At 45.8% G+C, this 139,091-nt stretch overlaps 8 protein-coding genes across 14 annotated transcripts; 4 read left to right on the top strand and 4 right to left on the bottom strand.

Annotated features, from left to right (window-relative positions):
* Positions 1 to 17,538: 17,538 nt before the first annotated feature.
* REST (RE1 silencing transcription factor) lies at positions 17,539 to 30,400 on the bottom strand. Of its 2 annotated transcripts, none has more exons than XM_063423751.1 (4): positions 30,272 to 30,400; positions 28,323 to 29,233; positions 22,555 to 22,638; positions 17,539 to 19,545 (listed from the first exon to the last, which is right to left on the bottom strand). In XM_063423751.1, the coding sequence occupies exons 2-4, from the start codon at positions 29,221 to 29,223 to the stop codon at positions 17,852 to 17,854; spliced, it is 2,679 nt and encodes an 892-aa protein (XP_063279821.1). In that variant the 5' UTR covers positions 29,224 to 29,233; positions 30,272 to 30,400; the 3' UTR covers positions 17,539 to 17,851. The 2 variants fall into 2 exon arrangements, with proteins under 2 accessions (XP_063279821.1, XP_063279822.1); XM_063423752.1 differs by having other exon boundaries at positions 30,276 to 30,359.
* Positions 30,401 to 41,084: 10,684 nt separating this feature from the next.
* On the bottom strand, positions 41,085 to 51,294 carry LOC134564709 (store-operated calcium entry-associated regulatory factor-like). The gene is made up of 6 exons (XM_063423753.1): positions 50,979 to 51,294; positions 50,178 to 50,353; positions 48,541 to 48,931; positions 45,423 to 45,531; positions 43,803 to 43,921; positions 41,085 to 43,293 (listed from the first exon to the last, which is right to left on the bottom strand). The coding sequence occupies exons 1-6, from the start codon at positions 51,277 to 51,279 to the stop codon at positions 43,268 to 43,270; spliced, it is 1,122 nt and encodes a 373-aa protein (XP_063279823.1). The 5' UTR covers positions 51,280 to 51,294; the 3' UTR covers positions 41,085 to 43,267.
* LEPROTL1 (leptin receptor overlapping transcript like 1) lies at positions 51,284 to 56,636 on the top strand. The gene is made up of 4 exons (XM_063423754.1): positions 51,284 to 51,402; positions 51,635 to 51,710; positions 52,911 to 53,097; positions 54,115 to 56,636. The coding sequence occupies exons 1-4, from the start codon at positions 51,387 to 51,389 to the stop codon at positions 54,229 to 54,231; spliced, it is 396 nt and encodes a 131-aa protein (XP_063279824.1). The 5' UTR covers positions 51,284 to 51,386; the 3' UTR covers positions 54,232 to 56,636.
* A 1,425-nt stretch (positions 56,637 to 58,061) lies between these two features.
* Positions 58,062 to 71,940, top strand: LOC134564202 (signal recognition particle subunit SRP72). The gene is made up of 19 exons (XM_063422912.1): positions 58,062 to 58,223; positions 59,227 to 59,347; positions 61,100 to 61,223; positions 62,025 to 62,168; positions 62,947 to 63,058; positions 64,138 to 64,169; positions 64,734 to 64,858; positions 64,951 to 65,008; positions 65,188 to 65,319; positions 65,705 to 65,833; positions 66,319 to 66,391; positions 66,923 to 66,987; positions 67,976 to 68,071; positions 68,530 to 68,633; positions 69,239 to 69,316; positions 69,924 to 70,061; positions 70,342 to 70,379; positions 70,690 to 70,849; positions 71,676 to 71,940. Exons 1-19 carry the CDS (start codon positions 58,118 to 58,120, stop codon positions 71,848 to 71,850), a joined length of 2,010 nt encoding a protein of 669 aa, XP_063278982.1. The 5' UTR covers positions 58,062 to 58,117; the 3' UTR covers positions 71,851 to 71,940.
* Positions 71,941 to 73,799: 1,859 nt separating this feature from the next.
* Positions 73,800 to 79,915, top strand: LOC134564417 (ADP-ribosylation factor-like protein 9). Of its 2 annotated transcripts, none has more exons than XM_063423269.1 (4): positions 73,800 to 74,174; positions 74,563 to 74,731; positions 77,478 to 77,653; positions 78,744 to 79,915. In XM_063423269.1, exons 1-4 carry the CDS (start codon positions 74,016 to 74,018, stop codon positions 78,921 to 78,923), a joined length of 684 nt encoding a protein of 227 aa, XP_063279339.1. In that variant the 5' UTR covers positions 73,800 to 74,015; the 3' UTR covers positions 78,924 to 79,915. The 2 variants fall into 2 exon arrangements, with proteins under 2 accessions (XP_063279339.1, XP_063279340.1); XM_063423270.1 differs by lacking the exon at positions 73,800 to 74,174 and adding an exon at positions 75,833 to 75,907 and having other exon boundaries at positions 74,593 to 74,731.
* Positions 79,916 to 80,865: 950 nt separating this feature from the next.
* On the top strand, positions 80,866 to 90,195 carry LOC134564181 (sperm microtubule associated protein 2-like). Of its 3 annotated transcripts, XM_063422879.1 has the most exons (9): positions 80,866 to 80,907; positions 81,557 to 81,599; positions 83,620 to 83,670; positions 84,662 to 84,784; positions 86,348 to 86,455; positions 86,754 to 86,874; positions 87,897 to 88,028; positions 88,523 to 88,698; positions 89,277 to 90,195. In XM_063422879.1, the coding sequence occupies exons 1-9, from the start codon at positions 80,883 to 80,885 to the stop codon at positions 89,389 to 89,391; spliced, it is 894 nt and encodes a 297-aa protein (XP_063278949.1). In that variant the 5' UTR covers positions 80,866 to 80,882; the 3' UTR covers positions 89,392 to 90,195. The 3 variants fall into 3 exon arrangements, with proteins under 3 accessions (XP_063278949.1, XP_063278950.1, XP_063278951.1); XM_063422880.1 differs by lacking the exon at positions 84,662 to 84,784; XM_063422881.1 differs by lacking the exon at positions 87,897 to 88,028.
* A 146-nt stretch (positions 90,196 to 90,341) lies between these two features.
* On the bottom strand, positions 90,342 to 98,867 carry HOPX (HOP homeobox). 3 transcript variants are annotated; one of them, XM_063422882.1, is made up of 4 exons: positions 98,457 to 98,594; positions 96,465 to 96,616; positions 93,871 to 94,046; positions 90,342 to 91,605 (listed from the first exon to the last, which is right to left on the bottom strand). In XM_063422882.1, exons 3-4 carry the CDS (start codon positions 94,012 to 94,014, stop codon positions 91,528 to 91,530), a joined length of 222 nt encoding a protein of 73 aa, XP_063278952.1. In that variant the 5' UTR covers positions 94,015 to 94,046; positions 96,465 to 96,616; positions 98,457 to 98,594; the 3' UTR covers positions 90,342 to 91,527. The 3 variants fall into 3 exon arrangements, with proteins under 3 accessions (XP_063278952.1, XP_063278954.1, XP_063278953.1); XM_063422884.1 differs by lacking the exon at positions 96,465 to 96,616 and having other exon boundaries at positions 98,457 to 98,867; XM_063422883.1 differs by lacking the exons at positions 96,465 to 96,616; positions 98,457 to 98,594 and adding an exon at positions 94,302 to 94,360.
* Positions 98,868 to 109,130: 10,263 nt separating this feature from the next.
* SPINK2 (serine peptidase inhibitor Kazal type 2) lies at positions 109,131 to 114,351 on the bottom strand. Its single transcript, XM_063423225.1, has 4 exons — positions 114,230 to 114,351; positions 113,789 to 113,826; positions 113,164 to 113,270; positions 109,131 to 109,294 (listed from the first exon to the last, which is right to left on the bottom strand). Exons 1-4 carry the CDS (start codon positions 114,279 to 114,281, stop codon positions 109,249 to 109,251), a joined length of 243 nt encoding a protein of 80 aa, XP_063279295.1. The 5' UTR covers positions 114,282 to 114,351; the 3' UTR covers positions 109,131 to 109,248.
* Positions 114,352 to 139,091: the final 24,740 nt, after the last annotated feature.

Below are 139,091 nucleotides of genomic sequence, written 5' to 3'. Positions count from 1 at the left end.
ATCCTAAGACATGTAAATCTAGAGCACGCGTTTTACATTTCTCCCCCTCCCCATTCATATGCTAAGTCCTCTGATAAATGCAGCTTGTTCAAAAGAAAATTGAAATCAGTGGATTGAAGCAAAGCTGGATAATGAGGTATTATTGATATATTCTATAAATGCTTCAATTATTCCTGCCTTCGGGTTTGAAATTATTTCAAAGAAACAAAGAAATATATTAAAAATGGCTTTTTACAAAGTCAGTTTTAATGTCTCCATTGCATTTGTGGTTGTTGTCTTTTCCCCTTAATAGATATAGAAAGGGCTTGATTATAGTTATCCTTCTGAATATACTGTTGCTTTTTGCAATTCCTTTCTCTTGACTCTCAAGGGCTCTCTCACAGAATGGTGGCCCTCAGTTATGTGAAGCACCTGTTCCCAATTCATCTCTGTAAATGAAACTTAACAGGGCTTTGTCTCCCTGCATCCTAAATGCCCTTTCTTCTTTTCTTTCTCCTGAATTCTTAAAGAAAACAACTGACAGAAGGAGCTAACAGAAACATCCTTTAAACCAAAGAGTGATTGTGCATTCAGGATGCTTTTTACCATGAAGGTCTGCAATAGTGTACATTCCTCCCTAATGCACTTGATTTTTGGCACTTGATTTCAATGTGGCCACACTTGGTCATACTTGGACAGCTTTCATAGATCTCATCCTAAATACAGGCGGTTCACATCAGAGAGGCAGTTCAGCTAAATTTAACTGCCTCTGACCCAACAGAGCTCCAATCCTTGCTGCCACAGCAGATGGGCTCCCAGAGGTTCAGCAGTGTATCTGACCTGAAAGCAGACATACCCGCTCAGATCTTGCTCATCTCCCTTTCTCACAGTCCAGTCACTCAAACTGACCACAGAACCTACCAGCTCCTCTATACAACAAATGAGAAGCCCTCAGGCATTTTTTTTTCTCAGAAAAAGAGATAATGTCAGAAGCAACTGTCATTATCTATATCTCTGCCCTTGGGGAAACTGAGGCCCTGAGGTGCATGACTAATGTACCCAGAAGACCAAAGTGCTGCTGGCATCCAGCCTGTTTCTCAGAGGCCTGGCACAGAAAGGACATTAGGGAGCTGTGGGTACACAAGCACAGCATACACAGCTTCCTGGATTCAAATCCCTGAGAAACACTGGAGGGTGCAATTAGGAACGGAACCAGAGCTTACTGAAGTCAGTGGAAATCTTTCCAATTATTTCAACAGGTATCTGGCACCAGCCTCTGATGAATCCTCTGGGGCTGCCTGTTGCCTGCTCAGCGTGGCTCATTAACAACAAAACTCATGGTGAGCATGCAACTTCTCAACTGGCAGGTTTGCAGGTATCTGTGCTTATCTTTCTATTGCAAGCAGCTGCTAACAGAGAGAGGATGGGGAAAAGAATGTAAAAGAGGAGAGATGAGCAAGTCACAAGAGGAAGCAGCTTACAGGGGTGGCAGGACCCCTTGTTCACTTTTGTCTGTCCCCCAGGAGCTTGGCAGAAAGCTGACAGCACTGTGGCAGTCAGTAGAGCAAACACCATTTCTCATCTTATATTCTGTTGCAAAAAGAGCTTGATACTGTGATTGATCGATGCTCCTGGAGAGTCAATACTCAGATCACATGCAGTAAATCCCACGAGCAACACCAAAACTGCAGTGAGTGACTACGTCTCAACACACTGCCAAATTCTCCTTCCCCTCCCACACCAGAAAGCCACTAAGCTGATGGAGCTGCACATCAGAAGCCAGAGGTTGGCTCATTTCAGTCTCAGAGACATCATCACTGGACATATAGCTCCAAGGAATGGTCTAGAAAAAGCTGCACATCCTTTAAAAGAGAATTAACAGACTGAAATTTGGAAGAGCTGCAGTAATGCAGTGCAACATCCCAGGTGATATGCCAGTCAAACCATGTCCTGCATCATTAGTCTAGTAGAGAACAACAACAACAAAAAAATCTTTAAAAAAAAAAAGAAAAGAAAACACCAGATTATACAACAGCAGGCAGCCCTGCCGCTCAATACCAACTAATAAAAATCAGTTTTATGATCAATAGGCTTTTCTGTCCACAGGGCTTTGAAGATTCTGCTGTTGTACTCTCTGCTATAATTAGCACTTGATGAACTTAAATGTTTGATGACTGTGAAATTGCATTCCTATGGAGACAATGCACATCTGGAATAACAGTATTCAATTCAGGGTTCTATGGAGTCTCACACCATTAAACACAGAACTTTAAATAGAGTTTTCACTGTGAAAATGGGGCAGCCTCTTTAACATGCTAACATCAGCTCTAGTCCACTTGCTCCTCAAATCACTGGTGTAGCAATCTTCAAAAAGCTCAGGATACACTTTTAAGCAACTACAAAGTTTGCTTGTTTAGGAATGAATATATCTCCCAGCAAAAGAGGGAGAGAGGCAGACTATCCTTACTTCAATTTCACCCTCACAGTCAGAAAGAAGGCAGAATGGGATATATCCCTCTGTATACCAATAAATGTAGGGAGAGAGAAAGACTCGTTAACAAATTAATGTTCTAGCTTCAATACAAAATAAGCTGCCTTGTGACACAGATTAGAAAACAGACTCTTTTGTTGGAAGAAAAAAAGAGAAAATGCATTGTAAACACGATTGACTCCTCCAACTCACTGCTTTGCAGGGCTGAGAATGCAGTGGAGATGTAGAGGAGAGCACGTGTTTTCTTCTCCAGAACCAGTACTTTTCACTGTAAGCATTTCTGCCTTGCACACAAAATGAAAACAGCCCTCTCTTTCCTGGGCTAGGAACACACACCTGAAAAGGAAAGCTGAACTGGCAAAGACAAGAAAAAGGGCAAGGAGAGGCTGATGTTTTCATTCCCAAGAGCAGCAGAAACTTGGCCACACCCTCAGTTTGGAACAGACCCCTTCACAGGATCAGGAAAACCTGCACTACTATTTCCACCTGTGCTAGTCATTACTCATCCTGGCAACTAAGACACCCCCCAAAAAGGCCCATTGTATCTGACAGCTGTTTCCAAAAGGTGGACGCACAACGCAGATCAGGTGGTGTCACCAACCCTGCTTTAAGGGCTAATGCCAAAGGAGTGTGAATGTGACCTTCAGAAGACATTGAGTGAGAAGCTGGCCCTCTCAGAATGAGGACCCACAACACAGGAGCACTGTGTGGCAGCTCAGACTGGCCTAAGCTGCCTTTCACACTACACAAAAGCCTAAAACCAGAAAAATAAAAAATGAAGGCCTGCAAATTGATTTTGTCCTTACGGAGTGGCCAGGGCCACTGTTCAGAACCAGGACACTGGTGTCTACTATCATGCTGGGTAGATATTAAAAGAAGCTGAAGCAGAGTCCCCATCAGAATTATCTCTTTTAGAGCTGCCTCCTCAGTCATATGGAAAAAAGTTATCTCATGTCTCTCTACATGTCCCACCACGGCCCCCAGAGTCAAAGGAAGCAAATCTAAGCTTAAATGTTAATGCATACGTTCATGGTTTCACTCTCACTACACGTGTTTATGCACAGAAATTCAACATGGATTGCTGCTTTAAATCTCATGCTTGGTCTCTTCAGTTTTTAAGTCTGCAATGGAAAGCTTGTCATAAATTGCTGAATTGCAAGGGACCCACAAAGATCATTGAATCTAACTCCTGGCCTTGCACAGGAGCCCCAAGAATCACACCATGTCCCTGAGAGCATTTGTCCAAACACTTTTGGAACTTTTTCAGGCTTGGTACTGGGAGTCTTCCCTGGGGAACCTGAATTTATTGTGAAGAACAAAAAGTAGAACCATTAGCACTCTCCTAGCATTCATTATGTGATGAGGCTAATGCACGGTAAGGTTGGAGGGATGGATTCGAATCCATAGGGCTGATCTCAGACTTCCAGATGAACTTTTTGAAGGTTTGTCCATGCTAACACTGCTAGAATTTTCCAAGTCATTCCCATTTCTGATCTGTAAGGTATAAATCTAACAGTTCTCTGTATATAAAAATACAATGAAGATAGCATATTGCTGAAACAGAGCAGCATCTCATATTTAAAGACATCTGCAAAAAAAGCATGAATATGGATCAAAAACCAACAGAAAATTCCCTTCATATATGACATGAGAAGTATCAGTGTATTTTTTCTGTCTGCTTTTCTAAGGTGTCTATAGAACGTTTTAAAGGTAGGAGTTAAACATTCAACCTTTACTTTGAGCTTTCTTGCCCCTGAAGTGTTTCCATAGATACTTAAATATAAGACAACCTGACCTTTGAAGGATGCTCTGTTGAGTTTTCAGATATTATCTGATTGTAACACTTTACCCCTAACCTATTCTTGGCTTCTGCTTTGTATTATCATGAATCTCTAGTTTGTAACCGTAGGGGCAAGGTCTTAGGGTTTTTTCTTCAAACTTTAGTAGCACAGCACTGGGACCAGCCTTTGCTTCACCAATTCTTTTATCTCAACAGAACTGCAGCAAAACCATAAAGACTAGAAAATCTTGGTTAATTCAAGTCCCTACTGCTCTTAAGCTCTCCCTGATCCCCCTCTCTATTTTTTTTCCAGAAAGTGTAGGTGTAATTAGCTGATATTTGCCACTTCAGCCATGACAGGTAGCAAGGCAACCTGAAGATGTGGCACACCTCTGCTTGGCTATTTTGCAACCTGTTGAGTGAGTAGCAAAGGCTGTGCCAGATTCCTGTATTGTCCTAAGGGCATATCCCAGCAGGCAGCCTGGAACATCAGTTACTCATCTAATGCATATGCCTTGTCATCTAATCTGACTAGACTGTAGTTCACATTTAGGGAAATATTCCAAGTTATGAGAGCTGGAGGAGCTGGGACACTGACCTCAATGAAGACATGATAATTTACATCATCCAGAGAAGCATCAGTGTGGAACTTTAAATCAGTGGAGGATTTCCCCCATTGTCCCTGGAAATGTTCCACAAAAATACAATGTTCCCTCTAGTCTCTGTTGTCATTGTCTTAAGCAATTACTGCTCTATATTCCCAAGAAAAGTGTGTAGCAGTATATATTTTAATCTCAAGGTGACTTACTGCCTGTTTTTCCATAACAAGAGATGGGTGCTCTACTTCAATAGCTTTTATTAGTGGTGAAAAAAGAAAAGGCAGTGATCAGATTTTGTAATTGAATAGAGAAGGTAATTTGCACTCGAGTCTTCTTGGAAATTAGGCTTTTTATTAGAAAAAGGAAAAGGTCTGGAAGGAATAACTGTCTTTCATGCATTGCGGCACATAAGAAAAAGGCTGGAGAATAGTGGGGACTCTCTCTTTCTTCCAATGTGTAGTTTTTCCCTGAATAAATAAACAGAGCTAAATCTTAGCCAGATCTCTGTGGCACTGACCAGTTAGTTGGCTCTCAGGGGTCCTGAGTATGGGCAGCCCCTGTAAGTACAGGCCTTGTCTTGCACCGATGACACAAGACACAACGCAGAGAAAAAGAAGGATTTGGTTTTGGAAGAGTGTGTGAAGACAGAGTGGAAACCTGTCTCATATTCCAGGCTGTAAGGAAACTTTCCTGCCACCAGGCCACAGAAACTACAGAAACCACAGAAACAGACAGTAAATAGATCCTTCATTGCTGACGTACTTGAGGAAGGGGTACTGCTCCTGCAAAATCAGATGTTGTGAAAAATGAGCATTGTGTACTTCAAAGAAGTAGAAAGCCTCAATTTTAAATAAAAGAGTTGGAATTAAAAATGGTGTCAATAATTTAATGAGTGAGACTGAAATCAGTGGCTCAGAGAGTTATAATTCCACTTAAGTAGTCTGGAACATGGTTGAAAGCCCAAAGACTTCTGTTTTACACAGTATGAAGTAACATTTTTGACAGTCTTTGGTTAAGTTTTTAGGTAAAACAAAAAAGACTGCTTACAAGTTGAATTTACATTTCCATTTCATTATGAAATAGCAATTTCTTTTCATTTGCTTATTAAAATCCAGCATGAAACACAAACAGAAGGTGAAAATGGGAGCTTTCCTTTGGATTTCTTCAAGAAAAAGAAATTAAGAGCCAAACTGCAGAAGCAGTTGATGATAAGGACGCCACTGTCAGAAAAAAAAACCAAAAACCTGCTCATTTCCTGATTAAGGAACAAAAGTAAGAACAGTGATATTTTTCATAGACTTAGAACAACCCTAAACCAACTGAAATACTGTTTCCTCATTTTATACGATGGAATGAATTTTCTCACTGTTTTGATCTCAGACTTTTCTCTGTCTGCAGGCTATTCCCCATGCCTGCAAAAAGCAGAAGATGATGCTGATACATAAGTAAGGAGGGACTCACTGGAGCAGAGAGGTGTGAATGGTTGAGCCAGCCTGGACAGGAGCTCAAAATAAGACTATTTGTTGCTCAGAGGGGCACTAGGTGGTTGTGTAAAATAGGCATGGCAAGATCAGCTGTGATTACAGAGTCCGTTCTGAGACTGGAACAACCAACTGTATCACTGCAGCAGAAGAAAAGAAACACAAAATACCTTCCCATTTAGAAATACTGAGTAACATCCTTTACCAAGACAGTCAGCTTCTCAAGATAACAGAACCCAGGACTGGGCCATCTGCACTTGTTCATGTTTTCAGAGCATGGGAAATACAGCAACAACCACCACCATCATCAGGTGCAGCGGAAGAACATTTTAAGCACCATATATGAAGTTTTACAGTTCAAAGTTACTTGGGGAATCTTCCAGATGGGACACGAATACGAACTGCAGATTTCAATCAAGTGGTGTGGTTTTGGTTGCCGCCTCTACCTTATTTGGTTGCTGAGTACACAGCATGAATAAATAAAGAGAGATAACCAAGAGGGGAAAACTGCATGGCAAACACAGTTCAGCCAAGCTTTATTTTTCAATTGGCTAAAGAAGGAAGCTTCTTACACTTAATATGACCTAGAAACAGCACATTCCCCAGCAGCTCTAATTAGTTGAAGAAACTAAGCATTTTACTGCATAACCTTCAAATAATCTCTTTGAATTCACTGGTTTCCCAAGTGTTTCTTCCTTGTCCCATTTCATACAGTTAATGAAACATCTCAATCAAGGAGCAAATTTTTATACGTGAGCAGTTTCTGTCTGCATTCTAAAGGGCTGAGATTTGAAATAAATTACCACTCTTTGTTTTGTTCCTTAGGGTAAAATGAGTGTCAGCACCACATCCTCTTTCTGACCCATAAGTGATTTCTCAGGTACTTCACCTCCCTTTTTACTCTCCGAAGAATACTTTCATATCTCAGGAGGAAGAGAGCATGGGCATGGGAATCCAAAATGCTTTGTTTCTCATGTAGAGCTACTAATTGGAACACCCAGCAAATCTCCAGCTTTACCTTTGAGGTGTAGTATTTTGCTCTGTGCCCTGAGAAAGTTCTTGTGAACAGAATATACTTCGTACTTGTCCGGGCTCTGACCTTGCCATGCCTGGCACATATGTATGTAAATAAAATTTTATCCAGGGCTGAGGGTGACAGGGGCATCCTGTTCATGGAAGGCCTGGTTTTTTTGGGGTTTTTTTTTTCATCCAGTAGCTGTTCAGAAATTGCTTTTCAATGACCTTTGGCCCAGCCTTCCAGGAACAGATCTCTAACCCAAGATACCTAACCTGAACTGACCAAAGTAATGTCATCCCATTCCAAAGTCTGGGAAATTAACCCACTCAGATAAAGTCTGGAATGTGTGCAGCATTTCTAGAGCTTCTTCTGGCTTTCTCCATGTATTCCTCCACTCACTTATTTCCACTCTAAGTAGGACAAATACAGCTGAAATTCCTATTGGAATTTGTCACAGATAACACAAAAAGAACTGCACAAGGACACACTGATAAGCAAAGCAGGAAAAGGGGCGAGTTTATTTACAAAACTCAATTTTATACAGTTCCTGTGGTGCCCATGGATTGGAGAGGGAATCCTACTTCTCAAACCACATTGGTCAAGCCAACTGTCAATCAACTTTCTCCGCCTACCTAAAGCATGTAAACAATGAAGGACAGTTAGCAAAACATGGCCATTGTTTATAGTAGAAAGTGTGATAAAGCAAAATTTCTGACTCCAATATGAAGGACAATTCAGAAGGCTTAGAAAAGTCTTCAGAAACAAGGTGTCAGGAATAACTGCTAGTGGCAAATCTTCTCCTAATGGGAAATTCTGTTGGAGTTTAATCTGTATGAAATCTCAAGCCACATAATTTGGATGGTTAAAGTGTTCATGGAATACATGTACTTGATGATTTTCAAATTTTGGGGACTGGTTGGCTCAGTGAGCTACCCCAGAATCCTGAGATCAAGATATCTATAAGCTTATCATTTTTGAGGACAGCAATAGAAGATGAAGTCAACTAATTTGTAAAATAATTAAGACTGGTTTTTTTTCTTAAAATATTCAACTAAAAGGTCATTTAAAATATGAAAAATTATTACTGGATTTCCACTAGAATCCTAAATTATGTTTGTGCTGAAGTTCTAGGGGTTTAGAATAACTGAAGAACATGGTGTGTGTGAATGTTCCCATGAAAACATTTGGCCAGCCCAAACAGACTCCAAGAAAACTTCTTCCTTTGTCTTACTGTTACAAATGTGGGGATAAAAACATAATGGAGTAAAGAAATTACTTACTGACCAAGGCTTTTATCTGTTCACTTTCTGAAATAAACACCCATTGTGGTTTTGAAGGCTATAAAAATTACAATGCAAATGCAAGCTCGCGATCTGCAGCATTATAACCCATTAATGACTAGGCACAAGGAAGACAGCAAAGGCCAAAAGGGAAGAGATTAAAGAAAGCAGGGCATACAAATCTAACCTCGAGAACCAGCTGGAAATTATCCATCAGAGGGTTCCCTAATGGAAAACAACTTCAACAAAAATGCAAATTGTATTTTTTTACAGTAATTATTTCAAGTCAGCAATGGGAGAAATTGCAATGAAGTTATGTTATTTCAACAGTTTTCAGCTTTTTCAAATCCTACTTCAGGTCATGGAGAAATGCTGAAAGGTTGAAATATCCCTTAAGAGGAGGGAAAAAGGGAAGGGAAGGGAAGGGAAGGGAAGGGAAGGGAAGGGAAGGGAAGGGAAGGGAAGGGAAGGGAAGGGAAGGGAAGGGAAGGGAAGGGAAGGGAAGGGAAGGGAAGGGAAGGGAAGGGAAGGGAAGGGAAGGGAAGGGAAGGGAAGGGAAGGGAAGGGAAGGGAAGGGAAGGGAAGGGAAGGGAAGGGAAGGGAAGGGAAGGGAAGGGAAGGGAAGGGAAGGGAAGGGAAGGGAAGGGAAGGGAAGGGAAGGGAAGGGAAGGGAAGGGAAGGGAAGGGAAGGGAAGGGAAGGGAAGGGAAGGGAAGGGAAGGGAAGGGAAGGGAAGGGAAGGGAAAAAAAGTATCCAGACTTGCTTTTCCACTTGGATCTTCCTGAGTAAGATTTACTTTTGACAACCAAATTCTCATCAGGTGGAAGCAAACACGTTGGGTCAGAACCAACTGAGTTGTCATTTGTCTCACAGCTTTGATAGCCTCTGTTTTCCTGGATGTTCTTGGAAGAATTCTGCTCAGAGAAAGTGTTTGCTTCTGGCTCCAGATGCATTTCCTTTTCAGACCATATGGGGACACACAGAAACCAACACCATCAATGTTCTGCACCGTGTTCTGATTTCTCAAAGTGGGGTAACAGAGTAGGCTGGTGTCGGTTCAGTATCACATAAACATGTCATATACCTGTTCTGCTGCAACTGTTTTTCTTTTCCTAAGAACTGCTCATTTTCTCCACGTGTAAAATTTTACAGCTGCTTGAAAACGTGATTTCTGGCACTATTTTTGCCTAGGAGCGATTCACTAATTAGGAATGTTGTGCAAAAATGCAGTTGATTCTTGTTTTCAGCTTCGGGGAAAAACGACGGGCTTGTCATGCTCACCGAGGTGTCCAGCGCCCAGCCGGGAGCTGGAAGCTGGCGTTCCTTCAGGCTGGAAGAGCAGTGCTGGAGCTTGCGGACTGCTGGCACCATCTAGTGATGCCTGCGGGCTTGCACAGCTCCCTCCTGCCTGAAGCACGAGGGAATCCTGGCTCAGGACACCAGAGATCTCCGAAAGGAAAAGGCCGGGGGAGAAACAAGACTTAAACCACAAATGCTGGTACAAGGACTAGAGTTCTATCCTTGGCATCACCATTTTTAAGTGGCTTTTCCCGTGACACACCATGTAACACTGAGTTAGGTACATCTGCATCACATTTGTATGGATATTTAATGAATTACAGAGGGTCTCCAGGGCACAACAGAGTGGAACTTACTGGAGAAAACAAGATGCAATGGGAAGGGCAACTACATTTCCACATAGATTTTTCTGTAAATCCAAAGTTTCCAGTTTAAAAAAAAAAAAAAAAAAAAAAAAAAAAAAAAAAAAAAATCTAGACAAACCTCCAGGCTTTTTCTCCTCCCTGCTGGAGTTGTCAGCTCTTAGTCTCTGCACATATGGGAACAAGGAGAATTTCCACTGGTCCTCTTTTAGAACCTTTCAAAGGGCCTCCAGTGGAGACACTAGCCTTACTCGGTCTCCTCATCCTCAGCTGTGAGATCTGGCTTTGGTTCCTGTTGCAGAAACTAAGGTAGAAGGTGCTGCCACCTGTTACCTACCGTGAAGGTGGGCCACAGCGGAGAGGAGGCCTGTGTTATTTCCCACCTTAGTTAACCACAAGTTCCTCCATTGTCAGTTAGACTGTAGGTTCCTCATCATCTCATCTCATCTCATCTCATCTCATCTCATCTCATCTCATCTCATCTCATCTCATCTCATCTCATCTCATCTCATCTCATCTCATCTCATCTCATCTCATCAGGTCCCTTAGTGGTCGCTTGCCTTTCCTGTCTGCTCTTCTGCTTCCATACTGGCACAAACCAGAAGTGAAACAGTGCAGTGCTCAGCCCTCCAAGGACTGGTATCACCTCTAAGTCAGGACATATCTTTTCTTTCTTGCTGCCCATCTTCAGGAGGAGATGGGTTTTGGTTAACCAAAGGCTTTTGTGAACTCTGTCCCCCTTTTTTGGTCTGTTGTGGGTTTTTTTTTTCCTTTAGAGGAAAATTATTTGGGGTATCCAAGGCCATTTTAGGCTCTATAGTATCAAAACTAGGTCAAAAAAAATATTAGGGGAGTTGAAAGCCAGTTGTAGTTTAAAAATCCTCTTTCTTTATAAGACATCTCAGAACTGCCACCAAATTACAGGCTCAGAGTTGAAACCAAGTGTTGAGGCTGACCAGAATTTTTTCCCCATTGTTTTCATCCACTGGTAGATATAGGAGGTCAAAACCACGTTACTTTGAAAAGAAAACATTTCCTTTCCTCTGTGGTCCTTCTTCTTAACCAGTGATCTGAGTTTTGGTCACCTCTTTAGTGCCACATCGCTGTAATAATAGCAGTGAGAGACACACTAAAGAGCACAGAAAAGGTAGAAGATGACAGAGAAGATCATCAGGTTGGAGAGACCCAAGGAAAAAGGAGGGCACTTTGCCTGAAGAGAGCTGGCTGGAGAGAGAGGTGTCCATTTCCAAATGAGGTCAGCTCGTGCCCTCAGCTCCCAGGTAGGACTTGAGTCACCCCCATGGAGCGCAGAGCAAGGGGACCCCTAGAAAGAGGTTTGCTTAGCTCCAGCTGGCCCAGGGGCATTTCACTGGAGTTCAGCCCTTGCCAGGGAAGGAAACATACTCTGCAAATTCATGCTGAGGCAAAAGCCCTTGCCTGGGGCTAAGGGTTATGCCAGGGAACCAACAGGAGACCCCCCCAGCCCCTGGAGTGGTGCTTGGAGGATCGACCCAGAAATGCATACACTTTGTAGGGACCTGCACTGCTTAGAAAAGACAGGGCTTGGTGGTTGTGCTTCTAATTAGACATGGTAAATAGGAGTTACAGGTCTCAGGATCTGTGCTGGAAGTTACTAAGTTCTTTGTTTAACTTCAATTACATCGCCTGTCTCCATAGACAATTGTGTAATAGGGGCAATTCTTGCCTGAATTGTCAGAGCATTTCCAGAATTTGCTGGCTAATGCTTGAAAAAAGGCATAGAAATCTTTGAATGAAAATTCTGTGACAAAGAATTCAGGAGACTAGAATTAAACTAGAGCAAGAGCAAGAGCAGATTTGTGCAAAAAAACCCCAAACATGTTCTGCCATGGGGAGCTATTCACCTAAAAAATTAATTTAAAGGCTATTGGTGACTTCATGGGGATTTTTTTTCTTGAATTTGAGGGCAGAGAGGATGGGAAGGGATGAGAACAGAAGTGAGGTGCTCTCCATTTTTCCTGCTACTGTGTGCTAAAACTGAGGTTGACGTGTTCCCAGAGATTACGCACCTACTCACAGTCCAATCTTTTATTAAAATTATCCGAAGAGTTGAGTTGCTGAGTGACATCTATATATGAGCTGAGAGATGCACCCTGCAATGACTCAGGGCACTGTCAACACCCCTGTCCCTGGCATCCCCTCCAAGGGACCAGTCACTATCCTTCCACTCAACTTTTTGCCACAACTGTCCTTTGGCTGTTTTTGATGGAAAGAAACCCAGCAATAAACCTCATCTGTCCCTCACCTGCAGGTGACAGCAGCAGGAGCACTCTGACCTATAGAGGGCTAAAGGAGACCAAGAAGGCTCCTTTGACCAGCCTGTGCGCCAGGGACAGGTTCAGCTACCTGGCTTGAGCCAGGGTGCATTGCTGCAGGTCTGGTGCTTCCAGCCAAGGGGGAGGTGCAGAGAGCTCAATTTACTAAGGTTAAAAATACACCCTGGGCAAGGGAAGGATCTCTCCTTTTAGACCTACCTTTTCCTGCATATAGTTTATATTATACATATATACACACACACACACATATATATATATATATATATATATACAAGAACAGTGTTAAAGCAATTTATGTCAGCATGGCTAAGCTTTAAAAACAAAAGACAACCACCAAACCAAAATGAGAAACCCAGCATTTCAGCTGCTTCAGAGCATTAGCAAAGCCTGAATAAGGCAGCTGAATTAAGACATGAGCTTAGTCTGTGCCCACACAGCCCATCAGGAAGCTAAGCCATCCCTCACCTTTTGGACAGCTCACTGTGTGGGCAGGATCTCCTGCTGGCCTGCAAGGTACTGCAGAGCCGTGCACTTGTGCTTGGCTACCTGGTTCTGTTAAGAAACAACAGAGCACAAAGCAGATTCTTAGCATCTTTTCAGTCTAGCAGGTCTTTTCCTGGTTTTCTACTGGGAAAAAAAACCCCAGCGGGTTTTCTGCTGGGGTGCAAGGAACTAGTCAAAGGTAAGGATGACCTGGCTGCAGGTATAAGGCAGAATGATTTCTCAGGTTGCCAACACACCTGGGTTCTCTAGACAAGCCAGCTTGTCCCAGGAACACCTTCCTGAGGGTGGGGGGCAGCGCTAGCTGGTGGTACAAAGGGCTAGTATTCTATTGATTGAGTTTGATATCATTAACTCGGCACAGGCAAAAGGCACTCAGGCACCCAGCCCCTGCCATCTCTATGCCACACTCTCACATCTCCCTTGCAGTCTGTGGGCAGGCTCAGGTACCACTCCTGTTCCGTGTTTGTACCATAAACTGCTCACACGCAGCCCACAAAAGTTCAGGAGGAGCAAACCAAGCCTGCCCCTTGTCTGGGCACTGACAGCCCCTGCCACACAGCAGCCCCCAAGCTGCAGTGAGCACTGCACCTTGCTCTTTGCTGCTTGAGCAACAACTGCACAAAACCACATTTCCACTGCCACCTGCATTACCTCTGAAACTCAAATTTAAATTCCACTACTTCTCCAGTGGCAGAGAATATTGCCCCTTCATTGGGCCCATCCTTCCAAATCACAGCATTGCATTTGAACCTTGACCCTGTGCATGCAGCCCCCACCTTGCACCCTGTTCTTACTAAAGTGGGCAGGGAAATGAAAATACGTTGAAAAGGAAAAAGAAGGTATTTCTGGAGCCACTGTCCCTATCTGCAGTCAAGTCTGGCATCTCTGTACTGACTCGTCCAGACTCACCCGCCTGGCTTGAGGTCTTCAGGAGCTCTGTCAATGACACTGGTACTGCTCCTGCCTCAAATTACAAATGGCTTCCACAGCCATTAATAAGTGGAAGACAGAAGCTGCAGGTTCCTTAATAAAGTTTATTTAATCATAACTATGCTTAGGAAAATACACTTGTAAAGGTTAATATAATGCAATTTAGTTTATACTACATTTTGAACAAAAGACTTCTTATACATGATTTAGGTAAAAACAGGAAGTATGATCTGGCTCGTTTTACATCTATTACAAATGCAGAGAAGACTTGTCATGCACTACAGTAGAGGGCATGAAAAAAATTACCTTTGGTTTAATTCAGAGAATACAAGTATTGCACTGTAAAAGCATCAAACATGGTGCAACTAAACATCATAAACATGTTTCCATGCCAGCTTACAAAAGTTTGTTAGCTAGTGTAATTTTAGAGGGGGGGAAATATATGTACACATAAAACAATTTCTTTAGCTATTTGGATTTTGTTAATATCATATGCACGCCACATATCTACACAACTGACATTCAAGAAAACTCTTGAATTTGATTTAATACCTTTCAGCTACATTAAATCTGTTGAAATCAATGACATTACTGTATCTTGACTGGCCTGTCAGCTGTTAAACATTCTTTAAATGACTAAAGTTCCAGACTAGATCATCAAAATCCAGAAACAACAATTGCAATACCATGGATTTTAAGTGCCTAGCTAGCCATTTCTTGACCATTTTTCAGGGCAGTTAGTTTGAGTGTATAGATTCATACAGAAAAAGCCCAAAACACATGACTCAACCAAGGGCTGGCAGTGTAGGGGGTATATCAGCATGCTAATCCTTCCAACCACGTATTGGAGGTTGACAAATACAGGTATTATTGCCGAAAAACACAAACATGCTAGCATTGGCAAAACCAACACAAAATAATTTAACAATATTGAAAAAGACTAAAAATAAAAAGGCATTGTTTAAAGGGAGACACAGCAATGTAAGACCACCATATATGGTGGGCTACGTGACCCGCACTCCCCCTGAAATACTCACATTAGCAGTGCCTAACATTTGAGACAAACATAATGCATTACATCCTTGCCTTTTTCATGTAACATACTCCCAAACCTTGCAGAGAATTCCAACACAGTTTTGCACAAAGATTAGCTAGTTCATTGTTGATAGGTCTCAATAGAAAAAACCCAACTTTTCTTCTTCCTAATATGCTAATAATTTATTTTCAGTTTCTCGTCTTATGGTAGGAAACTCCGCCAAAGAGGATCCAGCTGTTGTCTTCGAAGAGTTCTTGTCAGATCAAGCATTGAAACCTTGACCACTTCACAGAAATGTGCAGCACAGTATTTCAGAGAACCACCTTTGCTTTTGTCTCACAGAGAGAACTTTAGAGTCAGTCAAGAGCATCGTTTTCATTACAAAACAAACAGGAAAAAATTATCAGGCCAGTCCATGAGTTTACTTGAACATAGCTAAAGTCCTTGAAGTCTCTCACAAAATGGTAAAGGCTCTTTGCAAGAATAGGAAGGGAGCTTTAAACCTCTACACAGTACTGGAATTCCCAGCATCTGCTCACATCACTCACAAATGGTGGCAACGTTTATATATAAAGAAACACTATTATGAAGAAAAAAAATACATCTAAAACTATTACAACTGGTAGTTTAGGATAACAATTCAACTAGGTTTGTTTCCTAATGTTTAACATAAATATAGATGCAACTTGATCTTGAGTTGACAATGATTGTCGCAGCCAAGGTAAGGATTGAACACTATCTATGCAAACAAAAACTCACTACACATTATACAACTTATTTCTGCCATGAGGGATGCCTTCCCTCTCAAATCTTTGGCCTCCTTTTACCAATCTCTTCCAAAAGCAGAAGCAATGTAGCATTACTGCTCTCAGTTCATTCACAGCAGTGGAGAGTAAGATGCTGTGGGGACAACACAGTGAAGAATGGGGTTTATTCCAGAGCTTACACAGAGAAAGTTACTTGCAATAAAGTGCTCTGACAAATGCTGTCTGAGCTCTTCAACTCCACTCCCCAGGTAACATCTGCCTCCAAATTTGCTTCTTTTGAGCTGTCCCCAGCTGGAAAGGCAGTTAATGACAGTCAGGAGAGTTCACAGATGGGACCTGGAGGATTTTGCTTCTTCCCTGCTGGTTTGGATTTTATTTACATTTTGCCACTGGTTGGCCACAAGCAGTTAGGTATGCAATCTCTCTTGCATTTGTGTGTGCTAGAAATGAAATCTGTTTAGAATTAAAAACTCCTGGCATGACATGTAAACCTGAGATGATAACCTGATAACTTATATGTTTCTGTCTGCATGGAATCAGGATGGTTTTACTAAATGCAACTTGAGTTCATATGGAGCAGAAATTCCTATGTTTTTTTAATGCCAGGTTTGTTGCTTACCAGTTGATTTATCTTTATTTGTTCATTGGAGTTTTTTTTGTGTATGAGATGTTAGATTATATCACTGCTACTATTTTTTTTAAGCTCATGAAGTCTGAGTGCTGTCCACCACAAAAATGAAAATGAAAGCGGGAAAAAAAATCATCAAGACTTGCTGAATCTGCAGACTGTTTTCACTGAGAGTGATTATCTTTCTGTCTGATGATCCCAAATGATAAATCAGAATTTATTACTCTGCATATGTATTCAAAATATCAGAAGTGGCATTTCCATGACAGAATAAATCCTGTAAAGTGTGTTGGAACTGCATTGGTATAGTTTTGCTTGAGGGCAGTACAATTCTAAACCCAGTTAAAAATACATAGCCAAGCAGTTCATAATTTCAGCAACTTCATGCACAATTAATCACACTCCAGGAATGCAAGAAAAATCTGCAGTATGGAGCATCACAGAAAACTGCCACAGAAAACTATCCCATTGTAAGCAACAAGTCTGAACGTTTCCAAATAAAAAAACATTACACATACAAAACCAAACATGCATATATAAAGTGTACATATACTGCACAAGCACTATTCCTAGAAGATTAAACTGCATAGGTAAAAATCAAAAACAAGTGCAACATTTTAAGCCCTTAAAGCACAATCAAAAAACAAAAAGGAGAATTTAAAAATAATAAACTTGCTCCCCCACAACAAAGCCAATTACAGATCAGTGATTAAGATATTAATCAAGACAGAGGTTCTCCAATCAAAAGTTGGAAGGACTACTCTCAAATTTTGGCTCATTATTCACGCTTAGGGGATCTGAAATGTACGTTCATAATTGTAATTAGCTCAAACAGTTATGTTCATCACTAGCCAACTTTGATTTCATTTACAAAGTGCTCTTTATATAATAGAAGCTATCTTCCTGGTAGAAAAACCATCAAGTAGTTTAACACTTTGAACATCAAGATACATTGAAAAGAACTAAAAAAAAACGGGAAAGGGAAAAAGGGAGAGAAAGAGTTGGCTGCTAGAACAAAAAGCAATTTATGCCAGTGGCTCTATAAACATCCAACTTGTATATTGTTAGCTCCAGTCTTGTTTCTAAAACTCAGTTTATAAAAGAACTGCACAACCTAAAAGACTAGAAGCTTACAGTGACTTTATAGGACACAACCTCATACACTCTACCTGCCTTCTCTAATTAAGAGATCCAATAGTTAATGAGTTCATCATGACACATAAAGTTGCCAAAAATATTTTCAACTTAAAAAAAAACCCCTAAACCAAAAAAGAAACCAATGCAGACTCTAAAGCAAACCATGCTTAAAAAAAAATCTACACTATTTTTACATAAGCTGTGTAAGATCTTGCAAAAGAAGAGTCCCCAAACCACAGCTATTTCTACTCCTGCCCTTTTGCTGCCTTCTCAAGATAATACACATTAACTAAATGCCTGTTGAGGTGCTTGCTGTATTCACCTTCCTTCTTAAATGAGCGGTCACAAAAAATGCACACATAGTTCTCCCTGGCCACCGTGGTGTCCGGAGCTCCTTGTGACCTCTTTGGACTGGTTTCCTCTTGCACAGAGCGAGCACCATTTAACCCCGAGTCGTCGCTTCCCTCTGATATGTTGTCACTGATGTCACTGCCTTCATGGCTGTGGATGCCCTCATCCTCATCCATTTCCTGAGATTCATTCACGGCTGTGTTATCCCGAGATAAGGACAGAGCCGCTTTAGGGCTTTGTGTACACCCCTCTGTGGGCACAGGTGCTGGCACAGCATCTCCTGTTGGCTCTGTCGCTGGCACGCATGTCTTGGTCAGGTCCGTCAGGTTTGAGTTAGTCTCAGTTTGTGCCACTGTTTCCTCTGGCTCTTTCTCAGGTGCCAGATCTGGTACCACATCCATGAGTATATCCAAGCTTTTTTCAGAAGACACTGCATGGGAAGATTCCTCAGAGCAAGTGTCTTCTCCTTTGTCCGCCTGTCTCTCCTCCTCTTTTGCACCACCAGTGTCTTCACTCTCTCCTGCTGCTGCAGGCATTTCTTGGTCCTCTACCTCACCTTCTGTGTTTGCATCCTGGGCTGGCAGACAAAGCTGCCCTGGACTTTGGATGCAGTTTCCTTTGGGATCAGTGCTCTCCCCGCTGAGAGCATGACCATCATTGTTGTTTAATGCCACTGTGTCAGTGGGATCTTGCTCCTTCTGGTCACTGCCCTTGGTGTCCAGCTTCTCACATCCATCTTCTTCTGTGACAGGATACTCATCTGGCATCTCCTCTTCCTCAATCTTCTCCTGATCAAATTTACTGCTCTTTTTACTGTGCTTAATTTTCAGAGCTTTCTTTTTTCTGTTTTTCTTGAGGCAAAAATTTTGCTTTTTAGGCTCCTCCTCTGGTGCAACATCACTTTTTTGAGCTTCCTGGCAGTCTCTGAGTTTAGCTTCCACTTTTTTTTTCTTTTTTGTTGTTACTGAGGTATCATTTGCAGGCTCTTGCTTAGAGGAAGTTGCCTCAGTCTCTGCCTTTCTTTTGACCTTCTTTGTTTTACATGTTTTCTCAGTACTTTTCTCAGTTTTAATATCCACCTCCTTGTTTTCTGAAGCTGATTTCCGACTTCTAGTTGTCACCTGGCCTGCAGAAACGTTTGCTGGCTTCTTTTCCTTTGCCGAATTATCTTTTTTCTCCACCTTCACAATTTTCTCCATTTTCTTCGCAGCTGAATCCCCTTTCGTTGGTTCCTTCTCCACTTTGTCATTACCGCTCTCAGAAAAGTCAGCTTCGCTCTTTTTAGTCCGTAGCTTCACCTTTGAGACATCCATGGTGATGTCAGAACAATCGGGATGCCTGGACTTGATGTGATACTGCAGGTTACACTTTTTAGACGCTGCATAATCACAGACGGGGCAGAGGAACTGGCGCGGGTTGATGTGGAGCTCGACGTGCTTTTTGAAATTGCTGCGGTCAGCGGTTTTGTAGTTACAGTGCGGGCAGATCAGAGGCTTTGGCCCGTTGTGCACTTGCCTCGCGTGACGAGTCACTTCGTGCTGGTTTGAGGCCACGTAGCTGCACTGGTCACATTTGAATGGCTTCTCACCTAAGGGAGGAAGGACGGAAGGGAATGATGGTGATTATTAAGCATGGTGCCTGTGGGGCAATCGCTTCCCACGAATACAGACATAGAAATATGGAACTTGAAAAGGATAAAAAAAATTATCCATGCGCCTTTAAAATTAAGCAAAATCAACATAAGAAATCCACAAGTCACAAACACATTCACAAGACACTAAGAACAAAATAAAAAAAAAAAAAAAAGAGAGAAGGGGTGAGGGCTGAGAGGAAGGGGATCCAAAATCAAACAAGCAGTAACAACATCACAGGTTCTGGCTAGGCATACATACCGGCAGAGATCTCTCTACAGTAATATTAGCAAATGGAATCCATACCCAACTGGTCCATTGAATGCATTGTAGAAAAATGGAAATGTAACATTTGATGAATAGCAGTTTCACACAAACGTTTCAAAAAAGTCCAACTTTACACAGATTTAGCATACTTCATGGTTGCATTGAAAAGAAAATGACGGAAAAGAAGCTAGCAAAAACCCTAAGAACGTGAAAGAGGTACCCAGATGATCTTTAACTCTGAAAAAAATTCAGTTCACTGTTTTGGTGCCTCAAACACACAGTGGTCTGGCTACAGGCTACTCTTGGCAAGTCAACCAAATGCAGTCCACAGTCATCATGTTACTATTAAAACCTGTATTTACATTAGTGTAATGATTCCTGTAGAAATGCTCCTGAAATGTTCTGCTTAGTGCATGCCACCGCAGCAGAAGTAGCTTTCACCTTACACATCAAAACAAATAGGAAAAACACTTCTGCAACAACTCAAGTCCAGAAATATTTTGCAAGCATCTGTGTATGCACCAATTTAGCTGAGGAATTTGGGATGCTCCTGAGCTCTGAACCAGCATCTCAAAACTGATCTGCAGAACTAATGTATGCTACTTCTTCAGGATGCTGAAAACCACTCCAGTCCCTTTTGCTCATGATACAATAGTGCTTCTCCCACCCCTGCAAGCTACTGTCCATACTGAAGCTCTGTAACATGACTCAGAGACCAGCCAGCCTGCACTGAAGATGTGGTGCCTGTTTGTGTGTTAACCACATGAACTGCAACACCCTCACAAACTCTAGAAAAGTTGGTGCTGCCTCCTGGCAGGAAGCAGGGCGACAATTGTTTAGGAGTCCAGATCATCTCATGTCTGTCTGCAGCATTTATTTATTATTTAAAGAAGAGTTACTGTGATTCCCTTCCTCTCCACTTTACTTCCTTGTTTTTTCCTCCCACTTCCTGGTGACATTTTTTACAAGTTTAAGCTTGATGTGTTTATTGCTTATCTGTCCTCCAAGTATAGAGCCTTTATCACCTACACTTCAAAAAATAGTTCTGTGCTACACTGCAGGAGGACAAGAACAGCCTCTCTTACATACCCAAGCTCTTCTAAGTGCACAGAGTGCTCAGAGGCAGCTGCAACCAGGTAACTCAAAGACAGCATGTGAAGAGTTTGTGTCCATCGCCTCTACTAAATCCCGGGGTTTTAGTGCACAAGTAAAAAGAATGTATTAAGATGACTAAAAAAACCAGCTATGAATTAGGCTTTAAACCACAGTCATTTGCTGTTTGACATGGGAAGGAAACTACAGTACCTGTGGGCCTTAAACAGCAGCCCGTCAACTGCAGGAGTCTGGAAATTGCCATAGAAAAAATGCAGCTGCCTGGGCATTGCAACAAAACGTACAGTAGAATTTAGGAGAGCTATTAATACAAGACCCCTGATAGCAAAACTCATGCCTTCCCTCGGAGACCTTTGAGGCAGGGGCCACAGGCACATCCCACTCCTTACCTCCTTCAGAATTGAGTCTTCCTTACACAGAACAAGGGCATAGCAATATGTTCGTGAAATGGTTTCCAGGTTTGGTATTGACCAAAATATTTGCAAATTTGGAGGTTCATTCGCAAACCAGAGGTTCAACCAAGTATTATTTTTGTTTCTGAAAGCAGAATACTACATTCACAAAATTCTCACACCAAAATACTGACATGTCATTTTAAAGCTGGCTATTTTTAATGGGCCCAAGCGCCCCTCTACTACAGTTGAAATTGCCTGTCTCCTGGTTTCCATTAAAAGCCTCATCAACTGAAATTGAGACAATTACTGTTCAGGAGACTTCAAGTCTTGTTTGCCAGCATTATTCACCTGGGGCTGCTCAATTCAAATTTTACAAAAACAAATCAAGAGCACAGACTCAGGTCTACCTGAACTCACTTCTGAGAGTCATAACAGACAACTGTGCTTGTGTCTGTGGTGCTACAACTCCCAAAAATGGTGTTAATTCATTCAAAAAGAGATTCGCAGGAGTGTGAGAGCAAATGTTTGTAACACCACAGTTCATGACCAGTAATGGGAAAAAAAGGCTAGTGAAAATTCCTAATTTGGCTTTTAGTGCCACAAGACTGAGTCACTTGTGAACATCCTCTGAGTTTGCTTTTTCTCCTGTATCTCCTTGCCATAAGTAGACACTAATTTACATCACTGTGTCACACTAAAAAAAGCTAAGGGTTCCCTCAGAACTCCTGGATGAGACTCAATCCCAGGCATCACAGAGGAGATTCTCAGCTACTCAAAATGTTCCCAGCTTCACTGATTTGAACTCAGCTATGACAGCAGACAGTGTACAAAAATTAGTTCCTATATCACCACAATGTTGTATTTATTACTAGATTACTAGGACTACTAGAGCAGCCCTATGAATATCAGAAAAGATCTTGAAAAGTAAAAAGAAAAATATACATTCCCACTTTCAGTTTTATTTATGACACTTAGCATTCCTAGCAAGACAACTTTCCCCATTAAAAAAGGAGCTAAAGCTCAGGCCATACTGGCTAAGATGGCATCTCACACAGAACTGGGCAGACTGCTTTAGGTGGCCCTTCTGGAGCCAGGGTCTGAGCTCCAGAGGTCCCTTCCAACTGCAGCCATGCTGTGATAATGCAACCCACCCCCTTTTCCTCAGTCAAGCTGCTGCCACTCTGTACCCACCTGAGTGGGTGCGCATGTGCCTGGTCAAATGGGTCTTCTGAGAGCTGGAATAAGGACACATCGCACACTGATAGGGCCGCTCCCCTGCAAGAACAAACAGAAAAGTCGTTACTGAAACACAGCAGATTCCCAAACTGGTTACCAAGCCACTCAGGGGAGGCTGTCACAGGTCCTCACGCTGTATTTGAGGGCATGTTATCTCTCAGCAAAACAACAGCAAGGGTAGTAAAAGGGCAGGATATGACAGAGGCACCTCCTAATGTCCACCTGGGGTCAACAGTAACCTCAGACAAAAGATGACGAGGAAAGACAACTTTAAGAAGCCTTAAGCCACCAGACCTGGCTTCCCTACAGCATTTTCTCCCAACACTCAGAAGATGCACAAAAGATCCTGTAAGAAACTTGGTATGTTCTTGCTTTGCTGAACACCTTACCTGAAACCTCTGTATTTAATTTGGATTAAGATGGGATACGACCATCCATTCCACATGGACTTGCATTTACCAGAACACAAGTGCAGAGAGAGCAGGTCTTTGCTTCCAAAGTTTTACTTGCAGAGTGAAAATAGCTTGCAGCACAGAAAAGCATGCTGATCAGTGAACTTATGCTGCTAGCAAAGCTTAAGTGTAGCATAAACATTTATTTCAAAGACTCAAAATCCCCTGCCTGAAGAGTTACTGTTCTGGAGAATTAACGGAAACTAACTTGTCATAAATTATATCTTCGCTGAGGACAGTCAGCTTGTAATTGTGGCTAAAAATTGTATCAGTACAATGATACTTGAAAATCTTTTTCAAATGAAGACAATTCCAAACAAAGGCAGACAGTTTTATAATTAACATGTTAGGCAGGTCCAGATAAGCACCAGGGTGTTTGCCCCAAACTGCTCACACACTGTCTTCACTACAAATACTTTTTAGTTTTGGGTAGACACCCAAAAGAAAAGAGAGGAGTGAAGCTGAAAAGGGAAAAAAGGAGTTACTCAGTCCTAGTATTTATTCAAATCATAGCCAGAATTACACGATAGCATTTTGATGAATTTGCTACCTATGAGGCATACAACCAAGGTGCTCTCCAAATCACAGAGCCCTGGACATCAGCAAAAGCCCTGCACACAGGCTATGTGTTCACTTTCAGAGGCACAGCTCTATCTGCAGCAGCAAGTATCTGCATCTGTCAGTGTGTGATGTGAGGCTCCACTGCTGGCCTGTGCCAAAACAGCAGTAGAAGCGGCCTTTGCAATACAGATTAATTCCACATTTCTTCCTTCCATCAAACATTTAGACTATAGTTCTTGATTAGATCAGCAGTTTAAAGGTAAATTTGCCCTAACAACCACAACTCCCCTCCCTTTCCAATTAAAACGAGGTAGGAGATTGGCGAAATACACATAATAAGATTAAGTCATGTTCAAGGGAGGGGTAGTTCTCCTGTTACAAAGAAATGGTTTTGGTTTTAAATGATTTTTTACAATTAAAAACCATGTGGCTAAAGGTCCAGGAATATTCAGTCATATCTTCTTCCCATTACCTGAACTTTCACACCTGTACAGTTACTTACAACATTAGGAATGTGAAAGAGGCTTTCTTTCATGGCCTTTTTTACATAGGGCACAGCCACAAAACATACTAGATTTAAGTATAATGAACACAACTAATTTGTGTTACTGCCACTTGAGAATTAAATGCTTTGTACAGACTATTCTGTAAAATATTATTCCCCAAAGGATCTGTATTGTAATTTTACAAGCTGGTTCATTATATGCAAACAAGCCATCAGAAAAACCTCTCCAGAAGACACTTACAAGAATAAGCCCCAATCTAGCAAAAGCTCAAGCAGGCACTTAGCTCTATGCAAATGAACAGGCAGACTGACATCAGCATATAAGTTTAAGACCCTCTTGTTACAGGAAGTTCCCAGTCTGACCAGTGTGACTCTCAAGAGTCACACTCCCAAGGCCAGACTGCTGGGACCGAAGCCCTTTCATGGCGAGTGGCTCCAGTGCCCCACTTGCCTCCCTGCACACCCCACTCACACACAGTCAGACCAGGTTTCCTTACCAGTTTGACCCCAGGTTTCCCACAGCAGAGTCTCAAATATCTCATTCCATAAAGCCATTTACTCATGGCACAGTAACACAGAAACACCTGGTGCCTCCAAAGAGGGCCCAAGAGTGGAACCCCTGCACTTTCATACCCTCAAAATCTACCTGCACACAAGTCTCATTCTTCCTCCCTAGCCTTCTGCTCCTGCTGCTGAGCCTTCCCTGTCCAACTACCTTGCTGGCCTCCCCAGTCTTCATCTGCTTTGTTGTCCAAAAGGTTGGTAGTTTGTGGCTCCTGCTGTGTCTCTCAGTGCCATTCACCTGGCTGGCACCACCAGTAGAGGGTTGGCAATTCCCGGCCTCTCTGTGACTCACCCTGAGCAAAACCTGATCTTGAACTGCAGCTTGCACACTGAGCTACCTGCACCAAAGATATCCCTCAACAATGTCTTGATAAAGCCTTTTTTTATAATGCCATTAGAAGTCCCATCTGCTTGAAACAAATCTGCTTCCACCAAATTTCCAACACAGTAGCAAGCAAGAAAGATCCCCTCTCACAACCAAAATCAAAAGGAAAAAAAATTACAGACCAACCACAAACCAAACCAAAACCAGACACAGAACATTATGACTGACTGAAGCAGATATCTTAGTTATTTAGCCCTTCAGATTATTTTCAGGGAAGTTTTCTAGAAATCTCTTCTAAAAAGTGAAATAAAGAAAAAAGAAAGAGAACAATGCTGCACTGTCTTGCACATAGTACAGCTCCAGAATCAGCAGGTAAATCAAGTCAAAACTTAGTCTAAAAGGTCTAATGAGCACAAACGAGCCCAGGTAAATCTGTTCCTGACACAAAGAGTCCTTTCTGCCCAAGCAGCAGAGGAATGGATTGTCCTGCACCCCTCCAGCCAGCCCCTCCTGGGCAGTGGATAGGTTCTTCCAGGTATAGCTTTCCCAGGTGACAAGCCTATGACCATCTGCAGGGTCCTTGAAGCACTCCTCTGCCCAAGGTCCCCACATTTGTCAGCCGCCTGTCCCACAAGCACTGTCACAAGCTGCAAGGTATCTTCAGTGAAGGGCGGGTTCTGGAACTCCTGCTTTTCAACATGAAGGCAAGCAACAACAGGCAGTCAGATAACCTCTGCCTGCCTTCCTGAGGTCCCCAAACATGCAGAGGAGAGGTATTTTTCCCAATCATGCAAGGCACTAGCATGCAGCCCCCTTCCCTGCTCCCGGCCATGTGCTCTGCTATTGCATGTGTCATTAGTAAGGCAACTAAGTTCACTAACGAGCAGAAAACCAACCTAGAGAAGAGGAAAGGAGTATTTTTACTCCTTTACTCTATTTTAGTGAGTTGAATCAACTAGTTCCAGGATACAGGCAGAAAACTGAGACTGCCTTTTTCCAGCAGAAGCACATTTATTCTGTGAAACTCCACTCTGTGCAGCCAGTGTTTCAGAAAATTGTATGGCTCTAACAGAATCTAATTAACTGCAGAGAGGCATTCCCCCAAAAAATAAGTCTCATAAAGAACAAAAAACAGGAGAGAAAAGTATCTATCCAAAATTATTTAACTTATTAGCAATCAGGAAACCAAAGAAACAAAAAATTCCAACTTTCTTAATATTCTGAACCCATAAAATAGGAAGAAAATGATGGATGGATGTATCCCATTCATTTTTCTCCCCCTTTTTTTTTTTTAGTTTTAAGTGAAAACTACAAAGCTATTTTAGTATAATTCAGAGAGTTTTTACTAAATTCAATACTGTCATGTAAACAGTCTACAAATACTTTTGACTATAAAATAGCTGTGGGTGTTTTTTCAGGGTTTTTTTGGGTGAGGGTTGTTTGAGGTGGGGGGGTTGTGCGTTCTGGTTTTGTTTGTGTTTTTAAAGACAATTCATTACACATTAGTATTGGCAGAGACTTTTAGGCTGGTGTATAAAATATATCTGCCAGGAGCTTATTCATTCAGAAAGTTTAATACAGTTCATCAGTAAATCGGTCAAATGCACTGGTAACAGAGCACTTCCTCAGCAAACATGCTTTCATGGTTAGTTCCTGTAAAACTCAACAAGTGCTTTCAGAAATCAAAAAGGGGGACCTACAAACACAAGCAGAGATGAATTTAAAGTTGCGACAAATTGTAAACGAGACAGGAACCAAAGCACTGGCTCATATTTGGCCGTGAGTTCCCCACATGATTAATTCAGGCTTTTTCCTACTATTTTGCCATTTTTACCTGCTCTCTTTCCTGTTATCTCCTACAAAACACACAAAGAAAATGAACTGGAGGATAAATGACACCATTTTCCTAATACCTCTCACAATAAACTTTGTTTACTTGTTTAGAAAAAATATTTAGACAGGACTGAGTTTGAAACTGATGGTATCTTCTGAACAACAGCACACAGCTATTCTTAGGAGAACAGTATGTCTTAAAGTACTAAAATTCCCAGCAGACCCTCCCAGCCCCAACAAAGCAGACACTAAAGTGAGCTGACAAACACAAACTCCTGCACAGTTAAACTTAAGCCCAGCCCCGAGGCCTCCGGAGTGCCCACCCCTTCCAGACAGCTGCAGACAAGTGAACTGAAACCTCCAAACCATTAATGCCACTGCTGTGACAAAACATGACTTTAAAGGAGAAATTCCCCAGTGTTTTGCTCAGCCAGCACAGTCTACAATAAAGGGGAACCAAGTCAGGTGAGCATGCTAGAAGATGGTTAGCAAGTGAGCCCTCTCCACAGAAAAGCCCTGATATGGTGGAAATAAGAGCTGCTAAGAATCAGCAAGGAAGCTCAAGGAAGCCTTCTCACTTCCACAAAAGGGATCAGGAGGCAAAGTAACTGTACCCCATGGCCTAGAAAGGTGAGATAACCCCTCCTGGAAAGTTGTTTTGGTTCATCAGAACTCCCCATGTGAGAGAGTGGTGACGCTCTCCGATAAAAAGCAAGGTATTTCCTCAGTCACCTGTGGTCCCAGCTCACAAGACACCAGCAACCCTGCAGTCCCCTAATTCCATCTGGTATACACCAGGGAAAAAAGGGGCCTCACACTGTCCCTTGCAATTACAAACCAAGGCTAGGAGAAGTGAGGAAATCAGGCCAGACTCCCTCGAAGGCTTCCTATAGAGCAAAAGAAGTATGTGTCTACTTCTGGCTGCTGCAGTGATGCAGGCCCTAAAGAAAACGAAGCCTCTGAACATTAAAAGGAATTAATTCATTGTTCAACCCTTGTTCTGACTTTGTGGATGCTGGAGTACTCCTGTCCACATATATTTCAGCTCTTTCTTCTCTGTAATTACATTGTAGTCAAGTTTCAGCTCAGTCTAAGGGTACCATTTTTAAAACTTCCTATGGATTCAGGCACTTTTTTGTCAACCTGCTTATTTTGGTTTTAGACTACATCAGGTTTTGGTGTTGTGGACTCTGACAATTACCACAGGCACACTTTGTCATGCCCTTTTCAAAAAACTTGCTCAAGATTACTAAACAGGATGCCCTTTGCCTCTTCTTGGCACTTGACACTTTTTCAGTCCTCTAGGACTGTAGACTGGAGTTCAAACCAAATTCCACTAGGCTATAACCTGCTAGCACCAGGAGAAGAGAGCAAAAAGCTTTATCAGAATAGAACAAACTTTGCAAAAAGACTGCTTGCTTCACTCATCACAGATTCTCAGTAGTCTTACTGCACTTCAGTAAAAAAAAGATTAAAAACTTACCTGTGTGGGTTCGAATATGTTGAATATAATTGTTCTTCCTGTCTGAAAAATAGGAGCACTCTGAGCAGGTATACACTTTCCTGGGAAAATGATTTCTTAGGTGTTTTTTCCAGTGATATTCACTGACAGTAGTGTAAGTGCATATGGTACACTTGTAGACTCTCTCATTTTCCCCTGCTTTGTTGTGGTGCTTCAAGTGAGCCAGATAGTGATCATATCTGTTAGTGTTATAGCCACAGCGATCACAGCGGATCGGGCCCTTAGAGAAATCCACCTCTTCTGCAGTGCAGGAATCAGACTCCTTCACCTGTGCTTGCTTTTCTGCATTTTCTTCCACAAAGAATTTCTTAGCACTGTGAACCCTGATATGATGCACAAACTCCTCTTCGGACTCTGCCTCATACTGGCAAGGCTTACAACGAAACGGTTTGCTCTTCAAGGTCTTACACTTGTCCTCTGTGCTTTCCGGAGTACTCGGTGCTTCCACTGAGACATCTTTGTCCACACTGGGAGTCTTAGGAGGGGAACAAGCAGCTGGACCTTGAGTTTCCATACTAGGAACCTCAAGGGAGCTTAATTCCACATTTTCAGGTGCCTCACGGTCACTCTCTGCAGCCTGGGTATCTTCCATACCCTCTCCATCACTATCTGAGAAGTTGCTGTCCCCCACTGTTGTCAGTTCTGCCATTTGTCTCTCTTCTCCAACCAGGTAATCACAGCAGTTGCCACTAACTTCTCCTGTCAAGGCTACATTTGCCAACATAATAAGCTGAGGAGCTGCCAGCTCAGCTTTAGAAAGGTCCTGTAAGTCATACATGTCATTGGACAATGCCATGCCAATATTAGAACTGCCGGGAAAGAGGCTGTTCCCACCAGACTGCCCCAGCACTTGAGTTGCCATGGCAGTAATTCTGTTGGAAGAGAAAAGGAACACCTGTAAGCACCCGAGTGTGGAAAGGTCTCCCTGCTGTGTACTGTCATAGCAGCCCTCCAGTGAACATCAGAAAACTAAAGCTCTTTGCTGAGGTGCTGGGGCAGCGGGAAGCAGAACCCGGAGCGGGGGGATTGCTCAGTCGAAGGGGCGGCTGGGCTCTTCCTACGTGTGGTGCAGGATCCCACCGTGCGGAGGACGGGTGGGAGGCGCTGACAAGGCGGGGCCCAGGGCAGGCGAGTGACCCCGGGCCGGGCCCCGCGGCTCCCGCCACGCCAGACACCTGGGGCGGGCAGGGCCCGCCGGGGGTGCCGCGGCCGGGCTCCGCCGAGTGCTCCTGTCCGGCCGCCGCCCGCCCCAAGGGCCCCGCCGGGCCCGAGGCCGCCAACAAAGGGGGGCGGCCCGGCCCTGCGCCGACCTCCCCGCGGCCCGGCGCACATCCGCCGGGGGAGCCGGGCCGGGCCGTGCCCCCGCCGCCCTCCCTCCTTCCCTCCCTCCCTGCCTGACAGGCATGCGGCCATTTTCTGCCTACCCACACAAAGCGCCCTCCCCGCGCCGCCCCCGGCCCGCCCGCTGCCGCTGGCCGGTGGGGACGCCCGGCTTCTTCCTCCCCCCGCGGCGGGCAGGGCAGGGCAGCCGCGCCGGTGCGGGGGCGCGGGGCGGACGAAGCGCCTCGGTACCGGCAAGGTCACGGCGGCCGCGCCCACCCGGTGCCCGTCCGCGGGAGGGGGAGCGAGCGACGCCCCGGGCCTGCTCCCGGGCCCGGGGCCTGCGGCTGCGTCCGGCCCGGCCCGGCCCGGCCCGGCCGGCGACGGCTTCGCCTTCCGGCAGCGGCGCGACCCGGCGAGCGCCCCCGCGGCCGGCGCGGCTCCTTAGCCGTGGTGCTGATCGCCCCGCGGCCGGCCCGCCCGGCCGCCCCCGCCCGCCCGCCGGCCGCAGATCAGCCCTGGACAGCGCCTCTCGCCCGGCTCCCGGCCCCCCCTCCCCGGCCCCGCCGGGCCCCGCCGCACTCACTCACCCACCGGCGGCGCGGGGCCGCCCGGCCGCGCGGCTGCTGCGGGGCGGGGCGGGCGAGCGGGCGGGCGGGAGGCGCTGCTGGCGGCGGCGGCGGGCGGAGGCGCCCCCGCATTCCAGCACACAGCGCGCAGCGGCGGCGCCGCCCCGCCCGCCCCCGGCAGGAGGGGCCGGGCCCAGCGGGGTCACCCGGCAGCGGCGGGAGCACCGGGCGGGCGGAGTGCGAGGGGGAAGGGGCACCCGCCCGAGGAGAGGGTCCTTGCCCAGGGGTAGAGCGGGCGGCCGCGGGGTTTGTCCGTGCCCGGCCCCGCTGCCGTGAGCTCCTTTGTCCCGTTCAGGGATGATAACGCGGATCTGACAGCATCGCCTTCACAAGTCCAGGGAAGGGCAGCGAAGCTGGTGAAGGGTTTGGAGCACACGTGTAATGAGTAGCAGCGGAGAAAACTGGGTGTTTAGCATGGTGAGAAGAAGGCTTGGGATGACCTTATCACTCTGCTAGCAAGTGAAAGCAGATGGAAGCCAGTTGGGGATCGATCTCTTTTCCTGGCAACTGCTGAGGAGAGGAGAGACTTAGGCTGCACCAGGAGAGTTTTAGGTTAGATATTAGTCACCAAAAGCCTGGTTAGACATTGGAATGGGCTGCCCTGAGAGGTGGTCATCGTCTCTGGAGATGTTTAAGGAAAGACTGGATGCAGCACTTCGTGCCATGGTCTAGCTGACATGGTGGTATTCAGTCAAACGTTGCATTCAATGGCCCCAGAGTTCTTTTTCAATGTAAGCTCCATCATGGCATGGAACCACTAAACTAGGCCACTAAACTACTCAAATTGTTCTCAAAACATAGAATGCCTCATGCAGTCGTAGGACTTGAAACCTCCATAGTTTGTCCTCATTGTTCCAAAACCAGGGGAAAACCCCAAAATTTGCTTTTGGGGAGCCCAGCCATGCACTCACTGATTGCAACAGAGAGCTCAATAAAAGCATCCAGTCCTGCTTAGGTGACAATCCCAATCCTAAATGAGGAACCCAAATTTCTTAGTGGTTCTTTCTTCTCTTGGGCACTCACCTGGCTCCTCACCATGAATATCTGAAAATTTTCCTTGGCCCTGAAATTCCTCAGGTTGAGCTGATTTATAAATCTCAAAACTTTCAGCAGGAGCCAAGTACCTGCTGAGCTGACATCACTGGGAGGCTGCAAAAACCCCTCTCTCTGTGTCATTTGGCCAACCTCAAAGCAAGTTTTGCTGCACTGCCTGGCAATGGGTGCAGAGACAGGGCTGGCCAGCCTGGCTGGCAAAGCAGAAAGATTTCTGAAACTGGGGAAAACAAATGGGTATTTTCCTAGGTACAAAAACAACTGGGGAATGCAACTACATCAGGAATTTTTGAAGGACCGCAAAGATACTTTGTTAGATATTTAAACTGAAAATCTAAAAAGTATCCCTGATCTGTTCCTGTGAGTAACAGTCTTCCTGGCCTGGACAGCAGAGATGTGGTGTGTGTTTTAGCCAGTATTGCCACCTAACCCTGCCTTAACTACTTCTGGTTCCCAAGGGCAAGCTCCGTTCTCCAGCTTCCATATCTGCCTGTCTGTCATTTTCATCATCCAGATGAGAAACTCTGTAATACACATATGTTGTATTATGAATTTATATATATATATTTATATTATGTTATGGATTTATTTGAGACAAGTTGCCCAAAAACCTTAACCTGAGGTCCTTTTGCCTAGGCACCACATCCTTGCAAACTCCATGTGTCTTTTCTCCCTCTTCACTGCTCTCAGGATATGCAGAGTTTGGAGCACAGTGCTTGGACCACCGCCATCCTCTGGTATTAACACAGCTTTGAGCAGCTACTCTGGCAGAGGAACTTGAGCACATGGGGAGACAGACACACATCAAAGCTTTACCTTTACAAAATACATGGATGCTACTAGCTCAGATTACGTGGCTCCAAAAAATCTAACCCAGCTTCAGTCCAATTTCTGAAAGCTGTTTTGACATTGCCATTGCCTACATCTCTTCCTGCAGAACTTGCCTTATTTGCAGACAGCTATTTCTTTGCTCAACACTCTGCTTATGCCAGGCAAACATAAAAGATGCATTCCCCAGTGAAAAGCTCCTTTGAACTCTATGTCAAGTCTGAGACATTCCCAAACCCCCTTAATTCTAGGGCTGCCCCATCAAGTTTATAGGTTAAAACCCAGCTTACACCACTTCTAAGCTATGCCAGTAGTCAAGTGCATTTGGTTCTCCAGTGCTTTCCAAAAAAATCCCACATGTACACCCCAAGAAATCTTAGCAGCACATGGAAGTGGCTACACCAATTATTTTGTGGTCAGGATGCTTTGGAGCAGCTTGAGTGTAGATAGTCCTGCAGTGAATATGTATCATGAAAGAAATGTTCCACATCAAGGCCTGTAATGTCTGCAAAAAATGCAATCCTAAATAAAAACTTCTGCCAAAACAAGAAACTTGACATTAACAGTCAGATGGATTGTTTCCATCCTACATCAGCTGGAGAGCAGGGAGCTGTGTTTCTAATAGGAAGCATACTTCAATATTAACATCCATCTATTATAAAAATAAAGGCACTGCATTCAGAATTGTTAAAGCATTTTAGATGACTTGAGGTTCCTATGGGAGCTTGGGTTCTTTCCTTTGTGTATAATTTCACAACTGGATTTGACATAAGCGATCTTTTAGGTTCATTGCCTGGAAGCAGGTTTTTTGCACTGTATGGTTTTCCTCTTTTTTTTTTTTTTTTCCTAGTGACCAGATTGCTTAGGCTTCTCTGAAAGCCTTAGCACCACTATTAATGTTATCTTAATAGTATTTTAATCTTTATCACTTCACCAGAGATCCCTTTCACCTTTCAAAAACCAGTCTGACCAGATTTCTCAACTTTTGTACTCTGCAACTATGCCAATGTGCCATAACTGTCTATGTTAATGTTTTAAAAATGTGTTTATGGTTCCAGTGTTCTAAAAAAATTAAATATTAAATGCTTCACTGCCAGTAATAAATTCCTACAAGCACTTTAACAATACAAACACTATTCAGAGCCTCACACCATATATACAATTTGCAGTATTGTGCTCTGAGAGGAATCTCTTTTTGGTGCTAAGGAAAAAAAAGCTTTGCTATCTGGGTTAAAAAAGGTCTCCATCTGGTCTGTTTTGCCCCATTCATTACTTACAAGACACGTCATATTTGAAGGTCAGAATGGACCAAAATTTCAAGCTCTATGCAGCATCACTTACATCCTACATAAGGTAATTCTTGCCTTAATCCTTTTGAACAAGCTCATTCTACAGCTTTCAGTAGACACAGGTCGCATAATGAGAAGAATCTAATAAATTATTATTTTTAATAAGTCAGTAAAATTCTCTGACTAATAGCCAGTGTGGCAACTTCTCCGTCCTTCCAGCATGAAGGTTTGCACATCTGTGTGGTAAACAGGATCAGTAGAGCAACACATAGGACACATAGGAAAACTACTTCTCCGAAAAGCTCCTCATCAGCGACCAGCACTGGTTTGTCCTATCTTACAAGGTCAGTGGAAATGCCATGTTCTCACTTCTGCCTAGAAGTGGGTGTAATAGGGTCAGTTTAAGGGAGTACAAGTTTCCAGGTCATCCACACTTAGCTACTTGCTCTTGGATCTTTTGGAAAAGCACACTGAATAGATTGCATTTGTTATTGTTTTGCTGCCTTCTTGGACAGCAGTTCATACTCTGAAGGGGCAAACTTCAGCAAAGCCATCATTTCATTCAGTACAAAATATCATGTGCAAAATACCAGGTTTCAAAATGGTATTTACTGAAAGTTGCTCTTTTACTCACAGGGTATTTCTCTACAAGCAATCAGGCTTAATATTTGTACCTATTTTAACATACCTTTTCAAAACATCTGTAGGTTCTAACATATGACTGTTTCCAACTGCTGTGGCTGGGATTTTATGAAGCAGTAACCCAGTGTTCAGGCTGCCACTGCCAGACCTAATCCACCACAGCCATCTGACTCAAATCACAAACCTGGCACAAAACCCATCCTGTCAAGTCCTGTTTGTTTCAAGATGCTCTGAACAGTTAATTTTGTACCATCAGACTTTACACATTTCCCATTTATGTGGTTGGTACCACATGATTTCAGTCCATGGAAGGGAGAGGCAGTAGGTACCAAGTGCTGTGGAAAACAAGATCTCAAGTTTGCAGCTGAAAGCTGTGCAGCAGGGTGTCAGGGCTAGGCACACACCACCTAATCCTCTGCAGCAATTCCTGGCTTCTAAAACTAAAGTTGCCTGAGTAACTGTTTGGAAGGGGAGGGTAATGTTGCGCCTGAAATTACAGTGCCACAGCCTAAACAGACATCCAGCTGCAACAACTCATAAAACTGTTTTTAAAAGCCTTTCTTGTATGGGAGCTCTGGTGTAACTGGATTTGGACATGTACATTTTTTGTCTTGGGTAATGACAGGATAGGGAATGGTGTGCCTGATATTTGACAACAGTTCCCTGGATGAGCAACTGTTTCTTAAGCAACAGCCCTCTGTACTTTGCCTCTGGCTAATTGACAACTACAGGGATTATGTGGGGAGGAGAGAAGATGAAATGTACAATTGCTGGGTGAGAGGAAGAGCAAGAGAGGAGGAAAGGCCCCTCTAGAAGGAACATGTGGTTGTGTGGTGGGGCTCAGCAGACCACACTCCTGTTTCTTTCTTTCCAGCAAGTCAAACTCCATGCCCACTCTCAGTAAGTCGCTGCATTTTAGCCACAGTCCTCTTGCTCCTGCTTCTAACCAGGCATCCTATGCCCATTGGTTTGGAAGGATCACTCAGCCAAACCCATGTGAGGTGTTCACCCCTTTTTTGATTGAGTCTTTATTTCTCTGTTTCCTCCTTCATCAAACTTCTTCCCCGGAACAGCAGCCACTGCTTGTTCTCCTACCTACTGCAAGCACCAGCTCGCCCTCTGACAACCAGGCAATATTTAGTTTAGTTTGACTCTTCAGAAGAGTTGTACCTTTCCAGTACCAGGGACTGGAAATGGGGTTCAGGACTGCACAGTAGCAAGAGGTGGGTACTTTAAATCATGCAATAAGACAAAAAAAAAAAAAAAAAAAAAAAAAAAAAAAAAAAAAAAAAAAAAAGACTTTAAAAACTTCCAGCATTCTCTCCAGCTCAGCTCTCCAATCTTTGCTGTTTGCACCAGTGCAGCTGTTCTGAGGGGAAAAGTTGAAAACATTGCCTAAATAAACCTTTCCACTTCACCTCTAGTAATTGTTCAGTCAACAGAAACATAGTTTCAATAGCCTGAAATAATCCCTAAGAATCAGTGAAGTGTATGAGCATTTTCCCGAGCACACTCTCTGTGCACTCCCCTGCAATGGTATGGGCTTTTTCAAATGCTCAACACTTGGCCACGCTGTGGCTTTCCATGCTAGGAAAGCTGCACCATGCAGGTCACCCGCTTATTGTCTCAAAAAAGCACCCAAGGGTACTTCTTGCCCTTCTGTTCTCAGGGTAAGTTATGGGATTGCAGCACAGTTTCACGAGAGCTTTCACTGGTGCAGTCACATCACTAAGTACAACACTGGCTAAAGCTCAGGTTTAAACAAGGCCTAACATTACCTTTAAATATGGAAAATGCAGTGCTCTACACAGAGAAAATGACTTTTCTATTGTCCTCTTTTTTCTTAACGAGAAGCCAGAAAAAACAAACAACCAAAACAAGAGCTGTCATTAACAGCTGCCCTTCACCTTTGAGACACAAGTAAATCTCAAACCCCAATTATTAATGTCTCCCTTTTCACTCTTTTCCTTCACGTATCTGTAGCTCATCTTAAGCTAATAAACCTCTACCCACAAGGTAAGAAAGGAACCAGAAAACCCACCTCCCATCCATCCTTATAGATTGATCCTGGCCCCCAGTCTTTTGTCTGGGGGATCAGCAGGAATAGGATTGTGTCTTACTGAGGGTGAAACACTGCCCAATATAATCCATCCTTTTCCTCTTCCAGTCTGGGCAAAGCATTTTTCAGTTGGCATTACCCTTCTGTGCTAGGAGGCTGTGCCTAGGATGAGTAGGTCCTTATCCTCACAGATAATGATGTATGAGCTGTCATACTGCCTTGGAGGAAGGCTCTGCCTGTCCCAGTACCTCGACTCTGATGGAGGGCGTTAATACCTTCTGCTTCTGGAATTCAAGTTCTAGGGATTTTTCAGCAGGAAGTCACTTAATGGCTCAGTAGCTGATGTATTGTTTTACCTAAAATCACCCAATCCTTTCCTTCTCACCTTTAGTTTTGGCCTTTAGAATGTGCTGTGGTACAAAGTTTCATACACCAGATTTGCCTGTGTTTCAAGGTGCACATGACCTCTGAGCTGGTGAAATTGTGAAAATGCGTGGTTAGGCTGCACATTTGGAGGGAGAGCAGGAGAAGAGCCAGCATTTCTCCAGCAGCTGAACCAATACAATCTTCATAAGCCACATGCAGACCATGGGATGCAGCTGCTCCAGCCAGCTGCAGCCACCCTGTACAGGAACACCCTCCCGTCTGCTGCCTGGCTCCACCAGAGCATTCTACATCTCTTTTTAAAGGTCTCTGCTGCTGACTGTTCCATACCCTTTATTTATTTGTCATTCCAGGGCATGAAACATTGCTGTAGCTCAGCTGTCTTCCTGGGCCTCTCATGACATGCTGTCCAAAGGTCATCATATATAATCTCCCCTCACCCGCAGCCTCTTGGCTTGGAAGTATGCCAAGCTGAGGCTAAGTGGTAGCACTCCTGGCTCCATGAGGCCTCTCAGGTGCTTAAGCAAACAAAGACTGGAGAGGAACAGATGCCTCGGTAGCAAGTTCAGGCTAGAAACACTCACTGGTTTCTGTGTGGGACTTCCTGTTCTCCCCTCCTCTTCTCAGGCTGAATGCTCTTGGAGGATGGTTCACACTGTGTTTCTCTCTCAGCTGTTGCAAAAGTTCTGTTTCTCAGTTATGTCCAAAGCAGCTTTGCAATTTGAAAGTCAGTATCTGCCCAAACCCTAACTTCTCTTTAGCAACTGCATCAGCTGGGCTAAAGGGAATGTATTAAAATCTTAGATAAAACTGGATTACCCGAGTCAAGTACGGTCTTCCTCTCATCACTTACATTTGCACTGTTTCAGCTCTATACACATTCACTTAGTTTCAGCCTAATCCCTAGCTCCTTGTTAAAAAAGAAATAAATCCTTCCACCTGTTAATGTAGAATTAATCACCCAAGCCTGCCAGTTCAGAAGCACACTGCACTACAACCCAGGGGGCCTGGCTGATTTTCTAATAGTCAGAATGAGGACAGAGGGTTTGCCTACCTAAGGGAAAGAGGACTTCAGTGCTGACACTAGTTGTCAGCAGCAGATGACAATTTGGGCCAAACAGGATCTCAGCTCAAAGCAAAGACAGGAACAACTTTGTGAGCTGCTTCAGACTGGTTGGAGCTTGTTTTTACCTTGGTTTCAGAAATAGCACAGATCAGCTGGTTTTCATCTATGCTGAAGCCACATGAATTTCTATGCTGATCTAACCTCACTTTTTACTGCTACCAATTCTTTGCAAGCTGTGCATCAAACTACAAAGAGCCCAGAATAGGTCTGACTTGTTGAACACCAAACCTGTTACAGTTCTAAGTCTTCCACTCTTGCAGTTCAGAAGACATGATGGCATTATTTAAATCCACATCAGTAAAGTACTCATCCAAACCCTGGAGAAGAATGTTCATACGGTAATCCCACAATGAAGGTTAGCTCTGCAAAATTGTTCCAACTGAACATTTTATCTACATTCATTGCCCTTTTTTTCCCTTTTCTTTTTTCCCCAACTGTAATTGTTGTCTGTCCATTAAAGCAGATGTGATATGTTTACAGCTGCCAAATGACATGAAAATGACCACAGGATCTGACTGGGAGAAGAATAACTCTCACTAGGCAGCAGTAGCAAAAGGCATTCTGGATTGCTGGTAATTCCAGTGCTGCCTCAATAAAGACACCCCACATGCTGATTACAAGGACACAGGAGGCATAGAGAAGAAGGCTTACAGGAACAATGATATCAGGGCTGTGATCTCAAGGCCAAGTCTCACAGGATCCTGCACAATGACATCTAAATAAAGTTGCACAGCAAAGACTGCATAAATCTCCATGCCAGGGAAGCCAAGGCAAATGTAGTAAATGAGGAAACGTTCTCTAGGCAGCACTTCAGAGACTCTGGTCTTTAAGCAGGCAGTAATTTGTCTCCTCCAAATTTCACAGTGGGTACTTTGAAGTCTGAATTATGGAATGGCTCAGATGGCCATCAGAGCAAAAGGTGTGAAACCATATTACTGGTAATTGCTTGTAGGACTTAACATTAGGGATGAGGAAACCCCAGTAAAATAATCCAGATACAACAGCTATTAGAACTGCCTACAATTTCCTGCTGTTGTGTGAGAAGAGTGAGCAGGTAGGACGCACTAGGACACAGACTTCACCTGCACTTTGGCCTATTTGCAACCCGTTGTCAGAGTTGCTTGCAGCTCTTTCCATATTTGGCCCTCTCTTTCATTGTAAGTCATACTGCAGAAGGAAAGAGACATGGTCAAACATGGCCAAGTCATCTTTCTTCTGTTTGGCATTTTCAGAAGCACCTGGTATCTTTAAACATACATCTAGCTATGGGATCTGCAATGCCATGACTGTGGAGTGGCTGAGGTAGCACATCCTAGGCCAGCTTCCTGGTGCTACAAGTCTTAGTCATTTCTAATTAGGATGAAGAGAATGTTTTCAGGTCTTCTCCTTGCTGCCAGTTTACCAGCCCTTAATCTGCTCCAATCCCCAGCTGCCATACTGTACCTTTGACAAAAATGCTTCTCTGACAGAAGGCTAAAAAAATGTATTTCCACAGACATACTGCTCACAAAGGGCAATTCACAGCCTGACAGTTGGCTCCCTTGACTTCACTGTTGTCTACTCCATCCATTCCCAGCTCAATGCCTTTCTACAGCTGCTTGTCCTTTCCTTGCTAAAGAAACATTGACCCCCAGCCAGAACAGAGGGAACTACAAGATGGAAGACAGCAGGAGATAAGATAGAGGCCACATATTAGCATTGGCAAATCACAGCTGCAATAGAAAAAGAGGTGTCAGAATGTGAAGACTACTGCAGCTATACACAATACTAGGAAATCAAAAGAACTGGCTGCAGAGAAAGGCTCCAGTAAAATATGCCAAGTGATAAGGAGCCTCTCCCACACAGCAGTCAACCCCGAGCTGCCCCAGTACCTATGGATGGAGAAGGAGGGACCTGACATTGTTTCAACAGACACAACAGGACACAACAGCATTGTCTGCTTGTACAGACTGCGTTGCTGTGAGATTTTAATATTTTTGTGGGGTTGCTCATATGCCTTAGTTAACAGGTAGCTGAGCTATTTCTGTATCACTATCATTGGTTGTTAGGAATTCTGAAAATATTAAGAATACAAATTTGCTTAGTAAGGAAGAAAAAATAAAGCACTTTTAATTGGTGCTAAGTGGACAACAGTCTATGTGCAAGTGCTGCATTTTCAGCTTTTAGACAGCTCTGCAGGCAGGTAGGAATTGCTTGCTACTTTACTTCAGCAATTTCTCTGTGCAACAACTCCTAGTGCTGGAAATTGTACCACCTGGCTTAATTCCCTTTTTGGAACTTAGTGATGTAAAGTGATGACCATGGAAGAGTTTTATTTTTAAAACAAATCACCTACCATCTTGTCTTGGTGGTAAGTCAAACACACACATGACACCCAGGGAAAAGAGCAAGGTGCACAGCATGAAAGTCTGCAGAGCTAGCCAAGATCTGACCTGGCAGCTGAGTCACAAGACAGAGCAGCACAAAGAAAGCTTATCTCTGTCCATAGTTTTTCTTTTTCTTTCATCATGTGCTTCATGGGAAGTCAGATGTAAATCCAGGAGTTTCATTTCATTAATGAGTTTTAGCTTTGTGTGAGGATGTAAGCCTTGTCAGAGTATGAGCAGTTCTGGTCCCAGCTACCAAACAGAATTGCAACTATCTACAACAGCATTTAACAGTTTAAGTATTTACATATGCCTTGCAACTATGAAGCTGCTGTGAAGATGTGTCAAAACCCTGCCCAGGAGCAGAAGGGAGACTAGGACGTTCCAGATCTCATGTTCAGGAAGGAAGCTCAAGCTCTCTCACAAATATGAGCTCTAAGCTGCCTTCCACAAGTTCTTTTCACTCAGGAGCATCAGCAACATTTGATGAAGGAAACACTGATAGCCGAATCTTCAGGCCCCCGCTTAACCCCAGTTTACAAATGCCAAGACGTTGAACTCTCTGTGCAGACCATGTCTCTGTTCAGTAGCGACACATCCTCCATCTAAGAAGCCAATATATCAGCTTAGGCCATCCCCGTGTGTAGAGTTCTGCTCTGTCCACAACCAGCAACAGCAGAAGTGATCATAAACTTTTTTAAAGGGTTCAGCTCACCACCTTGTAAAACCAGGAACTTGCTGACACAATAGAGCTTTTCTGCAGACTCAGATCCCAAACCCTGATTTACAAGAAAGCCTTCAATTCCTTATAGGGTTCAGTATTTTGTTACTGAAAACTTAATCAACACAATAACTCTATTCCCAATATTATTTTATTTTGTTGAAACAACATACAGGTTACCCACTCTGCTTCGGGGGGTACAGGATGGTATTATTTCCCCAGGAAGTAGATGATGAGACAGAGAACTCTGAGAAAATAAACAATGCCATCCCTGCAGGTCTCAAGATAGTGATTTTAAGACAAAAATACTCCTTATTCACTTTATTCTTTTCTTTATCAGAGGGAAGGGCAAACATATCCAAACAGATCCAAAAGCTATGGTAGATTTATGTATCGGATTTATTTATCAAAGCACATTTCATGCAGCAACTATAAATAAATACAAATGAAAATGTTGTCTAAACCATTTCATAGCATACTGTAATTTAAGACCAAACTTCAGCTTCAAACTACCCAGTTAGAAAAAAATCCAGTTTAATTGTTATGCAGTTGGTTGGCAAAGCAAATATTGACTGTGACAAGCTTAACCTGAATACACTTAGAAATAAGTAAGAACACCGTATTTAAAATATATTCTTTTGCTACACTTTGTCATAAAGATAAGAGATTTACTGTGGCCTTCTCATAAAAAGTAGAGCTTTCTGGGAGGCCATCAGTAAGGTCTTTGCCATTTCCCTTTTTAGGTTCATAGTGCAGGGTATTAATGCAGTTATTTTCCACCAACCTCCAGGTAGCTCTGAGAAACAAACCGCCATTTCACCCTCAAGTTACCAATTTCATTTGATACTTTCAAAATAACACTTTTAGTAAAAGCATTTTTTCATTAAGCTCTTTTTCTCGCTGTCAACTTCATAAAGACTTCTGGGATTTGCTGGTTTAGGTTGCTTGTATTTTTTTCTTTTCTGCATTTCTCTCTTTTGATTGCTTAAGCCATACACTGAATTTGGGTGTTACCATATGAGGGATTCCTTCTATACTCACGAACGGACATGGTTACTTTTCCCTGAGTTATGCTGAAGCTGCTTTTTTAGACCAACCAGACCTACTTAATCTCCTTGTGGAGATGCAGTCTGTATCAGCTGAACAGAGCTTTGCTTTTGCTGTAATAGCTGATATCAATTCCCAGACACAGTATTTTCACAAGGCTGAAAGACAACGCTTCTCTGGCTGCTGCCAGCATACACGAGCTCTGCCCACACGAACACTTCTACACTGTTAGGATGGGCTCTGGAGAAGAGCTGGTGATCAAGCGGCCCATTTTTCATTCTTCCCCTCTTCCCACAATTCTGAGAAACTTCTCTGCTTTTTATCCAGCAATGCCTCTTCCAGGAGAGAATAAGTCACCCAAGAACTGTATGATACTTCACAGAGGCCCCAAAATATCATCACAGAATACAGCAAGGCCTCTCTCCTTCCCTCTCTTTGACAGCACTTTAAGAAGCACATTTGGGGAATTTTACATCCCATTAGATATTCAATTTCTTCTCTTTGCATAGTGTCAAGGCCTGCTGTGTCTCATCATCTTTGCTTGAAGAACATTCCCTTCCCTTTTGCAATGAGCACATTTGGTTTACTGTGCCCTGGACAGGTGATCTAGCAGGACAGACCCTTCACATCACAAGTTTTTACAGCATTGCCAACATCCACCATTAACAGGAAAATCTGTGGCCTCAATGCAGGCAAAATGTCTGTAATCAACTGAATTTAAATTACCTGAGTCTTCCAGAAAAAGGTCCAAATTCCCAGGTTACTTACTTATTTACCCCCAATAACTTAAAGTCCCCCAGGTTTGCACAGTTACCTTGGATAAACTCTATAACATGAATCTTCACATTTTTGCTCCAACAATCACATAGCACAGATACAAACATATTAATGTTAGTCTTTTTATAGTTTTGCTCTTGTCCACTGAGGAAGAACTCCACCACTTACCTAAGTAGCTGACTGCACTTACAATAAAGTTCACATGAATTCTGCAGGCAAACAAAGGCAAACAAAAGTAGCTTCAAAGAACAGCACGCCTTATGTATCAGGCAGATGCTGGACTACCAGGAAAGTGGAAAAAGTTTATCAGAAATTCTGGATCAAATGAAATTAAGCCCAGAACACAAGAAGTAACATGCTTTGAAAATCTGGTAAGGCTATCATTTCCATAATACCTTAAGTACAGACAGATACACAGTCACTGTAACATCATTCTTAACTTGGATGAGCTTTTTCTGTAGGAGATGCTGGTCATTTGAAATAGTGGATGTTCCAGCACCTGTGATACCCCAAATAGCAGTGAGAGTCCACAGAGAAAGGGAAGATTTCTTTGCCTTGTCTTTCATACCTCATATATGCACTTTTCAAGTATACTACTACTAAAAGAAGCACAAGTACACAACAAGATTTAGTTCAATCACTCTGATGTAATAATGTCAAGGATTTCATCTTCGCTTTGTGCCCCCAAAGCCTGCAAAATAAAAAAAAAAAGTCAGCTCCATGGCCTTTCCATTGAACTCTCTAGTTCTAAAAGGCTAAAGGTGGCAAGGGAGACGAGGTAAACATTCACACGAAGCAGAACAGCAAGCAACTGCAGGCTGACTGGCCTGGAAACTATTCTGCTCTTGCAGATTCAGCAACCTGCATTCTACAGAGAACATGTCTGTGCATGTTTGCTAAAGAAGGCCATGCATAATGCACATCAGAAGGGAAAGCCTTGAACAAATGCACCTTGCCAGTGAAGACAAGCCTGATGCTGATGGTGCCATGCCCACCACAGGCCTGTGGGGAGTTTCATGCCCCACAAGGCTGCCCTACTTCCAAAAGGAATGGAGGAAAGGGACATCAAAGGGACATGCCATCTTCACCAACTGATAAAATAAAAACAAGGATGCTCGTTGAACTGCAACTAACATCTGCATGTTTTTGATAGGTCAAAGTCTCTTAAGCTTCAGGAAATTAAAAGGTGTTTTGCCTTACCAGAAGCAGTTCTTGTTCCTGAACTGCTGCCTTCTGCGGAATTCCTTGAGTGCCTATGCATAGGAGGTACAGCTGTGGGATCTGTCCACATACTGTGATACGGGGAACGTGGCTGCGCTCTGGCATGAAACAGAGTAGAAGGAAAGCTTCATTAGTGGCCTTTGGAAAAATTAAGAAGATACCATTCCAAACAAGAGACCTACACCTCCAGGGGAAAACTGTAAGCAGCTATTTCAAAGCTGGAAATATTCCTGTTTAATGTATTTAACACGTTGAGAGCAAGGACATTCAGTGCTGTGATATCATAATCTGTAGACTTTCAAAAGGAGATTAAGCTTTATTCTTCAGAATAAGGAATTCTAATTATTGCAAATGAAGAAATTTTTCTCTCTGAAATTTTGACCTTAGATTCTGTCAGACAAGAATTTTGAAATCTGAAATTTAAATGCATTTTGGCATCACCTACATCCCAGCCATGTTTGGCAAGAGAAAACATCCTTCTGGTAACTGTCTTGAAAAGGTCATATCAGTAACACTAACATATCATGGTCCTTGCCTCACGCACTTAAAATTACTTGCTTCCATGGATATGAAATTTCCTGCTGTTGCAATTTACAAACAGCTCTCTCACACTTCCTGGCAGCAGCATTTTGAGGCACAAAATTTCAAAACCCTAAGAAACCAAATTATATAACAGTGGACTAAAGACTGTTTTAAACAAAAAGCAGCCTAAGTAAGGTATCTTGTTTATGTATTTAGACTAACTCAGATCTCTAATCTTAAACAATAATTTGTGGCTACTGAAATGGGGGTGTGTATAGAAATCAGGGAACTAACCTGTATGTAGATATTACATAAATATAATGTCTCAACACAAGATTAATGTATTTAAGCCTTAAGAAACATCAGGTCAATAAAAACTTTAACACACTATATCTTAGAAAAATTCTTAGCAGAATTAATATAAGGCTTCCGTTATTAAAAATAGCCCACAATTTACAATGCAGATGCTTAGCCCACTCCTGTCCACATATCTTACTCCCTAATCTGTTACATTACTACAGGAATAGACTTGATACAAAGGCAAGTTATTTGACAATGAGAAAACTGCTTAGGCTCTGAAGATTCCCTGCAGGAATCTCATATTTTCTCCAGTGAAGCCTAAAATGGTAGCAAGTGCTCTCTTTAAACTGTTGATCTAAAAATGATACATTCTCAATGTCTAAAAGTCTATACCAAATATGGCCATCCAGACTTATTTTAGGAAAGTTGACACTGACACAAGAGATCCATAGACAGATGATTATATGCTTAATATGACTATGTGTGTTTTAAGGCATTCTGCAGATAAATTGTTTAAATGCTCAATTTAAAATTGCAGGCCATCATGCCAGGTCAGAGGAAGCAGAATGAAGCACCTCAGTCTTTCCGATTCTGCCTCAGAAATATGTTTGAAATGTCTCTAGTATGGAGCTACAAACAGCTGCTCGAAATTCTTCTAGTGGGAGGATTTTATAACTTGAATGACACAGGCCTGAAATCTTAGAAACAATGTCAACATAGTATATGGCATACTCCTGAAACCTTAAATGATTAAAATCTGATAGTATGCATTTTTACCTGTGACTGCCTGCCAAGTAGCCTAGCAAGCCTCCTGCTCCTAATCCAGTCCAAAATCCTGGTCCTGAATTGGTTCCATGATGGGAATGAGGTCCAAAGCTGTTGTCGTCTTAAACAAAATGAAAATAGGAAGCGTAAGTTAGTAACAGACTAATCCTCAGGCCAGCTGCTGCAACAAAATTTTCTCCTGTTGAAGATAACGGAAAATGAGACAACAAACTGCTTCTGATTTCAGCAGATTTTTGATCAAGCTCAACTTGAAAGGCCTCACATTTCAGAAAGCAAGAAATCCCACAGAAACTAACACTACTATAAAGAGTTTTATGTTAAAAATCTGCTTCCTCTTCATCTCACAACCCTAATGTTTGCAAAACATGGAAAAAGTGCCTGCCCACTGATCTATAAACAGACAAGTTAGATTAAAAATAGAAAAGGAAACGAAGAAAGAATAATCTACTGAAGGTCACCCTGCAGGCCAGAAGCAGATGCAGGGACACAAATCAAGTAGGTAACACTGCACAGTGAGCAAACCACAAAGACACAGAGCTCCTAATCTCACTGAGCACAGCTGCACAGTTTGAGTCACAGTGGCTCAGTGTAACGCTAACATTACTGGTATTGTTCCTGGTAATCCTACTCTGGCACTTGTTATCAAAAGCCATGCTAACTGCAATCACATTGCAAAGTTTTCATTATGCATGAGTCACCTAGCTTGACAAATACCTTGATGAAACTGCAAGCATACCAAGTAGGCTGTGGGGGGAAGGAGAGTCACAAATTTTTTGACATGTGACCTGCATAACATGAGGTTCTGAGTCAGAGTAAATGTCTTCCATTTAGAAAGAGAAAGAGAACATACAAACCCAAAGTAGAATAATTTTCTGGTCTAGCAAAAATCATGGACGTAAGAATAAGCTCAACCATGAGCTTAACACATAAGGAAGAATAAAAAGGACTGAAGATAACATTAGGGTCTCCCTGAAACCTGCCCACCTGAATAAGTGGGCCAGAGATGACATAGGTAAAAATTAGAGGGCCTGGTTTGTCTTCAAACTGATATGGGTTTTTTGAAGTCACAGAAGATAAAACAATAATGAAATAATCAGTTTCAGTCTAGACTGCATTTGATGTTGAATTTCATTTCGAATGTGTGGGGAGAAATATAAACTCTCATTGGGATGATATACCATTAAATTATGCTGATTTGGAACAACAACAAAAAATTACTTAATTTTCTGAGAAAACAATGTTAATCAGAGATGAACCAGCTCATTTGTTCAAAAGCACCATGACTGAACACTGACTCAAAAAAACGGAGTAATTTTTTGTTGAAATAGCTAGAGAAAACATTAAGAATCACGTCAAACAACTAACTGAGAGAAAGCAGAATTTCATTACAATAATCAAGCTAAACAAGTTTCACAGAACACGTTCTGTATGTTAAGGGGATTTAAAATGAGGCAAATTAAATACTAACAGCAATATGTAAACAACATTGTTTTTCATGACTGTCCAGGTTTCCAAAGACTAATACATTCCTGGAACACATGGATGTATACACTCAGAGACGTGCTTTTCCTCTGCTCCCACAATGTAAGGCAGACACTAAATGCATGAAGTAGCCTAACACTTGGTATTTTAATCTGGCTCCACATTTCAGTTTTTCTCCTTACTTTGCCTGAAATCTAGAGACAAATCATTGACATGCCTTATTAAAAACATCACAAGTTAAGTATTATATGGCTCCCAATGTTCATTTTAAGTGTCTCAGTTTTAAGCAATCCTCAAGAAAACATTCTCAAGGCCCTGCCCTTGCTAGATTCGAGAGCCCAGCAAAGCAAAATGCATTGGGGCAATTAATTGACAAGGAACTGAACAGAAAAAAATGAAAATAACCCTTCATGGTTTTGCCTGTGCCCAGTGTGACAGAGCTGTGTGTCATGGCCAGGGCTCTGCTGACCACCACAGTACAGCCAGTGCCACGCTCACAACATGGCCACTGATGCCCACACAGCACAGACAGACAGTCTGACATAACTATATGCAAACCAATTTGCAAAGCAAACAGAAGCAGATTCTCTTTAATCTTCTGGTGCAGGTACAGCTGAAAATTTCTGCTGCACACACCCTGCACAGTGGTATCCAAAACAATTACACTGCACCCTCTGTTGGCCGAGCTGTTTGAACAAAACTTGGAGAAAGCATTAATAATCATTATTAAAATATAAACTTTTGATTAAGTAAACCTAATCCTTGCTATGTATTTGCTTGCCAAACCCCCTTCTCTATTAAAAAAAATAAGGAATGATGCAACTTGTGAGAATGCAATTTAAGTTCCAGTTCCAGTGCTGTGAGCAGCTTGCACGTTTACAGGGTTAAATGAGTCAGTCAAATGCCAGATGAGTAATGTTTATTTCCCTGAGACACTATGACGGCCTAAGGAAGAACATCTATTACGTGACAGAAGTCACCAGTTTTCTGGGAAAAGAAAAACTGTCTCTTTTCCCCGCAGCAGCCTTGTCACTGCTTTTGTGATTTTCAACTTCAGATGAAAGGCCCCACATGAGATTCAGATGCTGTTCCCGCTAATGACAGTTCACAGACACTTTCTCTGCTCTGAGAACCAAATGTTTCAGCTGCTGGAACTACACTGAAGCCCTGTTAAACAGAGGACTGGTACATGATATTTAACTTCATCAACTGCTTTGTGAATGAAATCAGGACTGAAAGGCCATTCTGTAAAGTTTCAGAGTGCCCCTTTGGCATGGGTTTGTTTCTGGCTTCGTTCATTCTCTTTTCAAGATTACCTAAGACAACTATTCTCCCTGTCATAATTCTGCTATTTCACAGGTGACGAAAATAATGCTTGCAGAGCATGGGGAGGTGGCTTTTCAAAGGTTCAAAGGGCAGCCTGCCCTGAATGCCTGTGGAAAACCAAGCCCTTATTTCCTCTTTTGAACAAAGAGCAGAATACAAAGCTGGCCTTAGGCTCTGCAGCCAACTCAGCAGTTGCCTGCAAATGCTGTGGTTTTAACTGTATCCCGCCTATCCTTACCACAGACAAAACAGGACAATCCTGCTTGCTCTTTTGAATACAGCAAATGGCTCAGAGGCCTACCTGTGAAGGTCGACTTAAAACCAGGAGGAGGAGGTGCCTGCTGACTCTGCCAGAAGGGCTGAGAGAAGCCATCACTGTGCCCAGAACTCTCCTGAGGCTGCTGGTTGCTGAGGAAGAACTTGTACACTCCAAAAGCAAGAACGAGAAGAACAATTACAACAATTGCTCCAGAACCAGAATCAGTATAATCTTTCCTTGACTGGTAATAGCTAGAGCCAAAGCTTCCAGGGTTCTTCACTTTCCTTTCACCTTCCTCAGTCAGCTCTAGCTTGAACAGCAAACTACAGGAGCCTCTAAGTATGTAAGGATCATCTGGGTAATCGTAGCCTTCACAGCTCACTTCCATTTGTCCAAAACGGTAGGCATTTTCCAAGTCTGCTTTGCACTGCCACTGGAAAAATAAACACAATATAAAGTAAAACATACTGCACCAAAGATGGAAACACCCGTCTGCTTCCCCACATACTCCCTGAAATAAAGCTGTAATTGCAAACAAATCATCTATGGGCCACAGGTAAGAAATTTCCATGTGCTCCTATTTTGAAAAGGAGTAGGTATTTATGTTTAAATGTATTTTAAATTCTAAATCTTAAATAAGATCTTATCTTTCAGAACACTGAAGTATTACAACTCTGGAACCAGATTTTGTTTTTCTTTACTGAACACATTTTTCAGATATCCCTTCTTGGGATCTAACAATACTTCTAAAAAAGTGCTGTACTCTGTGCAGCAGCTACTTAATATGTCCTGTGCAATGCCTGTCCTGTGCAAACTTGATGGCAACTACAAAAATGCAACACGTGATCCTAAAATCCAGTGCACTATTGTGTCCATTTGTGTCTGTGCAGAAATCAAAAAGAAACTGGGACAGACATCATTAGGCATCCAAATGCAACACTTAACAATTATATTGGGGATTCTCTGGTTGGACACAGGTGGATCCTCAAGCTCATACTCCCTTGAAGTACCCAAACATAGGGATCCCTAATGGCATGTGACATGTATTTTGGAGAGGAAATAAGAAAGTAGTTGTTTCTAAATTAGTAATTCAGTACAGCAGTACCAACTGCCAATTAATGTTTGACTGTTCTTTCACAATACTGTATCAGTCTTAGCACTACTTTTAGCCTTGATCCCGCATTATCTATTGACAGGGGCCTCGGTAACAGCTGAAAGACTATTTACTGACTAGTACTCATCCTAAGGTGCATGTAAAAGTCAGGCAAGTCTGAAATTTAGTTTCTAAAAAGTAGAGTTGAAGTGAAGTAAATATTTAGAAGCCCTTTCCACCTTAATAAAAAATGGAAATTCACACAGCAATAATAATTTGAAAGCATCCTCTGGGGTCTGCAAGAATTTGATTTTATAAACTCGAGCACCATTTAATTTAAAACCAACAAACGTTTGCTATGCTGTGCTTTTACATTAGCTGCTTCAAAGGTATTTCAAACATATACCTACAGTAGCTCTGGAAAATCCAAACCTAAAAGTATTTAAATTAAGTTTTAGCTGCAAAAGTTCATCTAACAAAAAGCACCTGAACTGACAACCTAGCTCGCTACTCTTTGCTCCTTCAGACCTTACCAACTTGGAGGAAAGAGATTTCACAAACAGTTTGAGAAGCTGTAAACAGTTACCTGTACATCATAGCCATCCCATCCTTTGTTGTAGCACTGCACAACCTCGGGGACACGGGAACACCCCGCAGAGCCTCCCGTGCACTGCAGCTGAGGGACCGCAGCTGTCCGCCTGGATGTTGTGTACTGCCCTCTGTGGAGAGTGAGCGCCTCAACATCCCGCAGCAGAACCTTCCCTGAAACAGGCAGCACAAAGCACCTCAGAATCCATTACGCTGGGAAAGGCCTCCGACCACCGAGTCCATCCTCGATGAAAGAACCCTACCATGTCAACCAGACCATGGCACTGAGTGCCATGCCCAGTTTTTCCCTAAACACTGCCAGGGACGGTGACTCCACCACCATCCCGCAGCCCGCTCCAATATTTGATCACCCTTCCTGTGAAAAAATTCTTCCTACTGCTTCTCAGGAAGTGCAGGCGCACTCCTCTTGGCTACAAGGGCTCCTCTCAGGAAAAGGCTGGCGATACAGAGGCCGAAGCGATAAGCCTGCATCTTTACGAGATGAAGCCCTAGGAAGCATCAGACGCACAGACGGAAACACGACACAGATCCCCATTTCCTTCCGATGGGACTCCCGGCTACTCCTCGCAGGCAAAGAGCCACCGCTGTGCGCAGTGCGGGGTCACTGCTGCGACACAAGCCGGTTTAGGGGGAGCCCAAACCCAAACGCTTTCCTTTCGCCCGTGCCGGCCGCCATCAAACCGGCAGCACTGCGCAGCGCCGGGCCGCGAGGAGCCGCCAACGCGCCGGCAGAGGCGCTGAGGGCGCGCTGAGCCCCCTTGATCCCCACGGGTCTCACCCGGTCGGTCCCAGCCCAGCGCGGGTCCCGCGGCGACGCAGAGCAGGAGGAGCAGGTGTAGAGCGACCCCCACCATGGCAGCACCGGGAGCTGTCACCCTTTGCCCCGGGGCGGGGCCTGCGCCGGAACGCGCCGGGCCGGGACAAGCCCCGCCCCCAACGTGCCCTGGGGCCAATGGGCGGCGAGGGCTCGGCATCTCCGGCGCCAGCGAGGGGGCGGGGCTGCCGCCGCGGGGCCGGAGCGCGCGCCACGTCTGAGCGCCACGGGGCCGACCCGGCCCGGCCCGGGAGGGGCGGGGCATGGCATGGCCCGCCTCCTTGCCGGAAGCGGCTTCCGCTTCCGCGCGGCACTTCCGGTTCCCGGCGCGCCCCTCTCCGGTGCCGCGCGGCTGGCGGGACGGGCGGCGCCATGGCGGGAATCAAAGGTGCGCGCGGGGCGGCGCGGGGCGGCCCACGCGGCCCACGCGGCCCACGCGGGAAGGGGCCGGGCCCTCGGGCGGGAGGGGCCGGGAGCCGCGCGGGAGCCCGCGTGTCCCCGCTCCGCCGGGCGGCCGGGGCCGCGCCGAGCGCCGCGCTCGTTTGCGGGCGGCGGTCGGCGGTCGGTGGTTTGCGTGGCGCGGGGACCCTTCATACTGGTTCGATCTGTTCTCGTTGTAGCGCTGATCAGCCTGTCCTTTGGGGGAGCGGTCGGACTGATGTTCTTGATGCTCGGATGTGCCCTGCCCCAATACAAGTATCGTGCACTCTCCTTCCATTCTTCTATTCCTTTGTTATTCCTCTTGTAACTTTGGAAGAGTCCGGCTTCCACAATGGTGGATTGTCCTCTCTTTGGAGGGGGGGGGGCTTGGGTTTTTTGGATGGGGTTTTTGGCGTGTTTTTTTGATTGGTTTGGCTTTTTTGGCTTTTGCTTTAAAACTTTGGGGTTGGGGCGGGGGGAAAGGAGGCCATCCAGGATTAAATTAATCCTAAAAAGTAATGGCAGCAAAAATTAAACTACCGGGCCTGGCTGCAAACTGAAAGGCTGCATTGCCCTGACTGTCTCGACTGGTGTCCCACTGTGGCTGGCCGTCAGACAGCAGCATCTCCCGAGGTGGGCAGCGAGTGTGTGTTTTCCAGGGAAGCATCTGCATTTTCTGTGGCTGCCTAGGGGTAGCTGTGCTGTCGGTAACTGTGAGGTGGATCCTTGACTGTGTCCCACCCTTGGAAGGCAGCATCTCGAGTAATTGCAGCTGCTGTCTGTACTTTCCCGACACAGATTTTCAGGAGATACAAAGCAGCAGACCAAGTGATCAGATAGTAACACCTGTGGCTTTGATTCTTTGCAAGTGAATGTTTACTTTACAGAAAATATTTCAAATTGACTTATTCACTGTTGAATAAATACCAAATACCCTGTTGACAGACCTTTACTGGTTATGAATTGCAGTTTCTATATATATTACTAGAATTCCTAGGCCAGCTTTCTCTTGTTAAAAAACCAGTGCTAATGACACAAACCCTTGGGAAGGAGACCCATATGCAATTGCCCTTCAAACAATGCAGTGAAGTTTTATTGAAACAAAAGTGCACCTGCATTTGTGTGCCTGAGGAATCTAGTCTGGGGTGCTGCAGGAGTGTGTCTTAAGTAGAGCTGACAGGATAAACTTGGAGTTAAGCTCACCTTGTGAGGTTGCATTAGATTTAGGCTTGCTTAGTGAAATCTTGCATTATGAATATCCTGTTAGTAAGCTCTGCTGCTGCTGCTGAGGTCAGCCAAAGCCACTCACGCACATGGTCTGTTGGATTAATGTCAGCTCATTCCAAGGCAAAGGATTTGCCTTCTCTGGGCTTGTCTGTCTTTCCTAAATGGGGATGCAGGATGGAAAAAATGCCTTGCATTGATTTTAGGAGTAAATCCAGATAACTAAGACTTTTTTTCTCCTTTCTTTTTCAGCCAGTACTGGCCACTGTTTGTTCTGTTTTTTTACATCCTTTCTCCTATCCCATACTGCATAGCAAGAAGATTGGTGGATGACACGGATGCTACAAGTAATGCCTGCAAGGAACTGGCAATATTCCTTACAACAGGCATTGTGGTCTCAGCATTTGGGCTGCCCATAGTGTTTGCAAGAGCAGAACTGGTTAGTAATATTTCAATCTCTGATTGCCTTCCTTTTTTCTAGAAAACTTTGTTCTTTGTGTTTGTTTGTTTGTTTGTTTATTGAAGGTAAAGCTTTTGTGCACTAAATAACTCCTATTATTACGTACTTTTGGAACCAGAATAAGATTTTTTTTTTTTTGACAAGAAAAATCAATACAGAAATGGGAGTGTGGCAGAACATTGTGATTGCCAGTTGCTTCATGTGGTCATGGAATAAAGCCTGACAATGCAATGCAGAGAAAATGAGACAGAAAATAGACTGAAGACTTAACAGGGAAGTAACCAAATATAGAAGTGTAAAGACTACTTAGAAGACAATTTGTGGAATAGTTGCATTATAGCAGTATGAATAAACAAAAAAAGCATTTTTCTACTCACTGTAAATGATATTAGTGTAATTTTTTTAAACTTCCAAGTTCTCATTACATATTTCCCAGTATACAGCTTTTCACTAAAATACTTTAAAAGTTCACTTTGTGTGAATGTCAGAAAGTACCACAAAGTCAAAAAACATGGAGTGCACTTTCATAAATGTCTTTAGGCAAGAATAGCTCAGATGAGCAGTTTGAATGCCTCACACCCTTCAAGCAGGTCAATTACTCTCCTACGAAAACATCCACTTTCATTTTTGTTACTGGGATATCTGCTGGCATTTTGACGACCTTAAATACCTGTTTTAAAATGTCTTACAGCATAGCTGGGCTGCAGATGTGTTTGATGCTTTTGTTTATCCTTACTTTACATACCAAACCAGTTGTACCTGATAGCCAATGCTTTGAGTACAGCTAGAAGAAACTTGCAGTGCTGCTTGGCTGGCTGTGAATTTGTCAAGTAATTTTGGGGAAGCCCAGCCTGCTTGCTGTAACCCCAAGTAATGATGCCTCTTGCATCATGGACATGCTACTGAGCTTTGTCAAGCATGGGACAATAAGATGTTACTTTTTGTCTCCTTAGTGTTCAGCTCCAGATGTGTCTAACTGAATCCCATTTTTCACAGATTTACTGGGGCGCATGCGCACTCGTTCTTACTGGGAATACAGTCATCTTTGCCACGATCCTAGGATTTTTCTTGGTCTTTGGCAGCAATGACGACTTCAGCTGGCAGCAGTGGTGAAAGGAAGATAAGAGAACTATCCGCAGGCATCTTGTCATGCAGTGGCCATCCATACAAATGAGAGAATGGGCAATAAAGAGAAGTAGCGTAGCAAGCCTCTTGAGTATTCTAGATGCTCCTTTTGACGTTGTTCGTTCTGAGTGTACTACTGTTGCTGACAGGGTTTCTACATTTTAATGAAGTGGAGAAATGATTGATTTCATTTTTACCTATGGTATGTTTTTAGGTGCTCTCTTGGTTTAAAATTGTCACCCTTCTGTCCAATGTTTTATGTGAAGCTTTAAACCAGGAACAACATTTAAAGATAGTTTCAAAGATTTAAAGTTGGGGGGTTTTGGTAGGGTTTTACTTTGTTGGTGGGGTTTTTTTTTTTGTTTTTGGTTTTTAAGTTAAGCATTAATACTATGTTTCAATTTTTTTTTAATACCAGGATTAAATTATATACAAGCTGAATGGAGGTAAGAGATTGTCCACCACCATTGCCAATTACCAGACCAATAGATTGTTGCTAAATTTTAGCAGAGGCAAGGTGGGATGGAGAGAGTACTGGTTGCAGATTTTCTTCTGCCCATACCTCATACTGGGTGATGAATGTTGATAGCCTTCATTTCAGGAGAAGGTTGAGGAGCAGGTAGAGTTATTTGGGAGAAAGGTCCTGAATTTTAACACCATTAGCTCTTTTACCTGCTTTGTTATGGATTCTGTGGATGTGACATTCAAATACTCTGTAAATCTATTGATGCTGACATACAAAACTGAAGTATATTGTAGGGGAAGAGAAAATGATGTTTAAATTCCATTTTTTAAAAAAAGTATCTTTTGAACTCTTTCTATTTATAAGTATTGTATGGTTTTGAACTTCTATTCAACTTTTTACCACAAAGATGGTAAAATATTCATTTATGGAACTACTGGTCTGTGTTAATTTGAAGCACATACAAAGCTATTTCCTCCTCCCCCTTTTTAATTTATTTTATACATAGCATATATATACAAATATATAATAAAACAGCTTTTAAAATGTAGATTAAAACCTCGTGTTAAACTTGCCTGAGTTTTCCCCCTTTTCTTTTTTTTTTCCTTTTCTTTTTTTTTTTTTTCTTTTTCTTTTTCCCCCCCTCAATGCAGCTGAGGCACGACTCTTTTGGAAGTCACTGGCTGAACTGATTTCACTGACTGTTTTTAAGTTCTTATGCACTATTGTTTAATAAGATTTACTGTTATGTCTGTAACTGTAGCTTGTGTTCTGTAAGATTGCACATGTAGCTTCAAGTATTTTAGACAAGTTTTCTGCATACCTCTCAATTGTCCGATTTTTCATTTGAAGAAATCTGCCATTGGACATTCCATCACAACACAGTTGATGAGTACCACTTAACCAGGTTTGCCTGTACCTCGTGCACTGATGACCTTGACCAAACTTACTTCTGAACTGTATTTTTCAATTCTTTAAAAGTAAGTCCATGAAACTTAAACATGTATAATTGAAAACTGACAATTGCTTAGGTTTTTCTTAGTAGTATGAAAAGGCACTGAACTGCAGGTCTTGGCTGTAGTATTTATGTGTGGATGCAAACAAAGTATAAAGTTTGCCTATATATACGTACATATATGTGTTCATAAATATATATGAATATGTACACATCTGATAGCAATGGGGTGTACGCCAGGAATTGGTACTGGCAGGTGGAGGCAGACGGGTGTAGGTACCTCCTACTTTGTTGATGTCCTGTGTGTGCAACAGAGGAACCAGCAGGTGCCAAGGCTCCAGTGCAGGTGCCAAGGCTCCAGTGCAGGAGCCAGTCCACAGCAGATGTATTTCAAGCATAAGCAGGTGCTTCGCCAGGCTTCCTGCCATGGTGGTGTTTGGAGCTGCAAGAGGGCTGTAGGATCACCATGTTTCTTTCCTTTTTTTGGCAAGAGTTCTGCCCACGCCCCCAGTACAACAGAGGCTTCAGAAAAATCTTCTAAACCAGTGACTGAAGTTACAGTCCTCTGCAGTCCTTATGAAGGAGGAATGCCTAGGACTCGTACAAATATGAGTCTGTTACCTATTACTTTTTCATGGTCAAGAACTGTTTGTTTCTTCGTTCCTGAAACCACGTGATGCTACTCTCTGGATTACTGGTCAGTGGAGCTGACTGTGTATGTATTGGTGGTGCATTTTTTATTTGTTAATTGCATTACAGCACTCCCTGCTTGCTTGCACACCAAGTATATGCAGTATTATTACTCTGACTTATAAGTGGGACAATTGAGAGGTATGATCCTTCCATATGATATGCACTGAGATTGTTACCATCCTTCTAGAGGGAAAAACTTTGAGCGATACAAATTTTAAATAGCAATCTTGAGTTCTGTATGTTTAATCAAAAATACTCTAATAAAAGAGTATTTTGTTTGAACTATTAATTGTTCTTTTTCCTTTCTTTAATGTGGTTGTTACTCATGTGGAAGAGATGACACCAGACTGCTCACTAGTCCTTCAGAGCAAGTATTTGTGGTTTTTAAAAGCTGCTTTATAAAGAGAGGCTCCAGTGTCCAAGTTGCACTGAGCTGACTTTGTTGGTCATACCTGACATGGCGGGTTTTTTCTTCAGTTTCTGTTTGAAAGCCAAATCCTGAGACTGTGCTGGTGTTATACAAAGTGATGGCCACTTGAACCCTCTGACATATTTATAACTCTACAATTTTTATTAAAAGAAACCCACATAGCCTTTGTGATATTTGTAATCATGACATTTCTGAAATTTGAAAAACTGATGACTGATGCCAGTCTTTTAGCAGAAGAAAGTAGTGGGAGTTGGTGGAAAATCCTTTAAGGTTTTCAATCACTCCTTCACTCTCCACACAAACACTCACTTTGGTCAAAACATTGGAAGGGGAGTGGAGTTATTTGCCAAAAACTAAGGTGCTACATCTGTGGAGCCTTTTCATGAAAGCAAATAAATCAGTATAATCATTGAACATGCTGAGCTGGAAGAGACCCATCAGGACGAGTCCAGCTCCAGACCCTGTACAGGACCATCCCCAGAATCACACCATGTGCCTGAGAGCATAGTCCAAAAGCTTCCTGACTTCTGTCAGGCTTGGTGCTGTGACCCCTTCCCTGGGGAACTTGTTCCAGTGCCTGATTACCCTCTGGATGAAGAACCTTTTCCTGATATGTAGCCTAGACCTTCCCTGACTGCTCCATTCCGTTTCCTCGAGTGCTGTCACTTGTGGCCAGAGTGAAGAGGTCGGCACTTGCCCCTCCTCTTCCTCTCATGAGGACGTTGAAGACCACAATGAGGTCTCCCTTCTCTCCTCCAGGCCGAACAAACGAGGCGGCCTCCACCGCTCTTCACAGGGCTTCCTCTCAAGGCCATCCACCGTTCTTTGGACACTCTTTTAACAGCTCAATGTCTTTGTTATCCTGTGGCACCCAGAACTGCCCCCAGCACTCCAGGTTAGGCTGCCCCTGTGCAGAGCAGAGCGGGACAATCCCCTCCCTTCCCTGGCTGTGCCTGCTGCCCCCCAGGACAGGGTTGGCCCTCCTGGCTGCCAGGGCTCAGCCACTCACATTCAGCTTGCCATAGACCAGGACCACCAGCTCCCTTTCTGCAGCGCTGCTTCCCAGCCTGTACACACCCCCGGGGTTGCCCAGGTGCAGAGCCCGCACTGGGCCCCGTTACACCTCGTGTCCGCAGCGCGGCCCGCACCGGGAGGACGCTGCAGGGCACGGAGGCTGCAGGGCATGGAGGCAGTCCCGGCGCACCGGCCCCGCGGCGCCTCCGCGCCGGGCGGGGCTACCGGGGGAACGGGCGCCGGCAGGGGCGGGGCCCCGGGTACTTCCGCTTCCGGCGCAGCGCCGCCGCCGCGACGTGTGTCTGGTCCCGGTGCCAAGATGGCGGCGGCCGCGGGGGCGGCGGCGGCGGCGGGGCTGTGGAGCGAGGTGAATCGCTGCGGCCAGAACGGCGACTTCGCCCGCGCACTCAAGTCCGTCAATAAGAGTGAGTGTGGCGACAGTGCCGACTCCCCGGGTCTGCGGTCTCTGCCCGGGCGCGTTGGCCCTGTGGAGGGGCGCTGCGGTGTGGCGGGGAGCCGATGGTGTCCGTCCAAAGGTTTCGTGCCGGGAGCAGGGCTGCGAGCGAAGGCTCCGGGAATCTTACTGTGTTGGGGTAGAGGGAAGAGGAGCAGCCGGGGCCCAGGCTCCGCTGCTGTACCACGACCAGCGGGTGCTTGTGTTGCATCACACACCCCTTGCTGTGGGTCAGACCTTCGGAGTTACTTGTGGGTTTTCCTTCCTTTTGATCCTCGGAGGAAGGAGGGCTTTTCCTCCGGGAACTGAAGGAGTGGTTTTTTGCATATGGACTGACTGACTTGGGAGCAATAACTTGCTCGAAACGGAGAGTTCGCGTTGAGGTGTGTTATTTTGGTGGTTTGGCATCCAAAACGGTATAAGGCACGTTGTGGTTAAAAGTTCTGTCTTTGCTGCTGGTAGGCAGTAGGCATCCATCTTCTGTCCTGGAAAAGCTGGCATCCATGAAAAAGATTAAATAGCAAAACCCACGCCTCTCTTCTAGTTGTCCCTCACTGTCATTCACAGTGAAAGTTTTAGTGTGTAAAGTGACTCCCTGACAAGAGCCACACTGTTCCTCTGTACCAGCTGTTTTCCTTCCTGAGTATCCTTTACGTGGCACTGGCCTTGGCACTGTGCTCTCTGCCTGGAAGTGAAATGCTGAGGAAAGGTTTGCCCAGGTGTGTGTAGCCCCTTCGGTGCAGCTCTCTTCCAGACATGTTAGCACAGTGCATGCTTCTGGTAAGTTCAGGATTTATGCTGGATTCTTTTGTCCTGCTGGGGTCTGATGATCTGAGCCAAAGCAAGCCATGCCAGGGTGCTTTAATTTGACGTGACCACTCTGTAGGATGGGTTTTTGCAGCTCTAGTAATACGAGTACAAGAGAGACTCTTGTTTGAGTTGGATCACAGTGTTGAAACTGGTTTCTCCTCCAGTACTACAGATCAACAAAGATGACGTGACTGCACTTCAGTGTAAAGTAGTGTGTCTTATCCAGAATGGGAACTTCAAGGAAGCCCTTGGTGTAATCAACACCCACACAAAAGTTTTAACCAGGTGAGTTGTGTCTTGCTGTGTTCTACAAAAGATGAAACTCCTGTGTCCTTGAGAAGCTGCTGCAGCTTCAGTGGAAGGGACTAATAAAGCAGCAAAATAAAGACCAGGGTATGTTCAGAGATATTGGGATTGGTCTTCTCAGTGACACACTTATTTATGGGAGGGGGTGAGACAGCGTCTGATTGAGTTCGAGGCAGCCTAACATCTTGCTGTTACTGTTGAAGGGATTGTTCCTAACCAGGTTTTCAGCCACCTTCATGTGCTGATTCTGCTTGTAGATGTGGCTGGGCAGCATGGCCGGTGCAAGGAAAGGGGACAGATCCCTCAGGGAGGGAAGTGAGAAGGGAGAAGCCTTTGTTGGTGGCAGCAAGCTGTTGGCTTTGCTTGACTATCTCACTGTACAGCTCTTTGGGGTCCTTTGTTTTGCCAGCCTGAAGGAACTGCCTCACCTTTTGGGATGATGGAAGCCCTTTGTGCATCCTCTCAAAACCAGGATCTTGGAGACAAATTGTGTTTGAGAACAAGTCAGGCTTCCCATTTGTGTTCTTAGGATTATAATTTTGTTCCTCATAAGGATGCTCTTTGTGCAGTGACAAGGATGAAAAGTGCTACCCAAGAACTGGCTGGCAGCAGAATTTTTGTATTTCAGATACTGTTCCTGTTAAGGAACTTCCCAGAAAGGTGTGTTGAAGTTATTAGTGTGATGAAACATACCTTTGTTTTTGGTCACATCTGTATAACATGTAATTACTCTGTTCACCAATTCCTTCTTTCCTGGAACAAAAGGGGTTTAATTCAAGTTTTTTAGCTTATTATTTTATTATATGTTAAGGAGGAGGATTTTTTTTCTAGTTTCAGATTTCTTCTTATAACTTCTTTTGGCTCATTTTACTGTGTGTCTGCTTCTATGTCCTGCAGAGCAAGGAAGGTGGTGGTTCTTGGTCTGTCTTGAAGTTTTCCTGTCCTGCACTGAGGCTGCTTGGCTTTAATTCTAAATGCCATTAATTTTCAAACTTCCTTAATACTCAGTTGAATTGAAATAATTTTAAATGGGCGAAGTAAAGCTGATAATAAGTGGCCCCAGGCATGAACTAAAGGAATTGGTGGTTAATTTTCCTTTGGCTTAAGTGGTAACTCAGGGGGTAGGTAGAACATAGCATTCAAGACTCTGCTTCTTTGAGAATGCTTCCCTGCTAGTGTGAGCTTGTTCTGAATCCAATTTTATGTTGGCAGAAGCAAACCCTTTTGCTGCAGTTCTACTGTGACAATATTTCAAAATAGGTTAATGTTACCTTTATCTTGGTACCAGCCTCAAACCGGGACTGTGTTTGATACCTTTTCCTCTTTCTCTGTAAGTCAATTCTCCTTAAAAGTTTGCTGTAACAGTATTTCATTGCAATGTAATGCCTTCTCATTACTGCAGCTTGCTATTGTTTTACCTTTTAAAGATTTGATTAGCATAATTAGTAGGCGGTCTGGAGCAGAGAGGATTTGGAATACAATGTGTGTGGAAATGCCATTAAATGGAACATCTTTTTTTGGATGAAATTTTGATATACTTTCTCTGTTGAACACCGTGTAGATGGAAGATACTTTCAGTGCTCAATAGATACATAATTCAGTAATCTGGGATCATGTGTTTGCATTTTTGGTTAAGTAGCAGTCTCTGACTAATTAGGGCTGATTATGTGAGTGAATGCTGTTGAATGGAAACTCCAGTGCATGCTGTCAGCCTTTTTCTTGTCCTTGCAGTGACGTTATTGCCTTTGAGAAGGCCTACTGTGAGTACAGGTTGAACCGTATTGAAAGTGCTCTCAAGACCATTCAGAGTGCCAGTCAGCAGACAGACAAACTCAAGGAGCTTTACGGACAAGTGGTAATTAAAAGCTTTTCTTCCTGGTGGGAGTTTCATATGCTGGATGCCTTGTCCCTCCTCTAATGGGGGGCAAGTATGGGGACAGAATTTCCATCTCTGGCTTGAAGGTAAGGACAGGTATGGTTCCAAGTGCTCAAACTTCTGTGGGGCTTCAGTTGCCTATTTCTGGCAGCAGAGTCATCATCTTATTCCCACAGAACCAAAGCAGTATATTTGTGACTTCTGCTCCCTTCCTGGGTTTGGCCTACTGTTAGCAATCTGTTGAGGAGGGAAGAGATCTGATGGGATTTGTTTGTGGTTCAGCCATCTCTTTGCATTAGATACCTGTTCAGGAATGGTTTGTGGGACTTGATGTCTCAGGCATTAAAAGTGATGCAGAAAAGAAGTTACGCTTTTTTCTCTCATTTTTTCCTGGTTGATCAGAACAGTTTTGTGAAGAATTGGCTATCTTCTCTCAGCTGCATGAAAGACCGTTTATTTAATTTCTTTCTTAGAGAGGCGATCTAATTTGGAAGAAGGCTGTTTGAGGACAAAACTGAGTAAACTGCTGCTTTTAAAGAAGCTGTTTTAGGAGTAAGAGCTGTGTCATTTTTGTGCAGGTATCTGGTGTCATTGCTTGAGTCCTTGCAAGTGTAGTCTATATAGTTTGCCCTTAAAGGTAGATGCAAACGTTAGTAATGTTCAGCTTAAAACATATGATGCTCTGCTGCTCTCAGTCCATGGGGAGGGAGGAAGGAGGCTGTAGATACCAGCATGCACAGAAAAATACTGTTCTGAGGACTAATCCCTTTCCTTTCTCAGTTGTACAGACTGGAGCGTTATGATGATTGTCTGGCTGCCTACAGGGATCTCATCCGCAATTCCCAGGATGAGTATGAGGAGGAGAGAAAAACCAACCTCTCTGCTGTTGTGGCAGCACAAAGCACATGGGAGAAGGTGGTACCAGTAAGTGAGTATGTGTGTCTCTGGGTGTAACAGTGAGGGCCGAGGAATAAGGGATACAAATTGTATTGGAATTGTAGATACTGAACAGGACAGAAATGTGTTCCTGTCCTGTGAAGATTTCTGAGTGTGTTGAGGGTCACGTAGTGGTTTTCCCTGTATGGAGGAATAAATGCTGATATTGTTCATGAATTATGCTTCACCTTTGATCTCTAGAGAGCTTGTACCATTAGATGTCACAGCAGACCAAGAAGATCTTTCTGAACCTGCATTAGCAGAACACCTCTGGTGACTAGCACTTTTCTCTCTCATTACTCTCTTGCCCAGGGTTAAAGCTAGTTGCTCTGATCACCCAGCCATGCTTGGGAATATTTTTGTTAACAAACACTGCAGATTGTAATGTTTACATTTGTTTAGAAATCCATGTCCTTGAAGGTGTGCACAGAATGCTCAGCTTTCTCTTCAGTGCTGTGCATCCACTTTCTAATCCTCTACAGCAGCAGTTCTTGCTTTCCCTCTTGCACCAGCCTAAGTAGTCCCCAGGTTCAGGCTGGAGTTTCCTTGCTGCCTTGTCTGTAGCATCTGACTTTGCGCAGTGTGAGGAAAGATCCTTTGTGCTGCAACTTACTTGCCAGGTGTGTGCCCTGTCAAATTTGCTTCTTAAATTTATTTTTCAAGGATTAGTTTGAATGTAGAGGAAAACTAGTTTGTCTCTGTTGCCTGTCAAATCTGTACAGATCAGTTGGTATTTATGCAATGTTATATTTGTTTTCCATGCTAGGAGGATTTAGGCCTTCGAGAAGCTACCTACGAGCTGTGTTATAACAGTGCATGTGCATTAATTGGGCAAGGAAAGCTGAATGAAGCAATGAAAAAACTACAAAAAGCAGAAGGTAAAAGCCTGGTGAGGTGAGAGGGTGTGGTAGAAGTAGTTATTTGCTCTCAGGAGACACAAATCAGAGGAAAAATGGTTTTGAGACTTTAAAAACTGACCAGCAGCAGGATTTGTTGCAAAGCTGGTGTTTTTGCAAAAATGTTCCTCTGCAACTCCTTTCCAGAGCCGTGCAGCATGTACCATCTCCTGGCTTTCCTACAGCCCCCTGATTTGTATTCAATAACTTTGTGCATTTTTTTGAGGTAGAAAGTAGATGTGAGTGTCATCTCATAAACATGAGATGTCTCATCTATTCTAACTCCTGATTTTGTTAGTATGAGTATGTATTTAAAGACATGCTATAAAAGTTCAAAATACCTCATGGTATGAATTAGTAAAAGCCAGTAAATGAGCTTTTTAGCAAAGAGGATTCTTTTCCTATGGGGTAAAAGGGAGATTTTGTGTGTTTAAAAAAAATCTGGGGAGAGAACTGGGAAGGAGTAGTTTCTGTCTGATCTAATTGCTCTTGCAGATAAATAGGTCAGTTCTGTCCCAATTTTGATGAAGAATAACAACTGTTCCATACAACTGATAAGCATGTGCAGTTTGAGCCGATGTGCTTTGATTGTAGTCCTTTGGAGAGCAAACAAGTGATGTTCTGGTGAAGGATGAGAAAGTGAAGAAGTGACTAGTATGGGTACTGAAAACTAACAGAGTTCCTGCCCCATAAAAGGTGATATAAGCTGAATATAGCACGCTTGCACCACTTAACTCACAAGACCAGTGAGCAGTTGCAGCTGAGTGATCCCTATCATAAAGATCAGGAGCTAGGTCTAAGGAGATTTGCTCAGGAGAGAAAATGAGTGTCTGGGAGTCACAGTGCCTTCTTTTCTTGGATAGTCCTTTCTGCATCATGTAGTCTGTTCTCTCATGCTTAGTCCCATCCATCATCAGACTGGTAGTCTGCTGTGCCCTTGTAGTGCTGCAGAAGTTTCAGGGATACATGAAAAAATTCTATGTTCCCCGGTGCTTCTTGCCTGCTTTTTTTCCCCCCTAAAACCTTCTAAATTGTGTTTTTCAATTTGTTTTTCCTCGTAGAGCTGTGCCGCCAGTCGCTGTCCGAAGACTCTGTAAGTTCCTGGTGTTGTTCTGGAGAGTGTTTGCTTTGCAGCAGTGGCAGTGAGGGTGCAATCACAAAGTACAGAGAGCCAGAGGAGAGCCAGGGCTGCTCTGCTGGTACCAGCCTGTGAGGCTGGGGCAGCCATCCTGGCTGTTGCAGGAAGGTAGCTGACACTGCAAGCTGTGTGCTGCTGTGCTCCTTGCATAGTTGCCTGTTCTGATGCAGGTAGAAGGGTACAGGTTGTCTGAAACCTCCCTGTGACCTACCCCTGCCAGGGATGAACATGTTGAGTGAGTGATGACAAACAGGGAATTTGTAACCAGTCATTGCAGAGGGGCAGATTGAATGTACAAGTTAAGGTAATCTTCAGATTCTCACTGGCGTAGGTGAAGCTTTATTTTCTCAGATACGCTTCTGTTTGTGCTGTGGCTGCAACCTTCATGTGTGGTAGCTGGGGTATTTTGCCACTAATAATGCCCAGGAATGCTCACAGACGTTTGCCAGCAGAATGCTGAAGCCAGGAGAAGAGAGGTGAAATAGTAGCTTTTTAACTTTTGCTTTGATTTTCCTTCAGGATGTGACAGAGGAAGACATTGAGGCTGAACTGGCTATTATTCATGGTCAGATGGCTTATATCATGCAACTGCAGGGCCGTACAGAGGATGCTCTACAGCTCTACAATCAAATAATCAAGTTGAAGTAAGAGGTTTTTTTAAAACAAATGCTCAGCCTTCCATCTGTGAGAGATTGCTGTTGAGTAACAGTATGCTTTCTGCTTTACTTCTCTGCAGGCCGACAGATGTAGGACTCCTTGCTGTCATTGCAAATAATATCATCACAATTAACAAGGTATAGAATTACCTTGCAGCTTTTATTGTGGTTACTCAGTTTGCTTGTCTGCTTCTGAGGAGAGAAGGGAGATAATCACTAAAGAAGTTTTCTTAAACATTAGTTAAATTGCAGACCCAGGGACCTTTTCTTCTTCAAGAAATGTAGTGAAATCTTCTCATGATGTGCAATTTCCCCAGGACCAAAATGTCTTTGATTCAAAGAAAAAGGTGAAGCTGACCAATGCAGAAGGTGTTGAGCATAAACTCTCCAAGAAGCAGCTGCAGGCGATTGAATTCAACAAAGCTTTGCTTGCAATGTACACTAACCAGGTAGGGGAAACTGATCTGCAGTAAGTAGCTACGGATTAAATCCACAGGAGTTGGACTGGGCAAAAATGGAGATGCAGCTGTTCTGTGTCAGAAGACAAGACCATTTGGTTTAGAGCAGAAAAACAAAGTCATCCATAAAAGCACACCTATCTGTTTAGTGACTTGCATATTGCTGTAGGGACGATGGCGTGGAGATAACCAGAAGACAAAAGGGATGTGAGGGTTCTTAGATGTATCTGAAGTGCCACTAAGAGGACTTCTTGGTTCTGTGTACTCATTTCAGAGGAGTCATCACTACTAACTCTTCTTAGGTACTGTTGGTTTCTTGGCCCTGCATGAGGTGCTTTGAAGAGATTGAGAAAAGTGTGTTCTCTTTCCACTCCAGGCAGATCAGTGCCGCAAGCTGTCAACAAGCCTGCAGTCACAGAGCCCTGAGCACTTGCTCCCTGTGCTTATCCAGGCAGCCCAGCTGTGTCGTGAGAAGCAGCATGCAAAGGCTGTAGGGCTTCTGCAGGTAACTTAGGAGAAAGTTGGCCAAATGCCATTTAAACTCATGCTTTGTGTTCTCCTGTGCTGTTTTCCTTTAGTTTACTGTGTTTGATTTAAATTTCTAGGGGTGTCTGACTCTTTGTTCTGGTTTGGTTTAATACTGCTGGAAAGCCTTCATGCCCCGTTGAACAATTCTGCTTTTAAAGGGAAATAGTTCCCTTACACCTCTGATTTTTATGCTGTAGTAGACTTTCAGGGTAAGCAGTAGGCTTTGCTGCTCTGCTTACAAGCAGTTTGCAACACCCTTCTTTGGAGGGAGTGGGTGGTCTGGAACAGAAATCTGAAAAAGCACACTTGGGGTCCTTCTCTGCTGTTTGCTGAAGCCTGTCTGTGCTGGAAGGCTTCCTTTGGCCGTTGCCAGCTTCTGTGACTGAACATGACATATGGTTCACCAAAGTAGCAGCCTGGTGCCCACACACAAGCTGAATTGTTGTTTCTTCTGACTCTCAGGACTTTGCAGACCAGCACCCTGCCAGCGCAGCTGAGATCAAGCTGACGATGGCCCAGCTAAAAATTGCTCAAGGTATCTAGTGTCCTCCTTTGTTGGAAAGTGTCTGCACGTGATAATGGTACAGGGGGTAAGAAAATCAGAGTTCAGGGCAATCTTTGCTGCTGTCACTGTTGTGACAGGGGCGTAGAGCAGAGATACTTTCAGTCAGGTGATACATATATTTAGCTATGGCAGGATAAGTTTAATGCCTGGATACACAGGCTCCACAGATTGCTGGCAGAAATGCCCACAGTCTGTGAATAATAGGGCTGAAACTCTTCTGGGGCAGGATAATTTTGGGAGCAGTATGAGGCTCCATAATGGCATCACTCCTGTATTCACTAGGCAGCACAGACTTGAGCCTGAAGAGAGCTCCCTGATAGCCAAAGCCAAGGCTCCTGAACCCTTGCAGGATGTGGCAAGAGCTGAAAGGTCCTTAATTCCTGGAATGGGGGAGAAGGGGAATTGTTCTATCCCCATTATTTACTTTTGGCTTGAAGTTCACTGGTGAGATCAGGTGTTGTGATGCCATCCAGAGTGTGTTCTTCTTTGTCTCTCTTCTAGGCAGTGTCACCAAAGCCTGCATGATCCTGAGGAGCATAGAAGAACTGCAGCACAAGCCTGGTATGGTAAGCAAAACTCCGTCTGACCCGTGTAAGGTTTTTTCCTTGTAGGAGAGCTTTGCACTGCCTGCTCCTTTTTGCCTCTTCCCCATGGTTTCCACTTGACTTGAGTGTCTGCAGCGATTCTGAGCCCATCTTCCTTGTCTTGGAGAAATGGGGTATTATAACTTGCTTCAGGTAGCCGGAACTTAGCCACAGAAGTGCTCTGCCTGTCAGAGGGATGCTCTCTGCCTGTGTTCCCACTCCCTGGTACTCTCTCAGTCCTGTATGTTGCCTGGATTTACTTGCATAACATGACTGGAGCAACTGCTGTTTGCTGTTACTGTTGGGACATTTTAGAAGCAGCTGTAGTACAGCAGGCTTTAGGGGGAAAATGTGTTCCATCCCTGCAGCATCACCCTGGTCTGCATGCTTATCTACCTGGTACTCAGAAAAGCTTGATGGCTTTGTAAATGCTCACATGTTCAGCATAAGCATCTTGTACAGGGGCTGATAGTTGTGGATCTGTTCCAAGTGTAGGTGTGAATGATCAAAATAATTCATAGGAGCAGTTAACAAGAACAGCTCCTTGCCCTGGGTCACCTCTCCTTGTGACTGGGATGTCAGCAAATGGATGGTGTCCTTATAAATATCTTCAGTGCTGTATTCTCTTTTCATAGCTCTTGGGATAGAGAATGGGGGATGAAAAAGATTTTTCTAATGAAACTGAGTCCTGTGATAAGCAAATGAAGTGCCAAGACAGGAAGGCTCCTTCTGTGAATGCTATCTTAGGCTTGTGCCATGAGAAAAAGATGATGGGAATTTTCCTTTGGGAGTGACTTGGGTAGGAAGATCTGGCATGTATCCTGCCGGTTACCACAGCTGTTTTCTAGGGAGAGAGCAGAAAGCTCACATTGGCTCTGCTTTTGGGAAATCCCCTCATTCAACTGCCGAGATTCTGGCTATAGCAAATTTGCGTGAAGATCTGCTATATATTGTTCTTGAATGCTTGCAGGTGTCTGCATTGGTGACAATGTACAGTCATGAAGAGGATATCGACAGTGCAATTGAAGTCTTCACGCAGGCTATCCAGTGGTATCAGCAATACCAGGCAAGTCAGACCAAGGAGCTAACGTGCAAGAATCTGTCCTGGATTTTCTAGCTATTACAATTCAGCTTTTCCTGTTCATGCATAGCCCCAGCAGTTATCCAGTTGAGGGTTTGGAGACACATGAGCTCCTGTTTGTGAGCATTTATCAATTAATATATTATTTTAGATGTATTACAAATAGGGAGCAGCAGCTCCTGTCAGATTAGGAGAGTGGCATCAATGGATGCCTAAATGTAGTGATCAGGACTCCTCCTTGATGAAAAACATGGTGTAGCAACAAGCTGCCTTGTCCCATGCAGTTCTGCCTCACTTCCCAGAGTGCAAAGGTGGTTTACTGTCTGCATGACAGGATGTTAACTCAGTTGTCCTTGGCCAAGCCTCAGGGGCATTAAAGCCAGCTAGAGCTGGGCTCCATGCTGTGATAACAAGGAACTAATCATGGCTGCTGTGTCTTTCAGCCAAAGTCTCCTGTCCATTTGTCACTGATAAGAGAAGCTGCCAACTTCAAACTAAAGCATGGCAGGAAGAAGGAAGCAATCAGCGACTTGGAGGAGCTCTGGAAGTAAGTTGGGTGGTTACTGAGCAGCAGGTCTCCACCCAGAGTCCTCTGCAAGCTGTCTGGTGGCAGGCAGTGTGACAATTTTGGTTGACTATTAGCTGTCCTTTAGAGTTGCTTTTCCCAGGGGCTTCAATGCAAGACTGTATTTTGGAAGAAGGGGAGCTAATTAGTTTGATTTATAGTTGATGTTCACTTGAAAACCTGGTAGACGTATCCCAGAAGCCTCTTGTGTGCAGTACATTGCTTTGGGGACTGGAATGCCGTTTTTTCTAGTGCTACATAAACATGGATATCTAGGGTTTAGTTTCTGTTGTGCACTTAATGGGATATTTTATTGGGGGGAGTGTTAACTTGCCTTTGCTACTGGGTTTTTCATCTTCTGTTGCATGCTTCATGATACTGTGAAGTTGTCTGTGCCTCCATTTATCCACACCAGTGATGTTTTGTTTTGTGCTCTGGAGGGGACCACATACTAATATGCCTGTCCCCACAGACAGCAACTGTGCTGCAGCAGCAAGCACTGTGTGGTATTACTAGCCTTTGGGATAAGTAACATTGGTAACTTGGTCCTTTTCTGTTTTGTTTTGATGTTTTTTTCCTACACAAAGGCAAAACCCAAAAGATGTGCATACTCTGGCACAGCTCATCTCTGCCTATTCCCTGGTTGACCCTGAGAAAGCTAAAGTGTATCCTTTTAACAGTGGTGAAAGAGATGTTTGGGTATTGCTTCCCTGGATTTTCAGCTGTGTGGGACTTCAGACCCACTCTTACCTGAAGAAAGGCAAGAAACCTCTCTGGAACAGCTGCATATCCAGGTCAAGTTGTCTGGAGCTACATTATTTCTCTAATTGGCGTCATTACTGTGATATCTCAGAATCCTTTTATCTTTGGCCTCCTTCTCTTTGAGAATCAGTAAGACAAAGTGGAACCAAAAATAAGAGCCACCTCCATCTTTTCTGTCAGAATCTGAAACCTGTGTAATGCAGGATGGATATAATATGGCTAAGCTCTTGCTTACCCAAAATCTCATTCATATACTGCTTCTGTTACCTGAGCCGCTTTCACAGGAAGTTGTTCCCTGTGTCTCGATATTAAAAAGGGAAAAATGAGGAAGAAGGCGATTAAGCAGCTCATCCCAACTTGTGTAAGAAGGTAGTGAGAGAGATGGAAATAGCCCCTTAGGCCTGTCTAGTAACAGACAGAATTTATTCAAGCTGAGGTTGCCTCTTGCTGTCTAGAAGAACATGGGTGTTTATGCTCGCTGGTTTGCATCCCTGAACTCCACCCTTGCAGTCTCAGCAAACACTTGCCTTCCTCAGACACCATGTCACTGAAAGTAGATGTTGATGCGCTGGAGAACTCCCATGGAGCAACCTATGTTCGGAAGAAAGCTGGGAAGCTCACTGGAGACAACCAGCAGAAGGAGCAAGGGTAAAGCAGGCTACTTATATATTTTATTTCATTTTATTGCTATAGCTTTCGTGCATCCTCCTTTGGGGTGGTTCAAGAGCCACACCCGGTGTGGTGAAGGCATTGCTGTAGAAGGCAGGCTGGTTGGAAAGGGAGCCTGTTGTTTAACCGCAAGGGGCTTTATGTAGCAGCAGACCAAGTTCTTAGAGAGATGGGAATGATTTAGCTTCTTCCAGAGCTAATTTTAGGTGACTTGTCTGCTCTGTCTCTGCTACGTCACAGTGTCTTGTTTTCCTTTCAGACAAGGGGAAGTGAAGAAAAAGAAGAAAAAAAAGAAGGGTAAGTTGTATTCCCTAGCTGTTGACATAGCACAGCTCCAAAAAGCTCTCCAAATTCTTTCTTCAAATAACCACCCTCCAGGTCCCTGGGAGCTAGAGCCCTTTGCTTGAACTGGGTCTCTGGGAACCGGGATCTTCACAATGGCTTATTTGGTTGGGGCATTTTTCCTCAGAAATGAGAGCAACAATTAGGATGATGCAGTTGCTGGTCTCTTTGTGCTGCCCGGCTACTGACATCCCATGCATGTCCCTTGGTGATGCCTCTGTTGTGTTGACTCCAATCTCATTTGCTGGCACTGGATGTTCTGCAGGAAAGCTGCCGAAGAACTACGACCCCAAAGTGACTCCCGACCCTGAGCGGTGGCTTCCAATGCGAGAGCGGTCCTACTACCGTGGACGGAAGAAGGGCAAGAAGAAGGATCAGGTTGGCAAGGGGACTCAGGGTTCAACCACAACTGGCACCTCTGAACTGTAAGTACCTGTTTTGCAAGGGTTGATGTGGGGATTCACTCCTGGGCATCTGGGAGGGCTGTGTTTGTGCTGCTCTGCTGCAGCTCTGTCGCCCCACTGACTACGGGTAGCACAAGTGACATTGTGCTTTGCTGCTTGAACCTGCTACCAGCTGCTCTCCCTGGAGATGCCTATAGGTTCCTGAAAACCAGTGTGATAGGATAGGCATGCTTGAAGGTGCCAAGGTGCAAATAAAATTCTCATAGTCTTTTAATGTGTTTTTCCTTTGGCAATGAGATGAATTTTGCATGCATTCTTTTGAGCAATTTGCTTTGAAGTCTTTTGGCAGTTGCAGAACCATTAGCCATGATTTGAGAAAACACTGTACTTCCTTCTAAGCTGACACTGTTTATTTGAGCTGGACTCAAGAATTACCATTATGTATGAAGCCTGACAGCAAGACGGTATCTTTACTAGCATCTGAGAGGAAGGATGCTGGGTTTGCATTGCCTAGGAGTGGGACCTGAAAGGCTTCTTGTGTCTTGCATAAGCTGTCACATGTCTATTCAAAAGTTAGCCTTGCTTTAATTGTCAGGGACTTACATCATCTAGTGAACATCAGTTAGAAGGGGATTGCTGCCCTTTGAGACACGTTCCCATCCTCCGCCAGCTCCTTCTCTATGTTGAAGCTTATTTAAGGTCTCCTTGCATGAATGCCCTCTCATACGTAATGCTTGCTACCTAATGGGACAGCTGCTGCTTTTCACTGTCAGCTCCCTGCATTAGTACCACATCTTGCAGGTGTTTGTGAGCCCACACGGGGTCTTTCTCTCCTGTCTTCCTGCAGGGATGCCAGTAGAACTGCCAGTAGCCCACCTACCTCCCCTCGGCCCGGCAGCGGGGCAGCTCTATCGGCTACAAGTAACGTCATCCCTCCCAGGCACCAAAAACCCGCGGGTGCTCCAGCCACCAAGAAGAAACAGCAGCAGAAAAAGAAGAAAGGGGCTAAAGGAGGGTGGTAAAACCAGGATGTGTAACTTCTTTAATACATGATGCTGGTTGCAGAATAAAGGTCAAAACCCAGTGCTGGTGAAAGACTCTTGGCATCTGGATCTCTGTCTTGCCTGTCAGTGGTCTGGGGGGAGATGGGCTGCTATAGATGCCATGATGTGTCTGCTTACCAAGTTCCCTTCCTCACATTTGCCCCTACTGGGACTTCAGTTGTTGCCATAAATGTCAAACATAGCTCCTAGGAAAAAATCTCTTTCTGTGTTGCCAAACATTTAAGAGATACAGGATAATGAAGAATTTCTTGAAATGTAGTTTCATGCTCCACTTGCATATGTCAGTTGAGGCCTTTAGCAGATTTATCTATGCATGATGCAAGCACTGTCTTTTATGTCAGTCATCGACCACCAAAAAGCAAAGGCATAAAGCATCTTAGAAAACAACATCTGGGCTTTATAATACAGGATAAGATAAGCTAAAGGGGGATAACAAGACTGTCAGGAGAAGGCATGGTGAAGAGTATGGCTGCAGATTCAGTGTCCCATTTTCTGCAAGCCAGCTGCCTTATTCTAAAGGGCTTGGCAAAAAAAAAGGTGAGTGGAATCTGTGTTGTCTCAAGTGTGTTTCCTCCTCCTTTGGCCTTGACCCTACATTTCTACAAGTCTTAGGTGCTGGTTTTATGAAAATAGTGATACAGCAGCAGGTCAGCTTAAGCTCAAGGAGTGAGACAGACCCAGAACAAAAATGCCCAAGAAATACCTTTGAGACTGCAAATGCCCACCTTGCATGCACCTTGCACGCACCTTGCACGTGCCTTTTGGCCCAATGGTTATTTTTGGTCTGTGTCTTTAACACCTTACTGAGGAGTTTCTCTGTGTCCGTGCAGGAAGGCTGTTAATGGTTCTTGTGAAGTTGCAGCTTTGCTGACAGTTATCTCCTTTCTTCTGGTGCACATGCTCACTGGCAGAAACTAAAAAAGCCCAAGAGTTAGGATAAACACATTCATCAACAATGAAAACAACAGTGTGTTATCAGTATTCTTCCTGTACTATAGACAAAACGCAGCAATAACCAGCTACTACGAAAATTACTAAGAAAACTGATTTCAGCTATGGAGGTATAAGTTCATGGTTTTCAGCCTGAGGCTTCAGCAAATCCAACTACTCATCCTGAGCAAGTAAAGTTAAGCAAACAGCCTACTAAATCATACAGAACTATAACTATCTCATTCTGCTGAAAACTTATTAATGCTAAACTACTATCTCTCAATATGTCTTGAAACTTCTGGTTTGATCTGAATGTATCCAGAACATTTTTCCAGACACGGACTGTCAGTGGGTAGAAATGGCACCTTGGAGAGGGTTGTCAGATGTCAGCCCAAAAGGCAAAGGCTTCTGTCTCTGAAAGAGTTTAAAGCAAAGGCCTTAAAAGGCAGGGATCAAGGGACATGTTACTGCAGCTTAAGAAAAAAATAACTCCTGTGTCTCCAAGGAGTAAAAATCTACTCTGCAGAATCCCTTTTTTTAAACCTTAACCTGTACAGTAGCAGTATCTGAGAAGGGTGCTGAAAATGTGTTGTCTGAGAGAGACGAACAGAGCACAAAGAAAACAGCTGTATGAATAGCTGGCAGGCACTTGCTGCCAGCTGAGTGCTGAACAAAGAGTGTTTTAAATTACTTCCCTGGGCGATGTGCCTCCGTTTAGGCAGGAGGGGGTGACTATAGGAGAGAGAGCACTGTCCTGCAGCAATCCCATGTTTGGAGGGCAGCTACTGGAGGAGAACTCTGTTTTTTAGGCGTCTTTGGTCAAACCTAGCACAAGTTCAGGCCTGATGGAAAGCCTGACTCGTGACACTGCTGGAGCCCTGTCCCGGGTACCTGGACAGTGTCCTTGACTGCTCTGCCGGAGGCGGGAGCGCAGGCAGAGGCAAGCTGGGAACAAATCCCGCGGGGGCGGGAGCGGGGGGCAGCAGCAGCAGGTGCGCGGAAACCGTGGCCTCGCTGTACCAGCGAGAAGTCGCCCCTGGCAGGGCTGTGTTTCATTGCCGCTCGCGGCAGGGCAGTCCCTGTGTTCCCAGCCTGGCACCGGGGGCCCGGCTGGCGGCGGGAGCGCCGTTCGGGGCGGCGGGGGCGCTCTCGGTGCGCGGCGCGGGTGCGCGGTGCCTGCGGCCGGAGCGGCGATGGGCTCCCACCTGCGGGCCGCCGCGCTCTGCGGCGCGGCGCTGGCGCTGGCGGGCGGCACGCTGGTAGCGCTCCGGGCCTGGGCTCGCCTGCGGAAGGCCCCGATCGCGCTGCCCGCCTGCTCTACGGCCGCCGCTGCCGCTGCCGCCGCCGATCAGGTACCGGGGCCGGGTCGGGGCGGCGAGCGAGGCCGCGGGGTCGGGGAGCGCCCGCGGGGCCGGCCGGGGCCTCTCGACGGAGTACCGCCACCTCGCCCCGGCACTCCCCGGCGGCCCTGGCGCCCTGAGCCGCGGCCGGGCCGGGCCGCTCTCCCCGCTTTCCTGGCCCGCGGTGCCCGGGGCCGGCCGATGTCCCAGGGACCCCCCATCGCTGCGGCCGTGCGCTTGTGCCGCAGGAGCCCCGCGGGCATCTGCAGCTTCTTCACCGCTAAGGGGCTCTTGGTGTGCCCTCCAGGCCCCTTGACAAGCCTCCTTCTTTCCCCCAGCCCTGCTAAGCTTTGCTCTTGCCCCGGCTGCCCCGGTAAGTGTGCTTCTCCTCGCTTTGCAGGATAAAGGACATGGTAAGCAGATCTTGGTGCTGGGCCTGGATGGGGCTGGGAAGACCAGCGTTCTCTACTCCCTGGCAACTAACCGGGTCAAGCACAGCGTGGCTCCCACCGAGGGCTTCAATGCCATCTGCATCAACACCGAAGAGTCCCAGATGGAATTTCTGGAGAGTGAGTGAACCGGTTTTAGTACTGAACATAAAATAAGTTCCTGTCTTGTGTCCTAGGGATCAGGCACATATTTTAAAAGCTCAGTGTCCCCACATGCCTGCTTTGATCATGTGAAGCTGTGATTATTTTCTCTCTGGGGATTCTGCTTTCCTACCCAGCTTCTTTGAAGAAGACACAATGGTGTTAGAGATCAGTTTTCATTCAGTCCTGGCATCCTGGGAATTCTGCTCCCGGAGAGAGATGGGTAATAAGCCTGATTGGGTGAAACCAGCAGAGGTTTTCCCCAGTAAGCCCTGTGTTGTTGTCCATAGTTGTACTGCTTCTCCTTGGTGCTCATGCTTGGCAAAGGGCAAGGAGTACAGAGGAATAAATAGTAAGTGAAAGAGGAGAGGGGGAAGAGAAAAACTTTGTACCCTTTCTGTTCAAAAGCCTCAAAAGTGGTATTTTCTGGTCTTTAACAGTCTTTTGAATGTCTGTAGCCTTTTGTTAAAATTTCTGTACTGTCCTTAGCTCTGATTTTTGAGTGTTGCCCGTGCCTGCAGAGGGCGTCTCCAGTGATGCCTTTGGTGCATCACAGCTGTTCAACGTGCAGCTAGCTGATGGGAAGGGTGGAGGCCCTAGGATCTGGTCCCTCCCTGGAACAGAGAGGCTGACATCCCAGCCTCATCAACGCCTGCCTTCGGTGGAGGGAGGAGGGCTCATTGCTACCTGTTCTTGCACTGTACCAGTGCTTGACTGGCTAAGTTGGCAGCTAGCCCGCAGATGTCTCTGTACCTTTAGCAGGTCTAAAGGAGTTGTGCTGTTCCCAGCTAAGTTTTTGCAGTGTGGGGATGAGGCCACTTAGTCAGAGTTTCATTCCTAGAGTTACTACCATAGGAGTCTCTGCAGTGGATTGGGGAAATCATCTTTAGAGAGATGCTTGTAGTCTGTGCCCCTCGCCTGGTAGGTAAGAGGGCGTCTCCTACTGGGATGTGCTTTGCCTATGTGAGCCTATAGAAACCCACAGTGTGTCTTCTGCTGCCTGGGGATGGTCTGGGCCCAGCACTCTGCACACCACAGCACAACTGTTGTTTCTGAGTCGTCCTTCCCTCTCTGGTCCAGGTTGGTAGTGACTGAGATGTGATGGCTGCGATCTGACCCATGGGAAATGCAATGTCTCAGGCCAGTTTCAGCCAGGTAAATCTGTGCATGGCTCTCTAATCTGGTTACTTATCCAGTATGTACCATCGCCTAGTCCAGGGGTTAGCAGCCTATGTTGTGATCACATGGCAAGAGGTGATCAGCAAACAGCAGGGGTTTTATTTTGCTGGCTTAGACAGGTGGAAAGCTATTCTTTTTCTTTGTACCAGCATACAGATAACTGGGTGGTATCTTGTCCTCTGCAGGGGGTAGGAGCTCCTGGCTTCTGCTGAGTTCCTACAAGTTTTGGGGAAAAAATGTTCTCTGTGAGGTTGCTGACCCCTGGGTTATGCTATGCATGAATACATTTAACAAAGGGAGCGATGCTGAGCCCCTGCAGTATCACAGTACAGAGTCGGGCTTCTGTACCAAACATTACATGTCAGTCACAGCCCTTCGGCTCCTTTCCACAGTGGCAGACTCGCAGTTCTGCCTCTAGCTACGCTGGGCCACTTGAAGGGGCAGGCATGCTCTAGTGGGAAATGTTACTTCCCTTTGCATATTCTTGAAACTAATGAATCCTTTTGATTGAAGTGAAAGCAAAATAGCTTTGACGCGGAACAGTCAAAGAGGGCAATAAAAGATGCCTGTATAGTGATTATAATTTTGAAAAGAGCTCCTGTGTAAGGCAGGCAACAGTGATAGGGAACCCCAGATACATTGCTTTGAAAACTTACTGCTTTTGAGAGACTCTCACATGCTGTTTGAGTACCTCAGTACTCATTAAGTGAGTGGTTCTGCAGTGTGCCTGGAGAAAACCCAGAGACCTGAAAACAAATCTGAAATACATAATATACTGATACTTACATCTTCTGCTATTAAACTCAGCAAACTGCTGAATTCTTTGTCCCCAGATGGGAACAACAATCTCAAAACAACTTGCTGCCTATGGTTTCACCAGAGAATTATTTTAAGACCTAGTTTTGAAGGTGAACAGCTTTCTTCTGTACCCAGCAGAGAAGAACTCATGTAGAAATGTATGCTGTGCAAAGATTACTCCAAAGGGTTGCCTGAAGAGTCTGCCGGGACTTGATTTTTCTCTCTTCCTTAGGCACCTCTGGTTATTGACAAAACTGTGGGAGTTTTCAGCTAGTTCTTAGTGTCATACAAATACAATGAGAGCCCCCTACACCTCAGAGCTAAATTTCTCCTCTGGAAATTGTAGAACTGCTTTGTCTCAAATGAGATGGGCATTTGGAGATAGGTTATATGGGGACATTTGGTGTTTATAGACACTGAACTGTTTTCTACTCTCCTTACTTGCTTGAGAGCAAGAACCAACTAGGCAGAAACCAACTGTAAAGAAACTGAACCCAGAATCCTCTCATTTCATTCAGAATCCTAAAATAAGAGCTTAAAATGGAAAGAGTTTTTTTCCCCCCAGAGCATACATCATGGGACCTGACTGGGAGAAATAAAGCTGTTTTCAGTCTCATGTGCAATACCTCAAATACTTTGAGGTTTTGGTAATCCAAGTACCTTGGGTTTTCAGCCCAGGGCACGCACCTCAAGGAGCAGTGCTGCTTGAATTACTTGGTGAATCCTGTGCTGCTGTCTTCTCTTCCAGTCGGGGGCAGTGAATCTCTGCGTTCATACTGGAAGATGTACTTGCCCAAAGTGCTGTTGCTGGTCTATGTAGTGGACTCGGCTGATCATGCCCGACTGCCTGAGGCAAAACAGCTGCTTCATCAACTAATCCAGAACAACTCCACCCTGCCTGTGGTAGTTCTGGCCAACAAGCAGGTAAGAGTTCCGTGCTGCTGGCACAGCTTGGGCTGGCAGCAGCTTTGGAAACAGCAACAAAACCTTCCAAAAGAGGCTTCATGCCTTTAAGGAGGGCACACGGCTGGGAGTCTTTCTGACACACCTGTTGACCACAAAACAAAATAATCTGAGGTTGTTTTGGATCTGCAAGATGCAGATCCTGTGCTTGGTGAATATGCAATCAGAGCTGTGGGTGGAAGATGCTGTACAGTTGGAAGGTTTGGGAGCTTCAAGGGAGACCACAGTTAGACATGAAGTTAAGTTTCTGTTCTGAGTATCTGTCTAGAAGTACCACTTCACCTAGCAACAGTTAAAAAGTGAAGCAATGTTGTTTGCCTTCAGACTGTCTGATTGGTTGCTCCTAAGGCTGCTTCTGGAACCTGAGAGAAAAAGCAGCTTTCCTCACAAGGCAGTGCTTCCTCCTAAGATCTTTGTGAAAGTCTTAATGATTGGTGCTGCACCTGGAAAAGAATTGGGCCTCTGGTACAATCAGATGACAGAAGAGCCCAAGGGTTTTAATCACAGATTTTCTTTTATCAAGGTTGTGTTCTGTTTGCTCCACATTGTTACGTACTAAATTTCTAGTAACTGAGGTAATTAGTAGTCATTTATGTAACTCTTGAACGCAAGTGCAGGCTTGGACTTCATCAGACTCAAATGCATCAGAAACACTGGTGGCTGAGAAGGTAGGCAGGGCATGACTGTTGTATATTTGCCCTATTCTTGTGACTCTTTGCTGGGCACCTGGGGTCTTGGGCCAGCAGGGCTTTTGTCTGCCTTGCACAGGTGGTCTTATGCAGGTGGTCTTACATAGTTATCAGAAACAGTGAAGTTAGTGTAGAAATAGAAACAACTGTACTCACATTTCATGGGGAAGAAATTAGGTTAGAGATTAACTCTTTTCCCCAAGGCATTTTAGGACATGGGAAGTGACCTCATAGAAGATACATAAGAATGGTGCCCCAGAGCCTTTGAGACTTTCCCTCCCTGGACAAAAGCAGTGGCTCAAAGTAGGAACAGTGCTGCCACCTCTTGCAACTAACAGGGTTGTTTTATTTTTGTGTAACAGGACCTCGAAGGTGCATATTGCATCACTGATATTCACGATGCTCTGGCGCTGTCTGATATTGGGGACAAGAGGAAGATGTTCTTGATTGGTACCCATGTGGCAGAAGATGGCTCTGAAATCTCTTCCAGCATGAAGGATGCCAAGGAACTGATAGGGCAGCTGGTTATGGAAACACAGTGACAGCTCTTCCCTTACAACATGGTGTTTGCAGCTGAGGGAGAGCAGGTGCTAGTGTAGGGTCAATTTCCTGTGTGGCAGCTGAAATGTATAGATATGCTTTCCTGGTGGGTGTGGAATTCCTCTGAAAGTGATATCTAGTTGGTAAGAAAATCTTAATTTATAGTGGTTTGAAAATACATTTGAGAAGTAGTCTATTTTTAGCACATTTGTAGTCTGCCTCTCAGGCAGCAGATTTAGGGGAAAACATAGCTTAGATGGGCTAGATAGCTTCATGTCAAAGAAGCATGGTGAGAATCAAGCACTGACTTCCATGGAAGAAAGTTGCATCCAGTGAATTTTTCATGGCTTGATGTCTCAGGTTAAAGTGAAATTTGTTTACTTTAGAGATTTTACAGAACCCTTTTAACAGTGGTGTTCTGTTAAAAATGAGACCTCACTTCTTGACAGTATCAGAAATTTAAAGTGCTGCAGCTAGTATTTTTGACAGTGACAATTGTTTCAGTGTTGGACCCAGTTGTTATGGGAGTGGCAAATGGGTAATCTCTGGAAATTGATTTGGTTACTACTTCTTTAGTGGGCAAGAATAAAGAAATGAAAGCAGTAATATATTAAGTGTTTCTTTGCCTACAGGCAGAAAACCAAAATGGTGTAATTTGAGGTAGTGACTGGATGCTTTTAAGTTAAATTGGCACCAAAGGTGGGACACTCGTCCATCAGGTTGAGCAGCTTATTTAAGCTTAGTCCGAGGTGTCCTCAAGCAAACCTGTTGAAAACCCTGTTATTTCTTGACAGTGGTTTCTGTTAGCACAGCGAGTGAGGAAGGAGATGAGCTGCTGAGGAGTGTCACTCTCCTAGTGTCCTCCTAGTTACACTCAAAGGCCATGACCCAGGAACAGTCCTGTAAAGGACCCGTTGTGGACCCGCATCTGTTGTACGATACGACACTTTTCTAGTTTTGTGTTTTGTAACAGATGCATAAAGCAGAAAATTCCACCCTAACCACCGGTCCGGGCTGCTCTCTTTTCTTCCAGTTGGGGAACAAGACTCTGGGGTGCGGGAGGCTCCCGAGGCCACTCTGGCACAGCCAGCATGCCGGGTCTGTCACCCGCGGGGCTGTGTGCCGGGTCTGTCACCCGCGGGGCTGTGTGCCGGGCCCGTGTCTCCCGCGGGGCTGTGTGCCGGGCCCGTGTCTCCCGCGGGGCTGTGTGCCGGGCCCGTGTCTCCCGCGGGGCTGTGTGCCGGGCCCGTGTCGCCTGCGGGGCTGTGTGCCGGGCCCGTGTCGCCCGCGGGGCTGTGTGCCGGGTCTGTCACCCGCGGGGCTGTGTGCCGGGTCTGTCACCCGCGGGGCTGTGTGCCGGGTCTGTCACCCGCGGGGCTGTGTGCCCGGCCCGTGTCACCCGCGGGGCTGTGTGCCGGGCCCGTGTCACCCGCGGGGCTGTGTGCCGGGCCCGTGTCACCCGCGGGGCTGTGTGCCGGGTCTGTCACCCGCGGGGCTGTGTGCCGGGTCTGTCACCCGCGGGGCTGTGTGCCCGGCCCGTGTCACCCGCGGGGCTGTGTGCCGGGTCTGTCACCCGCGGGGCTGTGTGCCGGGTCTGTCACCCGCGGGGCTGTGTGCCGGGCCCGTGTCGCCTGCGGGGCTGTGTGCCGGGCCCGTGTCGCCCGCGGGGCTGTGTGCCGGGTCTGTCACCCGCGGGGCTGTGTGCCGGGTCTGTCACCCGCGGGGCTGTGTGCCCGGCCCGTGTCGCCCGCGGGGCTGTGTGCCGGGTCTGTCACCCGCGGGGCTGTGTGCCGGGTCTGTCACCCGCGGGGCTGTGTGCCCGGCCCGTGTCGCCCGCGGGGCTGTGTGCCGGGTCTGTCACCCGCGGGGCTGTGTGCCCGGCCCGTGTCGCCCGCGGGGCTGTGTGCCGGACCCGGCGGGACGGGCGGGCGGGCGGAGCCGTTGGGCGGGGCGGGCCGGCCATGGCGACGGCCGGGGACCTCTACGGTGCGTGGGGCCGGGGCGGCCGGGCCCCAGCGGCGCCCGCGGGCGGGGCCGGCTCCTTCGCCGAACGCCGGCCCCGGCCGCTCTGGGCTCGGGCAGGGAGGGCTCCCGGGCACGGTGGGCTGGCTGGCGCAGGCAGGTCCCGAGGGCCGCAGCGGGGACTGCGGAATGCCGGCCCCGTTTCATGGCCGTCGCTGCCGTGAGGGCACGCGGCTGCACGCGTTTTCCTATCATCCCGGATCCCCCACCCCCCGGCTGTGTTGTATTGGCACCGAGTCCCAGTTTAACACAGCTGCTGTTCCCCCGAGGCCCTGAAAATCTCCCCTGGAAGCTGCTGGAAGCAGTCATAAGGGGTGGCTGCACTGAGTCAGGTGGGAGCCCGCAGGCCGGTGAGCACTGGTGCTGGTGCCAGGACGAGGATGTGGTGGGGGCTGCTCTGTCCTGCAGCCTTGGGAGCTGCCAGCATCCCCCCTCAGGAGCAACCACTGGAGAGGAAGGTACCAGGGAAAAACAATACAAACATCTGCTGAGCAGCTATCCTGAGGAGATGCACAAACTTCATCTGCCATATGATTATTGCACGCTGAAGAGCTAGCAGCCCAGGCTCCAGGTGTTATCAAGCTTTTAAATTCACCTATTCTTGTCTTTGCAGTGTCATCTTATATGCCTTACACATGTGCATGCCCACCCAGCAGGTAAGCCCTCCCCTCCTGGCTGGGTGTTCAGGCCAATGCCCCGTGTCTCTTAGGAGGGCTCAGTCGGGGATTTACACCAAGCAGTGAGTCAATAATGTGATAAAGACTTGAGAGGAAATGATGCCTGGTTTTGCCCTTACCACAGCTTCTGAAAAACATCTGAAGCTTTCAAAACGGAAGCAGTGACTCTTTGCTTTAGAAGGAATTGATCTCAAAAGGAGTTGATCTCCCTTAAGCAGTGAGCCTGTGAATGCTCAGGCAGTGGAGGGGAGGTGTTTCTGTGTTGGCTGAAGCAAGGCCTCATTTTCCTTGCTGGGAAGCATGAGCAGGCCCTACCAACAAAGGCTCCATCAGGACTGTCTTGTCAGTGAGGTGGTTTAACCCCTTCAAGTTGCAGAGCTGCTGTAGGTACATCCTGAGTGAGGGTGCCTGTGTGTCTAGAGCTTGTGCCACGATAAATGTAATCTTTCTTTTTGTAATTGGAAAAAGAACAAAAAAAAAAAAGATGGTCAAGTGAGTTGGGAGACTGAGCTGAATGCATGTGTGACTCGTTCCTTGGCTGGATCATGATGCAAGCTTTGCACAGCAGTGTGGGGCACTAGGGCCATGTGCACGTTGTGCTAGATTTGGCTGTGACTGTGTGCTGAGTGCCAGCGGCTGAGGAAAGCCAATGAGCCTGCTTGCAGAGATGGTGCCAGCTCTGCAACACAGCTAGGCAGGGGGAGATCTCTGTGTGCTAATCCTTCACCCCCTTGCACCTTTGCAAGGAAAACCCTCTGGGGTCCTGCTTGGGAATACAGAACTTAAACTGGGTTGTGGCTTCTTAAATGATGTCTGCCTTCCTGACTGTGTCCTGTCTTGAACTGGTGGCAGGGGGCCAAAGTCCTACAGGCTGTTGCCTCTGTGGGATCTCAGCAGGAGCTGTGTTTGCAGCGCTGTGGCCCAAGTTAGGCGTGACAGGCATCTCGTGCAGTGACGATGCTGTAACAGCAGCCTGCCATTTCAGGGATCTCTGTGGTGCTGAGCTCTCTAACAAGCATTTGCCAGGGCTTTGCATCTCACTAGCAGTATTAGCTCCGTCAGAGAAACCACAAGCTGTTCCCCAAAGCACAGCTTGTTTTCTATTGGCAAGTATGTATCTCTGCTGGTGTCCTAGCTCTTCTCTAGCACCATGCTGCCGCATTGCCAGGTGATATGGAGCAGGGAAACAATGCCCCAGGCTTCCACCTTCTGTGCATTTTCCATGGTGGGGCACTTGCACAGCTGGCTGTGGGTGGGCACTCGTAGCCCCAGTGGGTGGGTATGGGCTTGGTCTGTGACATCAAGGAGTTGTGTAATACACTTGTGGCACTGGATCATCTTGTTCTTCTCTCTGTGCCAAGGCTCATAAAGTTCAGTCACTTCCCAGTCACTGGGATTTCAGGCCTCAGCAGTGATACCTGATCTTCCTGAAAGGTTTTGATCTGTTACATATTCAGTTAAAACATTTCCAGAGCTGCTCCTAGGGCAGAGACCATGTATGTTCCTGTGTCTCTATAGCATCTAGGACCTCTGTGATAAATGGACTGAAATAAAATGTGCTCCTAAAGCCATGTGGGAACACAGTGCTGTCGTCATGGTGCCTTTTAGTAAACTACAAGTGGTGATAACAGGTGTTTATTCATCTGGCCTACCATCAGCTGGGAGATCATCCCTCTTGTACCTGTTTCATGGTATGTTATTGACCAGAAAAGTTCCTTCCCACTCTTCTAGCTATCAGTGGAGGCAGAATTACAAATTTGTGTCTCTGCAGTCCAAGAGAAAACACAAAAATTCATGGGCTGGTGAGTTTGCCAGATTAAATGGATGGCAAATACTTGAAGAGAGAGGTCCTTCAACACACTCTCTCAAAGGAATGGAGGCAAAAGCACAGGGGTTTGAGAGTGTTTATATGGCTTTGAGTACAGCAATAGTTTCTTTATGCTTTGTTGCTTTAACTGTATGGTTAATGGCATATTTGTCCTTTTCTCAATTTTGGCAGGATACATGTACTTGCAGAACCCAAGCCACTATATTGTGAAAGCAGTCCCACGTAAGTAGGTGCTCAAACAGTGCTTGCTCAAGGGCTGGGCACAGACGGGGCTCAGCTGGAGCAGACCCTTGGCCACTGTCTTGGTATTCCTTTCCTGTCTGTCCCTAGAAAAGCAGACTGAGATGTTCCATACTTGAAGAGGTCCCTTCAATTTTCTCTCCAAAGTTCTCAGTCAATAACCTGGGCTTGACCCGAGCCTTGCCTTTGTTGCCCCATCTGATCTGAGCTGCCCAACTGAGATGTTGTGGGGTGGGATGGTGTGTGGTGCGAGGTGACCGGATCATGGGAGCCAGGCTGCTCTGTCCTGGAGGATACAGCCCTTTAGAAACAGAGTTGCTGTCTGTGCAATCTGATCAAACTACAGCTTGGCAAGCCAGGGCAACAGTCTCTTGATAACATCTCTTCTCTGTTATCTCTGTGGGTCTCAAAAAAAGGCTTCACAAACCGATTGCCCTGTCCTGACTACTTTGGCACCCTCTCCCACCATGGCCTCTTAGTGAGGGATGAGCAATGCCAAATTTGCCCTGGGCACAGGAGAGTAACCACTAACCTGCTGTAAAACCTCACCCACTTTCCATGGCACACCCTGACTGTAACATTATTGCTATTTTTACTGTCATACCTGTGGTATAGTTAGGTGGTAATGGTGAGGCAAAAGAAATGCAATGATGAAACTCCCTCAGGGGTTTCAGAGATGTAATGAAATGACCCTTTCTGCACATCCACTGGTAACTAGAATCAGACCTATCATTTTAAGACTATTTTCTTTTTTAGTTGACAGCCACCAGCAGGAGAGTATTGGGAAATTTGATGCCACAGAATGTGAATGCTCAGGGGGTGGTACTGGCAGTTTGCAGGTGTGGGGAGCATAGAGGGGGTGTGTGTGGGGGGGTGTGTGTGTTCCATCTTAGGCAGGGAAAGATAGCCCGAGCAAACACATTTCACACTTGTGCGTGTTACTAAAATTTCACAACCTTGCTGTTCCTGCTAGGCTTGTATGGGGAAACCAAGAGACGATATGGACTGTCTCAGGGGGTGCTTTGACAGCTCGACCATCTGCAAGAGTATTGTATCTGTCCAGGCCCAAGAAAGATTTTAGCAAGTACCAGCACAGGTCAGTGATGTGGTAGCACCTCCTGGGGAAGGAGGTAGCTCAGAATGTGTTCTCTAGGGGTCATACTGGCTACCAGGGAGAGGGGAGATGCCATCTCCTCTCCTGAAGAGGCTGCCCTGCAGGTAGCTCCATGGCACTGAAACTCACCAGGCTGTTCTGTGCTCAGAACAGGGGCTGTCTGAAGCAGGAAAGAAAGTTCTATGGGAGCATAGTCACCCTGACTATTTGACTTCCAAAATGGGGAGGAACTGGGGAGTGCTAAATTTTGGTGCCCTTTTATTTCCTCATACCCACTTCTCAGCTGTGAGAGGGACTTCTGCAACACATAGTTGCTGGTCTGATTAGAGCTCTGGGTTCCCATCAGCTGCCCTAGGAGCTTGTCTTGATCTCAGTCTCCAAGCACAAGGGAGCATATTCCCCTGTTGTAATAAAAATACCCATCCAACAGCTGTACTTTAGTTTGAATTAGACATCATGTGCATGCATGCCTTCCTTGATGGAATGTGAGTAGAGAGGAACTGTCAGAGGAACTGTGTCTAGAGTGTTCCCTGCCCCATTGAGGCTGATGCCGCCCAGCCAAGCACCTGGACACAGTTAATGATCCCCTGCATCCTCTTGGAGTCTGACCTAAATCTTTAAGATAAGGTTAGGAACAGAGAAATCTTGCAGTGTTTTGATTCTGGAGAGAATCCAGGTCTCTTGTCTTGAGTTAAATCTCTGCTGTAACTGCATGATGAAAAACTAGACCATGTTTTGGAATTGGAATGAAAAATGGTGTAAAAAGTATAAATGACAGTGGTGCTGCATTACATGAAGCAAGTCATCTGTAGCTCTGCTGGAGGAGATGAAGCTCTTTTGGAGTCAGAATAGTGGTTGCCAGTCTGTTAGAAGTCCTAGCAAATGAGAATGGAGATGAAACTGTGTTACACTCTGGGCTTTCCTCTACCTGGAGGGATTTCAAGGCATGCATGTCTGTAATTTTCTCCCCTTTGCCACTGTCACCAGTTATGGGCTCTCATTCTCCTCGGAGCTCCTCGTGCTAAAGGTGTCCATATGACAGCCCTTCCTGCCTTTCTGCTTACCTCTGCTTGCTCCTTCTCTGGTGATGACAGGCATATTCCAACAGTTACATTTGACTGAAGCTGGATGAACAAGGCATTAGGGGAGACACCAAGGTGAAAGGAGCTACAAGGACACAAGGCCATTGTAACAGAGAGGTTTCTAAATTGGCAGAGCTGACCAACAGAAGTGCTGCCAGATGTTATGGGGCAGCCTCTTTAAATGGTCCTGGAAAAGCCTAGACTTTGAAAGCAATGCACTGAGGGTACTTAAAAGAGGACTCTTCAGATGCAAACAGCATTTAAAGTGAGGAAATCTCAGGTGTAAATGCATATTTGTTCATGGCTTTTCTGTGTGCACAAGTGCCAGCTTTTGTACATGCAGCAGGCATGGATGTTTAACCAGACTTAGGTTACCATCTGCCAGGATCATGTTCTCTGTCAGTTGCCTTTTGCAAGCTCTTCTGTGCTGTTCCTCAAAATCTTTATTTCTGTACATGTGCAGATCAGTGATCGGTGGGCGTGCCCTGCTAACAAAATATGGCTACCCTTCTGAACGGCTGCTGAGGTTGGCTGAACCTAAAAAATTCCTGCCTGCTTTCCTGGAGAAAAGGTGAGAGACTAGAAAGCCTGTAGGGTGCTATAAGTAGAGCCTTGGGCCTTGTAGCATCAGTGCATCTTCAAAGTAATAAATGCAGGAACAGATGATGGGTAAACAGAGGGCGAAATACAGAGCAGGGTTTCTGCTGGGATTAGAACTTCTGGATTCTCCCATGGGATGAGTTCTATACTGGAAATAGCTGCAAGACAAAGCTGCCTTCTACTGCAGCAAATGTGAGGCTTAGACATCGCAGCTGCAGCCAGAGTGGGGAACATCTGTGGCTGGCAGTGCCATGACTCTCTGCTTCCAGAGCCCGCGAGTCCCCCGAGTGGCCTGTGTCCCTGGCTGCACAGAACTATAATCCCTCCAAGCGGATACTGGAGCTTGCCCAGCCGAAGGGGCTGCACCCAGACTTCGTGCCACCCAGAGAGGTGAGGAGGAGGTTGAGTGAGGTTTGGAGGCTACAGGGATGCAGCAAACTGTCCTGAGTTTTTAGACCCCTGTATCGCACCCTTGGATGTGCCAGTGTGTGGAGGGGAGAAGCTGTCTGGTTCTGCTGGGGTTCATGACACTTGGAGAAACTGCGTTTTCAGAGAAGAATGTTGTCTTTGCAAATCTCCTGCTGGGAGACAAAAATCAGGAGAGCCAAGGGAGGCATCTGGGCTGCATCCTCTGATAAAGCAGCCTGGGAGAGTGGAGAAAACTGATGGAAATGGCATGTTTAGCTCTTAGGGAGTAGTCACGTATGTAGTTGGGCAGCTGTGCTCCTATCTCAGTACACAGGGGGCATAAGATTGCAAATACTATGTGTATTTTAACTACATTTTACCAGAAGCCTAATTTATATTTCTCAGCTTGCTCCTTTTAGGTGGATCATTGCTTTGGCAGGGGTGAAAGGACTTGGAGCAATCTCAGATGACACTCTTTTCCGTGGCAAAGGCTAGGTTTTCTGCATACAGCCTCTGGGGCTGTGAAATGGAAGACTGGGCTGGAGCAGGACAGGGCAACAGTAACCCTGTGAAAAATTTTGGAAGAAGTCCCCTACTGGAGAAGTAATCCCATTTTCTGTAGGAATGCAGTTAACTGTACCACAGATTTACCCTGACATCTGAGTGTCTCTCCTTAGCAGGGAAGTTATTTGATTCAGCCAGGAAGATGAATATGAAAAACATGGAAGAAATTTCTTTGCACTTTTACCTGGCTACACAGGCTCTCATTACAGGAGCTCCCCTCCAGGGTCTGAGTGGGCAACAGCTGGGGAATCCTTGTAGCACCAAAATTACTTAATAGTTCAAGTGAAAGAAAAATAATGGATTCTGGAAAATTAAGAGTGACCATGTCTGCAGAAGAAGGGTGCTGGGGTGCTCATCCTTGTGGAGAGGGTGCATGTCCCTGTGGGCTGCTGTACAAGCTCTGTGTCTGCACATCCCTGCCCCATTCTGGACCCATGCAGGTGCCAGCACAGATTTCCAGCTTTGCAATCAAGGCCAGTGCATCGGCACGTATCCAGAAACTCGCAGAGCCCTTGGTCAAGGAGCTGACCTGCTGCACTAGGCACAATGCACCTGGTTCTGTCATCTCGATGGTAAGGCAGCATCACCCCGGACCAGAGGAAAGGGCACAGGTGCTCAGTCGCTTGTGGCTCTCTTCATCCAGCCCTGGATGTGCTGCTCTCCATGAGGCTGGCGTAGCTGTTTCCTGGGCTGGAAAGCAGGACTTGTGCTCCATTCAGAGTATGAACTGAATCCCAGTACAGATCCCCAGAGAACGGCAGAGCTGTGCCTAGCCTGCACTTGTGGGGACGGGGAAAGGTGGACAGGTGCCTAACTGGGATCTCCAGTGCTGGGGGTGGGTTGGACAAAGGGCTGTGAGTAATAGGAGGCTGGAGGGCAGGTTGTGGGACTGGCCAGGCACTGATTTCGCCTTCTACAGTTTGTCTGGTGCCAAACACAGCTGAGGACAGGACTGTGTCCCATCTGCATGTGGTCAGTGACTGAACCTGGTAACACTGAGCTGGTTGCAGGCTGAGCACCCTTGAGTGCTAGGACCTTCAGGACCTTCCTCCACATTCTTCCCCAGGTTTCCAGGTCGCCTCGGAAGGTAGTTGCGAGCCCTCGGACCATTGAGCTGGCTAAGCCAAGACAACTCCCCTCTAACTTCAAGCCCCCGCGAGATGCTGAGTGGCCTGTGTCCGAGGCTGCCAAGCGCGCAGTGGCTACACCAAGGCTCTTGGAACTGTCCCAGCCTACCTCAAGGTAGGTACTGCTTCCCTGTCACGGGGAAACAATCAGCTGCCAGTCCATTTTCTGTGGCTCGTGTCACCTTGGTCATTTGTGTTTGGCCAGAGAGATTAGGCCAAGATTAGGAAGTGCTCTTCCACTTCCAAAATGCATGAGTTTTATATGTCTGGATGTGTTAATGCTACATGGATTGAGGTTTAAAAAGTACTTTTGAGGTAGAAGGAGAGTCAAAAGAGAAGAAAACAGGAACTTTCTAATTCCAGCAGGAATTACTGGTTAGGACTTATTAATTCCAATTATAAAAAGCAACCAACTGGCAAAGGGCAGGGAGTAATACATTCATGTTGCATGTTGCAGCTGATCTCAGCCCAGTCTGCAGGAAGTGCTGGGGAGGATGTTTCACAGAGGGTGAGGGCATGCCTGGCTATAGCAGCTGTGAGAGATAGCTCTCCGCTGATGAGAGCAGTGGAGGTGTGATGCCTTTTGTCCTCCCTCAGGAGGGAGGGGCAGGTTTAGGTGGAGGTGTGGGAGCTGGCAAGTAGCTGACAGCTGGACTTGCTCCAGTCAGGACTGACCATCCCTCTCTCCTCCAGATTTCGTATGGGCTTGACTGCCCTCAACCCAGATGCATTCAGAGTGAAGGAGGCTGCTTTGAAGGCTGTGTGTTCTCAGCGGCTCCATGAACTAGCTCAACCAGTTCGGCGCTAATCTCCCTCAGAAAATCTCCTGCCATCTGCCCTTGGAACATCATCCCTTGGAAACATCACTCTCTCCAGGCTGTGCTGTGGCTGGAAAATCTCCTTGAACACAGCACAGAGGCAGCACTCAGCAGGAACACTTTCAAATAAAACCATCATTCCTTAAGAATAGTCATCAGGGAAAATTAACAGAATTCAACCTAATGTGGGAAGACTCTCTCGCTAGGATGGGTTATGTCTGGAGTTTCTCTCTTGATTGTTTTGCTGCAATAGTTTAAGAAATAATGAAACAACTGCTGGGGGAAGGCAACACAGGAACTGTCCTTTCACACAGAGAAGTGTGGCAAACCAAATCCAAGAGCATGCAGTAAGTTGATGCAACACAACTCCTAAATTAGGGTTTAAATTTTTTTTCTAAAGTTGAAACATCAAAAGTTTTGTGCTGTGGCTGAAGTAGAAATACAAAAGGCTGCAAAGTATGTTGACTTGGCTTGGATCTGGGACCTGTTTTCTCAAATGCCTGGAAAACAGGCAGATCCAGTTATGTAGGTGGGTTAAAGCTGTGTGGTTCAGATACTCAGCTGTGTGACCCTGGGCAAAATGAAAGAGTTCTGCACTGGGATTTTTGGAGCCTAACTCAGAAAAAGCAAAGTTCCCCTCAGTGTAAGAGAGAAGGCAAGTTGCAAAGGCTAAGCAGAAAATAAGTATTGATGCCTGAGTCTGCAGAGCAAATCCTGAGCTCTAGTCGGGTCTGTGGGTGAGTCAGTTTGGCAGCTGGATTGCAGGGGAACAACAGCCTGTGCGGGGCATGACATAAGGGAGAATGCTTTTTATCTGCTTCCTGCAAGGTCAGTGTGTTTTGCACTGGCTGCCCAACCACTGGCGACAGGCTGGAGATACTGAGGCAAGAGAGATGCTCACCAGTAAGAGACAAAAGCCACAAATGAAAGCATATGGCAGTTTCAGAGCCAATGTATTTTAATCTTTCGTGTGTTAAGCTGATTCTCCTTCCAAAGGAGTAGACACAGGCGACCACAGACCAGAAGGGGATTAATCAGAGCATCCATTAATTGATTCAGTAATCCACTAAGCAGAAGACTTCTGAAGCCTTTTGAACAAGGTAAGGTCACTGGGCAATTGTGCTGGTTATTTTTAGACCAGGCGATGTCCTGTGCCAGGACGGATGAGGGTTTGGACTGAGTGCAAGAGCCCCAGTGCAACTGCATTCCTCAGGCCTGAGAATGGCCAGGAGGAGACTGGAGTCTCCCCCTAAAGCCCCCATGCTGTGGAGGAACCCCAGCACCATCAGCCTGTGCCACCCTGTAGATTAGGAGGTACGTGGGGCTGTGTGAGCTGCCGTGCAAGGAGCCACGGCTGCCCATGGCTGTCCCTGTGGCAAAGGGGAAACCCACTGTGCCCACTGAAGCTGCCTGGGAGAAATGTTGCCCTTCCATAGGACGGAGTCAGCCTCCTGTCATGGGGGCAGGGAGCACAAGCAGGGACATAACACACCTTCTCTCATCAAAAAAGTTGGGTTTTTATTACTGCACTGGGGAGAAGCCCAGAACAACCCACAAGTTCTTTCTCTTTGGTGACCTCTAACAGAAAGGTAAAAAAGGCATTCAAGGGGTGCTTGGTTTGGTCTGATTATGGTGTAGGCAGTTGGTTTGCCAGTATGTAGAGCTGATTCAGACATGTTGTGCCAAACCAGATCACCTGAACAACACATGTGGTTTTCCAGATGCCTTACTCGCTGTATGATCTGTACCTTAAAGCTAGCACACATACTTTGCCTCTGGGGATTGTAAGGAAAATGAATCTTTATTTTTTCGTTCTATATTTGAACATATATCATGGCAAATTTTCTGCAAGCCTGGGACAAGGGCATGAAATTGCCTTTTCTTGTGCTGCTGCTGTTAATGGGTTGGAATCACTAGATAGGTTATCAGCCATCAAAAGTTGTAGACACACACACACACATATATAGTTTTTTTCTGGTTATGTACATGTTAAATAAAATTTATGTTAAATAGCAGAGTATTACTTTGTATCGCAAAACCTACTGCAACAGAAGAACCCCAAGAAAACCCACTCTGACGACCTTCACCATCGCTTACAAGAGGCAAGGCGATTGGAGCAATATCCTCTAGTCCCTGACAGACCCACTTTCTGAGGGCAGCCCTTCAGACTTCCTCCACTCCGCCAGGCGCTGCTTGAACCATTTCTGGAAAGAAAGAACAAAGCAGAGTGCACAGGGCTGAGCGAAGCCTCTGAATAACTTTGCTAAAGGTGCAGATGTCAGCACGTGGGACGAGGTGAGGGGAACTCATGGTGCTGCTGCCTTGTAGCAAGGTGGTGTTCCCAGGCAGTACAGGCACCCGGGATGGTCACTCCTGACCAAATGGTCTTGTGACCCATGTGTGCACCTCTTTCAAACTCATTTCTCTAGCTCACTTCAGACCTTGACAGCATGGGTGAATCCTTTTTTTATTCCTGTGAATCCAGGTTTTTCTTGCAGAGTAAGAGACTGGCTAAGGAGCTGGATGGTGTCTGTGTAAATGACTGGAGAAGTGAAACAATCACTTGCAGGTCCAGAACTGACAGGAATCAAAAGCTCACGTGTTTCAGAAAGCATGAGAGGTACAGCACATGGGCTCTCAACAAATTTAAGAACAAATCTATTTTTAAAATTGTTTAAAAAATGTCTTAGTGTTCAGGCAATGTGCACATCTATGTTAGCAGTAACTTAGCACTACATGTGTTGTAACTTAGCATCTGGAAGCCCATTCCAAGAGTTGCTGATCCCCTTGAAGGCAGCCACAATTTAAAATATTAGATAAAATGTATCTGGTTAAAGCTACACTACCTAAGAAGAAAAGTAAGAAAAGAAATACAACTAATATGCCGGAAGCACAGCTCAGCCTTTTGTTTGGCAATGTGCCTGTGATTCCTTTTGTTGCAGCTCATTTTGTTGCTATATTTGTTCATGGTTATTTTTGAAGCTATTATGGTCTGTAATGAGCACCACGGTGCTCTCTGCAAGTGTCTCTCACACTCACACTGCCTTTGACCACATCCAGTCATACAATGGACAGCCTAGCCTGCTCCCAAAAATTTCACTTTCTGTCCTAAACCATAATGTCCTCTTTGCATCTTATTGTTACTGAATTTTTTATTAAACGGCTGCTATTTCTAGATGATAAAGCACTCCGGATGTCAGGGGTGATCATTCCCTGTGTTTTACACAATGCAGGTACTTTTCAGATCACCACTCCAATCTTGATCCTGTCCCTAACATGACCTTCATCTCCAGTTCTCTAGGAGCACTCTAGATTAGTGGAGAAAGATAGCTATCAGGGAATATTTTAAGACATCTACAGAGGTGCTCTGGGCATATATGGCCCTGTGTTTACAAGTTGCTGTAGGGAAAAAGGAAGAGAGCCATTTCTATGGAGAAAAAGGGATTTTAGGGGTACTGCCTCCCTGCTGCCTCAAACAGCCAGTGATTGATACCTGCCTGTCACCAAAGCACAGTCCACTCCACCTGAGGATTATCAGTGCAATGGATGCTGTTCCAGCATCTTTCCCTGGGACAGGCTAAATGCTGACATTGCCAGCTCTGCTTTTATACCCCTTTGGCTTTGCAGAGGGAGAGCCAGGCTTGGCAGCTCTCAGCAGCAGTTTGCTAACTTTCCAGTGGCTTGGATTTCCTTTCTATACCCATAAATGCTGCCATGGGTCTAGTAAACACCTACATCACAATGAGCTGCACTGCCACCTGAAGGAACTGGGAAGAAGCCGTTTGCGTCTGAAGCCCGAAGGTAGCCAGCTGGAGCACAGGGCTTGGTGGAATTCCCAGACAGTGGCAGCCTGTCCCTGTGGAGGGGTATTTGGAGGCCTCTGTGTCTCCTGGAGAGGCTGACAGACTTGCCTGACATCTGGGCTTAGGGATACTGAGGCAGAGGGTGCACAGCCTGAGCATGTCCCACAGGACATCCTGCAGGAATTGCATCTATATATTTTAAAATGACAGTAGTTTCTTCAGACCTTAAAACCAGCGGCAGTTTGTGCACCCCAAGACTATCAGAAATGGTTTGGAAGAACAGCATGCATGGGTTGTACATTCAGGAGCAGAAACATGCAGAGTGCAGGAAGTATGTGGGATACAGGGAGGTGCTGTGTTGCATTAGAGCTCTGTGGGTGCAGTTGGGGGTTGCAGAGGTGCAGAAGAGACTTGTGGGTGCAGTGAGGAGTGTGCAGGGTGGTGCAGGGAGTGCAAGCAGAGAGCACACAGGGCACAGAGGAGTACAGGCAGTGTGGGGGGAGCATGAGAAGGACAGAGGCTGCTGTAGGAAGTCTGCGCGGGGGACAGACGGGTGCAGGTGTACAATAGAGAGACCAGGATAGGACAGGCAGGAGATGTGGGGCACAGAGGCACGCGGGGGGAGTGGGGCTGGTGTCAGAGGCGGGATGAGGGGCGAACACTCACCAGAGTCTGCTCCTCGGAGAGCCCGGTCTCAGCAGCGATGAGGCACAGTGTGGTGGGGTCAGGATGCTTATTCACCTTGCAGAATTGGTACTCCAGGATCTCCAGCTGCTCCTCAGTGGGAATCACTGGCTTTTCCATGGCCATCTCCTCCTGGGGCAGGGCTATAGGGCCAGGCACTGTGGAGATGGTCTGGTGTCATTGCTCAAGCTGGGAGTGGCCACACTTGCTGAGCCCCATATTTGCCATCCTTGTCCCCACCAACCTCCCCACCCTGCCCCGGCTGTGGCCTCTGGCTACAGCAGGGCTCAACTCCCTTCCCAAAGACATGCCAGGGAGCTCAGCTGGGAGCACTAGCCCCCCAGCAACTCCTGTCTCAGTTTCCTCACTGCAGTGACCACACAGCAGCAGTGCCCAGCGCTGAGCTGTCTCACCATCCTCAGCTGGCAGGAAGCTGCAGGCTGCTCAGCACTCCCCTGGTGCTGTATTTATAGCCAGTGTGACTCCCATGGGAACGATTCCTGTTTACAGCCGTATTTAGGCCTGGGCGTCACTTAGGAGTGATGTCATGGCAATGGGCATGTTCAGGGGGTTAATTTAAAGATATTAGCTAAAAACCATTATTTATCCTCTGGGTGAAGGGACAATATCTGACATCTAACCTAGTGTGTTGTTGTTTTTTTTCCCTGCTTCCCAATGATCAGGCAAGTTTGCGCAAAGGAATGACAAAATAGAGCATACAAGATCTTCTGGGAGTGTGATCTTCGACCCAGGAACCACCCTATTTCTCCTCCTCAGGATCAGTGTCCTGGTCCTTCTCTTACCGGTCTGTCTGGACATCACACAATGCTGGCCATTAGATGATGAGCTGCAGTGTTTTAAGTAATATTTAATGTTATCACACATGGGCATAAACAGTCCTGTTGTTCCTGAGCATCACTGAGCTGGTTGGTTGGTTGGGTTTTGGTGTATAAGTGCTGAAATCCTTGAGAACTGTACCAGTGTGCGTTTGTTGCTCAAGCACTTGCTGCCTCTGATTGGGGTCAGTCCTAGGTGCTCCCAGCAACGGACTGGCAACAGAGCTTCTTGGCGGCACCAGGAAGCCCATGTTTTCCTCCAGAGTAATATTGGTCCCACTTGTGCTTAGCATAATCTCTGGAAGATTTGGCCCAAAAGAACAAGAAAAACAAGTGTTTGGCTAAGTTCCACACCTCTCTTCTGCTGGGCTCCTGGTTTGCCTCCACATGGCAGGGGGTTGAGCTTGCTAATTCAGTCAGCTAAAACACGAGGCTCTGCCCCCACACAGCATGTACAAGTCCCTTGATGCTGAATCACTGTGGTGTTTTTGAAACCAAGCTGTGGCAGGGGAGGAGCTGGTTGCAAAAATGTGGCCTTTCTTGATCTGCTCTTCTGCTGTCCCAATTGCCTGGCCAATATCTATCAGGTTGGCTGGTTGGTGTTGCTGGCTCTCCAGTGCTGCCAGGAGCTCTTGGCCCTTCTTGGGACTCCTGTGGGCCACCTGCTGCAGAGCTGCTCCACCTCCACATTGCAGTCCAGCATTTCCTTCCCTTTGGGTCTGGGGTATAATGCTGGAACATCCATCCTGCTGCACTCCTACTGCGTTCGTTTAAACCCAACTGCTTTCTTGGCTGACTGATAACTCACCTTTAGGTACCCTGGGGTATTGAATGCCCCAGGGCTTTCACTTGCTGATGGAACTGCTAGGATGGAGCTCAGCTTCAGAACTGTCTTGCAGCTTGTGAAGAGCCAGGCACAGTGAGAGGCTGGAGAGATCCTCTTCTTTGAACTTTACCTCATAAAGCAAAGATCCCCCAGAGCCTCCTCTGCAGAAAGTGCTTTGACTAATAAAAGAATCCTTTGGCATTTGAGTAGGGGTTTATAAATAGACCAGGGTTGGTTGTGAAACAGCCCACTCTGCTTCAGTCCCTTGGTAAGTACCAATTGTTACACAGTGGTTGCGTAACACTGAAGCAATCTGAGCGGGATGGAGTGCTGCTAGCCAGTATCATCCACCAGCCCTGGATGGACTGAGGAAAGACCATCCTTAATCCCAGATCCTGCAAGCCAAGCTGGCCTTGTCTGAGGAGCGTTGCAGTTGCCTGGGTTTTTCTATGGTCAGCTCAGTTCAGAAGCATCCATATAGGAAGGGGGCAGTCATAATTCAATTCCTCATTCATGTGAGGTTGTAGGAATGCTGCTCACCTGCCTTAGATGTTTATAGACCTCCAGAAAAGATGCAGGGGTAGAAGGAGATCCCCTGGACTTGAGGTGCTGCTCTCCAGCACCGTGGCTGCCAGGTTCGCCATGAGGTCAAAATGCAGATGAGGCCAAGCTCAGGCCACAAGTCCTGCCTCTCCTTTTTTCAGCACACCACTAAGCCACCTGCCCTTCTCATATAAAGCCTAGCCACAAAGGGATCCCTCATCACCTCCAGATCATGCATCTAGCCCAGGCCACCAGCAGCAACATGCCTTGGCAGCTCATAAATCATTCTTTGCAGCCTGCCGCATTAATGTGCATTGATGTGTGTGCATGGATTTGCATAGGGAACACATGCTTCATCTTTCATGTTTTACCTGCACAGCTATTTCTGCTTCTGATTATCTCCAGATTTCTGAGGCATTTCCCCGTAGGACACAGTATCTTCTACCTGCTGGCAGCTCAGGGTGCCCCAGCATGTGGGATGTGATGCCTGATGGCTTTTCTTTGTGTCTCCTCTACCCCTGCTCTGGAAGGAGAACAGTTTTTACCTCTCAAGGTTGTGAGATGGGTTTCAGGTAAAGGCAAAAACCCTGGGGTTCCTGGAGGGCTTTGCAGGTCTCCCCACATCCTTCCACTACATCCTGGAGGCTTTCAGGAGCCACGTGACCCCTGTGCAGCATATGGCCTCTAGCACTTGGCACCTTCTGGGTGCTAAAAATTGGGGGTGTATGACATGACCTGAGGGCACCAGGAGTGCCTAAATGCCCTGACACCCTTTGAGACCACAAATCACCTGCCCGCTACTTAAATGGAGCATGCAGCCTGGCCTTCAGGCTGTCCATCATCTCTCCCCTGTACAGGAAAGGTGATTGTCTCACATTTCTTTAAGCCTGGTAGAAATATGGAGACTCATAGCTGTTTGGCTTAGCTGCTGAAAAGCACCACTTCTCACTGCTTTTTTCCTCTTAATTTTTAAAAAACATTAAAAAAAAAAAAAAAAAAAAAAAGGTTTTTCTATGCAAGGAATGTTAGCCATTGAGAAGGGCTGTGGGGCTGCAGTTGTCATTCGGCTGGGGTTTACTCACCCAGGCAGAAATGACAATGCCAGATGCACTGTCACAGGGAAACCACCACACCTGCCCTGTCCTAAGTGTCAAGCTAAAGACCCCTGGGGAATTCACTCTTGGCTCTGACTGTGTAGGCTTTAGGTGGAGCAATGTGAGAGCAGAAGCTAGCGAGTGGTTCAGCGGTTGCCTGGGCTGTGGGCAGCTCCAGCCAGCATTGCTATGTACACGACAGTACTTGGTGCTCTTAGTGTGGCTGATAGGGCATTAAAATGCACCTCCAGAGCCACTTTGGAGTGAGCAGACAAAAGGTAATGCCTGATGGACACAAGTTGCAACAAGAGAAAGTCTTATTATAAATATATAGTACTCTGCCCATGTCCTGTGGTTGGACCCAGCTCCCCAGAAACACCCTGGGGTTACTAGCAGGACTCCTATCTCTGGGCTGAAATGGAAGAGGACATCTTTCTGTCTCCCAGCATGCTTGCCCAGCATGGCTAGTGCAGTCAGCATTTACTATCCTGGCAGAAATCTGCCACTTTTCCAGAAAAGACATGACCTCTGTTTGCTCAGCTTTGCTTTTTTGAACAGTAGTCACAATAGCTGGCTGGCTGTGCAGCTTTCTAATGATTTACTGCACCCAAAGCCCCTAGAAATTTCTCTGAGCAGCAGCTCCTGCCAAGCTGATGGGGCTCCATAGCCTCTGCTGGGCTTCTTGACCCCTTTCCCAGGGCTCCCACTGTCAGGGCTGGGATGCAATTGGAGGCATCTGCATCTAGTTTTAGCTTACAGCTATTTCCTGCCACTGCAGGGATCAAAATAGCAGTTCTCAATGCAAACGAGCCCTCTTACCCTCCCTCGCTCGGCTGCAGAGCCATGTCCTGTCCTGAGCTTTGGTCAGCCTCCTGCTGTGGGGTGGCTGTGGATAACATCAGCCAGCATGGCGCACAGGATAAGGTGGGACAGAGGCTTTAAAAATAAACCGGGCCCTGCCACAAATAAGGAAAAAACACCTGTCATGCATCCTGTAAACTACCCGTCCAATCTTTTAGAAGATAATATCGGACAGGAACAAAGCAAACAGGAGCACAGCAGCTGCTGCAGCAGAGGTAGAGCCCCGTGGTGGCCCCTGCTTGGGGTCTCTCCTGCCTGGGTGCCCTTCTGCCTACCCCAAGCATGAGCTGGGTGCAGCTCCGACCTCCTCAGCATCAGCACTCACAGAGCAGCTCTTCCCTCCATCCCCCCCATCCCCATCTGCAAACCCACCCCAGCGCCCCCTGCTCCCTGTAAGCCTGTGCTTACCTGGAGCTGCCAGGGACCAGAAGCGTGTCAAACAAGAACCCCGCAGGTCCTTGGGTGACTGCTTAAGTATCTGCGTGTGTTTGACAGGCGGGGACCTGAAAAACCTGCCGCAAATCACAAGAGCTCCCGGGATCCACAGCCACTCTCTGGGCTGGTAATTCAGGTTTGGCTCCCGCTGCCTTTGGCAGGGCTCCGCGCGTGGTTGTGCAGCCGCGGGCTCTCGGTGGCCCGGCAGCCGTCGGGGCGCGTCCCACCACCTTCGGGGCCCCAGGACGCGGCCCCGGCCGGGGCTGCTTCCTGCGGGGGTACAGGAAAGGTACAGGCGGGGTGCGGCGGAAACTGCGCTTCGTACGGCGGAGCTCCGGCCGAGCCCGCCCGTCCGTCCCGGCGGGGCCGCGTCCCGCAGCGCCGCCGTAAGGAGCCCCGCTCCCGCCTTCGCCGAGGGAGCCCGGCAGCGCTCCGGGGCTGGATTCTCATCTCGCTTTAGTGTCTGGCAGATGAGGTGTCCGGGTTTAACATTCCTGAGTCTGCTGTCACTTTAGTCGGCCCAGTGATCCCGCCCGGCTGAATATAAGGGCAGGACTGGGTCCTGGATCTGTCCGGCTGCTGCAGCCCAAGTGCCCCCAGAGACACAGCCTGGCTGGGGATGGGGAGGAGAGCAGGGCGTCCTCCTCCGCCAAAGACCTCTCCTCGATTAAAATGCCCGGGAGCCTGCAGTTCCCAGTGGGGTGGTGTGGAAGCATCAGACACCAGCTCAAAAAGAGGCATCTTGTGGAGTGCAGTGCAGTGGGGAGGCGCTGATTTTTCTCTCACTTTACAGACAGCTGGAAGGGGATGCTGGAAAATCAGAAAGACTGAGAAAAGGGCTCATGAAAAATTGAGTACGGCTTGCAGTGGCTGAGATTATCTGCCAGAGCAAAACTCAAACTGGCACAGAATGCAAAAGCTATGGAAGCTGGCTGGAGCCAGAGGCAGGGAGCCCTGAGCCTGGGGAGAAGTGGCTGGACAAACCCAGGCAAGAAACCTGCCCTATGTTTAGTAGTGAGCCAAGACTGTCCTGAAGAGATTTTGTAATACTGGGGGAAACATGGGCCAAGGCAGGGGGATTGCAAAGAGATGTGTGCCGAAGGACAGGCAGACCTGTGCCAGTTTTCCTAGCAGGATGACACTGATCAAGCAAGATCGGGGATAGCTTCACTGCCTGATAAACCAAATGCTGCTGTTCAGTGGCTGCCAGGGAGGTTTTAGGGGGAAGACTTGATCCTGCATGCCTTGACCAGGCACTTGGCCAAAGGAATATGTCCTGTTTATCACTGGTGCTAAGCAACAGGAGCGCGGGTAGCAATGGGTGCGCACGAGCAGATTGGACGATGTCCTGGGGGCTGGCTCCAGCAGCGTGGCTGGGGGTATCAGGGTGCATTCAAGGAGGCTGGAGCAGACCCCTGTAGCAGGACTCAGCCTTGGATTTCAACCCCAGTGTGGGAAAGTCCAGGCAGAGGTCCCGACCTACATACTGACATGTCCTTGGAGCTCTCTGGGGTATTGCTACTTATCTGCCCGGTGTCTGTGCTCTGCTCTGGCATCTGTTCTTGGCCAGCCTTGGTGACAGGACAGATGGGAAAATATTCTGTTCCAGAAAGATTTTCCTATGTTTGTATGCTTTTTTCTTCCTTCCATGCATGTGCCCCAAGCATTGCAAAATGTGAGGAACCTGGCCCGCAGGAACAGGATAGGCTTCTCTCTTCCCTTGTTTATTACTGTCAATATAGAGAAAGCCTTTAATGTGGAAAAACCCTTTTCTTTTAGCCGGTGAACCCAGTCCAGACTTGCACTGGGAGCACTGGCAGTGACCTATTTTGGGCTGAGACACTGCATTGAAATTGTTTCAGAGGTGCTGGGAGTCCTGCAGTGACAGTGTGAAAGTCATGTCACAAATCTGTTCACATCTGTCTGGCACATATTAATCCTTTTCCAACCTTTTATGAAGTCTTTTAGGCCCCACTTCTCCTCCTGGGAGAGGGTCGAAGTACTGCTAGAATTTATGCCTCACCTGATATGAAGAGATCCTGTCCCCAGAGCATGTCCTTTGTCAGGAGAATTAGATTAAATAGAAACAAAACGAAGGGTCCATCACAGAGACATTTTCCGTCTTGAGAAGGAGTACTGCTGTTGTGATGTGCATTTGACAATTTTGCATAATACTGTGGCATTGCAGGGAGGGGTTGGCAGCTGCAGCCTGCATTCAGCACCCCACTCCTCTGAACCCCTCTTGCAGTGGCTTGAATATCATCCATGTTGCTCCATGGCAAGATATTAGCTGAAATAATTTGGGGGGGGGGAGGTGGGGTAGGCATTTGACACACAGGTCATGCCCATCCTAGCCCAGTTGTTGTTCCTTTAACACTTCATGGGGACAGAATGGAAAAAAATATGGAAAGGAGGAGAGGGAAGCAACTTGTCAAGCCATCAGGATAGAATGGGATATAACATAGCTTTTCTGACTTGTTCATATTTCCTCCTTTTCATGCACGTGTCTCTCTTGAATTTTGCCATGTTTTCTTTCCTGAAACTGAGGATTATCACCAGCACCTCTCGTCTGGGAATTAAGCAGAGATTTTTTTCTTTTTCTGAGTATGTGAATAAAAAAAATATGTGTTTTCCAGACTCCACCCTAACCCAAGTGTCAGAGAGAGCACAAAAGGTTCCTTTCTCCCTCTGAACACCCCAATGCAAAGAAAAACCTCAAAAGCCATCTTCTGGGTTTTTTTACCACTGTTTTTTTTTTCCTGATATGCTGGGGTTTTCTGGCCACTAATCCAAAAAAATGTGGCTGGAAAGAAGGCTTTACAGAATATTTTGGCTTCCATTCAGTTAGAGAAGAGTTTTCTAACTAACCAGTACTGACCCAAAGGACAGCTCTTGTAACTTACCAGATGAGACTTCTACCTCCATGCCCCATAACAGCTTAAGAGGTTGGTTGTTCTTCAGAGTGCAGCTGGCAGTTGCCTTTGTTGGACATCCCAACACACTAGAACTTGACTGAGTCATTGCTCTTTTGATCAGCTTTTTGCCTAGGAGTGCAGTAGCACCGGTTGCACCCCAAGAGTGAGCAGCACACAGTGCTTGCCCAGACCATGCCCTGGGCAGGGGGAAAAGAAGGCAGGCAGAGGTGACTCCTTGATGCTGGAGCAGGACTGCTGGCCTGGGCTCAGCAACTGCCCCTTCTGCTCTCTCCTTCAAGCACTTTCCTTTGTTTTCAGTGGACAGGGTTCAGCCTGTCTCTCCTCAGCAGCAGAACGGATCCACACCAGACAGATACTAATCAGACGTGACTTCCAATAAGATCCCTGCCTTTACTTTATCCGTGGGATACAGTTGTGTGGATGGAAACTGCAGTGTTTTATTATTCCTCCCGTTGTTCCAGTACTTCTCAGAGAACAGTGTCATCTCATTGGTATTTCCATGTGCAATCTCTGCCTGGGGTACAGTCTTCCTCCCTACTCTCACTCTTACTAACCAGATTGTTTTGAAGTGACTAAACCGGGAGTTGATACGTGCAGTTCCTTGCCGGGAGGATTTTCAGCAGCACTGCCATAGCTTATAGGCAGAACGTGCTGCGGCACGCAGAGACAGCTGGCATCATCCCACAGGGGAGCTGCTGCCGTGCCCAGCCCAGGAAAACACAGGCTCTGGCACTGGTGAGAGGCAGGGAGGGAGGACAGAGTAGACCTGCAGATCCTCTCTCTCCCCTGGGAGTGCCAGGGGTATGTGCAGGGGAACGAGTGTCCTTCCACAGACTCGGATGGCTGTGCATTTTCTAGGGAGCAAGTCAGGGAGGATGGGAGGCTGGAAAACATCTGCCAAAATCTGTTCTCTTGTGAATCTCTAGGCTAAAGCTGCCAGGTTTTGGAGGTCCTGACTCAAATACTTCAGTGATCAAATACTTCAAGGTCAATGAAAGGACTTCCTCTCTCCCCAGAGCAGTGATGACCTCTGTCCAAACACTTGCCTGCCACCAACATGGCCCTCTCAGTTGCAGTGGAAATGTTATCCTGAAGACTTGTTTCAAGGGTCTCAGCAGGGTGAGCACAGGTGCTGACCATCCCATGACTTTCCCCAGCCTTCACCATGAGGGAAAAGGACCATGTTTTCCCCTGTGCTATCCCACACCAAGGAGCCCACGGGTGCCTGGTCCTTGTGCTCGCCTCATGGCAGCAGGGCCATGCAGCCAGCAGCCTGTGGTTTCTGTTGGACCAGTCTGGGCAGGCACCAGTGGAGAGGTGGCTCTGGGTGCCACCAGCTGCTGAGGCATTGCCATGGGTGATGAGCGGGATGGGTCATCTCTGTGTGACACACACCACAGCCTCTGTGGCACCTGTGATGACCTGTGACACTGGCAGACAATTAGAAGGACTTGCAGAGTGACAATGAACAGGAAAGAAATGTAATGGAGACTCTGCTCCACCTGCTGGGGGCCAGGGAGTGGCTTCAAGGGCGCTAAGCAATTAACATCAAAAATTTTGTTCCCTTTAGCAACCTGGTTGCTAAAGAGGGCTCCTGGGAAGTTGGCACTGACAAAGGATGCTAGCTGCCTGCAGTGTTCTCTACACAGCTGGCCACGGGATCAGCTGAGTGAGCACAACAGAAGCACTGACAGATGCCTTCCTCTTTGCTCTGACAGCCTCATCACCCCAGGAAGCGTGTCACCTTCAGTGGGACATCCCCTGCTCCTGGGATCTTCCTGCTGCTCAGCTCTGGGGACTCAAACGTTCCGCTGTCAGAGGGTTGGTTGTGTCTGGTGTGCCTGGCAGAGAGGCTCCAGGATGGAGGAGGGTGCCCTTGCCATGTCTCTCAGGGTATGGTGACTGAGCTGGTGGATGGGGGTGCTTTCCAGGGAAGGAGTATGGGAGCAGGGTGCAGTGCTGCACAGGCAAGCAGCTGGAGAGTGCTCAACCCATGGGAGAGCCCAGCAGGCTCAAACAAGTACAAACAGCCTAGGAAACCTGAGCTAACAGAGCTGTACCTGCACCACTGCTTAGGGAAGTCACACTCTAGTCACAGCATGTCTTTTAGCACCTTGTCCTGCTGGAGGGAAGTGGTTTGGGGGACACCCAAGGCTGGGGGGCCAGTTCCCATCAGTGGTGAGGGCAGGTTCTGGAGGCTCACTGCCAATCTGAGCTGTTTGAAGCAGAAGGAAGGCTTCTGGAATTGGTGTGGAATTGCTCTCATGTTGCTCCAAGTGCCTATGTGCCTGTCTTTTGGCTGGCTGGTGCTACATGCAGCCAGTCTGTCTGGCTTCTCAGGGTGGGTTTTTCTCCCTTCTTCAAAGGCTGTTTCTCATCCTAGGCCTAATCCTGGCTAGTAGGATCTTCTCCAGGGAGGGCTTTATGTAGGGCCATGTCTCCTGTTGCTTAGGTCTCTGGCCTGGCTGCAGAAAGCCTTGCTCAGAGGGGTGGGCACAGCAGGGCTGAGCTCAGGGAGCCCTCTGGAGACCTGTGTCCCCTGGGCTCCTCCTGCTGTCCAGCACAGGCCTGTCTGCATGGCACACTGCATGGAACACACTGTCAGGGGTTTCCAGAGCCTGCTTCTCTTGAAATATACTTCACTTGGCAGATACTCTTTCAGCAAGACACCAAGTCTGACCTCTGCTGCCCATTCACCTGTTCTGTGCATAGAAATGGATTTGCTGACTTGTGTGCCTGACCATGGCAAGTATGAGCCATGGGGAAAGTACACAAGGGGCCAGCTCTGCTCTCTGTGCCCAGCCTGCTGTTGCATTGGAAATGTTGGTGACCTGGGAGTAGGGACACACAGGAGACACCTGGTGTGTAACTGCTCACAGCCTGCTGGTCTCTGCCAGATGTTTTTCAGTCCTGTCATTTCTGAAGACCTGGAGGTTTTCTTGAGTCTCTGAAAGTGTTTTATCTGTTCTTAATAAAGTACTCTTATCACCTCCTAATGGCAGACTGTTGACCCTAAACACTTATTTCATGATGTTTTCACCCAAGGAAATTGAGCGCAAGAGATGGGAAGTCAGGCAGAAGCCTCAGAGGCATTTTTCTGCTGTGCACCTACAGACAGCACTCCAGATAACTGAGGTGCTTTCTCATAAGTAGTCAGACCTGTCGGGGTGGTTCTGGTGGTTCTGATAACACCCGACTTGGGCAGCGCAGGTGCTGGTTGCAAATGCACCAGCCTGCTGCTGTTGCAAACTGCAGAATAAGAGAGGTGGAAATGACCTCTGCAGGTCTCTAGTCCAACCTCCTGCTCCAAGCAGGGCCCTCTAGATCAGGTAGCTTAGGATTGTGTACAGCAGAATTGTGAACATCTTGAAGAATGTTGTTTCTAAAACCTCTAGATGTTCCCGTTCTAGTATTCCTCATGGGAAAGAATGTTTTGCTGGTATTTAACAGAATTTTTGCATGTATAAAAGATCCCTGTTCTAGCCCATTATTACTTATATGTGGGATTTTTAACCTTACTGGCGCACGGCAGAGTCTAAAGGCAATGTTTGTCAAGGGACAACAAATATTTTTTCCCTCCTCATTAGCCCAAACAGCTTTCTTTTCAGAGTTAAAAGCCTCCTTTTCCTCTTCTGATGACTTTTAAAAAGGATATCCTTCTTTCTCTGCATAAGAGTGGAAGAAGTCCCAAAAAAATGCAGATTTTTTGGACTCGGTCCCATAGCAACAGGTGGTACTAGGAGTTTACAGACCCTTGTGCTCAGAGTTTGGGAAATGTTTACTTTGGCTGATCCATGGAGATGACTTGCTTATTACCTTGTCCTATTTGATTCTGACATGAATACTATCTAGCTCTCAATAGATAGTCAATATTTAAACTTTGATTATGGTTGCAGATCCCTAAATTCTCCTGGAGAAACTGGCTGGTTATGGCATGGAAGGGTGCACTGTTTGCCATGTAGAAAACTGTCTGGGTGGCAGGACCCAGAGAGTGTTGGTGAGTGGAGTTACATCCAGCTGGTGGATGGTCACTAGTGGGGTTCCCCGGCGCTCAGTTTTGGGGCCAGCCCTATTTAATCTCTCTGTCAATGATCTGGCCAAGAGGGTCGAGTGCATCATCTGGGCAGAGGACAAACTGATGGTCAGAGAAAGCACCATGGACACAATTTGCATCTTGCTTGGTTGTCAGGGTTTACATTTAGTAACACTGCTTACTGGTGCTTGGCAGTGTTTGGTTTACAGTTGAGGATCTTAAAGGTCCTTTCCAACCTACAAGATTCTATGATTCTTAGCAGATAAACTCAATCATTGATGTGACCTTCCATTCACAACCTTACATTTCACTGCAGCTTTGTGCATCCAGCTGTACTTATGTCTCCTACCATAGGGAAGGCAGAAACATTGTGGGGCAAAAAAAGCTATGTAAATGCAATGCCAATTTTTAGAAATTTGCAGAGAAGCAAGCTACTTGGAGTTTCCCAAAGCTTACCAGAAGGTAAGAGTGTGCATGCAGATAGCTACAGTACAACAGCCCCAAAGCCTCCTACAGAAGCCACTCCTCTTTGACAGATGCTCTTCAAATGAAGAGAGAGGATTCACTTCAAGTGTCAGTTTACAGACATCTGCAAATTGCTGGATATCCAAAATATTTGAAGGGGACTGGCAGATAAGAAAAGACTTTCAGAAAGCCCAGGCCCTTCCAACGCAGCAGTTTGGGGCTTGCTGAGATACCCCACAGAATCTACAGTGACTCCAGCTATTACTAGACAAGTTAAAGACCTCAGTCCCAGCCCAAGAGTGCTTTACAGTAGGATTTTCCACTGGGGAAGATGGGACAGACTAGCTTATGTGGGAACAGCTTTAGGTCAACTCTAAACACTTTTGTACCCAAGGTCAGGAAGAAATGTTCAGAAACTTAAAAGATAGAATTAAACACATGTACAAGATTCTTGCATAATTTCTCACCAGATGACTGAAGAAGCACTTAAAAGGGTTATTTTTTCCTCAATGTAAAGGTGAGGCTCTTTCACAGAAAAAAGTTGGGGTTTTCTTCTGAGGTTATCCTGCTAAGAATTCCCTGTCCAGAAATCTATGCTACCTTCTATAGATGCTTAGAGTTTAGAAAATGAAGCAGTTGCTATGTGACCAGCTCAAAAAGCTAAGGTAGAAGCCACTGCAATCCTACACATGACAATGAATGCCACAGCTTCATCTGTGAGTCATCTGCCCAAAGAATAATGTTTCTACCAAATTGTGTACCATGGAGTCTACTCCAAAAAAGTACACTTGGATTCAATGGTCAGGAAAAGGCAAATTAACTTTGCCAAATAAATATAATAATACAGTTGAAAACAAAGAGCTTCTAACAGAATATTATGCGTTGAAAAGATAATGGTGAATAAAAAGCCTTTCGTGCCCCCCCCACTGAGAACACAAAATGAGCTTTAAAAGAAAACAGATGCTGCCGCCTAGAGAGCAAGCTGGAAATCCACAAATCCAAGCTCTTCCTACTGACTGTTTCCCATAGGATTCAGACATGTCTTTCCCTTCTGCTCTTGCCCATGGTCCTGTGTCACCCAAGACAGACTTCCTTTTTCCTCTACATACCCGTGTTACTAACCAGTGGTGGAGAAAGCCTGCATACCCTTAAAAGGGTGCCCGAAGCAAGGGGCTGAGCACCTCCAAACTACCCACAGGTAAGCTGGGAGCTGGAGCCCAGCTGTCCCATAAATCACACACACTGTGCCTGCTGAGCAACAGTACGTGGAGTTGGGGGAACTTTTAAAAACTTTAAAAAAATAAGTTTCCTTGGCAAATTTAAAAGCAATTAAAATTCCACAGGAGGGAGAGTTGGGAATTTAATCAGAAAAAAAAAAAAAAAAAAAAAAAAAAAAAAAAAAAAAAAAAAAAAAAAAAAAAAGCTCTTCTTGTAACACAGCCAGGGGAAAAAATAAGGCATTCATCTCCACATTTCATTAGCAAGAGCAGTAAGACATTTCCTGACCTTCCTTTGATCTCTATGGATGGCTGCACATCCTCCCCCCGGTGAGATCAGGACTGTGCTGATCCTGTGAAGCTAGAAAATATCATAAAATCCTAATCAATCAAAATATCACTCAACCACCTGAGCTCAGACAGAAAAAAGATCCTTTCTTGATTCACAGCCATGCCATTCAACTAGCATAACTCCTTCTTAGCCTCACACTCATGCTATAAGCTAACGGGAATGCTTGCCATAAGGTTGTTGATGTCTACAGATTACAGTAACATTCTTCTATGACACTGTATTATGAATTAGGCTGTTAATCTGTTATTCTTATGTTAATGAGTTGTGCTGTGAAGCTGTGTCAGGGGAGGTTTAGGTTGGTTGTTAGGGAAAGGTTCTTCACACAGAGGGCAGCTGGGCACTGAAACAGGCTCACCGAGAAGCACCAAGACTGAGTTCAAGAAGTGTTTGGATAATGCTCTCGATATGATCCTAAATGTAATGCACAGTTTTAACTTAAAAAAATTAAATCCATCATACTGAAGTCCACCATCCTTTTGCGCTATAAAGCTTCATAAACACCCAGCTGGGGTACACTACTGTTTCGGGGGCATTTTTGGCTTCCAGCCCTCCAGCTGTGCCACATGTGACATTCCTCCATCAGTGATTATTCTTTGCTCAAAGAAAATGAAAGCAGGCATGTGCTGGAAGGTAAGGATAGTTCTGACCCTTGAAAGGAACTGTAAGGCAAAAACATTATTGTTTTTCAAACCCGGAGTCACTGACCTGAGAATGTTGCTCAGGCATGAACGGTGCAGAACACCCCTGCCTGCACTGCTGCTGCCCAGCAAAGCCTGACAAAGCCATTGTCTGGGGCCAGGGGGACAGCAGGTGCTGCTTGGCTGAGATCAAAGGTAGAAGCCACCTGTGTATTACCAAACACTGCAGGACAACCCCAACACAGTTAATTTTAATCAGTGTGCAAAAAACAGGTGTGCAGTGGAACAGAAAGGAACAAACCTAAGATATGTGCCCATATCCATGACAAGTACAAGGAGAGGACCAAACCTCAGTTCTTGCATACCTTCCCTGTGGGAAGGCCCACCTGAGCCACTCTGGACTTCACCCCCTCAAAGTCTTGAGCTTTCCAACTTTGCTTTAATGTTTGCCACAGGAAGTGGCTCTTGGGTGCCAGCCAGGCTGGTGACAGCACAGCCCCAGCGAGCAGCACCCAGAGGGATGGGGACCTGGAGGGCAGTGCATGCCTCCAGCATTCCAAAACAGCCCTTACCTGCAGCAAGAGCAGAGGGTGCCCAGGTCACTGCTCCCCATCAGCAGGACCTGCAGGTAGGGAGCCAGGGGCAGGAACTTGGCACATGTCATGTCACCATCACCAGTTTTGTAGCTGCCACAGGAAACCTCTCTAGTGGCTCTCCAGGGGTCGCTGGCACCTGTGGGCTCAAAATGTCCCAGAACTAAAGAGAACTGCCTTTGACAGAGATGCTGGGGTCTCCTTGATCCCAGGTGGAACTGTGGGAATAGCACTTGGCACCCATTCACTTCCTTCCTTGGTGCCCTCAATCCCTTCTCTGGACAACTGACCTACTGGTATAGAATCAGGACAGCTCTTTCTTGTGATCCATCTTTACTAAGAAAATAAATCAGGGTTCAGGTTATAACTGTACTATGGATATGTTTACAACCATTGGTTTTACGACAGTAAACTTAAAATATGCAAATTTGTTTATTAAGACAGACTACACGGAAGGTACATTTAAGGCATTGTTTCCATTTGGATTGTCTGTGACCCTCTTGTTTTCTTGAATAGTGGCCATCTGTCATATCAGCAATGTCCCTCTCGGGCAATTTCTATATTCGTGTGATCTTCCCTGCAAACAGAAGAAAAATTTATTAGAAGAGGAACACTACTTGAATTTTACAGATATTTTACAAAGTGGACTATCTCATGTCTTTCTATGTGATCAGTTAAATGCAGTGATGCATTAATTGCATCACTTACTGAAAGCATTACCACAAAGTATCCACGACGCAAAAATTTATGAATCACATACACAGAGTGAGTGACTTACCATGGGCTTTGTTACCTATAAAAACCTGATAAAACCATCTGCAAATCTGAGATGTGTCAAACCACATGACAAATCCCACCATGAGGATTAACATGTCCATTATAAGGCACTAATACAAGTTAAATTTCAGAGTCTCTATGGTGCAAACCTGTTCTAATGTTTCCAGTTTTTCCCCCATTCACATGGGAATTCAGTGGGAAGGCTGTGCATCCTGATGAACCTCTGGATCTGAGGCTTCCCTAATTCTGAATATGTGGTTCTCTGGATGCCGGAATCTTCTTTAAGGAAGTTTTAGCCAAGTACCCCTTAGTTTGGGAACGCTGGTTTGGTTTTTTTCAAGTATTTTAGGATGCTCCATTTACAAATCTCAATTTACCAGGCAAGTGCAGAGAGAAAAAGAAAGTAATAAAATGCAAATTGTCCCAGATCATCGGTTTGTTTCCTTATCTTAATAGAATCAAGCTAGTTTACTCCTCATGAAATTCAAGAGACTTACGTTTACCCAAAAGCAGGGTAAATCTGTACTAATAGTTTTATCAGGGATCTTTTAACCAGAAGGTAGTGGAGCACATCAGGAACATGAAAGGCAAAATCAAGGCTGGGGGATGTAAAGCACTGTAAGGATGTAAGAACTAGTTCTGGCTGAAGGACAGCCCTTGCACTAAACCCTGCAGAGACAACTCAAGCTGCTGCATCTATTTCCAAAGAGCACGTATTGCTGTTGGGCTAGGTTTAAACTAAGAACAGATGTTGTCATTGCTAGTGGACATTTCACGTGGAAGGGACCTGGGATTTGCATTGGAGCACCCACTTAAGAAGGGATTAAATCTAAGCTTTAGAAGGAAAAAAAAAAAAAAAAAAAAAAAAAAAAAAAAAAAAAAAAAAAAAAAAAAGCAGGGAGGAAAACCAGCTTTGCTATTACAGTTAGGGGGCTTCTCTGCAGAGCCAGGATGGGGAGGGTTTGTGCTGCACCTTTGCTTCAGGTGTCTAATGTTATCATGGATCAACTGCAGCAATCTCTTCTGCAGCACTCAATTCACACAGGGCTCTCCAGGTGCCCACACCGTCCTTCATGGCTAAAAGAGCTCATGGACAGTACTGTCTTGGCCATCACAACTCTCTCCAGGAAGTCCCTTCATGCAGTTAAATATGGGCCAGAACAAACCTGCAAGATGGCAATGGAGAATCTCTCCAAGTTAATTGAGTTCTGTAGTTTTGTACTGGATGTGTCCCTATATCTGTTTCTGTATCATCACGTTACACTGTTTCAGCAACCGGTCATGCAGCTTGCTAAATAGGGCAGAAAAATCTCTTTGTTCTGTCCTCATAAGACGTGTGATAGACTGTACCTTAGAATACTTGGAGTGGAATGATCATTGCTTATGACTATGGACTGTTTTTCAAAGCTGAAATTCCTCCGATACAGCAAAAGGTTTTTATCTGTGTTGTGTTCATGCCAAGTCAAACACTTTAGATCAACAACCCCAGACTGAAATATAAGGCCCCCAAATATGCCAAATACTGAACTATAAAAGAAAAACCACCAGGAAGGTATCTGGCCACCCTGTGTCCTGTCAGACCAAAATACATGTTTCTGAGCATGTAAGAAGACAGCAAAAAAAAGATGGTTAAGACAAAATTCTATCTCCTGTGCATAATTGGATTTAATCCCATGTATCACACAAAACATGGACTTTACATTTTATACTAAAAAGGCATAAGCCCCATCACTAATTACTTAAGGAATTACTTAAGGAAATAAGAAGCAAATTTAACTGGAGAACCCTTTGTTCTGTGTGCAATGCTGTATTCAGGAATCTGCCATGCATCCAACTGGAACTGGGGGATCATGCCTAAAAAAATTAAGCATCCTAGAAATGTAAGGCTGGATCTCAAAGTCCATCCTTCTGTTCTGAAAGGATCAAAGATACTGTTTAGGTTGTGAGACACTCTCTTGTCTGTATCTCCACGATACTGATTTGCACTCTCTATGGGCGATACTCAGCACTTCTCTTTGTCTTTTACTGTACTGATTTCACTCCATTGCTCCAGATGCCTGGGAATTTTTATATCATCCTGCACAGATCATAATATCCACGCCACTTTGCATTTTTTATTATATAAAATATAATAGTACTTTGTAATGGCACTTGTAAAATGCCGATCACTGCTTTTGAACCACAGCATTTCAAACTTCTGTGACTTCATCCTTTAACAATTTCAGCTGAATAACTATTTGTCTGCTTACGTGAATGTCAAGTGGAGATAATGTAAACTGCCTTATTAGTGTAATGCCCCAATACTTTTATTTCCTCCTACTCTGTTTGGCCAGTTATTGTGCCAAAAAACTAAATCTCATGGATTTGATCGGATTATTTCTGACAAATCTGTATCTGCTTTGCTTACATTCCTCTTTACCTCTGGCTATGTACAAAGCTAATCACTTAATAACTTCTTCCAACTCGAGGCAGGAAAGATGGATAGGCTCCTAATACGTAACATGCCAGAACTTCTTTTCTTCCCTTTTAACAGATTCTACTGTGTGTGGAGTTTGATTACTTTTCTTTTTTTACTAACTGTAGGTTTACCAATCCTCTCTGCAGTGTCTTGCTTGAGTTGTTTGTGCTGTGCTCTGGTTAAAGTGTCACCAAATTCTGCAGATCTGCATGACACATTTCAGCACTTTCTTTACAATATTACCTTGGGTGTTCTTTGATACCTTTATCACTTTCCTTATTTTGGCCTATATTCTTTTTATCTTGGTCATTTGAATTTTGTGGACTGTCTGGTCAGAATTAATCTTTCCTCTGCCCCAAAGTCAGAAACATATTTCAGCCTCCCCTTTCTTGAGTTCTATCTGTTTGCAGTTTTGTAAGTTCCCCTCACTGCTATTCTGCTACTCCTACTCTCACTTTTACTTTCTGCTGCAAACGGAAGATCTTTTATTTCATTAATATAAATTGCCTTTTACCATCAAAATTCTATTTACAACAGTTCCTCCCAGTTTGTACTGAGAGACCGCTCTATAAAGATTTCAAGTCAATTGTTACGCGGAGTAATAATGCTCATTACATACGAATTCTCTGTGTTTTCAATTTGCCTTAAAAATATTAAATTATTAAATAATAAAATACCCTCTCTCAAATGTCAGGTAGTCTTCTTCTTGATTTTTAGACAACCTGAAGGCAAAATAGTATTTTCTCCTAGCATTTGGCATTCTTACTCTTCTTTGTGAAAGGAAGTACAGGAGGTTAGGTCCTATATTTCATAAATATTTTATATGTAAAGCTGCATTTTGGGTGAGGTCTTTCATGTTTTCTGATGGAAACTGTGGAAGGGTCTGGCATTATATTTATTTGCATTATATTTCTTGCTAGTATGTCATTGTATGAACATTACAGGCAACCTCCTCTAAGATGCACCGTCTGAGGAATTACTAATACAAATATTCAGTACATCCAGCTGACCGAATCCAGTCGAACCCATTTACAGCTATCACAATAAAATCTGTTGCAAGGGATTCACAGCTGAGAGGACACTGCTGAAACTGCAGTGCAACAGTGCAAATGTTCCAATAAAACCAGTAAATTGTCTATCGGTTACCTCGAATGTCAGGATGAATGTTCTGCTTGCCTATAGGGAAGGGAAGGACAGAATGAAGTGACTACCTGTTAGCAAGGCAGAGCACACACTCGTTTCCGTAGGTCTCTCCATCAGTGCCACAAACTGGATGGTAGTCCCTCGGACACATGTACTTGTACTGGGCGCAGTTAGGCTAGGGGAAACAGGCACAAAAGAAGGCAGTTACACCATTTGAAACAGGTTTCTGCTCAGCTTCTGAAGAATCCTGGCATGCACAGAAAAAAGGCGTGAAAAAAGCAGACGATGGCACAGCATTTTAAAGTGCCACATTATCTTTCGTGCTCTGGTGGGACTCTATCACTTGAGACTTGGCTCCTACCGCCTGGCACGGCTTAGCTGTGGTGTCAGGACATGTGCGTGCCCCACAGCGCAGCCCTTCCGACCTCTGAGGTCAGCGGGACATGCGGACAGCAGGTCCCCACGAAGGGCAATGCAGACGGAGATGGTAGGGGACGGGCGTCGCCAGGGTTTGCGTGCTGCGGAGCCAGCAGCTTCCCCGGCGCCTCAGCTGAGGGGAGAGACCCCTGCCCACTGCCGGGGCTCCGGAGCCAGGGCAGGCGCACACCCCCGGCATGGGGCCCGCGGCTCTGGGGAAGGGGCCGGGGGCAGCGGGAGGCCTGGCTGGAGGCAGGGAGGACAGGCGGCACTCACCGGGTAGCTGGCCATGGCGCCGGGACACGAGAAGAGCCCTGCGGAGAGCGAGCGGCTTTAACGGCGCCTGGTCCCGCACGGATCCCCGGCCCCGCGGGACCAGCCCTGGCTGTTACCGACAGGACGGTGCCCCGCCCTGGCACCTCTCGATCAGTCTCTGTCCGCTCCTGGGACACCCTGACCAGTCTCTGTCCGATCCCCGCATCCCCCGAGCAGCCCCGTCCGGCACTATCCTGCGCCGGTTCCCCGCCCTGCCTCCGGACGGCCGTGCCCACCCCCGGCTGAGATTTCGCCGCCGCGCCCCGGAGCCCGCCGGGCACGGCACGGCTTCGGGTATCCCTTCCCTGGGATGACACCGGCCGGGGCACGGTACCAGCCCGTTCCCCAGCCCCCGCCAGCCCTGCCCTGCCCCGGCCGCCATGCCCGGGCGCGGTGCGGTACCGGCGAGGAGCACGGGCAGCAGCAGCAGCAGGACCGCCCGCGGCCGAGCCATGTCGCCAACTGAGCGGCGGCGGCGGCGGCTCGGGGCACAACGGCCGCGGGGCCAACGGCGGGCACGGGGCGGGGCGCGGGGGACACACCCTGGGGACATCCCAGGGACACACCCCAGACACACCCCGGGGACATCCCAGGGACACACCCCAGACACACCCAGGGGACATCCCAGGGACACACACCGCGGGGGACACACCCCGGACACACCCCGGGGACATCCCAGGGACACACCCCGGACACACCCCGGGGACATCCCAGGGACACACCCCAGACACACCCCGGGGACATCCCAGGGACACATCCCGGACACACCCCGGGGACATCCCAGGGACACACCCCAGACACACCCCGGGGACATCCCAGGGACACACCCCAGACACACCCCAGGGACATCCCAGGGACACACACCACGGGGGACATACCCCGGACACACCCCGGGGACATCCCAGGGACACACACCACGGGGGACACACCCCGGACACACCCCGGGGACATCCCAGGGACACACCCTGGACACACCCTGGGGACATCCCAGGGACACACCCCAGACACACCCAGGGAACATCCCAGGGACACACACCCTGGACGCACCCCGGGGACATCCCAGGGACACACACCGCGGGGGACACACCCCGGACACACCCCGGGGACATCCCAGGGACACACACCACGGGGGACACACCCCGGACACACCCCGGGGACATCCCAGGGACACACACCACGGGGGACACACCCCGGACACACCCCGGGGACATCCCAGGGACACACACCGTGGGGGACACACCCCGGGGACATCCCAGGGACACACCCCAGACACACCCCGGGGACATCCCAGGGACACACCCCAGACACACCCAGGGGACATCCCAGGGACACACACCCTGGACGCACCCCGGGGACATCCCAGGGACACACACCGTGGGGGACACACCCCGGGGACATCTCAGGGACACACACCACGGGGGACACACCCCGGACACACCCCGGGGACATCCCAGGGACACACACCCTGGGGGACGCACCCCGGGGACATCCCAGGGACACACCCCAGACACACCCCGGGGACATCCCAGGGACACACCCCAGACACACCCCGGGGACATCCCAGGGACACACCCCAGACACACCCCGGGGACATCCCAGGGACACACACCGCGGGGGACACACCCCGGACACACTCTAGGAACACACACCGCGGAGATGTGGGCCTGAGCCCTGCAGGAATCGCCCCAGCAGCACGCTCACAGCGATGGATAAACCTTCCCGTCTGAGCTGTGCGGGTGGGCAGCACAGTTAAGGGGGGAGGACTGTGATTTCAGTGTTCCCAAGGCTTCCCCGCTGGACTTCAGCTGGTTAGGGTTTACTTTGCTAGCAGAGCGTCTTGGGCGGTGCAGGGAGGTTGGAAATACGCACGCAGTACCGATGGGAGTGGTTAGCTTTGCAGAGCCCAGAGGCTGGCTTTGCACAGGGTCTGGCTCTGCAAATGTTCTCATGAAGTTTCCTAAACTCTAGGCTTTGAACTTCTAATAAAATGGCCTGTGCTTCTGTGTATGAGCTGGGGTTAGACCTGCCAAGTGTTTTGATATGTCCCACACAGGTACATACACAGGCATCACACACACCTTTCAAGTCTGTGTGTCAACAACTGAATCCTTTTAAGTATGGCTTTTTTCTTTTTGACAGTGTGCCGTGCCTACACGGCATCATGGGGAGGTTATTTTATTATCTGCTTAATGTGTTCTTATTCCTCCAGGTAACCTCTGCAAATCGAATGCATCTTCAGATTTTCATTCTGTGCACACCTTTGTGATTACTACCCAACACAAGGCATGTTTCATGCAAAGGCCTCTGGCTTGACTGCTTTGAGCAAGATGCCTAATCAGAATGTTTTGTGGCTGGTGAAGCATGAAGAGGGTTATTTCTTTCTGCCCGATCTCCTTCCGTAGCTTTCCCAACTCCCTGCTCCAGCTTTGCCTATTAAGCTATTTGAGATGAGGGTGTCTTTCTATCACCTTGTTATTGGTGGGATGGTTGCTGGATTTGCCATCCTGGGGGAAAGGATCCTGAGGGGCTTAAATACTGGAGAGTTGTGCTGGGGTAGTTTCTTGAAAGTGTGATTTTTCAAAGGCAAAGGTGCCAGCTGGAAGTCAAGAGTGCAAAACCAAGGGTAGAAGTTATCTCCTAGGTTGTGAATCTTGTAAGTTCCTCTAAACAGTTAAATGCAAAGCTCTTGCTTAGAAAAAAAAAGCCTGAACAACATGAACCAAGTAAGAGCCCAGTGTTCCACCTGTTGGTAGCCCAGACCAGCTTTCTCCTGAACAACTCCTGCACAGCAAGCACTAAACGTGTGTACTGTCATCATGTCACCTAGGAGAATAGCTGCCCCCTAAAAAACGTTCTCTACACTGATGTATTTTCCAACATATTTAATATTAATTCCACCATCATTAGTGTGTTGCACTTGATCCCAAATAAATGGCACGAATGGGACCATTAAAGTAAACATCACTTTAGTTTTCTTTCTGTGACAGTAATATGAACTTAGTCACAGCCATGTGTTCCATCCTGGAGAAAACAGGGAAAAGTAAAATAAAGGTTCTCTATTGACTATCAATGTGACAATCATATTTGAAACTGGTGCCAGTCTCCTCAATTCTGAAAACATTCTGTTCCACTTACTTATATTTTTCTACTGAGACTATTTAATTTTTGCCTTATTTAAGTAAAATTTTAGAGACAAGTCTTTAGAGAAGGAAAAATTGTAGAAATAAGATTTTAAACAGAAGAAAAAATAACTTACAAAATTTTTCTTCTAGCAAGATTGAGTGTCTATTACAAGAAAGTAATTTTCTTTCAGAAGTTATTAAGAAACAAGAGGCAAGGAAGAGTATAATTATGCAGAGCGCTTCTTAATAGCTTTTGTATTCTGTTAACACATTTCTGATAAGAATGCTGAGTCATTGGAAAGGGAAATTGCAGAATTATTTGCATATCACCTAGAAGTTATCTTCTTGTTAAAATCAGGTAGCTGATTAACAAACACAGAAGATAATAATGAACCTAGCATATAGGCTGCAGGGAACAATGCATAATTAGAAGTTACATCCCTACAGAGAAGGTCTGTTTCTGCCTTATGCCTCTGTGCTGGGGAGCTAGAATTTATTTGAACTTCAGTCAGACTCTGGTGGTGCTCCATGGCCTTGCTGCTGCTCCAGTGAGTGCTAGCCAGGTGTTTCTGAGATGTACCTGCTGCAAAGATTGGCACTGATCATGACCACCTACAGGTGGGGTCTTGTGAGAGTGGAGTACAGGGGGAAAATCACCCCCCTCGACCTGCTGGCCATTTCTTTTTTGATGCAGCCCAGGATATGGTTGGCCTTCTGGGCTGCAAGTGCACACTGACAAGACATGTCCAACTTTTCAACTATCAGCACCCCAAGCCCTTCTCTGCAGGGCTGCACTTTATATCCGTCATTCCTATCTGATGTTGGGTTTTAAGTACTGAGTCTATTTGTGAAAATCAGAGCTTTCCCCATACTCTTGGTATTTCTTGGAAAGAAAATGTGTTGAAGACTTGTGACATCTTCATCTCTGCGGATTTTCAGGGCTCAGCTAGGTAAGATTATAATTTTGCTGATCTACTGTTGCCAGCAGTCCTGTTCCAAGTGTGAGGGGGGTAGATAGAGACCCAAAGGTCTTTCAGCTACCCTTCCCAGGGTTTAGGGAGCAGGGCAGGTTGGAAGTGAGATAAGACAGCAAATCTCAGCATAAAATCAGTTCACAACCTCAAAAAAAAAAAAAAAAAAAAAAAAAGAAAAGAAAAAAAAAAAAAAAGGCAGCAGCATCTATCACCTCACCTGCTTAAAACAGAAACAGGAAGAAGTACAGGTAGCAGGAGGATTGGGGCTAAGGCACTGTATTCCCTGCTACCTCTATGATTCAGCAGTGTGGCATGAAATGTCTTCTTTGTCACTGGTTTTGGTGGATGCTAAAGGTTTAGACTTGGAAGAAAAAAATAGAGTTGCAAGGTACGAAACTGTAGGTGGCCTTAAGAGCATGAAAATTCCCACTTGAACAGATCCCTGCAGGCTGCTGCAGGCATGAAGGTGTCACATGGGAAGTCTGGGTATGCATTTGCTCCAGTTTTCTCTTGGTCATTGTTGATGGCCTCTTAGAGAGCAGAGACCAGTGAGTGGGATGCTGTGGTCACACATAAGCTGCAGTTGATGTCCTCTTGCAGCCCCCAGTCATTTGGGGGAGGATGTTAAATCCACTGTAGCAGCAGGACAGTGCAGCTGATGGGCCTGAGCTGCTGCAGGTGCTCTAGAAGGGCATGAGTGCTTGGGCACAATGCTGGGGCAGGTCCCAGCTGCACTTGTCCTGCCGTAAGTTCAGGAGCTTGACTTTGCAGCTGAGAGATTGCAGGGGTAAAACCAAGCAACATAGAACAGGACAATCAAAAATGCTTCTGAGCTGCTTTTTGGCATGCCAGTCTAGGGTGGGGTCATGGGTTTTCACTGGCCAGATGTTAATGCACTTATGAGTATATATTTTTCTTAGCAACTACTGTGGGATGTGATCAGGAACAGAGCAGAGCAGGCTCAAAACTTGAAAACAGAAGACGAAAACTTTATTACATTACATAGGAACAGAAATAGGAAAGAAAAGAACGACACTTTAAACACACACAAAAAAGAAAAACAGAAATGAAAACTTCCTAGAGCATTTCTTCTCCTCCCCCTAATTTTCACTTCTTACATGTTACCCTCCATGGACTAAAACTTTGGGTTTAAAACCAAATAATCACTACTCAAAAAACTAATCTTTAATTCAGCAAGGGAGAGAAGAGTCTTTCTCACACCACAGACTGCTCTTCAGGAAACACAGGTCTACATTTTATGTGTTTCTGTGTCACCCGTGGCACCACCTGGCTGCTGTGGTGACACTCTCTTCTCTATGTCCAGTGCTCTCACCACTGTCCATGGGCTAAAGCTGCACATAGGGCTCTTTTTAAAGATGCTTGCATGCTGGGCTCTCCCCATTTTTCTCCTGGGGCTGAGGGTTTCTTCTCTGAGGGCAGAGGGCACCACTACACTTTCCTCTTCTCTGTTCACTTCACTGCAGCAAGTCAAGCTAGGCTACATTCACCTCAACATGCAGTTTATGTTCAAAAGAGTCTCAAGTTCAGTTTATGGCTAACATTATGCAAGAAAAGTCTAGCTCAAAAAAGCTACTCTTCTTCATCCCTGCCTATCTGAGATTCTTTTCATCTTTCTTTTATCATCTCAGTCTCAAGCTGTTTCTCTCGCTCTTCTGAAGCTACTAGCCATGAGAGTTAATGTCTAAGAAAAGTTTCTTTCTGCCCCAGAAAGGGTTAACAGTTCTTAGCTTCTGGCAGGGGGCTGCAGGCTCACGCACTCCCAGGCTCGGCATTTCCCACTCGCAGCTGGGCATCTTCTCCCGGGGGGGGGGGGGGGGGGGGGGGTGGGCAGGGGAGGGGGAGAAGGGGGAGAAAGAAAAGTACTTCCACAGTTTTCCACCCCTCTATCTTAGATAGAGCCATCTCAGCTCAAAGCTTGTTCACTCTCCTCCCCCTGGGGCTCCAGCTCACCTCAGCTCGGCTGCATGGTTCTCCTCTAGCTCGGCCACGTGGCTCCTCTCCCCACCCAGCCTTGAAAGCCGGGCAGGGGAGGTGTTGACCTGCTGAAGCCCGAATCTAAAAGAAGCAGACCCTCTGGCAGTTCCCGCTTTTAACCCCTTGTGTCCTCGGAGAGGTGTCTAATTTCTCAGTAACTACTCTAAGTGCCAGCATAAAACTTGACTGCTGATTAGTTTGCTCACAACTCCCTGAAAAATTCACTTCCCCCTCAAACCGAGACAGGTGGCACTGCTGAAAGCCTCTTTCCTAAGGCACTGGTGGGCTCCTGCCTCCTGTGAGACTGGAATGCCCAAGAAATGGTTTGGCACTTGCTTACTGGCTGATTCTGACAATTTGAACCTGCACAGCAGCAGGGCAGAGATGGACAGAGGAGGAAAGCTGATCTTTCTAATGTTTTAGTCTCCCTGACAAAGAATTCCTGCAGGGAAGATGCAGGGGGATATGGGCCACTGAACAGCAAACCAATATGATTTCACCAGAAGCCATTTATTGTTTATAATACAATCCAAATTACAGATTCTCAGTCTCTGGCCCACATGGGCACACATCTCTCAGTTGGCTAAGTCGCTTGCTCAAGCGTCAGGTACATCTTCTTCAGGAGATCTAATTGGTCAGGGTCCATCAACGCATTCTGCCTCCTTTATCTAGGTTTTACATTCTTTGTGAACAGTTTCTCAGGCTCTCTGTCCTTATTTTAATCCTGTTGTTTTCCCAGTAACCTTGATGAATTCCTGAGGGCTCTAATAACAAAACTGCAGGTGGTGTGATAAGATTACTCACAAATAGTTTGGCTGGTGCATCAAAATGGCCTGCTACACAGATGCATTGCTACAGGAAGGAGTCAGCAGCACTGAGCAGACAGGTAGGCTTTCAGTGGAAGTCTGGGTTTGTTTCATACAGGGAATTGGTTCCAGTTGACAAGCTGCCTCCCTTGACCAGGTCTTGAGTGCTGAGCTGTGGCATCACCTCAAATTTTGGTAGACTCCTCCAGGCTGTTTCCAGAGAGGCTGGGTTCAAAGGTTCATAGAAAGATGTGGAGGAAGCTCCTCATCTCATACACTCCCTCACCATCCTGTCAAGTGGCATTTCCACCTCCACACCACTAAGAAATTGCTCTGGGGGTCCTGTCTGTCACACACAGCCCATGAATCATTCCCTTCAGTTCTTCTCCTACGTTTGCAATCCCACGTAGTTCCCAAGACAGGATACAGGCCTCAGGGATTCAATTATTTACACTCCACTCAGTCTTTCCATCCTTGATCCCTCTGTGTCCATTCATTTTGCTCCATCATGTGCTGTTCTCTCACAGATGGGCAATTTATCCTCTCCCATATGTATCCCATCTATCACCTGCCTGTCTTTGAAATTAATTTACTGGCTGGCCAGCCGCCCACTTTGTGTCCGTGGCTGCTTCCCATCCATGTGTCGCAGGGGGATGCTCACTGAAGGGGGGTGGCTGCAGGTGCTGCGGTGTTCTGAGCCCTGAGGGGCACTGCTGACCTGTGGGCAGTGCTTTGGGACAGGACTGCTGCCTGGGCTGTGGGACAGTGGGGGAAGGGCTGCCGGGAGGGACCCACGCATTCCTGCATCTGCTCACGCTGTCAGTCACAGTCACAGCACAAGGCAGCAGCCTTCTGCCTGGCAGAGAGATGTGTGTCTATTGCTGCCATGCTCAGGCTTGAACAAGGGCTTTGGTAGTCCCTGGAGCCTCCAGAAAGCTCCTGAAGGGTGTCCCGATGGGCAGACATCAACATAGTTTTCCTTTCTCTCTCTCCTCCAGGAGTTCTTTCCTGCTGTTGTTTTCATCTCAGTTAAGCACATCTGTCTACTTGATCTGTCATGGACATGTTTACAGGTGCTGGCTTTGACTTCTGCTGTCTGTGTGCTAGTTCAAATGACTCCTGGCAGAGCTGGGCCACCATCCTGCTGAAGGGGACACACACTTCATCTTAGTGATTTGCCCGGGATCATAACCCCGTTGGAGGGGCATTTCTTATGTCAAAAGTTTTCTCAAAGAGCAGAAACTTTCAAGACAGGCTGTAAAAGCTTCCACTGCTTAATCTGTTAAAGGAAACAAGGTTAAGAGAACCTACCCAGAAGGCTGCTCACCTTTTTCTGGGCACTAAGGCTAAACCCAAACCCCACAGATGACATGCAGCTGTAGAGGAACAGCCCAGCTAGAGGGTCAGCACAAACTTTTTTCAGCTGTGAAAGGGCAGGTGGTGTCCCTGGGAGCAAAGCTGCTGCTGCATCAGTTTAGTGCTTGAAAGTCAATTGATCCAGCAATACTTGTCTTACTCCCATGTGAGGAGACACTTGGAAAAGTCAAAGGGATCCTCTTTAATGCCCACCTATTTATTATAGAGTGGTTTCAGCCAGGGCAGTTCCTGTGCAGATCTGCTTTCAGAGACAGCTTCACACCTTCTTTACCCTCCAGGAAAAACCTCTGTGAATGGTGTGATCACTTAAGAAATGTGGTCCCCACCTCTATTGCAGCAGAGCTTCTGTCCAACTTCTAGTGCCCTTGAGCTAGGTTTGTAGGACGAAGACATTTTACCTGACCCGTGCTGGGGGACAGGGATAGACAATAGCTATGAACAGGGCAGAGGGAGGGCAGGTGGAAGCAAGGAAGGGGAGTATGTTCAACATCTCCATTTTCCCAGTGCCCTGTTTATACAATGCTGTACCCTGAGCATGTTTCATGGTGCTGTGCTCTCTCTGACCCTATAAAGAGAGGTATTCTTACCTTGAAGAACTCACTCGATGCTCTTTATGGTCTCCAGGAGTGAGGATGAACTGCAGATAAGGATTTCACAGTTGGCTGGTTTACCTCAGTCATGCTTTGATGCTTGTCCACCTGATGTATTGCCTGGAAATAGGAGGATTAAAAGATTTATTCACTAGAGAAGATGATGGTGGCTTGGAAATGGAGATGAGTTTGCTGCAAAGATAGCAGGCACCATCCCCGTGAAGGCTCAGTGCTGCTGAAGGCTCTCCCTTCTCTGTGAAGGCCAGTGACAGAGGCACCACTTTGCCATGTCTGGTCGTATCTCACTGTCTGAACCACTGCCAGCCACCACTTTGGGGTCTGTATTTTCTTTAGAAACCTGCTATCGGTCAAGAGAGGAGAACAGCAAAAAGGAGGAGGGGGTGACAAAGCCTGGGACTTGTTGGGGGCACCATTTCTGTGTGTTTCTGCTAGATGGAAGATGTTCAAAAGTCAGGAATCCCCAAAACACTGCCTGGGTTTGAGGATGATGGAGGCAGGTAAATCTCAGCTTTGTTTCCCTGTCATCCTTCTATGGCCTGACTTGGCCTGTACCCCTCCAATACAAAGCTGTGATTTCTCCTGCTCCTCTTGCTTCTACATTTGTGTTTTGGTTCTGTTACTGCAGAGCAGAACCAGTTTCCTGAACTGCTCTCTAGTTCAACACGAGAGGCCAAGGCTGCCCAGCCTTTATTGGAAGTGTCATGCTTTTGCATTAGTTCCATGCAGCAAGCAATGTGAGTTTAGGAACTGCAAAAGCTTGGTAGATTTTCATCTTTCAGTGCTCTCAGGTTCTGCTGAGCCCACACTTTTCTAGTCTATGGGGCACTATTAAACTGACTTTGTTCAGTTCAAATTTTCCATAGTGAGAACAGCCAGACCTCATCCGTGTCTTAGGAATATCTACTTTCAGATAGTTTCAGGTGGTTTCTTCACAAGAGATTTTAGTGACTTAGTGTGGATGGAAGGGTGCAAGAGGAACCTGACCAAAATAATTGATCCAGCTGAGACATCAGGATTTCGCCATAGCTGGTTAGTGAGGCAAGGGCTGGTTGGAGGTGTGAGGATAGTTTTCCCCTCTCCTGCTCTGGCTCAAGCAGTCTACAGACTTGTCCTTGTCCATGTGGTGGCAGCCTTGCACACGGTAAGTGCTCTGTCTTTCCTGCTTGCATGACTGGTTTTGTTTGCAGGATTTTTTTAGGGTGAGGAGCTCAATGGTCCATTCACACTGTCAGCTGGATAATATGGTGCTGTAATGTAGTGGTCTCATCCTCACAGCATTAGCAGTGCAGAACTGCTTCTTTTCCTTGCTGTGCTGGAGACACCTTTAATTCAGTGTAAACTGCCTGTTCCATCAGGCTTGGGGCTGCAACATCCATTGTCAGCTCTGCAGGAGTGACAGGGCTGTGCAGGAATGAGGGCCTGAGAATGTCTGGGGTGTGTGAGATCTCGCCCAGCCATTCAGATCCCTGCCTGGCAATGCCAGAGGTTTCCAGGAGCTGTGACCAGGGACTGGTAGCAGGTAGAAAGCAGGTTCCTCTTTCCCCTGTTAATTCACATAGGATTTTTCTGTCTGTATTGTGTCTCACTCTGAGCCCCATTTGGGAGGGGTGGGATCTCTTTTGCTCACGAGTGTGCCTGTGCTGGTTCTCGAGGGGAGGAAGGGGACAGGCGGTGTTTATCTTGATTGAGCTGCAGGGTTGTGTTTGGCAGGGCTTTCCAGCAGCGATGGCTGAGCAGGTTGTGGGCATACTCAGGAGTGAGTCACCAAGTAATAATGACAGTAGGAAGCAGAGAAGAGAAATGCTTCAGGAGTTGTTCAGCTTTTCCTGCTGGGAGCCAAACACAGGGCAAGGTTTACTTGGAGTGGCAGAAAGCATCTAAACTGAAAGTTTGGCTGAGGTAATCTGGGGACATGGCTCAGCTGTGGTCGCTGTGTTGAATCCTCTTGTGTCCCTGTCATCAGATGATGTGGATACTTCCTGGCAGATGCATATGATGTTTACAGGAGAACTTCCTACCTGTCAGTGTCTCTAGCCACCACGAATCTCATCAGACTGATGTGGCTGTCCTAAGAGACATTTGCTTCAGTGTAAGCTGGCTGTTCTAGAAGTGATCCAAACACCTCACACGTAATGCTGTAGTAAAAGCACCTACATGGAGATGACAGTTTGCTGAAACTGGTTTACACCTCGTTGAGCTCCAGCAGAAAGGAGGTGTGAGATTTGCAACATTCACCATTGATTTTGGCTTTCACTGCCATTTCTGATCAGAGGTGAATGAATGGGATAGTAATTAGTTAGGAAAAATTTCCTAGGCCGTATACAAGACTACTGCTGTGTTTTCCCTCTACAATATATGCTGGCCAGGTTGTGGAAAGAGGGAGCTCTGCTCCCTGCACGTTTGCTGTGATTCTGATGTACAGATGTGTACATCAGATGTTTGATGTGCTTCTGATGCTACACTGAGGTCCAGTGCCCTTTTGCCATTACTGTGGGATCCTGCAAATCCCAATTTTCCTACATTTAGAGACCCTTTTGCTTGCAGGTGCTGACCTCATGATAATGATCATACTAGCAAAATCTACTGTTGAGTTTCCTTTTTAGTTTATCACACAGAGGGGACCCTTTGCAGCAGATCTAATTTTGTTTTGGGCTTCAGGTGGAGGGCTTGGAGCTATGGGATGAGTTTGTTGTAGGACCCAAGTGTAATGCAGTAACTAATGACAGGATACCACCACTGGGGATCTTGTAGCATTGGGCTACAATTGCTAATGGCAGAGTTTTCAAGTGCAAAGGACAAAGAAGCTGTGGCCTCCTACTCATGATGCTGTTACTTTAGCATGGAGCTATTCCTGCTGGTAACTGGCAACTGAGCAAGCTCTTCACCCTGTGGTGTTGGTCCAGGATGGGATATTTCCTGTTTTGACTGTGATTCTCATTTGTTCCTTGCATGTTACCAGGTTTATCTACCAGACTGTGGAAGCAAACTGGTAATTAATGCTGAGATTGCCCCTGAAGACTGTGGTTACAGTGCCTGCAGGAGGGACAGGGTGTGACCTGGCATGTGGAGCAGCCCACCTGGGTGCATCCAGCATGTGGGAAGCCTTCTTTCTGTGAGCAGGTGTATGGAGACATGTGTGGATACTGACAATGGTCTGAATTGTAGGCATCAGGCAGCAGCAGTGCCTGTGTGAAATCATTCATGTAATACTTTCACACAAGCCTGAGAAAGTGGCCTGGGAATAATAAAGGAGGAACCAAAACAATCCTTGGGAAGTGAAAAACCATCAGCAGGTGGTGTTTTTCCAATGTGTCACTGGCAAGGTTGTTTACAAAGAGGTGTAGGCGCTGAATGACCAATCATATTCATTGTACCAAAGTACTGTATAAAAGCAAGATTTAGAAGAATAAAGATTGCTCTCACTTTTTCATCACACTGAGAGTCAATGTTTTTATTCCACGCTGTCCGTAAACCGTAATGACAGAAGTGCACAGCTGAAGCCAAGGCTAGATTACACCATTCCTCAGCTATAATGCTGAGAAGTTTTGGAAGTGGTGGTGTTAGCAGAACATGGTTTTGGGGGTACCTTTAAAAGTGGCTTTGGAAAAGAGACATGGATATATCCTAACAACACAACTCTGACTTTTTTTGGTTACTCCCAGTTCTGAGTCTGAGCAGGTGGTAACCAGAGGCTGCAAAGCCACGTGTAACAAGGTAAGAAGGCTGGAGAGAAGTTCCACCTTCCACTATACTACAAGAGTTTGGGGAAGAAAGGCCTCTTATCTGTGCCTCTCAGAGTAATCTTTGTGGGAGATTGCAGTCACTGCCATCAGGGCAGAGAGGACAGGCTGAGCTTGCAAGCCCCCTGTGGGCATCCCTCAAAACCTATTGCAACCAGGAGCTAAAGAAGTTGCCTTGGAAACTGTGACGAAGCTGAATTTGCAGGGAGCTCCTGCCAGGCTAACTGGCATTGCAATGTAAATACTGGCCCCACTGCTGGCATCAGGCAGAGCTCAGCAATCCTGGGAATGCTCATCCCAAGCCACATCCTAGGGAGCTTTTCAGTTTTAGGTGTGCACACCTTAGGGAACTTGAAGAGAGGCAAAGTTCATATCAAAGTACTTTCTCCCTAGGATACAAGTGAGGTCAGTCAGCTAGCTGTGCCTGTTCCTTGGTTATGTTATCCTCTGAGAAAGATGAATGAGCCAAGCAGGTACATTTGCATTTGCAGCAGTGAAGGAAACGGATTCTTTGTGGAGTGGGAAAGGAGATGGACTGGAAAACCAAGCAGCTGATAAATTGCCTAAGGGACAAAGAGAAGTTACTCAATTATTTTTTTTTCACACTTGCCATGGGCTAATTAAGGAATCTATGTAATGCTGGAAACCTTTGAATGTTTAATGGAAAAGCGGCTAATTAATTAACATTACAAATCATAACCATTAAGGAATTAATCTTTCATGAACTTAATTAGGAATGGTGAGTGAATGTGGGTACATAGGAGGATGACTTTTGGAATATGAATTATGGTTGTTTTTTTCTAATCACTTCTAGTTAATGAAGACACACAGCAATATTACTGAGCAAACAATGCAGAAGGGAACAAGGCTGTGTAATGATCCCAGCTAGAAGTGATAATTGATTCATATGTGGGGAAGGCTCACAAAGTGGAAATGCCGTTTGGCATGATCATTCTGTTGCTAGAGGGGTTTTTTTACCATTTGCTTATGGCAATAAATGGCTAAATTGTCATTGCATAATTTTGCCTGGAAGGCAAAACTCCTGACTGGCTGAGCCTTTGTGTCCAGTTCCCAGGGCCAATTGTGGTCACTTTCAAGGGACCTCAGGAGTTCTCTCATCACAAGGTAGTATGATGTAGATGAGAAATGCAGTTTTTGAAAGAAGAAACATGGCCACAGTGCTTTGTGAGGGCTGTACAGAAAGAAACCAGAAGGTCTGAGAGGACTGCAGTGGCCTGGATCATGAGACTTCCCTGTGTGGCATTTCCCTAAGAGTGTGTTCTGCTCAGTCTGGATTCAAAAACTCCAAGTGATGGTTCCTAGGCTGTTCAGATCCACCTGGGAATTTCAGACTGTTAAAAATATGTCTCTCTTTTTGTTCCTATATTGGGAATCAGGGGATCAGTTTCCCCTTGTCTGACTCCCTTCTGCTAAACAGAGATCCTCCCTACACCAGGGTGGTGTGACTGTGCTGGGGATGGTTCCAGTGCTGCCAGGCAGACCCCTAAGTGAGCAAAAAAACTTTCAAATGACGTTTGGAGAGTTTTCTGCCTTAGTTAATCAGCCCTGATTCCTGTTCAGTGCTCATTTGGGGATCGTTCTGCTAATAATTGTTCTTCAGCTTGGCAGTCAGACAGAGTGAAGCTAAGGACACACTTTGGATGGGGGAAGAGACAGATCTTGTAGGGAGACCTAGAGAGCACATGCCAGTGGAGTTAAACTAATAGCAAAAGCAGGGAACCTTGACCTTCTGTTTTTATCTCTGGTATGGGCGTCTGACATAAGGCTCCTTCAACACTAGACAACAACAAAAAATCAGAACAAAAGCTAATAAACACCCTCCTTTCTTAAATACAATTTAAATCACATGGTTTAGCTCTTCTGGAAGTGCTTGATTTCTTTTTCATTGAAGAAGCTCCTTAGGAACCTTGTTTTCCCCTCATATTTTTTTTAATGTATTTAGGTTGGTTGTTCTGGACAGAGAAAATAACCTATGTCAGAGGCTGACACAGTCAAAGACTAAAGGAGGGTTATGAAACCACTCTTCACCGAATGTTTCTTGGAACGCTCTGATGCTGTGCACTTGGAGATGGGTTGCATGTCTGCACAGACATGTTTGCATTCTCCCCTTCCTGCAGAGTAGGAAGTGTGTTTTTCAGGTGGAAGTGGAAGGGGGCATGGGACATTTTCAGGATTTTGGTGTTCCAGGCTCCCTTTGAAGGTCCCCAGTCTTAGGAATTCAGAGACATGGTGTGTAGTACTTGTGCAATCCAATAAGATATCTGGAAAGAGGTAGCGAAACCAAAGAAATTCTTTCCAGATATCTGGAAAGAGGTATTCGAACCTTTGGGTGATTGAGTGTTGATGTGGGAAGAAGACAAGCTGGTCATGGACCCTGCTTAGCCAGAATTCACTCTCATTTACTGCAGAAAGTCCAGCACAGACAAAAAGGGGTGGGCTCTTACATATTGGGAATTAGAGATCTTGCAGACTGAGCATTTTTCTTTGTTCTGAGGAGAGCCCATATATAAAATTCAGACTTGATTCTGGCATTCAGACTTAGTTCTGCCACAGAACTCACACCTTTCCTAGAGTGGCCTGTGACCGTGGAGATCATGCAATAGCCCTTGGCATTACTTTGTGTGTGAAGGCTGAGACCCAGCCAATGCCAACACAACTAACAGACAAGAAGGGGTCCTGTGTGGAATGAGGCAGGACTAATTTTTCCATGCTAGGCTCACTGGCTCTACAGTGAGAGAAGGCTTTGCAGTTTTGCAGGGAAGGCTGCAATAGGATTCAATTAATACAGAGAAATAATGAAATGAATGAATGAGAGTGAGTTCTATTAACAAGGGTTTTAGGGTCCTGCAATTGCTTTGTGAATTTGGGCTTTAGATACAAGGCAGAATTGGATGTTCGTATGACTTGAAGGGACAGACCAGCCCCAGGTACTCTTTATGGATTTTGCTAAAAGGAAAGAAGTGAGCAAGTATATGCTTATCAAGCACATTATTAGGCTAATTTACTGCAGTTTCATGAAACTAATTAAAGAAGAACAAGACAAGGATGAAAATAAGGTCACAATTAAGACTGAATTGATAAGTCACCATATTCAGCAATTTAATACAGCAAGTAATTTAACTGAATTATGAGCTTGGCATAAAAAAATTACTTCTTGTGTAAATCCTGTTTAGGGGTAGGTAAAGGAGACTGAGCCCTCTTTGAACCAAAGCATACAATTCATTTGCTCTCATGGATTAATGGATTGACTTTGCTTGTGAGATCTTGACAGCTTGATCCACTGTGGGCAGAAGCCTGTAGGATCTGGGCACCAGATCTGCTCTTAGCCCCCTAGCCCCTCATTTGGGGGTGTTGCTCAGTGCAGAATGCTCTCTGCCCAAAAAAATTCCCAAAGGGCAGGAACAAACATGATTGTCCAGAGCAGTTCCATTCAACACACTGTCCTTGAATATCTCTGTGCTTGTGTGGCTTTATTTTGGGCCTTATTTCCCTCTTCCAAGTCCATGCAAATACAAAAGGGTCTGTTCACACCTTCCTACAAAGGCAATGACAAAATCAATTTGAGCAGCCGTTTTAAGCAGTGGTCTTTTTTGATCACTCATATATACTGATAAACTGGGAGATACATATACTCAAGAAGAAGAAAATGGACCTGCCAGAGTCCTTCTTTGCAAAGAAAGGTGCAGGTATATTGAGGGATTCCTTGATGGCCTCAAGTGTTGTCACAGAAACCAAGAGATCATTTTGAGATACAATTTTTTTTTTTCTAAACTTAGGAAATGTTGATTGCTTCACAGTTAGAAGCAGGATTTAAAAAACTCTTGTGTATTCTATGATGAAATTAAGTGTATTGAATGCATATAGATTTATATTCCATTAAAGACTCAATAGCCTATTCCAAAGTCGCCAAACTGACAGGGAAACAAAAGCAGACTAATGCGAACAATTCCACCATAAATAAAATAACAACTGCTACAAAAAACCCAAACAAACCTTTCTGAACATCCTTCTTCTTCAAATTCCAGAAGTTTAGGAATAGAAAACACCCTAAAGTGAAGTGAACAGATCTTCCAGGGATGATATATAATCTCTCAATATCTTCTTTGCTGTGTTTCTACTGGACTGTTTTGAAATATTAACTCTCAAAGTAAGGAACATTGCTTGTGAGATTTCAACTGTTTTAAAAAAAGGTTAAATTTATCTTAAGGTATTTGACTGTCTTCATGGCATTACCTTGTATCAGAAGCCCTAATCCAGGACAAGACTGGGATGACTGGTGGGGCTTACTTCCCTTTTGACATTTCAGCATTTGCTGCTGCTTGTGCCAGTCTTTCTTCTCTTATTGCATTAATTAAACTTTATGTGGGAAAGATAATATGTTAACAGTAATAAAGCCTTGGTGAACTGGTCAATTCTTCTAGTATTAAGTACTAATTTTCAGTCTTTCTCTTCATTAAGAGGCCTTCAAGAATGGAAGCGTTGTAGATTATTTTTCCAAAGCACTTGAAATTATGCCCTTATGGCAAATTTCACACTGAAATGAGTGAAAATGTTATGAACCAGCAACTTTGAATAGTTATACCCTACTCTTAGTGACTACCTACAGCTCTGGCTTTATCTTTCTCAGACTGACACTGCAGTGGGAGATTCTCATTGACCTGTATGTTGGCAATAGAACTGAGAGTACAGGAGTGTGTGTGTTGCTGACAGCTGAGAAGCACAGGCAGCATGTAAAAACAAACCAAGTCTGAACAGTAGCCAATGTTGTCAGAAGGAACTGGAAACCCAGGGTTTTTCTCAGCCAGCGTTGTTCAGCAACAGGGCCTGTTTGCAGCTGATCCACCTTAAAATGTGATCCCGCCCTGGGATTCTGGCTTTGCCTTCTCCCATTTCATTCTTTTGGCTTCTATCCCCAGAATATCAATTGCTTGGTGGTGCTCACCCACATATTACTACAGTTCCCTGAACAGGCAGGTAGCTATGTATTGTTCAGGGCAGCTCTTACCACCCTAGATATCCCTTGCCATCTTGTGGTCAGGAGCCCTTTACTTTTACCCTCCAGAGTGCCTTTCTAGGCATGAAAGGGGAGAATCTGGGCAATGGGTTTCTGACAGCACATGAGTGCAGCAAGGTCTTTTGAAGGTCATGCTGCTACAGCAGGAAAGACACAAACATGTGAGTGAAACACACCACAAAGAAATAATGAGTTTTAACCCCACGTGTCCCCTTTTGTCAGTGTGTAAGGTTACCAAAACTAAAGCTTCAAATCAGTGCCAGTGTGTGATTTTTAATGGAATCCTGACCTTTCCCAAGGAAATTAAAAATCAATTGATTTTTGAGGCAGGATCTGGTGGGAGACAAAGAATGGCTTTGGGGTTTTTTTGGACTCAGTGTAGTGAAAAAAAGAATTTTGAAGTGTGATCATCAGCTTTGTTAAATTGCCAGGCTGTCCAAGGTACCCCTGATTCTAACAATATTACTCTTGGGAGGTCAGCAGTGATGATTTATAGATTTGCAGCAACTCAGAGGTTTAGGCTAAATTCCTAACTCAAATACACCTTCAGAGGGGTGAAATCTCCTGGGAAAATGTGAAATTATATAAAATAATTTGTTGTTAATTGTCTCTTAACCTTGCAGTGTCCCAAACTTCTTTCTAACTCAATGTGATTGCAAAGGAAGAAAAGAAAAAAAGAAAAACAAAAGGACAGATTAAGGCTCTACAATGTGATGCTTTAACAAAAATTACACTCCTGGGTGAAATTGCAACTGTCAAGGAGCAGTGGACTCTGTAACTGGTATTGCATTAGGTGTATTCTGACCCAAGCACCAGCTCCTTTGATATCAACAGTTACTGAAGATTGTTCTAGTTATAAATGAGATCAGTGATACAGAGAAGCTTTAATGTTTGTCACTTATGTATCCTATTAGAACGAGGCAGGTCTCTGAAATAAGGTGGCCCAGAAGAAGAAATACCCAATTGTTTGTTCCCATTTCTTCTTCCTCTGCAATCAAATGTATTAATAAGACAGAAAGGAAGGCAATGACTGAACTACAGGTAAGTGCCGCATTGCTGCTTCAGAAGAGAAGACTTGCTCCCGTGTCTAGGTTTATGGAGAACAAAAATAGCTGCAAATCAGTCCGTTGGTCAAACTCATTTTAGTAAGGAAATGCCTGTGAATTTTTCAGGAGGCTCACACAAGGTTCAGTTGGTCTTGAAGCCTCGGTTCCTGGAACGCTGTGATTATGCCAGGCTCATGCCTTGTGTTAGTTGGAAAAAGGTGAGTTTGGTTTTAAAATTGCAAAGAGAAAACTGAACACAGAGAGGCATAATAAATCTTCTTTTTGGATGTTAATGAACAGTTGTTCATTGTTCAGTGTGTTGCCTGATGGGAAATCCTTAGCAAAATTAAGAAGTTTTAAAGAGCATAAAATTGGTCACGTTGTAGAAAATTTTAAATTTTGTGGTTCTTGCAATGGTAAGAACTGACATGATTTTTTAACAGCTCCTCTTCCTCTGATGGTCACTCATCTAGTGTGGGCCAGGGCACAGTGTGTTTGTTTTGTGCTCTGCCAGCTCCTTCAGCTTTGTATCCAGCTGTCATCCCCAGGGCTTCTCCACCCAGGACCATCTGTGCTCTGAGGGCTCACAGCTTCTGCGTGGAGTGAAACCTGGTTCCCTCCTCTTACCTCTCCCCTGGGCACAGCTGGCCCTTGCTTGCAGCCACGCCAGGAGCCCTCTGCCTGCTGGCATGGTCTGAGCTCAGCAGCTCTCAGCACCAAGTACTACCCATGGTCAAGTGGGAATCGCTGCCAGAGTCAGAGAGGTGCGGGAGAGGGCACCAACAAAGATTCCTGTGAGGAAACAAAGCTCGTGCTTGATGTGCAGGCAAGGTGCTGTGCTCAAGCTGATCTATGTGTGTGCTGACAGATGGTCTGACTTGAAATACTCTCTCCAAATTCCATTAAGCCCCAGGAAGGCAGCGGGCAGCTAGCAGCCGTGAGGAAGTAAGTGGTTTCTTATTAACCAGCCCCCACACTTCCCAACCCCTGCTAACAGCAGCTGGTGGAGTGTTTTTCTGGATGTCAGTTATCTCTGTCCATCTGGCAGGTACTTTCAAGCCTGCCAAGATGAGTATAAATAGAAGGGCTTTTAGGGAAGAAATGGCAGACCTCCATTGCAGACCCTGTATGCACTGGGTTTTGCTTCAAAGCAGTGCTTTACCATGGATGTTTTGGTATTGGCATGGATGACAGAGTTTTCTTTAAAAACAAAATAATTACTTTCTTCAAGAGACATTTCTGAGGCTGTTGTCTTGCCTCATTTTCAAATGTTGTAAAGAATGATTCTCAAAGCTGGATGAAAGGTTTCATCTGATTTTATTTTTTTAACCAGAGAAACAAAGACTGAGGCAGTGGTTCCAGATAAGGATCAGAGGGACTGGGATTTTTTTTCATTTAGAGCCCCAAAATGAAGTTTAAAGGAAACTGAATTTACATTTTGTGGGATTTGAGCAATGTTGCAACCAGACTCTTGTATAAGCACCAGCAGTACGCAGTATTAACAGGAGAGAGGCCTCATGGTAGAGACACTTTTAATGCTCTTCTCTGCCCACAACTTTCAAGACATCATGTAGAAGAACATCTTGTTTTCAGGTGTAGATCTGTCTTGAACAGACCATGCTCAGATTTGGCAGCAGTGGTCCAGTGAGGCTGAGTGTTGGCAGGTAAGTTAAAAGTCAGTGGGCTGACAATTATGCTGGCTAGACATCTTGGGTTCTAGGTGTGGATGTAGGCAGTTCATTTCCACCTAAGCATTGCAATGCCCGCCTATATCCATTGCTCAGTGTAGCCATCTGTTGTTGTTACCATTACTTTGTTCAGATTGAGGTATCTCCAATACTGTCCTCTATCTCTGAGCTAGTGGTCTGAATTCCTCCTAACGACTGTGCAGGGATGAGCACTTTATCTGGTTCTGACATGGGCTGCTGAAATTGGATAACTCCCCTCTTGTATCCAGTCCCTAACTCAGAGGGGAGACATGAGTTACAGACATTACTGCAATGGAAGTTCACGTTCTTATGGTGGAAAGACAACATGAACTACCTTGTGAGCACCGGTGTTTCTAGGTGGCTTTTAAAATGAGTATTCTCTATAATAATGTAAACTGGGAATTCACTAGTACTGATTTCCATGGCTGATAAAGCAAAGGAAAACAGCTGAGTTTTGCCTTTTGGGCAAAAAGCTATGTTGGCTTTTCCCACTTCAGGTGGGCAAATACTAATGGGAAAAGTTGGGAAAATTATAAGAAGAAGCAGGAGGGAATTGGAAGATTCAGCTTAACAAGATGAAGATAAATCCTACTTGAATGAGTGGAAAAAGCTAACCCTCCTTCATTCGACTGAGCTGACTGCCCAGTCAGTCAGCACTGGATCCCTTTCGTTGGAGAGCATGCTGTCCCAACCATTTTGTGTCAGCCAACAGACAATTGCTGTGTACTCATAAATTGTGTATTTCTTTACTGTATATGGTTATTCTTATTGTGGTGACGGTTCCAGGGTGCAAAGCTAATCCTGAGGGCTTAGCTGAATGGGATCCATATCCTTGTGATTTCTCTCAGTTGCCGCGAAAATATTTGACAGAATAATTTGTGTTTTCTAAAGTGGACAAAGTGGGCTTGTTGATAGCAAATGCTAAAATAGGGTATGCCCTGCAGCACGAGTTTGTACACTTCCTCATCTTTCCATCAAATATGACTCTCAGATGTCCTCTCCTTATGATCAGTGTCAATCATATGCATGTCCCACAAAGCCTGAGGATCTTTGTGGAGCAGGTAACACCACAGGGTAGAGGTAAGATGTGTTCCAGTACTAGCAGCAATTTGGAGCATCTTCTTGTCTCATGAGAACAGGTGAATTAGCTGACCTGACGCTCTCCTTTAGTATTATCTTTTGCTTTAAGTATCTCACTGTGGTATTCTATTTATCCTCCCTCCGTATGAAATATCTCTTGTCTCCTTAGAGTCCCTGGTACATATATGCCTGTCAAAACTCCACTGTGTTTATCAGGAGCTCTTCTTTCACTTGGGATACCCATGCAGCTGTTACGCTGCTGTGTGCTGGGTGAAGAGAGAAATCCTCCAGCCAGGGAAGGCAAATCACCAGCTCATTTGTTTATTTTCAGTATCATCTTCTGGAGGCTGAAGGCATAGCAGGGGGAGTAGCTGCGCAGGCTGCTTGCTCTGCAGACTGCTTGTGGATGCTGCCTCTGTCGGTGGCTCCAGGCCAGCCGGGTTGCCCTTTGGCAGTGTGGGATGGCGAGATGGATTGGATGGCATGTGGTCTCCGTGCTCCAGTGCCCGGGGAGCTGGCTCGGAGCAGCACTGGAGCACGCTCCCAGGCACGCGCTCGCCTTCCATTGATTCAGCAGGCTGCTTGCTCCCGTCTGCCAGAGCTCCTAGGCTTCCATGGGCTGCCTGCGCAGCCCCTGCCAGGACAGCATGAATGAAACCCTGGTAATTACTACAGCATGACTTCACTAGAACCATATTGCTAGGGTTCATCACCAGCTCATTAATTAAATAGTTGCCATGGTGACGGTTGCCTTGGTAGCATGAAATCCTTTCTCCTCCTTTCCCCCTCCTCCTCTCCGCTTCACGGGGTTTCTCATTCATATCCTTCTGTTTCATATGAATGAAACCAGAGGGAATCACGGGGCTAGGCAGAGAGGTACTTGAGGAAACATAATGCCTGTTTTCCACCACGCCTGTCACCTTGTGAGCATGAATGATCACTCAGCCCATGTTTTGCTTTTCTTGTGTACATAAAGTCTGCCTCATAGCCATCCTATTTTTTCAGTTGTTGCTTTTAGATCAAATCCTGATTATCCTGAGCACCTGTGTTATTCTGGGATCCTAGGAGTGGCTCTTATCATTTTCAATGATGCAAGGGAAGGACTGGACACTTCATTTGCAGTCCAACGCCAGAGTCTTGGCAGTCTTCCAGAGCTGAGCTTTTGCCCATGTGGGTTTTCTGTGTTTGATTAAATCACAATATTTCCTCTGGCTCTGAAGCCAGAAAGGACCATTAATTCTTCAGGACTGGCCACCTGCATAGTCCAGATCAGGGACTCCCTTCCAATGGCTTCTGCTTTGTGCCTGAAAGCTTCTCAGGCACAAAGGCTTCTCATAAAGCTGTGATTTCCTTGTCAGAAGACGTCTCTTCTTTGTATAAATGTTACCAGTGATGGCAGACATTTGTTCTGTGGTAGTCTTTCCAGGTGTTCAAGCACCCCTTACTGTTAAGAATCTGCTTCCCCAGCATGCATGGTGAGTCTTGTTTGGCATGGTCTTTGATTGCCTGTGGGCACTTTCTTATGGCACCTAGCAGCTCTCTTCTTCACACTGAGTTTGGATCCTTCCTAGTCCCCATGGACATGGATGGTTGGTGATTTGCCCTGAACTCCCCATTCTGTCCACATCCCACTGCAGATACTTAGAAAAGAAAATAATCCTCAGTGGGTAGCAAGACATGTCAGTATTCATTTTGTAAGAACATTTTTCTAGTTCAAAGTACTCAAAGTAATAACATGGATGTGTTTCAACTTCCAAAAGAAATGTTTTCATAGCACAAAATTGAGAGCATGTGGTCTGTAGGACTGTGAGGAAGTACAGCCTGCTGGGACAGTGTCAGAGGAGCACACAAGGTCCCAGAGCCTGAAGTGACCCTGCCCAGGTAGGTCATGGGTGGGTGCTGTCCTTTGAGCCACATCATTGGGAATGACACGGTTGGTATGGGCCAAAATCACACCTGTAGTGTAAGGATGGTCAGGTTGTTTGCATGATGGGGACTGGAGAGTTCATCTTTCTCCCTGACTCTGTTTCATATAAAAATCTAGACATGGCATTAGAAGTGGGGGTAAAATTTAGCCCACGGAATGGATCATCCCTTGTCTATTTACTACCAGATTTCACTTAACTTTGTCTGACGCGCTTGGCAGTGGCAGTGCTCTGAAGGAGGTCCTCAAGCAGATGGAGCTAGGGGCTGAGCAAAATTGAAAATCCATACGCTTTTGACTTGGCCCTACCCAGAAAGGTGAAAAATTGCCAGGGCTGTGCATCAGCTGTGTTTTTTCCAGCCAAAATATGTTCTCTCTGACTGCATGTCCTTTCAGAGATGCATAAAATTTTCCTGAAAGTGTCATAATAACTGGGGCACCAGGCAAAGGACAGGACCTGCCTATCTGGTAGCTCACAGCTGTCACACATGGCTGTGTTGGCTTTGACATAAGGTTTATTGAGCACAGATATGAGGACAAGCATAGCCAGACCATATCTGTAGTGTATTTGGCTGCCAAAGTGCTTTCAACCCATCTAAGGATAAAAGAAGGACCCCAGTCGTCTCACTGCCTGTAAGTTACTGTGTGAGTGACTGGGAAATGCTTGGCTCTGTCTGGAAAAATGTCCTGTATTAAAGAGGGGAGAGTTGACATGGGTTGTAACTCAGCTTCTCACTGTGGTTTTCCTTCCTCTTCAGTTTTCTGCACTAATTTTGTAATAACAGTTAGCACTGGATTTCATAACACAGACATACAACATGCAATTAGAAATTGCTTTGTGTGAAATAAAGTAGCTGTGAGTCATATCCAGACAAGTGAATTATCTGTGATTATTCAGCCAAGAAGGGAGACAGTGGTAAGCAGAGGAATGTGCACACCAACGGCTACACATTATTATTAGCATTTCCGCACTATTAGGAAGCATAAGGAGGAAAGCAATACCATATAATATGGCAGGGCTTATTGGGATGTCTGTGTGTAAACATCCATGTGATCAAGTCCTCATGGAGAGGAACAGGTGATTTTCTTCTAATCCTAAGACTTCATCCAAAAGTTGGGCCAGTGACATTGCTAGGTCTTTCTCTCTTTCTAAAACAAATAAAAAAAATCGGGGTAGGGGAAGATGCATCTATATCTTTTACAATTCTAAATTTATATGAAGAAAATCTTGTATATGAGGACTTAGCCTAATGGGGGAACTAAGATTTCTTTGAAGGGAGATAGAAAAAAATAGATTTGCAGCACAGCCCTTGCTTGATGTATCTATTGGATCGGCTTCTTTTTGTCCTCTGGGAATGAAGGGTCATATTATGAAGGGGCCTTGGCTGTGCAGAAACAGCTGGGAAACCTTTGGGAGTGAGGAGCTGCTGGCTTTGTGAAACAAGGTGGCTTTTGCAGTGGTGTCCCAGTGTGTTTGTTATTTATTGCCAGGTAGGCAGCTTAGGAGCTGGGACTGCAGTCAGGGCTGCGGGCCGGGGGCAGTTTGTGTTTCCTGAGTGTCAGTGAGAGACAGCGGCAGTGGGGATGATGCGGGCAGGGAGCGTGCCGGCTGCCGGCCCCTCTGCACTCCTGTCGTGGGAAGGGTGACTCCCTTTGAAGGTGTACTGTGAAACTGGAGGTCTTCCTGCCAGATGAGAGGTACCGGGAAGGGACTCACAGCACTTGCTGAAGAGTATCTTTACATATCTTGGTGCGTTGCTTTGACTGACCAAAGAAATTTATTTTCCATCCATTGCAGGGAATCTGTTGACCCTTCCTCAACCAGTCAGAAATGCCTCCATCTGT

Source organism: Prinia subflava, chromosome Z (assembly GCF_021018805.1).
Source record: "Prinia subflava isolate CZ2003 ecotype Zambia chromosome Z, Cam_Psub_1.2, whole genome shotgun sequence".
Lineage (NCBI taxonomy): Eukaryota > Metazoa > Chordata > Aves > Passeriformes > Cisticolidae > Prinia > Prinia subflava.
Note: the sequence above shows the minus strand (reverse complement) of the source record. Positions and strands in the feature narration are given on the sequence as shown.

Excerpts from the sequence above, each read along its gene's own strand:
- REST (XM_063423751.1), bottom strand. The coding sequence starts at position 29,223 with ATGGCAACTCAAGTGCTGGGGCAGTCTGGTGGGAACAGCCTCTTTCCC. Across the intron at positions 22,639-28,322 it reads ACATATTCGAACCCACACAG|GGGAGCGGCCCTATCAGTGT; the intron begins GTAAGTTTTTAA and ends TTGTTCTTGCAG. Across the intron at positions 19,546-22,554 it reads GCACATGCGCACCCACTCAG|GTGAGAAGCCATTCAAATGT; the intron begins GTGGGTACAGAG and ends TTCCTCCCTTAG.
- LOC134564709 (XM_063423753.1), bottom strand. The coding sequence starts at position 51,279 with ATGCCCCGCCCCTCCCGGGCCGGGCCGGGTCGGCCCCGTGGCGCTCAG. Across the intron at positions 50,354-50,978 it reads GCTGGGCTGGGACCGACCGG|GGAAGGTTCTGCTGCGGGAT; the intron begins GTGAGACCCGTG and ends TGCCTGTTTCAG. Across the intron at positions 43,294-43,802 it reads AGGAACAAGAACTGCTTCTG|GCTTTGGGGGCACAAAGCGA; the intron begins GTAAGGCAAAAC and ends TTTATTTTGCAG.
- LEPROTL1 (XM_063423754.1), top strand. Across the intron at positions 51,711-52,910 it reads TGTGCCCTGCCCCAATACAA|CCAGTACTGGCCACTGTTTG; the intron begins GTATCGTGCACT and ends TTTCTTTTTCAG. Across the intron at positions 53,098-54,114 it reads TGTTTGCAAGAGCAGAACTG|ATTTACTGGGGCGCATGCGC; the intron begins GTTAGTAATATT and ends CATTTTTCACAG.
- LOC134564202 (XM_063422912.1), top strand. The coding sequence starts at position 58,118 with ATGGCGGCGGCCGCGGGGGCGGCGGCGGCGGCGGGGCTGTGGAGCGAG. Across the intron at positions 63,059-64,137 it reads AAAACTACAAAAAGCAGAAG|AGCTGTGCCGCCAGTCGCTG; the intron begins GTAAAAGCCTGG and ends TTTTCCTCGTAG. Across the intron at positions 64,170-64,733 it reads AGTCGCTGTCCGAAGACTCT|GATGTGACAGAGGAAGACAT; the intron begins GTAAGTTCCTGG and ends ATTTTCCTTCAG.
- LOC134564417 (XM_063423269.1), top strand. The coding sequence starts at position 74,016 with ATGGGCTCCCACCTGCGGGCCGCCGCGCTCTGCGGCGCGGCGCTGGCG. Across the intron at positions 74,175-74,562 it reads CCGCTGCCGCCGCCGATCAG|GATAAAGGACATGGTAAGCA; the intron begins GTACCGGGGCCG and ends CTCGCTTTGCAG. Across the intron at positions 77,654-78,743 it reads TAGTTCTGGCCAACAAGCAG|GACCTCGAAGGTGCATATTG; the intron begins GTAAGAGTTCCG and ends TTTGTGTAACAG.
- LOC134564181 (XM_063422879.1), top strand. The coding sequence starts at position 80,883 with ATGGCGACGGCCGGGGACCTCTACG. Across the intron at positions 81,600-83,619 it reads TGTGCATGCCCACCCAGCAG|GATACATGTACTTGCAGAAC; the intron begins GTAAGCCCTCCC and ends CAATTTTGGCAG. Across the intron at positions 88,699-89,276 it reads CTGTCCCAGCCTACCTCAAG|ATTTCGTATGGGCTTGACTG; the intron begins GTAGGTACTGCT and ends TCTCTCCTCCAG.
- HOPX (XM_063422884.1), bottom strand. The coding sequence starts at position 94,014 with ATGGCCATGGAAAAGCCAGTGATTCCCACTGAGGAGCAGCTGGAGATC. Across the intron at positions 91,606-93,870 it reads TCTCCGAGGAGCAGACTCTG|AAATGGTTCAAGCAGCGCCT; the intron begins GTGAGTGTTCGC and ends CTTTCTTTCCAG.
- SPINK2 (XM_063423225.1), bottom strand. The coding sequence starts at position 114,281 with ATGGCTCGGCCGCGGGCGGTCCTGCTGCTGCTGCTGCCCGTGCTCCTC. Across the intron at positions 113,827-114,229 it reads GCTGCCCGTGCTCCTCGCCG|GGCTCTTCTCGTGTCCCGGC; the intron begins GTACCGCACCGC and ends CGCTCTCCGCAG. Across the intron at positions 109,295-113,163 it reads GTGCTCTGCCTTGCTAACAG|GGAAGATCACACGAATATAG; the intron begins GTAGTCACTTCA and ends TTCTGTTTGCAG.